Below are 142,076 nucleotides of genomic sequence, written 5' to 3' on the forward strand. Positions count from 1 at the left end.
GGCCCCCCTGGGTCTGGACGTGACAAAGATTTCATGGCATTCGCCCCTGCCTGAAGCCACTGGCTCAAGCTCCACCACCTTCAAAGCAGGAGGGCTTTTGCTGTGTGGTCCCTGGGAGCCCTGCCCGAGCCCTTAGTGTTGTGCATGCACTGGGCTGAGCCCCTGCATGGCTGGCTGTACCTCGTGGCACCAGGGGGACACCAGCACCGAGTTCTTATAAAACAATGCTGGCCGGGAGGCAGCGAGCACAAGCAGCCTAAGCACAGGCACAGGCCATAAAACACCTCCCCTGTTTTTAATCCCCACCTGGTGCCCTCTGTGGCTTTAAGCAAATCATATCACTTTCCCTCCTCAGTTTCTGCACCTGCGAGACAGTAATATTTACCTACCCCAGAAGGGGGTTGAGAGGATTAGTTAATGTTTGCCCAGCACTTTAATGGATAAAATACTCTGTGTTAATTGCTAGGCCAATATCTGCAACCCCCACAGCCTCCAGAAGGTTTTGCTCAGGCTGGGCTGTGCTGCTTCAGAAAAGCCGAACCAAAGAATCATTTGGGTTGTAAAAGATCATCAAGGTAATCAAGTTCAAACTTCACCTAATGCTACCAAGCTCCCTACCAAACCTCAGTGCCACATCCACATGGCTCCTAAATCCCTCCACAGATGGAAGCTCTGCCATTTCCATGGGCAGCATGTTCCAGTGCATCACCACTCTTTCTATGAAATTATTCATATTATCCAGTCTAAACCTTCCCTGACGCATGTTTTCTCACGTCCTATCACTGTTAGCTGGGAGAAGAGGCTGTCTCCCACCTTGCTACATCCTCCCAGGTAGCTGTAGCGTGATGAGATCTCCCCTGAGCCTCCTCTTCTCCAGACTAACCAGCCCCAGTTCTCTCAGCTGTTCCCCACAACTAATTTTCTAGCTCCTTCACCAGTTTCACTGGTCTTCTCCGCACACATTCCAGCAACTCCATGTCCTTTTGGTAGCGAGACCCAAAACAGAGAACGTGCTTGAGGTGTGATCTAACCATTGCTGACTACAAAGGGTCTGCTGGCTGCACTTTTTCTGATACAACCTAGGATGCCATTGGCCTTCTTGGCCACCTGGACTCGCTGCACCTGGACTGGCCCATCTTCAGCTGGCTGCCACCACCCCCACATCCATTTCTGTTGGACACTTTCCTGCCACTCTTCCCCAGGCCCATTCTGCTGCATGGGGTTGTTATGACCCAAGAGCAGCAGCCAGCATTCAGCCTCACTGAACACCATAAAAGCGTTAAGCAAAACGGCCCCACAACGGAGCCCTGGGAAATGCTACTCATGACCAGTTTTCACCCTGCAAACAGCACATCCATCTGAGCCATGAGAGGCCAGTGTCTCCAGGAGGCTGTGGGAAGCAGCATCCAATGCTTTGCTGGAGTGCTGAGCCCATAAAGCAGCTTTGTGCCTGCAGGGTCTTGACCTCCTGACCTGCACCTTGCTGTGAATGCAGGTGAGCACCAGCCCTGCAGCAGGTCCTTGTGCAAGCCCTGTTGTGAACCAGGACACAGCCCTGCTGGGGCAAGGGCAGCTCTGGGATTTGGCTCTTCCCCTCCAAGCACCTGGGAGGATCTCAAGCAGCCCCTCGACCCCCACACAGAGCACTGCCCATTCCTGTGCAGCCTGCGGGGCAGCAGATAAAGACCAGGATGTTGTTGAGGCTGCTGAGGAAAACCAGGCACGGAGAGCAAAATGTGACTCACTCCTAACACGTTGCAGTCTGATTCACTTGGTTTGTGAGGCCGAATTGCTCTCTGCTGCTTTCGGACCAGCTTCCTTCCAGGGTGAGTAAGCAGACAGTGGCAGACAGGACTTAGTTACTCACACAGTGCTGGAGCTGTACCACTTCTCTGCAGCCAGATGACTAAATCCTCCGCGTGCACTGGAACATTTCTAAGAAGTTGGCAGTGACGCAGAGGCAGCCACACCAATCTGAACTGAGCTCAGCATATTCCAGTGGCTATACTTCAACTCATTAATTGCCTGCGCTCAGCCACTCATTGCTGTTACCCGGGCGTTTCGTGGCGACATTCTTGGCAACTTCAGGAAAACTCATGGTCAGAGGTCAATGAGAACAGCTTCAGGCTGGCACTGAAAGCCCAGTCTGTAAAATTAGCAGTGCGCGAGTTAAAGTGGGTTTTGTGCTGAATATCAGCAGTTAAAGATGGGGAAATATGGAAAAACTGCTCAAGCCAAAACAATGCGAGCTTTTCACGTACTCATGCATGTATATACAAGCTCATATATATGCAAAAAGGTAAACACAAACACATCTATGAGACAAGGAATTGAAACTTCCTCGGCACCGAGTTGTTGATCCTGAATGACTCACTGAAACCAGCTTGTTACATGGAGATTTTTATTTTGAGAAATACAGAACTTGCACACATTTTGAGACAGAATGGTGAGGTTTATTCCCACCCCAGGTTAAACCACTGTGGCATGTTTTTCTCTCACTGCTCCCAAATTCCACGTTTCTCATTTACATTCCTGCATTTAGACACTTTTAATTTGAATGACAGCATGGAGAGGATGACTCTGCTCAGCTCACAGCAGCACAGTTCAAAATAGCTACAAAACCTGCATCAGCTTAGGCACAAATGTGAACATTTTGTCAGTTGCAGGCACAATAGCCACCCACCTCCCTAGGGCTACGCGGCCCCACAAACACCAAAGCCTAAGCAAAAGCACTTGAATGTAATTGTAGTGTTGTTTACATGAACCAGTTCAAATTCTGCTTTTTCTTCTAGTGCCAAACATTTAGGGCTCCAGATAAATCACCCTTTCCTCTTGAAAGAGGTTTACTATTGCATTTATGACTCGTTTCAGAGTCCAAGGGCCCAGGCTGAGATCAAAGGGCAGAGCAGGGCGCAGCGATGCCCCACAGGACAACACCGCCGCGCAGTGGGCGAGCCCTCCGCCTGGGCCAGGAACACCCAGACTCTGTTCCCAGCAGCGCTCAGCCTCCTCGGGTAACCTCAGATGTGTCATTCAGCTCCCTATGACTCAGTTCCTCATTCATACAGTGGAAATGACACAAGTTCTTTACCTCGTAGGAGTTGTGCACAGATAAAAATCTTTTGCTGTGGTATCGGAACCTACTTGAGAATTGTAATGAAAGCAGAGATCAGTTACAATCTGATGAAAAGTCACAAGCAAAGGCCAAAGGAAGTGAAACAACACACACGGTAAGTGAGGGCATCTCCCCAGAGCAAGCTGATTTCTTGTTATCATCACCTCAGTGCACCTCCAGAGTGAGAGACCTGGCTCCTTTCGCAAGGTGAAAAATTCCAGCAATCAAAATGCTTCCCGTAAGAAAAGAAGATCGCTTGGTAAATACCATTTCTATTCTCTCTGTACCAGACTTAAGGGCTTGGTCATGAAGTACAGGAGAACCACAGCACTGACTGTGCCAGGTGCCCGGGTCAGGATCCTGCTCCCCAGCATCCTTTGCACCCTTTCAAAGGAGTGGTGGTGCTGCCATCGCCTCCCGGTCATGAAGGACTGGCTCTGCAGCTCCCACATCTCTGCCTGTCCCTCTGTCTGCAATGTAAAGTAGGTGTGGGACAGGTGCCAGTCCTGTTGTACTGGCAAGGTGAGATAGCTCTGGTCAGATACCCCAGGTTAAGTGGGGATCCCACCTGTGATGCCTGATCACTTTCTGCTTTGCATTGCCACTCTGTAACACAGTCATAGTAGCTACCCAAGGGATGTTTCCCCAGCAGAAGACTGTTACAGCAGGTCCAGAGGAGGGCCATGAAGATGATGGGAGGGCTGAAGCACGTCCCTTATGGGGACAGGCTGAGAGAGCTGGGGTGTTCAGCCTGGAGAAAAGAATGCTCCAGAGGGACCTTATAGCAGCCTTCCAGTACCTGAAGGGGACCTACAGGAAAACTGGGGAGGGACTTTTTATGAGGGTTTATGGCAACAGGATGAGGAGAAATGGCTTTAAACTGGAAGAGGGCAGATTTAGACAAGCTATCAGAAAGAAATCCTTTACTGTGAGGATGGTGAGACACTGGAACAGGCTGCCCAGAGAGGTTGTGGATGCCCCCTCCCTGGAGGCATTCAAGGCCAGGCTGGATGGGGCTTTGAGCAGCCTGGACTAGAGGGATCTGTCACTGTCTATGGCAGGGGTTTGGAACAACATGATCTAAAGGTCCCTTTCAACCCAAACCATTCCATGATTCTACAATTCTGTGTGTGATTCTACAATTCTGCGATGAGATTTGAGACAAATCAAAAGATCTCCCAGCCTTGTTACCAGTGCAAGCAATTTGCTCCACACACTCCATGGCTGACCACAGCCCTCTCAACCTCAGTGCATTTTGGTGGATGTACGGCAGGAGGTAATGACACTTCTCTTTTTTCACCAAAGACAAAGCTGCAGAAGACAGATTCCATGGCAACAAAGGCAGAGAAGTGTCCCAAGATGTGATTTGCTGTAACGATACCCACCTTGCTGCAGATAGGGCCAAGTCACAGCTCTGGAAGTAACTGTTTCCATGGGATCCTTCCAAGAGAGAATGCAGTGACAACTCAGCGCTCTGCCAGAGTGTTCAAACACCAAACAGGTCCAACTGATGGAGAACAAGGCTGCTGCCTGCAGCAAAGGCTGTTCCTCGATGTCTGCCTAACCCCAAACAAGGCACACTGCTGATCGCTAATCCACTTAACCCAGGCAATTACACCGGAACGGTGGCCTGCAGAGCAAGTTCCCAGCTAAATATTGGCTATTTTTTGTTTGTTTGTCTAATCCATGGAGTGCTACCTTAAGCCATGTTGAAAGCTCCTCACAGAGCACACATTTATGCTTTGGCAGTACTTGTTACGTGAGTGCATTTCCTCCTGACACTTCCATTTATCATACTTCTCCTCTCCCGCCCCTGCCCCTTCAGTTCCCATGGGGAAGTTAGTGAATTTATGCAGGAACAAAGTCACCTTGAGCTTTAATCCACACCCTAGCAGAAGGAATATGTCTGTCGGCAATCACATCCACCCACTCCACAACTGCGTAACAATGCTCACATTGTTAGCACAGAAAATACCGGCTCCCTTCCTTGTTGTTGGGACAAACTGCCACAAAGGCAGAAGCAAAGCAAAGCAAACAGACTGGGGAGAGCAATCTGGTTCTGGACATTCGAGGATGAACAGGTAACCTGGGGTGAAGCAGTGGAAGTAGGAAGGAAAGAGCAAGCCTGGCAAACCAAGTCCTTGTATTATGAGAGAACTCCTAAAACAACCCCTGCTCCCTCTTTGCCTAAGGAATGAAGACAACCAATGTAGTATGGTTGATTTGCAGAAGATTGGCAAATATCCTTATCCAGCTGACAGCAAGACCACAGCCAAAGCACAGAACCAGGCGTATGAAGTGACCCGGGTTTCCTGACTGGAAGCAAAGGCCAGACTCAAAGAACTGGGGTGACATCCAGCTGCTGGTGTAGTGGCTCTGCATTCACCTGACACCTTACTCCAACCCCCTTGAAGCTATCTCTGGCACTGCCTGAGCACACTCAGCCATGATGCTGCTTTTAGAAGGGGCCCGATAGCACCAGGAACCCACAGCAGTATCGCAGATGTGCTCAGAAACAAAACAAAGCAGATAAAAGACATCTCCAGCAGAAGCCGCCATCAGCTCTGCACACACTGCACACTCACCTGATGCTCCAGCGGTGCACACTGACACAGGCATTGCTTCTGTGGGTACAGTGCTGATACAAGCCCATGAGCGCAGGCAGTGCTCCCACCTGTGTGTCTCTGATACTCCCACCCACCTGGCTGAGGAGCATGGACAACTGGTTTGTCACCTTTGGCATTCACTGCAGGAAAGCAAAGCCTTGGTTAGCCCAACGTTGCTTTTCTCAGCCAGGCTCTCCAGAGAAGATGAGGATGTTTCTGGAAAGTAGTCCCACCTGGCAAGCTGAAAAGAGTGAGGATGTAGATCTCCAGGCGTAAGATTTCTCTGCATTCATGCTGGAATCCGGGGGCTGGGGAAATCAAGCCAACCCAAATCCCCAGCACTTTGCTTACTACATTATAAGAAGATTGAAATAGCGCACACCTGGGTAAGCTTATCCTGATCTGCCATCATTTCACTTGCATACCCTGGATTATATTGTTACTTCTGTGGTCTGCAGAGACAAGAGGCACTGGTGGATGGATTCCCTGTCCTTGACAGCTGAGCAGGAACACCAGCATCCCAAGCACAAACTTCATCAGCCCGCAGGTCCAACAACTGCCAGCTGCTGATTTAAAAGCATTTAGAAAAAAGGCAGGTTGGCCCTAAACAGCTTTAGCTGGACTTCCATAACCACAGGCAGAAATCTTCTTTATCTTTCAGTTATTTTAAGCCTAACAAAAGGGTCACAAAGCTTCTCTCATGCTCCAAGAGGCACTTTTAGTTGACGCTTAGATAGAAAAGGGGAGAAATTGCATATAGGCTTGGTCTAGCTTAGTCTGGCTACCATTGGATAGAGGGCAGAAGTACACAAGAATAGTTGACCAGAGGCATGTCTGAGACATACCTGAATCGCTACTGCTTGTGAGAGAAGTGGGGCTCTCTAAAAATAGGTTCTTCTACGTCAGAGAGGAAAAAAGACAGAACTCTTAGAACACACACCCCTGCTTCTCCTACTTTCCTGTAGAAGGGAATGCTGCTGCTGCTGCTCTGGGCTTGGTCTGGACAAAGATGTGTGTTCTCTGAGGCTGTTCAGCTCTTAAGGCAGCAGTCCTATTCCTCCCCCTCTGGAGATAACTGCTGTGATAACTGCCACCATGCGGGCTCACTACCATTTGGCTCCACACTTCTGAGGAAACCAGGACTTGGAAGCATTGCTTGGATGATACCTATTGCAAGGACCTTCCTTGCTACTGGTAAGTATCAGGGGGCTGAAGCATATCTTTTCCTTCACAACCAATTTGGTCAGACAGTCCGTCACATTCCAGGCTACAGCTAGATGTCCAGATATCATTTCCTAATGCAATTCCCATGTTTCCACTTACCCAACATCAGGCTCTGAAGATCACAGGTACAGTAGTGGGGATGGGATTGATGGTATAAGTGTTTCCAATACAAGCTCAAGGAAAACTCTACTTCTTAAAGTACTTTCAGAGCAGGTTTGAAATCTCTAAGCCAATCTATCAATAGACAGAACAGGGGTAAAATAGGAATAGTTACTTTTCTTGAAGAACAGTCTCAGAGCCCCCCGAGCCACTTGGGGTTGAGTGACCAGAATGTGCAAATGTGTGCTTTTTTTCTATCCCCCAGAAACTGGGTATTGTGCTGAACTCTGAATTTACAGTCAACTATAAAACACACACACAATTACACAATCCCCCACTGTGTCCATTTAAGCAGTTAAGTGTGGGTGTGGATTTGTGTGTAAAGAAACAAGCCACGGAAGGGAAGGCACAGTGGGGCTGGCTGCTACATGGCAAGGTTCTTTTCAAAGGAAGAACACCTGACTTCTACATCCTGATCAATAAATAATTGAAAAAAAAAAAAAATAAAGAATCCACGAGTAAAGAGGCTGGAACTTAAACTCAAAACCATTAAGCACATCATTATAAGCATCTCTGCTATGGGGATCTCACAGAGCTGCTTACGAGATTGAGGAGGAAGAGTGCCAGAGCGCAGCACATGGGGATGTGGCCGTGAGGCTTTGCTGAACCATGAGGGAGCAGTGAGGCTGACAACCCAGGTGCACAGCAGCTGTGGGATCCTCACCTGTAATGAGGAAAAGGAGCGCGGCGCTGAGAGGGGTGGCACAGAGCGCACACACGGCTTGGCCCAGCTCAAGTCAAAGCAAGTTTATTGGTGAGAGATCGGTTTGGGCACTATCAGATTGAAAACTTTTCTCCTTCTGAGCACCTTGAAGAAATAAACAGGACACAAAGGCAGGACGACAACTACAACTGAAATGCTGAAGACAAGGGAAGGCCTTGCTAAGGGCAGGGCCTCAGAGAAGTACCGCACGTACACGTGAGCTGCAGGGCAGCTTGTGCCTGCTCACAGCACTTCTGACACTTCTGGAAAGGGGACAGAGCTGTTTACAGGAAACCATTTGTTCCAGGGGCTGCCACCCCCCGCCCCCGGCGACGTCCCCTTCCCACCCCACCTTTCATCGCAGCTTATTTTGCTCCCGGGCAGCGGTCAGAGAGCCCATCCAGCCTGGAATTTGAAACCAAGCGTCTCAGACAGCACGGCTGGGGCAAATGGTGCCACCATCAATTTTGGAACTCGGTTTCGGGGAGTTTTGATTCTATTTGTACAGGAGCTAATGAGTAGCTTGGGACGTGAACAGCAACCCCAGGGCATAATTGTGAGAGCCTGATGATAGATTCTCGGTCCCCTGCTCTAATTATACAGGCAAAATTGGAATGGGAATGAGAATAGACAAGAACAGAATTTCAGGTCCCTTGTCAGATTAATGGTATCGTTTTCCCAAGCACCGACACCTTTTGAGGATTAGCAAAGAAGGCAACAATCACCTCCACCAGGAAAGAAAAAGACTTTAAAAAGAAGTATAAAAATGAAGTAGCCGAGCTTCCGCGTGAGGAAAGCTGTGCCTGGAGCTGTCACTGCAAGAGCAGCGATCACCAAGCAACCGTTCCATACAGTAAAACCATAAGGCACTAATCACATTCTGCTCGTTACAATCATCACATGACTAAAAATTGACATTCATAAATTAAAAAAAAAAAAACAACAAACAAATCACTGTACATGTTAAAAAGGCAATTTTCCCATTAAAAACAGTTCCCACTTCCCAGTTTCAAGAATTTTCCTGCCCCTGGCTCCCATGTGGCATCACCATTCAATTAGGCTGAGTGTTTGATCAAAGTTCTGCTGGTTAACACATATCTACCACACAAACATCCCAAGGCAAAAGCAGAAGACAATTTGTTGAGAACTTATTCAGTGATCCCATGAATATCACCATCAGGTGTCAGAGGTGTCAGTCAGCCATCCTGCTGGCTGCAGTACTGCAAAATGCTCAAATTCTCCCATCCTAAGTGCAGCCACATGATTTTAGAGCTCACCTGCATCTAAACTCCCACATACAACTCAACTTCAGAACTCTGGAGTATAAGCTCCCTTATGCAGCCACATGGAAAGACAACTGCATTTGCTTCTTGTACTGCACCATGAGGAAGCTTCAGTCCCTGTCTGGAAGCTCTTGTCTGAGAGCAGCCAGGTCTCTTAAATTCATCCAATTTATCCCTTGTTGGAGTTGAAAGTAGCTGCCCCATAAGGACACAATCAGCGACACTCGCTTCCTTCAGAGGGGCACTGCACAATCCCATTTTGGTCAGTATTGATCAAAGTACAAAACACAACCTGGTAGTGAAAGTATTTGTGTCCCATCGCTGATCCCCAAAGCCGTTGGAAGTTCCTTCAGAGGCAAAGGATCAGTTAAGGCTTTTTCTCAGAGATCACTGTAAAATATTACCTAAATATTGCACACTGTTTGTCTGCTTAAATATTAAAAAAACAAAATCTCATTTCCCAGAGATTAGTAGTAATATTATTAATAAAAAATGCTAAAAAATAAAATAAAATATGGAGTTAACCTCTCCATGCAAATCTGCTGGAATATGAGACAGTTATTAGCCAGGGACAACAGAGGTCCATTTGTGCAGAGATTTAGCAACAAGATTTTTGAAACAAGTGGACAGCACAAATTCCAAATATTTTTGCCCTTTCTAAAAGCTACAGTGATTGTAAATTGAAACTACCCATGAAATACACTGTATGCTTTCGCCAGCACAACAAAGCATCGAAATTCATTGTGAGACAGCCTCTCTAATGTCAGTTTCAAACGCCTGACCTGTAGTCAGGACATCTAGAAATAAATAAGGGGATAGCAGTGAGAGCATCCAACAGCAGATCCGAAGTGACTGCTGGCATGGAGAAGCCTGGTCAGCTGGGACAACCCACCAGCCCTGTGGACTGCCCAGCTCTGAGCAGCAGCTCCATGATGTGGATGGTCTCAGGACAGGTATTTGGTACTGTGATACTGAGCTCGCAAAGGCAGGCGAAGCACAGCTCACAGAGTCATTTTGAACTAGTCCAAACCTGGAAGATGTAACCAATAAGTCTCCCAGGAATCTGATTAGTATCCCAGCCATCAGGTCCAGGCAACAGTCCTTCTGGAGGAAAGCAGAAGTCACTCAGCCAGCATCCGCAGGCGCCGCTCGTGCAGAAGCAGTCTGATCTCCCTCACTATTAATGGTGAAATGAACAGGATGGTTGAACTCGTCTGTGGAAAGAAGCATATTCAGGACAGTCAGCACAGAGCAACAATAGCCACAGCCATCCTGCAATCCAGAGAGTGCTCAAGGGCTCCACTGAGAGATTCGGGCTAAAAGCCACTGCAACAAGATGTGCAGAAGTCAAAGTGCCCGAGTTTGCAAGGAGGCTGCTACGACTTCAGCTATCATGATTTTCCTTCCAGGAAGAAGCTGAGCCCTTCACCTCCTCAACAGCCTTCCTCCCAGCTTTCTCTGCTAGTTACCCATCAACTTCCATTGTCAGCAGAGATACAGAGACAATCCCTGCCACTTCCAGTAGGAAACAAACAGCATTCAACACTGTGGCAATGCTGAGGAGATCGGGGTTTGAACCGTCCCCTCTCCCGGTGCTGTATCAGGACAGGGCATTTTAATTTTAGTTTCAAGACCCTCGTCGCTCGTCTCACTAACCTTCAAGGGCTGACAAATGAGCAGCTCTCTGAAAACATTAGGAATTACATAGCATGAAGATGAATGAGGAAAGTGTCCTGTCTTGGAGGTCAGACAGGCCAAATGAACTTTGGGAAATGCATACAGGTATTTTTAGGTAAGTATTTTCGTACGTCTGCCAAAATCCCCATTCCTGTTGAGCAATGTGACTTTAAAGGATCCAGAATGAACCCAGCTGATTTACACACCCTGAGGCAAAGGCACACCACAGACCATTCTGATAACTGCATCAGAGCCTGCAGCTACTACACAAGTAGACTGCAGGTCTAGGTCACCATGTTTCAGTTCTCATAGAAACTTTCCATTACAAATTGAATAAAAAAAAGGGGGGCTTTCTTACCATAAGAATGAAAAAATAGAAAACCCACATCCATCCCAGGTTCTCTTGGATCAAAGACACTAGATACTGAAAGAGAAGAGGAGAAAATGATTCAAATTGGGAAGATAAGCATGACATTCAGACATTACTCTTTCAGAATTTGTGGGCTGTTAACACGCCATAAAGAGCTGATCACAAAACCTTCCAGCTGATCTCTTCCTGTCAAGATAGATGACTCAGGACAGCAGCCTTTCTGTGTAAAATCCCATCTCAGCAAAGCAGAGACATCATCCTGAAGCTTTACAGTAACTCACAGCAGCACAGAGACAGAAATGAACTACAGCTTCAAGGGTGACAAATTGACTCCGCTGAATACAGGGTTTTTGCGCAGAACACCAGGACATAAGTGGATGTAAGTACTCTCAGAAGAGCTAAAAGCTCTAGAATGGCTTATAAATTAGACAGGACACATTTTTAAGAGCCGTGCAACTACTAACTACTTAACTCTTCATCAGAGGCGAGGCACTTGAGACTACAGTCTGTTCTGAACTGCATCCTTCTTCTACAGGACTATACAGTGTGTAAAAGAAAAATGTATTTCCTATTAGCAGATTTATACTCAATTGCTGCACAAGGGCTTCCCCTCTTCACCACATATTAGCACAAAGCAGGATGTGAGTTTCCAACACGTTCATTGTGCATTTGCTGTTACTCACACACCCCCAGAATGACATCATGCTTGTCTCTGCTGAAATAAACGCCATTTTAGAATGGGAGGCAGGTGGAATTTTTCAGAACTAAAGGCCCAATTTTTGTGACGACGTAAGTTCCAATGGTATGTGTGGGGGAAGACAGAAACACTGAAGACAACATGTAAGAAAACCGAGTGCAGCAGTGCACTTCAATACACCCACCAGGCACTTGTAATTTTCCATGCTTAATGGAGCTAAGTGGCATCTTTCCTATGAGACAGAACGACTGCATTCATCCGGCAATAAATGACAAGTACAAATCCAAATCCCTTCAGAGAAAAGAAACTTGCACGCCTTGCCTAAACCATCGGTATTTCAGCAGCACTACAGAATGCCTGGAATAGAACTGGCTCCGATCCTCCTGCTAAGTCCTCCCATCCCAAAGCACCACTGTGTTCTCCCACAAAGTTAACGCTTGTGTTTGAGAAGTAAAAATGCCCCCAGTGGGCACTCTGTCTGCTTCCTCTTCTGCAGCAGTCTGCTCTTCAGGCCCCTGGCAGCAGGCTGTAAGGCCTATCAAAAGTAAGTGGTGCCAGATTTACAGGGTGTAAGAGACATTCGCAAATAAAAAGGGGAACCACAAATAAGAGCAAAAGCGAAATTGCTTTGTAAACACTGTAACATTCATAATGCGTGTTCTAATTTTATTCAGTCCTGTAGATAAAGTTTTCTGTAAGCAAAGATTTGGCTATTACCTTTGAGCAAAAATCCCAAGCAAACTTCAAAACATTTTTTTCTCCCTCTTTGTGAATCTGACCTTTTCTTGCTTTTTTCCAGTTTGGGGTATGAATGTCTCAGACTCACTGGATTTATGAAATTGCTATAACGATAGGGCTAGAAATGCTTAGTCGGGTTCTTAGTTAAACTTCAGCCACTGGATCACAGAACACATTCTCATGGTTGTTTGTTAAACAAATACCATACATACACACATATCCCCACACTCCATGCACAGAGGAGTGAGCTAGCATCTGTAACCACAACAGACCCTCTGCCTCATTCCCATTGCTCATTTTCCTTTGTAGCCTCACCTGGCCCACTGCAGCACCAATGCTGCCAGTTCCATCCACAATCCCCGTGACCGTTGCCAAAGCTTCACTGCTGCCTCTCACCAAATCCTGGCGCCCCAGGTCAGCAGAAATTGCAGAACTGATCATGTTAGAAGGGCCACCAATGAAAAATCCTGAAATAGCCAAGAAAACAGCGTTGGTGCAAACCAAGTAAGGGGATGGATTCTCAACAGAACATCTTCAAAACGCAGATTCCAACAGGCACATCTCGGGAGAAGGATTAATTCTAGGACCAGTGATCACAGACTAACTGCAGGTAGAAGTTGACCCGCACAGATGAGGAATACAGTTCTGACACACCTGGAGTATGCACACACAAATTGTCAGCAAGCACATCTTCATTCAACAGCACAAGCTAGGTAATCAGATGTGGCACACTGCAAGGAGTCGGGATGCAACAGACTGAAAAAGCTACTGATTAACAGCGTGCATATACAAACCCTCAACATGAAGTACACACAGCACAGGTATGTCCCCCATGCTACAGCTTCATCATCCCAGGGTTGGTGGAAAGATGGAAGAAAAAATCTCCATGGGACAGCAAGTTCTGAGTAGGAGTGTTTGAAAAGAAGGGCTCTATTCACGCAGGCTGATCTTAATTCCATAACACAACATCATACATCAGGTGCACAAAAAGCTTGTGACCCTTCACAGAACACAGGGCATTCGGGGTCCTGGCAAACACCCTCAAAGCTGAACTGCAGTTCACTGCCAGATATTTTGGTAGAAATCCAGCTCCATCATATTGAGCCAAGGCAGACCGCTATAATTCCAGTCCACTCTTCCATGTAGTATATATTCCATACTTCCCTCTGTCAGGCTATTTTTCTACAGGTATATTCCAAAACTAACATAATTTGGGCCTCATATTTTATTCTTTCTACAAAGCTAGTAGAGATGACAGCACATTACCACTACTTAAGCCTGATTTTTCCACAATGTAATATGTGTGTAATACATACACACATTATAAATGTGTAACAATGTCTATTGGCATAACAGTGGCATTTTAGATCATACCTGTAATTGCCATGATCACAGCATTGATAGGTTTGCTATTAGGAGAACCTGAAGGAGAAAGAAAGGTTAAGTCTTAAGTAAAACAAATGAACTTGAAAACATCATTTATTTATGCCTTTACAGGAACAGCATTATTAGGTACATGTAGCTGCTTTTCCATCACAATTCCTCAGTGCTTCTCAGACATTCTTTTCCCCAAAACCTCAGTTCCAGGCACTATCTGAACTCCTTACTCACTACCACAACTTTGGGCCCCCACATGATAAAGTTACCGCATGTAAGACAAGTTGCAGCCCTATTGATATTTTCTCAGTCCATTATCGTTCTTATGTGCAACACACATTTCCATCAGTTTGGCTGATAGAAACGTAATTATCACTGCAATAACTTCGTGTTGCAAGTCTGAGACTTCTGCATATCTTGCTCAACTGTACTTTTTGAGCTGAGCACCAGACACCTGGACTTTTGGCTGCTCGCTCTGCTATCTAGTACAAGCTTCAAACCTCTTCAGCAATAATAATGTATTTGCTTCCAACTCACTTTTGACAGTAATGAGGTAGCAAAAGTTCTGGCAAAACTCCACCAAATGCAATCTTTGCTATCTAATGCTTATACATCACTGCCTTTAGTTTGAGACCATTTGAGCAAGCCAGCATGCCTCTGGAAAGGTATGACTAGCTCTAGCAGTGATTTTCGTCCACAGACCTCAAAGTGCTCTATAAAAGCTGGCCTGCAATGCCACTTCATTTCAGAGGAAAATACAAAGGAATGAAAGTGAGTCAAAGCACTCTGGAGCCACTGAAGAATACATCTCAAGGTACAAACCCAATGCTCTTAGAAGAGCTTCATAGATGCTTCACTGAAATGAGATCTGCCTCTATCAATTTTCCTGACAGAGTTTTTCTAATAGCCAGCCACCAAGAGATGCATCTACTATAAAGGAGGCAGGAACTCTTGTAGCATTTTAGCACTTTCAGAAAAGTAAGAGGTAAAGCCTAAGAGTTTCTACCTTTTTGTAGTATATACATATATATATTTGTCAGCACAGATCTTCCCCAGATTCTCTTTCCTCTTACTACAGAGACATGCCTTGCATTTCCTGCTCTGCCAGTTGTGGTTTTGATACAGCGACAATGCCAGCAACCTCACTGACACTAGAGAGGGAATAGTACCACAACTTGTCAGCATAGGGAAATCCAACCACTCAGAAAATTCTGTTCCATCTCATTAATCAGCCAATGGATTTCTTCCTCTGCAGTGCCACACATGAAGTAAAATACACCAAAAGGCACCATCCTGGTTCAGGAGCAGCTGCTCTTGAAGCAGAAAACATAATTAGAACAGGGTGCACTCTGTTTTTTCCTAAGAAGCACCAAATGAACGTCCACCACTATGCAAACAAACCATACTCACGGCTGTATCCAAAGAGAGAGCCTACAGCAAAGAGCAGGCTGATTGCTAGCACTGGGGCCCTCTTTTGTAGCACGTCAGAAATCAAGCCCTGGATAGTTCCACCTGCAAAAACATAAATCATCATCAGGCTTAGAATGCTAACACTTGAACAAAACCAAGTTGTTTCACTGAGTGCAGTGGTCTCTTGCCTTCTGATTAACGTGCATTTTCTCTACAATCCAGAAAGGTATGCCTCCTGCCCTTACACCTCAGACACAGAGGCAACAGTACACCTAACTGGCCCAAAAAGAGCAGGGAAAACTACTCATGCTGCTTTCTCAAGAATTTGTTACTTTTTTTGTCCCCCCTCAGGCAACTAGCCAGCGTTCCTGCTTTCCTTTTCCTTCCCCTATAGCAGCAAACACAGCTCTGAACGTGAGCAAGCTTAGCATTGTGGCTGATTAGCTTAACTGGAAGTGCAGTTCTTTTTCACAGGGCAAGTATTAAGCACCCAGGCGGCTCACGTTCCCTGCTGTCTCACCTACTTAGGGTAGACGCAGCTAATTGCAACAAATGTTGCTAGCTGACACAAATCACCTTATGCATCACCGCTGCCTTCATAGGAACTCCTATGCTGGTAAGAACTACAGTGTTTGAGAAAGCCTAACTTAGAGAAGGCCACAGAGGCAGAAAAACTGACACTGAAAAGACCCAAACAAGGATGAATGCTCTAGGAAAGCAAACTGGACTAGGTAATAAAGCAAGACATTGAACACAGGAGTGTGGAAGCCTAATCACAGACGGTAGGTTCTTTATTCTGGAGGGCTAGAGGTAAATTTGGCAGTCAGCAGAAAAAAATACCATTCCATTTTATCTCACTGAAGATAACAGAGCTGTGCCTGCTCTATTGAGCTTTGTGCTGAGTCTGTTCTTATCCATACAGGACAGAAGGTGTAATACAGCACTTCACAGCACAGACCTCACCTCTCCCTCAAGGGTTCCTGTCAGAAAGGAAGCATCAAGCTGTTGGGATGCTGTTTTTTGTACCTGGCACTTTTCAGGAAGTCCGAGCAAATAAAGAAAAATACCTGCTGGGGGTAGTGTCCAAGAACACAATAGCATCCTCTAAATCATATGTGAGCAATCTGGGAGGCTAATATACTCTGCATTTTATAAAATGGCCAAGCACACACATATATAAGAAGCCTATTTGTATATTCACCAAACAGTTAGATTGCAATGAATGTGACTGCTCTGAGCTGCATTTGCTGTCTTTCATTTTCAAACACTAGCAGGGCAGATGCAGAAGATGTCACCATTCCCTTGCTCACTCACCTATGATTCCTCCCACATCATACCAGATGGAAAGCTGGTCAGCTTCTGCTTCTTTCCATCCAAAGTTGTTGCTGAGGTAGAAGGGCAGCCAGAAGAAGAATGAGTAATTCACCAGCTTCAGGCAGGCATAGGCCAAAGAATACTGGAACAAAGAGTGGGCCAGAAAGCAGTTAGCACATGAGAAAAGTAAAAAGCATTTCTGCTTCTTCCCAGAAAGCTCTGTACCTCGCAGAAGCTTTCAGGGGAAGTGCTTCTGCATTTCATATAAGACGACAGCATCATGAAAGCTTAATGCTGAACATCAAAGGGAACCCGGGAACTCAAAAATCACTGTCAAGAAGGTTATTTTCTTTTCACTAAATGCAATGGGTTAAAATACTTCCAGTGCAATCTTGAGAGGAACTGACACAAGCCTTAAAAAAAAGAAAAGAAAAAAAAAAAAAAAAAGGGAAATTCAATATTTAATTCGCCTTCTAAGGAGAAGGGAATTAACCATATGACATGAAACAAGCTTGACATTTAGGCACCTGCACATATTGCTGAGCAAAATTATGAGAAGTAGTTCCTCTGTGCTACTTTTTGTTCTTCAGAAGGCTCCTGCCTACAGCACCAGGAGAGAGAAAGTTTCATTCATAACCACCAGGTAAGTATTCCAGGACAGGTTTATTCCAGGAAAGGTTTGGCCAAAGCTAAGCCGCCACACGCAGCAGCTGAGCCAAGCTTTTGCTTTTGGCTGCTGAGCTCAACTTCTCCTTAGCCAACAGGAAATCTCATTCTGTAGATCTTTCCTATGTGGAACAGGATCTTTCTCTGGGATCACTGGCCCAGCACGCAGCAGGATGAGGCACGCTATTTCTGTAACACCTCCTGATTTACACTGACACAACAGTTTAAGGGATCCACATTGGAAGAGGTAAATGAGGACGAAGGTGGAAAAAATTACCTGCTCGGATCACAGCTTTTGAGAACATATGTGCTCAAATGTTAAAAAGCAGATTATTCTGACACAAAATCAGCTCTTCTGAAATTCTCTCAATACATCATTATTACCAGCTCTGCTCTTTTATAGGACACAAACCAACTTTTATCACATACGTATGCGACAGAGTTATGTCTCAGACTGCGAAGAAGCACGCTGTACAGAGGTATTTATTACAACATGCTTAGAAACTGTCAAATAGATTGACAAATTTGACACTGAATTTCTGGAGGTCCAAGGCAAAACTGTCGATGCTGAAACTCTTCCAAGCACATGACTCAGCAGCAGAAGAAAGGAATTACAGAAAAGCAAGTGAAATCTTTGTAGGATTTTAACAGATCTCTGGAGGTTCTCTCAGCATTTGTTTTCTCACTCACTGATCTGACACAGAACTCTGACATAAGATAAAACTCAGACTCAGAGGTGTTTGCACTGCTGGGTTAACACATAGAATGTGCTCTCAAAATCCCAAGCACAGAAGCAACATCAGTTATAGAGTACTTCCTTATGTTCTGGTCAATGAAAAACCATTGCTAAGAAATAAAGGTTCTTTTTCTACCATCCCATTGTTAGCACCACCAAAATCAAGCCACAGTTTACATGGCATTCAGCCATATTAGGCAGGAACTCAACAGGACTACATTTTCTTTTGCCATCCCTCAGTCAAGGTCTTACCAATGGAACGATGGCTACATAAACACTGATAACCATCCACTCACTCCTTCTAGATCTTGTGTTCCCTTAATCACAACAGCCAACTGCTTAGCCTCTTAATAAGGGTACTTGACAATATCACCCTTTCAGTAGTTCTACTGCATGATCAAATCCAAATGGTTCACGCTTATTACTGAGTCAGCCACTCTATCCACTTCACTGTACTGACTCCAGTGTTCAGAGGGTACAGAGTTCACCTGCACAGAAAACTAACATGATTTTTAATGGCTGTTTCATTTTTTCAGCTGAATCAAATTCATGAATTGTGCAATACTGCTGATGCAGAAGTACAAGTTCTCACACAGGGGACAGGATGAGGACATGGGGAAATTGCATCACCATGCCTTGTTTCCAGTCATCTTTTTAAAAATACCTACTTTGGCTCATTACATCACCATCACATTGACTAAGGCTTTTTCAGGCCAACCTTCTGTTCCAAAGCAACTAAAAAAAGCACAGCCGAATATCAGCATCACAGAGTTTAGTGTAATGCTCTGCTAGCAGTAAGAATTCAACCAGTTACCTCAGCAAGAAAGGTAGCTTACTCATTGCCTCCCTTCTAATTCACCAGCAAAAAGGGCAGGATCTCCACAGCCCTAGTTGGCTCACCGTGTTCACTAAATGAAGCAGCAGTCCGATGGGAAGAGCAACACTCAACCCCGTATCAGGACATTATTACAATGCATGCACACAGAGATAATTACCCCAATCCCAAGATTTTAACAGGATAAGTCATCAAACGTCGGCAACTGAAACACACAGTCTATAAATCAACAATCACGTCAACAAGAGCAGACAACACAAAAAGCCACATTTATATTTAAAAAATAAGAAGCCAGATCCCACTCAAGAATCCGCGTTCTCACCAGTACTACACCTGGAAGACAACAAGCCTGGAAAAAGCCGATGGCCTTTGGCTGGCTGTCAGTATCAGCTGCTTGAATGGAGTAATTGCCATCATCGTCATCTGCATCATCATCGCCCATTAAAGGTCTGTTGGCATCTTCCTCAACACTGCCTTCTTCATCTGCTCCAAGCTCAGGAAGGCCTAAGTTATACAAGGGATACGCAACAGGAACAATGGACCACAGACTGTTCACGCTCTCCTCAGTTTAAAGCTACGCTCTGTTCTTTTAAGCAGTTTTCTCTTTGAGAAGTTCCCTTGATCTCCCATACCTCCATCCTCTTTGGCTTAGAAACATTTCTAGATGGTGTTCTTCAATGTCAACAGGTTCTAGCCTTTGTCTTCTAGCGCTCTTGAAAGTATTCTGTCTGATCCCGGTGTTGACTTTGTCTGCTCTGAGTGTCTGGCCATTAGTTTGAAGATTAATGCATTTCTCTCCTTACTTGGTGGTTGGAATCCTTTCACCTGGCTCCTGGTTACCACCTCCACAGTGCACGGAGGCTGAGTGTACCACCACCTACACTGACAGCTGCTGCTTGTTAATGCCTCCTCTGGAATGGAGTGCTTAGGAACTGCACTGAGCTTTCAGGGCTGCTGAACACTTTTATGCAGACTCTTTTTGTGCTACCAACTCTATAGCCCTTACAGGCATCTGGGAAACCTCCTCCATGTCCCTGTCAAAGCCTGAAGAGTCTTTTGTTTTCCTGTTATACTCTGACTTGTCTACCATCTTCTTGGAGAAGGACTATATCCTGCCTGGGAGCTGTTTAACTGGCTACTGGAAGCCTACATACTGAAAGCACTTTCCCTTCCTAACATATGGCTAAGGCTCGCCACAGTTCTTTTTCCTACAGTAGCCCACCAACAGTTTGCTTACCATTTCTTAAAAAAACTATTGGTTTCCCAAGTGAACAAAAACTCAGAATTAGGCATATCCTAAATGGAAGGATTAGAGGTAGGCTGTTACATCTTGTTTTTTAAAAATTTCCAGACTCTATACAGATGTTGCATAATGACATTCAGTGTGATTTTGGTAAGAGCATTTTATATATTAAAGTGCAACACCATTTTGTAAGAATCCTGAGGATTAGTGCTGTCAGAGCAAGCAGCACTTTTAGTACTACATGGAAAGCTACAAATCAACTTCCCATGAAAGAACTGAAATACTACAGCTCTCTGCTACTTACCCACTTCCTTTGGTGAAGTCAGGAGCCCACAGAAGACAATTACTCCTCCAGCAAACTGGACTGAGGCAGTCACCAAGAAGGCATACTGAAGATAAATAAAACAGATATCATTTTTAAAAGGCTTTCAGTCACATGGGTTTCTTTGATCAACGAGGATCTCTCTACATCCTGACCTTATCAGAGGGCAAATATAGCTACAACAACTCAGATTACATCCATAAAAATTGGAAACAAGTGATCTCTGCATCTTCTGAACAAATTTGGTTCTATCTAGGTGACGGAGGAAGGAGCTCACCCAAAACAATCGCAGATCTAGCTACACTGGTAGGCACTGCTTGAAGTAGTGGTAATTACCAAATTCAGACCAGCTTGCTCAGAGGAGTCTGCTCAATTGGGTCTCGAAACCCTCCAAAAGCAGACTCCCCAGGCTCAGGGACCTTCCTCCAGTACTTAAGTGATTTCACAGTGAAATGTTTTTCCAAATTCCAGCTGACACGTTCCCTGATTCACTTTATAGCCACTGTTTTTTAGTCTCTTACTGTGCAACCCAGAAAAGAATCTGACCCTGATTTTCACCAATCTCCATACAAGCATTGAAAGGCTACTATTTGGTGCCCAATGAGGTTTCTCTTCTCAGCCCTGTTTGTCCATGCACGTCGTGTGCTCCAACATGCCTTGGTTCCCTGTGTTCCCTGCCTGGCATATTACAGCAATATAAAGCACCCCTGGCCTCTTCCCAGCAAGAAGCTGTATCTATCTGTCAAAACTACACCACTACTTAGCAGCAATGAACTCACTTTAGTGAGAACCTGTGATGGACGTGATTCGAAGAGTATTTTAAGCCACTTGGATCAGAAGAGAATACACTACAGCATTAATGCTCTTCAAAAACACCAACCACATTGCCAAGAAGTCTCAGGTTCACTCCTCCCAAGTCTGAAGGTTTAGGAAAGGAATAACATTCTGTTCTGCCCCCTGCTTCCTACCATAGAATTACAGAAGATGAAACTGAATGTTCAGATAAGAAGAATAATATTCCTTTTATTTTTCAAGACAAGAAACTGACTCTGCATAACCCAATCAGACATGCAGGCCTAGCTAGAAGCCAGACAGCAATACCTACCTCGTAGCCATACTTGAGAACGCAGGAGGCAAGGAACGCCCCAAGGATATTTCCCACAGATGCACAGGCGCTCCAGAGGCCAAACACAAAACCTCTCCTGCAGAAATGAAAGAGAATTTGGAGGGGAGGTGATATTAGGAGCAAGACAGACAGACAACATTAGAATGAACTTTAATTTACTTATAAAGTTACAACATTCTCTCGCCTGCTCCAAAGAGAATCAAAGGTCTCTTACAGCAAAAAAAAAACATAGAGCAACTTGGGGGCACCAAATAAATAAGCAAGAAATGTTCTGTCCTGAAACACTCGCATTACAGCAGAGATAAACTGGCTTACAAGCTATGGCTACAAGTGTGCACCAGTCACAGACTCAACACTCAGATAAGTCACTCTCCATATGAACTCTTTAGTGATAAGTGGTCAGAACCAGGTAATCCAGTGTCAAGACAAATTGAATTCAGCCACTTTGCACTACAAAACTTTTCAAGTTTGACCCTGTGTTTTTAGCACACACAAATGTGTTCATACCAAACTGCTCCATGGCTCCAGAAGAGATAACAGAAGTAAGTAGGGCACCCAAACAACTTTAATTCTGACCGAAATGTTGGCAAAAGAGAGTTGTGTTGGCAAAACAGAGTTGTGCCCTTTTGGTTTGAGACTTCCAGCTCAGCCAGCTACTCAGCAGGTCAGAGAAGTGAGTCACTGTAGAAATCTCAGCTTACCCAGCTTTTCCAAACCAATTGCCCATGACAGCAACCACACAGGGCCAACCAGTGGACTGCAGCAAGCCGTTCACAACCCAGAGACAGCAGTAGAACCACTTGTTGTAGAAATGCAACCACTCTGTGAGTGTGCCAAAGAAGAATACCTAGGGAAGAATAAGTAGAATTAGTAAGAGGTAATAATAAAACAGAAAAGAAACCGTGAGGCTACCCTTGGAAGCTGAGAGCGAGAAGTAAAGGCAATTCAGGGGGAAGGTTCCCGGCAGAGCTCAGGCCAGAGGCAGGCGTGGTATTGTTTGAGAAATGGCTCAGAGCTAACAGCACCCTCTGCTGAGCCACCACAGCACCAACTCTGGAGCCCAAACAGCTCAGGAGAGAAAAACATCGTTTCAGCACTTCCAAGACTTATTTTTGTAAACAACTCAGTCATAGCCAAAGAAAGAGACAAATACTTTCAATAACAATGCTAAAAACCCAACGGCCTCTTGATTTCTTACTGTACTGACATCTGAAACCACAGTTCTCCATACAAACACAAAGCCTCCAGTAGCTCTTTATCTTTGCAAAAATTAACATAAATATTACAGCCAGGTTTCAAATTGCCACAAACCCTAATCCAAACTAGCCAAAATAAACACACTGTGTTGGATGCATGTCTGCCTGTGATCACGTGCTTGCAGAATGCAACGGCCCACAGAGGGCTTCATAGCCGACGGGTAAATCAAAAGCACTCTGCACAGTTTACATTGCTTCAGTTGCTAGAAAACCACAAAGAGATAAAACTGATGCCCGCTCATCTGCAATGGCTTGAACTCAAAGAATGGTTTTGTTTTATGCAGTCATTCATTGTTGACGTACGCCCTGTTGTCAATTACAAAATAAGCACATGACTGCTTAGTACTGTTAGCATGCCCTTTAAGGATGGCAGCAAGGATTGCATTCGCAGGCAAAAAAACTGATGCCAACACACGTGTGTTTGGAATACCGTTATAACACCAGGTGGTCCCAAAAAGTCCAAATACACTGATCTCGTTCAAAAGCTATTTGTCAAGTCTCTAGACAGTGCCTCAAACATAGGAAATTCCTTCTGACACAGCATCCATAAATAGATATTTCAGGAAGAGCTGAGTCATCCAGTAAGTGCACTGAGACCACTGAGGTACAGCTACAGCTCAAGGCATGGTTCACACAGAAATAGTCTCTTCTCCTGAAATAGATCCCTATCCAGATCCCCTTACAGAGGTATTTCTAAATCGCACCAGTACATTCTGACTTACCACCAGAGCAGATGAACACATGCCAAAAGACAAAACCCAACGTAAATTCAGGCGGTCTCCAACAATGCCACTCACAAAGAGACCCTGAGAACAAAACACAGCAACAAATAAATCCACAAAATGAGCACTTGTGATCTGCAAGAATTAAAATGAAGTACAAGGGGCAAGCTGATCCCAATGTTTCTGTATCAGCTTACAGGTTGGTTCTAGCCACTTCTTCTGCCACCAAAAATCATAGAATTGCTCAGGTTGGAAAAGACCTTAAAGATCATCAAGTCCAACCGCAATCCATCCATACTACCCTAACAACTACCACTAAATCACATCCCTGAGCACCACATCCAAATGGTTTTGAAACACATCCAGGGATGGTGACTCAACCACCTCCCTGGGGAGTCCATTCCAGTGCTTAACAACCCTTTCTGTAAAGAAGTTTTTTCTGATATCCAAACTAAACCTCCCCTGGTGCAACTTGAGGCCATTTCCCCTCATCCTGTCACCTGTCACCACTGACAAGAGACCAACTCCACCCTCACTGCAATCACCTTTCTGGTATTTGAAGAGAGCTGTTTTCCTAAGTCTTTCATTCAATTTCTTACGTTTAAAAATCTCAAGAGTTTTTGGAGAGCTCAATCTACCCCCTCCCACTCACTCATGAAAGGGGTATAATGTTGAAGTGACAGTTACTTCTCTTGCACTTGTCAACAACCACGTTCACAAGGGACACAGGCATAGATGGAATGAAAACAACCAAAGAAAAAAAAAACTGCTCCTGAACCAAGCTTTTTAACTGCATTAGTGCTAGGCAAGTCCAGGAAGGTCCTGTCCAAATGTAGATGCATCAGATTTAACCAAAGCTCAGCACCACTGAGTTAGTTTTACTCACCACAGCATAGGAAAACAAAAAAATAGTGTCCAATGTTCCCAAGAAGAGAGTTGCTTCTTCTGCATTTGGAAATAGATGGTTGCTGTTCCATAGCTACAGAGAGAAAATTGTAACAGGTAAACGTGGAGAAGCACAGCCCATTACATTCCTTTTGATGCAAATCCCAACTCCAAAGCAGAAGAGCATCTGTCCCCAGCAACTTCCTATTCTTCCAACACTCTAATTAACAAATTAAGAACAATTCTCACATTCTTCACTGCAGAAAATGCCCACTGTCATTTTATTTCACTTCTAAATGACATAACAGCACGCCAAGTGAGAAATGCAACTTCCACCTGATCAAGACAAATGACTGGAAAACAAACTCTGCTTCTAACGAGCACACAACTGTTAGACAGTTTCTTACATGCAAACACTGATGAGTATCTTAATGAATAATACAATAAAGGCATATTCTGTTTTATGTGCAGTGCCTCTCCTGTAGCTATCTGTCTTCTTTACATGAATAATTCCCTTAAAGCCTTTGTGGCAGCAACCATAATTAGGCACGACAGACCACAAACAGAAAAGTGAGAACACAAAAGGAAGGCAGGGAAGAAACAGACTAGATAGAAACTATGCACAGTGAACTTCAGTTGCTAATTCTTTCATTTTTGTGTTAACCTGTATTCAGTATGAGCAAACAAAGGAAAAGGTTCAATTGTCCCCAGACTAACATTAGAGACATCACTGGAAAAAAGCAAGCTTTGAGGATGACTTGAAGAATGAATAAAGTTTATTAGGACAATGCTTCCCCCACACTTTATCCCCATTAGAAGAACAAGCAAACAATCCAAACCTGGCCTACAAATGCAACTAACTCAACTATGGACAGTCTTTGTTTGATCCTGTCTCCCCAGAGGAGCATCTTATCCAGGCAGCACCAATTACACATCTGCTTAGTTTAAGAGACTTAACTTTGATATGGCCAACCAACACAGCTTCTGCTTAAGTCTCATGTGTCAAAGAAAACTAATAAAACCCTTGAAAAACATTTGCCACTTGAAGCCACCAACACCTACTCATAGCAGGATATCTCAACTTTTTACAGATTCCTGGAATTCCACAAGCTACTAAGTGTCTTAGAAAGAGAAGAGAATCAAATCTCCTGTCACTAGGTTTAAATTCATTATAAAACCCCTAGAGGACTTACAAATCTGTAAAGACTGAAAAGTACAAATCTAATAAAATCATGGTATGGTCACCAGCACCAGAAAGCCAGAGCCAGGATGTTAAAGCACTGTAACCCCACTCACTGCTCTCTTGTGTTGCCTTTGGCACTTCAAAACAGGTTCTTTCCTTATCCCTCCCTTACCTTCTCTGTTCTGCTGGCTGTATCAGCAGGGAAGGTGTCCCAGTCTCCATCAGAACACCAACTTCCTAACAATTTTTTCTCTGGGAACCATCAGAAAAGAGTTCAACACCAGCTGGTGATCCAGAAAACTACAGTTCAGAAATCTGAAGTTCCCACACATATTCAGAGAAGCAACCCTTACAGAAAGAAATAAAAGAGCCTCTTCAGCAGCACAACCCAAGCACGCTGGAAGTTACTCATCTTTCTTTGCACCTGCTAGTTACCTCATTTGGCCGGAGCTCAAAGGTTGTGCTGTTTAGGCAGGATGGAGTCCACTGGCTTGAAATGCTGACTTTGACATTACTGAATGTCTTTCTGGAAGCATGGAGCAAGGAATAACTGCCAGAAAAAAACACAAGCACAGGTTGGCCAAATCGTCTCTGCAAATCATGTGGGAAAGAGTAAGACTCAAAATTCAGACATATGCTCTGAGTAACAGAGAATTGACATTTTAGAGATCACTGCTAGCAACAGGAACCACAAAATCATGGGCAGATACTGATTTTAAAGAGGGAGAATCTGCCTTGTATACCCACCCAGGCCAGCCCTTCTGCCATGGGTTGAGTTCATGGCAGTCAGTCTCACCTTTGGTGAGGGCTCTGCTGGTGGCTGGATTCCTCAAGGGCACAGCACACTTCACTTTGCTATCACACGACTCCTAGACTGGCTGTTACTATTGACTTTTGAGTTTGTTTTCAAGGCTCAGAGCCAAAATTAAGAGTACTTCCCTACTTTTGCTCTCCTTCTTCAGACAAGCTCTGTACCTCTCCCAAATTCAGTGAAACGAACACCTCTCTGCAGAAAGGCACTCAGCCTACCTGAAGAAGGTCAGCAGGAACACAATAATATGATGGTGAGTGCAATGGGACATCAGGCCTCTGTTTGCAGGCTGTCTCCGCGAGCTTCCAGGCACAGCCATGGCCCTGCTCCTGCCTCAGCAGCAAAGTTTGGCCGGTGCTTAGGTCATTTTGTCTTCTTGCTTAAAGAGAAATAGGTGGGAAGGGAGAACAGAAGAACGGATACAAATTAAAATACAGGTATAAAATACAGTGCTACAAGATATGGTTTAGTAGCTTGTGGTAGCAGTGCTAATAGGAGGACTTACAGGTCATTTCCAACCTTGTAATTCTATGATTCTATGATTCTCTTCCCATGTCGATGATCACTGTGCACTATTTACGTATTTGGTAGACTACAGGGTGGTCAGACATCATACCTAAATTGCTCTGAAAGTAATGCCTCCTATTTATTTCCATGGAAACTACAACAGACACAAAGAGCACAAGGACACTTATTTGATCGAGCAAATTGTCAGCAGCAACATTATTTTTCAACATAGTCACCATTATTAGCTGTGCAACTTCACCATCGATGAACAAATGCCTACACATTGTGCTCATAAAGACCTGCACTTGTGGAGGTGACCTACTGTTTCACAGCTGCTATGATGGTCTTGCAGCTAGGAAATTGTTACCCATGCAGTTCACCTTCCACTGGTCTGAATGCATGGAAGACAAAAGGCCTATATTAGGACTATACAATAGGTATGGTAGGATGGTCCAGACAAGACTGGCAATGTGCTCCACAGACTTCAAATTGGTATGGCCCCTGTGCTGCAAGAGAAAGATTGTCTTCTTCTCAGGCCTGACTCTGGAAGCTTAAGCCCTTAGCTCAGTCAGCACTGTGATGTAGTTATTAGAGTTGATGGTCTGTCTGGGTTCCAGAAAATCCAGAAGAATCACCCTTTTCCTATCCCATAAGACAGTGCACATCACTTTATCCACTGAGGGCTGTGTCTTGAACTTTTCCTTCAGCGAGGAATTTGTATGTCATCACTCCTTGGACCGTTGTTTTGACTCCAGCTCACAGTGGTGACACCACATCTCATCACCGGTAATGATGTGATCCAGAAAAGCGTCACCTTCAGCCTCATATTGGTTCAATAGGTCCTGACAAACTTGCACGTGCTGCTCTTTCTGTTCCCACATCAGCATTCATTGGACCTACTTTGTGCAAACTTTGCAATATTCCATCGTTGTCACTGTCATTTCCAATGCACTGAAGCCAATATTCAGCTCTGTACACCATTCCCTGGTCACAATCCGCCAATTCATGTGGATGTGGATGAGCTGACGGAGACATTCGTGATGCAACAACTGTGCATAGCAGTCTGGAATGCTACTTGTCCTTCATGTCACTGCTGAAATGCACCACCCACGGCCTTTCTGTGCTCACATCCACTGTTTGGTCTGCACAAGCGTTCAGCAAGCACCGATGAATGTCAGTAAGTGCCATTTTTTTCCAGCAGCCCTCTGCTGCTCCTCTCTCTCCTGCATGCTGCAGCAGATAACAGAGGTCTCCAGAGGACAGCAACACTTGTGCTACACTGAGGGAGAAGTTCCTTCCCCGCACAATCTCCCTGCATAGAGATTTATTGCTATCCTTGTGCCAGCACACACAGACACAGATCTGTTTGCCTGTAGGGCTGAGTACTGGATCTGATCTCCATCTTTGTATAGAATCACAGAATCATTAAGGTTACAAAGGACCACTGAGATCACCCAGTCCAACCACCATCCCATCACCCCATGCCCACTGCCCACGTCCCTCAGTGCCACATCCACCCGGCTCTGGAACACCTCCAGGACGGTGACTGCACCACCTCCCTGGGCAGCCTGTGCCACTGCAGCAGCATTCTTTCTGAGAAGAAATGTTCCCTTACACCCAACCCGAACGTCCCCAGGCTTCAACGTAAATCCATCCCCCGCCCAGCCGCCATTCACCGGGCAGAAGCCGGGCGCGGCTCCGCAGCCCCACGTACCCCACCGCCGCGGCGCTCAGGAAGTGGCGGCTCGGGCGGCTCTTCCGGCGGTGGCGGCCCACGGGCACGGCGGGACTTGTAGTCCGGGAGTCCGCTCAGCGTCCGCCCCGGGGAGGCTCGCAGGGGTCCCGCCTCGCAGCCGGCGCGGAGGGAAAGAGAGGGGAAGGGAGGGAAAGGGAGCAGCGCCGCCCCCAAGCCGAGGGGTGGAGGAAGAGGAAGAATAAGGGCTGGGACTACGTTTCCCGCCGGCCCCGGGGCGGCGGGGCGGGGTATAAAGCGGCGCTACCTGGCCGGCAGGTGAGCCGTACAGGTGGGGCGGCTTTTGTCCGGGTCGCGGCTGCCCCTGCAGGTGCGGGCAGCCCCGGGTCGGGGCGCGCTCCCTCAGCCCGTGCTCTCCCCTCATTCCAGGCCCGGGCTGCGGGATGCCGTTCTCCAGCTCCAGCACGGACGATGCCTTCGATTACCTCTTTAAGATCATCCTGATAGGGGATTCCAACGTGGGGAAGACGTGTGTGGTGCACCGCTTCAAGACGGGGCAGTTCTACGAGAAGCAGCAGAACACCATCGGAGTGGACTTCACCGTGCGCTCGATGGATATCGACGGCAAGAAAGTGAAGGTGGGTGATGGGAGCGGGCTGGGAGGTGCCTCGGGGCGGGACTGCGGCCGTGCCTCCATTACCGCGTGACGAGCGCGGCTCCGGGGGAACCCCAGGTGAAGAGGGATGTAAGAAAGAAGGGGACAGGGTTTTTAGTGGGGTCTGCTGCGATAAGACGAGGGGAAATGGTTTCAAACGAGAAGAGGGGCGATCTAGACCGAGCATAAGGAAGCGGTGTTTTATGGTAAGCATGGCAAGGCACTGGAGGAGGTGATCCAGACAGGTGGTGGATGCCCCATCCCTGGAGACACTCAAGGTCAGGCTGGATGAGGCTCTGAGCACCCTGATGTAGCTGTGGGTTTCCCTGTTCATTGCAGGGGAGTTGGACTAGATGGACTGTAAGAGTCCCATCCAACTCAAACAATCCCATGGAAGGTCAGGTAGCAGAGTCCTTCCCTCTGCCTAGCCTTACAGCAGGGTCATCTGCTTTTCCCCTTCCTACTTGAAAACTGCTATGCTCCTTATCTCTCAGCCCACTTATGGGAATGTTGGTCTATTTATAATGCCAGCATTAATCTAACATATTGCTCTTTAGTCTGTGTAGGTTGTCTGTATGCATACAAATATCTCTTCAGATCATATAATCATCATAGAATCATAGAATGGACTGGGCTGAAAAGGACCACAATGATCATCTAGTTTCACCCCCCCTGCTATGTGCAGGGTTGCCAACGACCAGACCAGGCTGCCCTGAGTCATGTCCAGCGTGGATCTACTGGTCTTCACATCTTGAATCCTTTCTCTTGCAGATCCAAGTGTGGGACACAGCTGGTCAAGAGCGCTTCCGGACAATAACCCAGTCCTATTACAGAAGTGCCCATGGAGCCATCCTTGCCTATGACCTTACTAGGAGGTCCACATTTGAGTCTATTCCTCACTGGATTCATGAAGTTGAAAAGTATGGTGCTGCAAACTTGGTCATGATGTTAATTGGTAGGAATCTAAATTTAAATATTACATTATATAGCTTTTCTAATAGATGTGTAAAATCCCCCTCACCTCCCTACTGCTGCTTAAAGCATCTATGAACCTATGAATTAAAAGGGAGTATGTTTTAATTAAAATAATGAAAATACATATTAGTTTGATTTCAAACAAAAAGAAAGTCACAGCCTGACCCTGGCATGACCAGGCCCGTTGCAGGCACTGAAATCTCTTCACGCATTCCTTTCCTGCTGGAATAATGCAAGGAACTTGCTAGTAGCTTAGCAAGCAAACGCAACCCTATTGATGTTAGAATGGCAGTAAACCTGACCCTGTGCTCCTGATGTGCAGGAAGGCAGCAGTTTGATAATTCAAAATGAAGAGGGATGCACAAAGCAACACAACTCCTCCTTCTCATTTTTCCTCCCTGTTCTTGTGATAATGCCTTCCGTTGCTCTGTAAGGTGACTCTGACTGGGTAGGACTGTACGCGGCTTCTGCAAAGCACTAAGAATCTGCTCGCATTTCTCTTCCTCCTTTATTCCGTTAGCATTCAAGAAACTTTGCCTATCGTGGAAAGGAATGAGTAGAAACTGCTGAGGTTGGAGATCAGAGGAAGCTGGATGGTTCTTTCCCTTTGGGTTTCAGGTTGTTATTGTTCTTTCCCTCCCCCAAGGAAAAAGCTGCAAATGAGAGCCCTGACGTGCTGAAGTGATAGAGCCTTTATCTACTTTCCACTGCTTCTGCCTTTTCCACTGCAGCACAGTGCTGAGAGCAATGCATGCAGCCCCAGCAGCCCAAACTGGCTTTTGAGGGTAGGCAGCACTGAGCCCTGGAGGCAGCAGGCATGGGATTTAAGCTGCTGCTGGTGCCTCTAGCAAACTATGTGCTTCTGGTGTTGTGGTTGTTCCTGTTTGTTTCCTTAGAGGAAGAACAACAAATTCTGACCTGCTTATGAGTTGGGAGGAGGAAGGAAGGAAGGAAGGAAGAGAGGCGGGGAGGGGGAGGGGAGAACCACAACAACCCACAAACCTTGGTGATGGGGTTTTTCTAACTCTTTTAATGACTGCAAAAAACAAGATCTATTAGTGTGTATGGTGGGGTCTTTTTTTGTTTATTTTTTTCTCTTAAACTCTGAAATGAGTAACAATCAAGCTTTTGTCAAAGAGCTGGTGTGGTAGTTTCTTCTGGTGCTATTTTACTTACCTTAGCAGGAAACATTGAATTAGTTGTAGCCATTTTCTACACCTTTCCAGTGGGACAGTTAAAAGTTTTCAGCCTTTCACATCTGGAACGGAAGGAGGAAAACACCTGGCACTGGAGGAGGAAAGGGCCAGGGCAGGGTGGTTTTAAGATGGCAAACAAACATCAATTAAGGCAGCTTTGGGGGCTTGTGCTTCACTGATAATATTTGTTCCCTTTTGGAAAAGCTAGAAGTGACTTACAGGGGAAGGGCAGCTAGGTTATACATACTGTGGTGTCGAGATCTGCATGTGATGAAGGATTGTCTTGGAGCTAAGAAGGTAGATTTAAGCCAGGCACTGCACGTACCAGGACTGGTACTGCAACTATTTGAAACACCTCAAATAAAATACCTTTGTATATTTATAACTTCTATCAGATTGATTGTTATTTTGAGTAGTTTTCATGTATGTGCTTTCAAAGAATCCTCTGGCTCTGCTATCTAGAGCAAATAACTAGATACCCACTGTTTTTCGTGGGTCTTCTTTTCTTAAACTCATTTGATGAGCTATGGTTTTGATCAATGTGATGGCGGCTCTGACATGCTCACATCTTGCTTTTCCAGCAATTAGTTTCCATTGTAATTCTATTATTTAACAAAACTGAAGTAATGCATTGGACTTAAAGGAAACAAAAGTGTGAGAGACTAAATTATCAGGTTATCTATTTGCCTTCTTTTTAAGGGAACAAATCAGACTCAGTGGATAAGCGACAAGTCCTGTTTGAAGATGCCTGCACGCTGGCTGAGAAGCACGGGCTCCTAGCTGTGTTGGAGACATCAGCAAAAGAAGCTCAAAACATTGAAGAGGTATTTGTGCTGATGGCTAAGGAGCTGATAGCCCGAAATACCTTGCAGCTTCATGGAGAGAGTCCTCCAAACAGCGTCTATCTTGAGTCCAGGCCAGTGATTGCCAGTCCAAGTGCAGAGAAGACCCAGTGCCTTTGTTGAATGCTCTTTTCAGGAACAAAAAGTTGGAAGTCATCATTTTTCTGAGGCTATGTTTGATCTCAGTTTAATTCAGATGATGAAAGTTTGCTACGTGGCCTCGAGCCATCTCTCATGTTTCTACCTTGCAGTTTGGTGTGTAAATATCCTCAGAGATCACTGTTGCTGTTGGCAGCACAGGTTGCTTTGAGCATAGCAACTGCTACCTTAATGTGAACTTGTAAGCTGAGACAGCTCAGGAAGCTGCCAGCCTTAACCAAAGAGAACTGTTTAAAAAAAAAAAAAGCCTTTAACTATATCTTTAAGACACTTTTCTGGCTATGTCAGGAGATAAATTTGCACTAGAGCTTGCACTGAGTTGATTCTTCTGAGATGCGCCGTCTGTTGCAGTACAAGCTCTTCACCTTAAATTGTCTGATGCACTCGGACAGCACTAACCCACTTCTGCCTTACGTTTCATTTAGGGGAGGGCCTGATGTAAGGCACGGAGCCACCCGTGCTGAGCTATTAAATACCAACATTTGTAAGAGGGTGCAATTTCACAACTGTATGGTTTTCTCACTAGGCAAACCTGGAGTCATCCTTGGTGCTTCAAAGCAGGCAGAATGTGGTGCATTAGGGTCCCAATCTTCTCCTGGGAGTGACAACTCCTGTCTTTCATTTTGTTCTTGAATTGTAAGAATTGTAACTAGTAGTGAGCTGTCTTGTTGCACAGTTACTAGGAGCACTGAAGCTTCCAAGGCCACAATAGCTTCCATTAATGCTGGGGTGAAAGGACTACTTTGTTTTGCTAAGCCTGCCTTGCTTTTGATGTACTGATTTTAATCAAAAGCTGACTGTTAGTTGGTGTGAAAATGCAATGGTAGAGTGTGCCTGGAGACTTTCAGAGGCATGTGAAAGAAGGGATTCGAGTCTATGTAAAACAGCAACAAGGAGTATGGTTTAATAATGCAACCTCACCTCAGAGCAGTGAAGGGGTGGGTGTTGAGCATACAAGCACGTGTGCTATTGCCTGGGAGATGTCATCAACATCTTGGTAAGCAGTGGAAGATTTTGTCTCTGCCCTCCAAAGTGCAAGCAGTGCTACTGGAGGGCTCAATTCTATGCACAGGAACTGAAAGTGGGGAGGGGGGGTTTGTTAACTTTTTCAGTAGATATGAACAGTGGAGGAGAAAGGGGGGAAGAAATAATATACAGGAGAAGCCTTCAGATGACACAGTCCACGTGTACTGAAGTGTATCACTGAAGCTGTTAACGTTTAAGCTGTGAACTAGAAATCGTACTCTGTAATGATTAAAATACAGTCTGGGTTATATGGAAAGAAGCCCTGGGAGGGTTGGCAAGCTGCCACTTCACAAGATGGCACTTTACCTATGATGTTTCACAAGTTCCTGAAAAGTGGGGAAAAAGATGTAGCAAATCCTTCTGGAAAAGCTTGTCTGAAAAGCACAAAATAGAGTAAATCATTGCTTTAGTCTTAGCGTAATTTCATTATTATGGCTTGCTCTGGCCAGGTTCTTTGCTAGTGCACACCAACAACAGTGGTAGCTGCCTGTAAACAGAGCAGAATGCCGCACAGCTCAGGCTTGCAGTTGAGCTGTTGTGCTTTATTCTGCACTGTTCCCTTTCATTTGATGGATGTAATGTTCCCTCTGTCTTTTTTTTTTTTTTCAAGAGTCTGGTCTCAAATACTTCCCCTGCCATTCACCCTTGTGCAACTCAAAAGAGTGTGTGCTCTCCTTTGGTTGCTTCTGCCTGGTGCCTTTCAGAAGCCCTCTAAGCACAAAGGTTCCCCTGGGGTCACTTCTCATTCATTCACAGAAGGAGCTTAGAGTGAGCTGCAGCAGTTCCTGGGTTTTTCAGAGTGTAGATTAATAGATTAATTTATGATGTAGTTAGTACCTGACATGAAGAAAACTATTAAGTCTGTTAACAAGCTTTATTGTGTTGTTCTACAGTGTATGATAGCAACCACCAGATTTGTAACTTTCATCAGTGCCTTTCTCCATCACAGCAAATGGAAGTGTGCAGCTGCTGCCCATGCAAGTTAACCAAGAAACAGGTTAACTGCTGCAGAACCTTATGTTAGCATTTTTGCTCCTCCAGCATCATACACAGATCCAGCATAGCTCCTGATGGCATCATTAGCATGCTTGTAGAAAGGCAGCTCTTCTATAAATGTTGTTTACAATACTATGCTACCAATTACTACTGTCCCACAGTTGTAAGAGCTGTGCATCCAGCTGGAGGAGATGCTCGTTTGTTTTTACCTACCTGGAAGAAGTATTCAAACCTTAGCTGTCTGAATTTGCTGCTGTGCATTCTTTGCACTGATACCCACACCCATGTCACATGAAACAGAGGCAGCGCCTCCCCACGTGGCAGGGCAAAGAACTGAAAGAATTCTGGAATGGGGCACGCACTGAAGCCCCTTAGAAGCTGACTGGCTTAAAAATAAGCATAATTACAACCCAGTGATGTGGAAGGCATGTGGCACTGCTTATGTGGTCACAGTTTTCTACATACATAAGGTACAGGTTCTTTATAGCAAAAGCTGAGGTTCTTACCTAATAATTCCAGTTAAGTACAGGTGGAAAGGAGACCAAGAAGGCACATCTCAGGCTCACATCTGGTACAGAGCTCTGTTCTGGAGCCTCCTTTCAGGAAGCAGATGCATGCCGGTGCTTTGGGACAGAACCAAATCTATCTCCTTTTCCCAGTAGGCAAGTGTTCCAACCATAGCTGCTCCTCCCCAGCTCTCATATATGGAGGAAGGCTGCTAATGAAGTTGAAGTCTACATATGCAAAACATTCAACTCAAGGCAGAGGGAGTTTTAGTACTCAACACCCTTCCTACCAAGTCCTGGAGCCATTTTCCAACACCTCTCTCAAGCGCAAGGACCACAACCACAACAGACAATGCTAGGATATACGAGTTGCTTTATTCAGAGCGAGAACCTCTTTCACTGAGAATTACATCAACTTTTAATAGGGAATTGCACACTTGAGCGTTTCACTGTTAGCTTGAGACAGTTAGATCCTTTAAAGTCATTTACTGCACTTACAAGAAATTTGAAAACCAGCCTCAGCTTAGCTGCCCACAAAGGCTTTGTCTATGTGATCACATTAAGCTGCTGGCAAGGAGGCGTGGACAGCAGCTGGGCTGCCAGTGACAAATAGCATATCCAAGGGTAACAGCAACAAGTTATGGCAACATGTGAGGGGCAGAAATTGAATATACTTGCAACTCTTATTTCCTTGATAAAAGCTGTATCCATAAACATTAGTGCTTGTTAGTTATCACTGCCAAGTCTGGCTAGATTTGCTCACCAGACGTAAGGCTTACCTCAATTGCACACGTACACAGAGTTAAATGATGCCTCTAATTCTACAGCTGACTTAAGTTGCCTCTGTAGCTCCTTTGTTGCTATCTGATTCATACAGCACAGTCCTGTATTCTATCTGAGTCCCAAGAACTGTGTGGATTCCCTCCCTTTAGGCTGCTGCAGCATTAATAACGCCATGTAGGCAAGTTCCACTCCAAACAGGAGACACTCTGTACCTCAAGTCACGCTCCAAACAGAAATTCATGTCGTGCCTTCCGTAACAGGAAAGAGTTAGTATGCATTCCCTTAAATGAACCAGGCCTCCCAGCAGCAAGATTACAATACGCATTGTTGCAAGCAGGAAAGAGCAGCACTTAAAAGGACTGTAAAGAAGTAGAGGCTCTGAGGCAGCAGTGAAGCTGTTAAGAAGTGCCATTTGCTTTTACAATTGCCATCAGACCAACTGGAACATGCAAACACTTATTTCACAGTTACCACACAATGCAAAATTTCAAACGAAATCAGAAGTATATTTTGCTGCACAGGGACTGAAGCCAAGGCACTTCAAATGACAGCATGCAACTTTTTCTCCCCCTGAATATTTTGGTTTTGAAATCAAGATTTTGTATAAAGACTCCACAAATTTCCATCAACCTTTTTCATCTCAACACTGCCATGAATATTCTCATTGTCCTCTCAGTCTATTCAGTTTCTGTATCTTGGGAACTTACTATGTTTACTTACATACTTACTATGTACTACGTTTTCTTTTTGAGCTTTACTGTCCTTGTTTTCACATTAAAGGTTGATCTTCATCCTCATGAATTTATTTGTTCTTAAGAAGAAAACCACAGCAGCCTACCAACATTCTTCACTCACTCCAAAGGCCCCACACCTTTCAGTCATTCCCCTTGACAGGGAATTATAGCACAACAGCACACTTCAGAACAGGCCTACCAGCAGCTGGATTCACACAGGAAGAAACACACAGTGCTGCTCAAAGTAAACACACACAGCTCCTCTACTTGCAGAACAAGAACCAGCAGCACTCTTCAAAGCAAGGGAGCAACCAAACACCTTGCCACGATGAGCTGGACTACACCAGTCACAAGTGGACAGAGCCACCTCCTCATTAAATCACTCATTCAAGTATTCCCAACTTGCCTGAAATCATACACAAGCAAGGTTTAGAAGCAGCAACACCTAGCACTGTGCAGCAAAAGCACCCAAACCAAAAGGAGAGCGTGCTACATCTGACCCTTTGGGAAGGAAAACGATCCACATGCTTGTGTCCATTACCATTCTCCATCCTCATGGGTCCCATCTTCATTACACTTTAAACACAGCTCTCCAGTAAGAAGCTGGCAACCTACCTTTCACTGTGTGGAAGCCTTGTTCTACTCCACAGCCCTAATTTTTTCCTGGTTCTTCCTACCTCCATTTCATTTACATCTGCATTTCTCCCCCTGCTGCTTGCCTCTGGAAGAAGAAGATCTGACAATGATTTCAGACTGCTCGGCTCATCTTTTCTCATATTTCTGAGCAAGGCAAAATATGCTTCTAGTAGTTAACTTCCATCTTTATGCATTTTTGTAGAAGAATGCTTCTTCCTGAACACCCACAGGTTTAAATAAGCATGTGGATTCCCAGAAAGCAGCCTGTAGCAATGCTTAAACTTGCTGTCCAGGAAGCATTACAACAAGAAACTTAATAGAAAACACACTCCAGTTGACTTTTGTTGAGGACAACAGAAACAGCACCATAGCATGGGAATCATTTCTGAGGAAGCCACTTCTGTTCCCAGCAACACCTGCAAATGTTCCTTCAGCAGCTCAATTGTCTCAGCTGTCCATTCAGAATGTGTTCACAAAATCTTCATTGGAAAAGTTAGAAGAAAGTTAGAACTTCCTTTTAGCACGACACAATTCTGCAGGAGCTAAGCAACAAATGCTTTTGTACAAACCAAACACCCTCTCCCCACCCCCCCACTTTCCTGAAATAAAAAATACAGAGGCTTCAAACGTAAAAGAACAGACAGACCTCACTTGATTTTTTTGGGGTTTTTGTTTTTTTCATTTTTTTGTATTTTTTTATTTGGGAAAAGTGCTTCTTACAAAAGGCAGCTGCAAAACATTACATTATAGACCTCAGAACAATTTCTCATTCCAATTAAAAGTGAAAGGAGAGGCAGTCTAGGGGACAAGAGCAGCAGGAAAACAGATCACGGGGCATCCACAAGTCAATAATAAAAAAACAACAGCAATAATGTAATGCAAGGTTAAAATTCCTGTACGGGAGCTTTGGTGGCAATGTAATTTCTCAATGCAAATTACAGCCAGAAACTGCATGACCGACTTCCTAAGCGCTAACTCACGTAAGCTGAACAGCTTGACCAGGCAACCTGCCCCACTCAGAGGCCGAAAGGCACACGGCCCTTGAACCAGCTGAGAGGCACAGAGATTTCCTAGCAAAGCTCGCGGCTTACGTGGTCACACCAAGTTCTAAAACTTAAAGAGCAATGCAGCTAAAGGGGCCTCTCGTGTTCCTCTGACCCCACTCAGCTAACCGGACTTCTGCTCCTGGACCACCCTAACGAAACACATGAAAGAGAGCTGGTGTATCAGGGAGTTGCACATGACAGATCGTTGCCACAGACTGAGCTGAGACCACTAAACCAGTTTCATGTCCAATTGGAGGCTAGACTTCATGCACCAAGAGGGGATGAAAGGTGGCCTTGTTACTTAACTTACACAGAGTCTCCCCAGCCTCGAGGTCCAACTCTACGTTTATCTGTATATACACATAGAAAGTTCTCCTTTCACTAAGACATTATCCTTTCATGCTAGACACAGTAAAATCTGGAACATTCACACCTGGTTCTGGTTACACAGTAGTAATAGTAATGTGCAAGTAAACAAGAGTCCAAAATCACAAATGAAGATGTGTACATGAGGGGGCTGGAACGGAGCTGATGTCAGAAAAGGATTATTTGTATCTGGCCTGACGTCAGAAATATTGATACAGAGACAGAAAAGAGGCCATCAGCCAATTTACATCCCCACTGCATGGCCACCGCTCATTTTTGTATCTGGGCTCTTCAAAATGAGTGTGGAAGTCCTGTAAACACTTTAACCCTGGAACTGGGTGAGCTCTGTTGGGTACATAGATGAAGCAACAAACCTAAGCTAACTGTTTGACAGTTAAATTCATTTTTACAAAAACTAAGATTTTAAAGATTTCTTGTTATTTGTTTAAACAGAGGAGAAACAACACTCTTGGGGCGGGAGGGGACAGGAGAAGACAGACCCTGGGTAAAAGTTATTACAACAGCACCTGGAATTGATAGGCCTGCCTAGGAGAAACACAGGCACTGCCACAACACCACAGGTAAGTAATAGCTACTGCCTGAAGCCAAGACGACAGTCCACACTCCACTGTCAGGTGCTATAGATCCAGGTCATAATAATCTTCCAGCTCATCATGAAACAAGTCCCACTCGTCCTCGGAATCCGTTAGCTCATCATCACCTCCTGCTGCCAACAGCATGAGCAACATCTCACCGAGCTCAAAGGTCACCACTTCGTCCTCATCGGTCTCAAATGGGTCACCGTTCTCTCGCTCCTCAATGAACTCCCAGAACCGATTCCTCCGCTGGGCCTGCAAGCAGAACACAAGCAGTTACCCAAGTGATCAAGTGTGCAAGGAAAGGGCCTTCCCACAAGCCAACAAAGGTTAGCTCCCATGTACTTTCTGTGTTTCTCCTTCAGGGAGATACTGACTCCCAGTAGAACCTACCGTCACACTCTTATTCATGCTGCCCAACATTTTACCTCAGTATGTTGGTATGAAAGTTTGAAAAATTCATTCCTTCCATCTTAGCTCCCATCACTTACAAAATTTAGACCGCCCTCTCTTTCAAATTCACTACAATACAGAACTGTCAGAAGTTAGAAAATACAAAGTGCCCCTATCCTCAGTGCAGCACGTTCCTCTTGTGCATTTCCTGCACAAAAGGGACAAAAGCCAGCACTGACCCTAGATCTATTTGCTGTACGCACTTTGGGTCTCTGCGGCTCCTCTTGACGGCCATCAGGATACGCATGTTTGTAAAAGCAGTTCCCTCCAAATGGACAGCTCCCACGGCCTTCATCAAAATACCTGCATGGCTTGTTGCTGGAAAGGAAAATATCACAACTCTTATTCACAGCACACCCAACTAGACTTCAGAATTGCATTTACCTACAGACCAAAAAGATCCCAAGCACCATTTGGAGATGGTCAGTACAATGCCTGTGCAAAAAAGTGGTGCATTACGTAGCGTTCACACCCAAGGTGTGTGTGGGCTGAGGCATGCATAGGGGCACTGATGGCTTCCACAGCACAAGCTTGTATTATTTAACAACGAGACCACCCCTGTTCAGAGTGCTAAGGGAAAGACTGAGGTCAAAGCACATAGGAGCAGCTTAGTGACTGTGTGGCTGCATGCATCTGTGGGTGGAAAGGTAAGGAAGTACATCACACATTGGACTGGAAAGGGAAAGGCTATGCACTGATACCCTTCTTCTCCAGGTGTGCATTACTTCTCCAGCCTCACAGCTTGAGAAGAAGCTGCAGTGCTCATACCTCATTGCCTCCTTGTACTTCTGAATGAGTTTCTGCTTCTCTTCCTTCTCCTCCACCCAGTACTCACTTGGAATGACAAAGTTAGATGTGATCCGACACTCTGGGCAGGACCTGGGGAATGAACAGACCTTGCTGCAAGACTCTGCATTACAGGGCGCTCTCACCTATGTAACAAGTCATGGCACACATCCACCTTAAAAGACATTTTGAACATACTGCTATATGTGCTTTTCAATCTATATTCTGTCTTAAATACAAAGAAAATCTAAGCTCAATGACTTCAAGAACTTAATGTTAATAGTAGCTGGCCGTATCAAACCCTAAGGTTGTATCAAACCTTAAAAAAACACTTAACACAGACTCCTTTCTCTTTAGAATTAAATAAATTTATTTTTGTTTGATTTCTATATATATTTGACTGGATTTCCTTTTTTTTTTTTTAAAGAACAGCCTTTAAATGGAGAAATGGTTTGCCAACTGATTAACGCACTAGGGCAGCAAAGAACTAAGCAGCATACATTCTGAACTGGTTAATCTGTTATCAGATTTCTGGCTGGGTGTCCAAGACATAAACAGCAACCATCAGATAACAAGCTAACTAAATAAGTGAAAGGCTTACTTCTACCATGAAGTGAGTTTTGCAAACTTAATGCGCATTAACTAGATCAGGGTGTAAACATCATCCCTAACAATTATTTTGCTTCCAAACTGAAGTTAGTATGCATTAAATGAAGTCTCTTTATGGGGGAGGGGGGCAGGAAGGGAGTGGAGGGGAAGTCTGTTGCAAGTTGTCACAAGTTACTAAGTTCTTACAAAGCACAATCAAAATGGGAAAGTGTCTCACTTTATAATCTTGCTCTCAAATTGTTTAGCACTCCTCCACTTGCGGATGCACTTGAGACAGTAAGTGTGGTTGCAGTTGGAGAGGATCCCAAAGCGGCGCTCACTAGGATTAGCTTTTTCATACACCACCTCCATGCATATCCCGCACACCATGTCTTTACTACGCTGGACAGCAAATGAAAGCTCCATGTCCTTCTCGTGAGCTTCAATGCAAGACTGGAAAGGAAAGAGAAAACAACTGCAGACACGACTGGTCACCTGGGGAAATCCAAACAGGTTTTTAAGCTCAGTTTCACTCTATTATTTTACATAAGGAATGGAAAACGATTAAGCTGCAGAGTCTTCATCCTCAAAGAGCCTTGCTTAGACAGTGGGAAACAAGCAATTCAGAGTTCAAATTCCTTTCTTCAGACATTGCTTTAAACATCAGACAGGCAATCTGGAAGACCATCCAGTTTTACTAGGCTAAGAACAAAGCTTTAGTATCTTCACACACACTGCTCTCCCAGCACAGATAAGGAAGCGCAGCTGCTTCTGAATACAGCTCTGACAGGAAACAGTCCTTTTTACAACAGGAATTTCATTCACTGCCCAACCCTGCATGCACCTTCAAATAAAAGGGAATGAAGGACAAGTGACTTCAGGGAGCTAGGAAGCAATAACTTCAAGCTGTTTAACACCAGACAGCTGTCTGCTCACCTTTATGTGCTGGGATCTCTGCGCAGCATCAATTGGATGCAAGACCTGCAGTCCGCACATATCACAGACGTCCCCATGGATATACACGCAGTTTTCTCCATAACGACACTCTCCCACTGCAGCGTAGGGGCACAGCTCCTTCTTCATCTCCACGTCTGCTTCCTGCTTTTCATACTCTTCCTCAATCACCATTTCCTCCAAGGGTACTTCAGTGCAGGAAGGGGCAGCTGGGTACAAAATTAAGGAGGAAGAAAGGAGATTTCATGAAAAAAAGTTTTAAAAAACCCTTCGGGTGACCCTGCTCAAGTCATTCAAATGGATTATAAGAAAAGTAAGACTCACTTCAGTCCAAGTTCCATGTACCCTCAATTTGAACTAAGTTATTTTCTGACTCAAGAAAGCAAGATTGATTTCTAGTGTAACTCGTTCATCATTCAATTCAGACAAGACTAAAGCTATAAAGGCCTCAACGGTCAGAGCAAAATCCATTTACAGGTTCAGTCTGCACTAGAAAGTCTCAGTAACTACATTTTTGTGCTGACTACAGTTCAGCAACAAGTAAGGTTAAAAATCTCTCACTGCTTTGAGAATCAGTTCCACTCCAGCTAGAAACGACTCTCAATTTTTCCCCATAATTACATTGCTGAAGCAATAGAGGTGTATCCAGCACAAAGAAGTGCCAGTACAGGGACACCACACCAGCAGTTTCTCAAATGCAGGTTGATCAGTGTGTTGTTGACACTTCCATGTGGCTCCAAGTCTATTCTAGACACTTGCAAAAAAAATAAATAAAACCCATCCAAAACAGACATCCAATCTGCCCTTATCGAGAGAGCAATCCTAGCGGTAGGAAAATCTGTCATTTTCAGGCTATTCTCACTTCATTCTAGACTAGTTATCAGTTTTGCAAAAAGAAATCCCACTGAAAAAATACCCCCACCTAATCCTAAATTGAACTGAAATCTGTTCAGCTTCTCTTTCCTGCACAGATAGGCTCTGTTTAAGACTTCTGTTTCTCCCACAAACGCGCTCATCTGTGCCACCATGAGCCAAACAGCCTTTTGAGGCTGCGATATCAAGCAGGATTATGTTACAAGACAAAAGCAGACAGCTGGAAGATGCACTAAATGTGGAAGAATGACAAAGCAGTGCTACATCCAGAACATGCACAAGGAAGAAGAGCAACTGGATTTCATCTACATAACCAGTAGCTGACAGAGGAGTGAGAAGTCATCTGTGCCATAAGAAGGTGGAGCTTTATAAATCCTCTGACCACTAGGTTTGGAGAAGCAAGAAAATACAACTAAAAGGGCACTTGGAACAGTAAAAGAAAAGACTTTCTCAAAAAAGAATCAGGGGCCACACACTCAGTTTTTATTCCCACGAAGCAAAGATGCGCAGCAAGCATCCAACAGCCCAATGGCCTTTAGAGATACAAAGAAAAAGCACGTGCTAGAAAGCTCAGTTTCAGGGGAGAAGGCAAGTATGAAAAAATTAAGAGCAGGAGAAGAGGAGCACTCAAAAGCTCAAGTCTGCTTCCTTTTGGTTCCCACTTAAGAACAACCATCTGACTTCAGAGGTTACTCACACTGCTCTCAGATACTTTTCAAAAGCAACTAATTGATTAAGGAACAAGCCAACCACTAACCTGCTGATTTTCAGAGGTTCCCAAACAAAAAAGAACTAAACCTTCATTACCTCCTCTTCCCTAGGAGTTCTAGTTGCTGTTCTCTGGTGCTAACTCAAGTATCCATTTACTTAGACCTACTTAGTGTTCCATCCAGCTGAACACAACAGGAAAATTCTCCAGCCCCTTTTTCTGGAGCTTAAGAACCATGGTCTCCTCAAACAGCAGCAACAAAAAAAGAATCACAAGTACCAGACTGTTTCCATTCCCCTGGTTGTCATTTTTGCCAGATTTTTTATTATTATTATTTTTAACTTTGTGAGGAGGGAGAGTTTAATAGATCACAGGATGCACAGATGGAAGTCTGCTAAGCAGATAAATGCAGCTGAGTTTCAAAGGAATCTATTGATACAGCGCCTCTTTGAAATGGGGCTGGCAAGATTATCTTTTGCTCAAGGCAATCCTATATCCCTGGAAAATGTATACTTTGAAGCAGAGGCACGCTTGAAGCTTTTCTTAATGGAGAAAGTTTCCAGAGTCACCTGTACTCCTCTGAAGGATATCCTTTATAAAACCTTTCTTTGATAAAGTTTTGACAAAGAGCTGCTTAGCTGAGGCTCTTTTGAGAATAAAGGTTCTGAAGTCTTATTTCCCAAAGACTGACTTACAATCCCATTCACTTTCTATGCTGGGCCACAAAAGAGAGAGAAGAGCTTCAAATCTTGGCAAAAACGAGTATACTGAATTATTTAAACAACAACAAAGAATGCAACATCACCAAAGACTAAAAACAACAACACTCAGTGTAGCTAGTAAATTCTAGCTAAGTCCATGCTACCATCCTTGTGTCCAAAGCACAACCTGTTCTTGTCATCTAGAGGTCAAGACATTAAGATACAGCTCTGTGAATGTCAGTCTTTAATAACAACTTCAGGCACTTTTACAGTATGATAGTACAGGAGGGGGAAAACACACTGAAACTGATCTAATTTTTCAGTCTGTCTTCCATGCTATTCCAGCACTTCCTCTCAGCTAGAGCTATATTTCTATGAAATAAAAATCTGAACAATCTGAAGCCCTACACGTGTAACTCTTGAACCTACTGCTCTGTTTTGCTCCAACTCCGAAATTCCAGTTGGGAAAACTCAGTCACTGCCTCAGCAGTTCCACTTCCAACACTCCACAGAGTAACACTTATTCTCTATGATTCTGCCCACTGTTTTCAAAGCCATTCTTCAGTAGGTTAGATCCCAGAAAGCAATCTTCCCATTCTCCATTTGACTTGCAAGGGACCTGCAAAATCATCTAGTTTTATTTCACAGTCAACATGAGTGACTAAATCATTCTAGGGACTAAATCAGACTATGGTACAAAGGTAATATAGCATCTCATGGACTTGCATGCAACCTACTTCCAACACTCAAGCCAGTTTCAAAACTCAGAGCAATACTACACACAAATCTCACTTCAGTACTTCAGCACGTAACGGAGTGCGCTTCTGAAAACAGCCTTCCTACAAACAACTCCTACTTTTCACAGTTTGGCTCTCATTACACAGCAATCTCAAAATATGAACCAGATAAGTTTTGGACCAAACTGAATAATGTTAAAAGCACATCCGATGCTTGAGCTGCAAAGAGATCTTCAGCCCACAGAAGCAGACCACAGCTAAGCCAGAACGAAAACCAAGCCAAGAAGCAGCTGCACTGAAGAGTGCAATGTTGCTACCTCTGCCAGCAGTTTCATTCAACAGATCCACTTGTTGCAAGTTTTAGAAGAACTCTCTAATCATGCAGCTTTTTAGAGCCCAAATGTATGGAAAATAATGAGGTTACTAAGCTCCTATTAAAGTGCATGATAACAGAATTTATGAGCCGAGGAATATATCTCAAGTTCTGAAAAACTCAATTAAGGCATTAAGATATTATCTACTCTGTCAAGATGAAGCTGTGCCCACAAAGTAAGCAGTAGTTACTTTCAAGAGCTTGCATTCTCCAGCTTCAATCTACATCACATTCAAATGCTCAGCTCTTAGTAGGATTACTCCGATTACTTTTGTTTCCCTTAACAGGGCATACAGAACAAAAGCACTCTAGTCTACTTAAATCCAACCCAGATAGTTTAACAAAGTATTTTCCACACAACATTTTCCAGTCTTCAATGTATAAAGTAGGACAGGTATACATTCGATTAGAATATTCTATTAGAAGATATTTTCAATGAAACGAAGACACTCCTTCCTGCTGGCAGGTCCACCATTTACAAGGAAAAACCTAAGTTTCTCTACAATGAAAGACAGCAAGTATGTCCTCGTTCTGCAGGAATTCAATAAACTGAATCTGAATTGGAAAAGAATTGTTTCAAAGTGTGTGTTGCTTGCCTCAGAAAATAAGGAAAACCAAGAATTCAGCCTGACTACCAGTATTACACTTCAAACACCAATGAGACTTCTGAACGTAAGCGCTTCCAGACAATCCTTAAACTTACAGTATCATTATTTAAGTAAGCTATTAAGCCTTAGGACAGCTACAGAGCAGAATCTTCCATTCTTTAGTGACACTGCTCAAAAACTCTAACTTGTGGTATTAAAGGGTAAACTCACCTCCTAATCAGCCCTTGTGGATAGCCCTCCCTGGAGGCGCTCAGGGCCAGGCTGGATGAAGCCCTGGGCAGCACAAGCTGCTGGGTGGCAGCACTGTCACAGCAGAAGGCTGGGACTGGGTGAGAGTTAAGGACCCTTCCAACCCAAACCATTCTATGCTTCTCTGTAGGAGCAGATACCTCTCAAAACCCAAACATACTCCAGCAATTAATATGAAACTTAACAAGAGCATCTTCAACTTTTTTTTTTTTCTTTGACATTTTCAGATTAAAATCTTCAGCCCCATACTTGTCCAGACCACTTTCCTGAAAATCCCAGGAAGATATACATAGAAAAATTCTTTTCTGTATATCTTAACTTGATGCAAATCCTTCAGACTTCCAAAATTCTAGAGAAAAGATCTATCTATGCCCTAATAAAGCTTTAGTTAGGAAAAACTGTTGCAAGTTTTTGTTGCCTCAAGTCCTAAAGATACTGAAGTAATCCAGTGCAGACCAGTTAATTATCTTCAATTCACACATTTACTTACACGTTGGAACAATTACTAACAAGTACATCCATCTGGTAGCCCAGAAGGCAAAGTGCATTTCAAGGTGCGCTCATAACCAGCCAGCCAAAAGAAAAGGCAGTCTCCCACCGCATTCACCGTTGGTGCAGCATCACCTCAAGTACTGAGTGCAGTTTGAGACTCCACAATATAAAAGGGATGTTAAGATACTTGAATGCATCCAGGGGAGGGCACCAAAGCTAGTGAAAGGCCTGGAAGGCATGTTCTACGAGGAGACGCTGAGCACACTCTGGTTAGCCCTGAAGTGGTCAGGTAGCTGGACTAGATTCTTGTAGGCCCCTTCCAGTTGAACTATCATCTTTTATTCTCATAGCAGCGGGAAAGAGCAACACTATTCAGTGCTGCTTACATCTCTGCCATTTTACTGCCTTCAGTTACTCCAGAACATCTGGCAGCAGTAGCAGCAGAACAAACATGGAAATGTGGTGCACCTGAACCTCAAAAATTGAGCATCTGAAGAATTGTCACTATTTTCTTTGCTGAGCTCACTGACAAGATACAACGCTTAGTCCCAAATCAGAATCATTTGCATTAACAAAATGTCCTGTCTAATAGTAAAAGACAAATATTGCTAAATAGTATAATCTGAGCATTATGTAACAAACTTCAAATTATTCTGGGCATAAAAATATCAGTTTTTGATTCAATCATTATTAGATCATTCATGGCTATACATCTTCAGTTTTAGAAAGCCCGATACTAGAAGTTAGACTAAATGCATGCACACTCTATTTGGTATCTTTGTGCTACCTTTCTGCGAGGAAAGTAAATGAGAGGTGTGGCATACTTAAACTGTCTGGTCCCATACAGTAAGCTTTTCCAATTTCATTCTCCTTATGAGCCATCACAGTACCATAAAATCAAGTCTCAGAAAAGTAACTAGAGTAAATGATCTTCAGTTTCTGGTCTGAATTGCTATGGGACTCATGAAAGCAAATACTTGGTCAGAAGTCATTCTACAGGAATCAACACCTCCTCTAGACATCTTTCACAGTACTCAGAGACTTTGCATATATACCTGGTTTTAGAACACCATTACAGCAGTAAGAAGGGATTTGAAATGATCCTACTATTCACACAGAAAAAAATCAAGTAGAACTTAAGAACAGAACAGTTGAAGTGATTTATAAATACGATCAGCTGTACTCAGCTAAATCAGAAGCATTAAAATAAATGCACTATGCAGAAACTGTTGACCCATGACAGAAATTTACCATTATCCCATGATCAGCTTACCACGTCCGCAGTATGGCTGCCCAGGAACAAACTCTACAGCATTCACCCAGTCTTCAGCACCTACTCCAGCAGCTGCCAGATCTATATTTTCATCTTCTATCTCAATAATATCTTCTTCAACAATTTCAGGGAATAATGCGAGGTCTGAGGATACTGAGGGATACATTTTTGCAGCTGGATTCACAGTAGTCTCTTCTTCTTCTTCTTCTTCCTGCATCAGCGGCTTGGTGTGTTCATATCTAACAAATGAAAAAAAAACCGTGTCAACTCCTCACAAGAAAACTCCTCCACAGAGCTGCCTGAAAAACTGGAAGCAAACCAATTTAGATGCTAACACACTATACTGAAGAAAAGGCTTGGAAGAAAATGCTAGATGACTCTTTAAAGAGAAATGCATCCACTTGTACAACATGTCAGCACTGCCTGAGGAACCCAACCCTACTCCATTTGGAAGAAATGGAGTGATGTGTGCAATTTTCACTTAAATTACAAAAAAAATGAACTTCATTTACATCCAAATTCGCTCACATACCTACTACATATGTGCAGTAGTAGTGAATGAAGTGAGTTAATTTAGCCTTGAAGAGACTAAAGACAGATACTGCTGTCTTCAACTATTAAATGAGAAGGCACAGAAAAAGAGTGAGCCGCTCTTCTTAGAGATGCAGTGATAGCTAAAGGCCAGCAAACAAGCTCAAAGTGGGAAACTATTGTAAGTTTACCATGAAATTAGTTAAACACTGAAGGAGATGCCCAGAGAGGCTACATATCTTCTGTTCTTGCAAGTACTCAAAACTTGAGTGGACAGTGTCCCAGACTGTGACCTAAACTGACCCACTTTGCCTCAATCAGATGTTATGTTGGCTTTAGTTAATTATTTTTAAGTCCTTCTTCAATTTACTATGGAAAAAGATGCTCAGAACACATTGATCCCTGCCACCCACAAACAACAGATAAGTGCCATTTCTCTCAGAGATCTGCCTTCCAGCAGCTAGTACACTGAAAGAGAAATAATTCATTTCCCCCCACAGTCTTAGATATCTGCTGACTAATTTCAAGGATGAAAGGAGGGAATTCTTGGAGATTATATACAACCTTTAAGCAACTGTGATTCACTTGCCTTGTGTCAGGTTGAAAACAATTAAGCATTACAGATCCTGCATATGAAAGAAACACGCCCGACCAAATGTCAGCTTTAAAATCTCAATGAAGCTATGAAGCACAAATTAAAAGGCAAGCCTCCAGTCTTCTTCAACAGTGGTTTCCAAAGCAAGGCACACGCACCCCACGCATTACACAAGATAATCCACCAGAATTCAGGACAAAAACGGTAGGGCTTTTTTATACCTAAAATTATAAGAAAGAACTCAAGCTTTTAATATTAAATATACAGAGCAAGGTTGGTGCTCTTACTCAGTTTGCATGCCAAAGGGTCCTCTGTCACACACAGTACACACAAGGTGTCCTGAAGGAAGAGCAGGTGTGCCACAATGTGCAGGGATTTACGGCAGTGCCTTTGCTTGTTTGCTTTCAGTGCATTGATATTGTAATTCACATCTGCCCACTAAACAGAGCTGCAGATTACATTATCCAGTTTTAAGTTAAACTCTCACAAAACAAACGAGAGGTTAAAAAACATTTCTGCAAAGTAATTGTGTATTTAAGAGAATCCTGAGTATGTGAACAAAAACAACGACAGGATGTCAGATCTGATTAGGTTGTAGTTGTTTTTGCCTTTGTAATGTGGTTGAGGAAGAGCTGAGAGTAGAAGAGTGAGTGCTGACAAGAACTGTGGGGGGAGTGCAGGGGAGGGAAAATGGAGGCAATCAAAATAACTCAGAGGAGGATTTGAAACACAGATTCACTATGGTTAATGATCCTTGCCCTCAGCATACGTTATGTCTTGAGATATTAGACAATGGCAGTATGATGTTTCAGAACGTGGAAAATCCGGGTTGAGTTGCAAAGGTTGGTGATAAATGCTGAAAAGCATCTCCAGTGTTTCTCAGATAATAGCAAAAGACAAAAAAGCTACACACAAATTAGAACACTTGTCCTTCCTGATGGCAGAAATAACACCTGGAAAGCAATACAGCAACACATAAAAGTACTCTTTGTCAGCAAATACTGTTGGGAGACAGAACTCTGCAGAAACAAGTACTAGAACAAACTATGTAGCGTTCAAGGTTCATAACAGAGGCAACTGGAAGTACGTTACTAATAATGCTTCAGCTTATGGCACTCCCTAGATTATGCTGCAACAATGAAATACACGAACTACATTTCTGTGAGCCACTAAGGAGATACACTAGAGAAGATGTATTCTCAACAGTAAGTGACTATTAAAAATGATGTCTTACAGGAAAAGCTGGGTGAGTTTAACCACCGAAGGAGCAGCTGCGTTAACTATAATGAACTATTTCCAGTTAAGATTACAGGGATAGCACAAGTGAAATTCATTCGCTGCATCATAAATAAAGATACTGCAGCAAAAAAGCTGGAACCAGAAGTGGACAAAATGCTACCACATCATCAGTATGGTTAACTCAAAACTAAAACATTCCGACAGTGAAATCTTCCAATATTTTGTAACAAGAAGTAGAATGATGATGAAAACCTTCAGTACCACTCAGTGGTTTGCTGGTTATTTCATGTTAAATTGCTTAACAATTCTTGTAGAAGACGAGTTGCACACTTTTCTTTCACAATACTACAAGTGCTGCAAATTTGTTGACCTACTCTGTGATTAGAGGTAGCTGTGACTAGTATGCAACCCTACCCAATAAACATTTTCAAGAAATAAGCACACTTAGTCCCTTCAAATTAGAAATGATGTTTTTGGAGTAAGAGCAAGTGCTTTTTGAAAGAAGCTTGTGCCATGGAGATCACATTTTGTAAGTGGCTGCTGGGAAACACTACCACTGCAAGATGATTTTGTTGTCAAACACAATGTGTGTTACCTGTAAATATTCTTGCATCTGTACATCAAAAAAAATTTGGAAACGGTTTTATAACACATTTAAGAATCTTTTAACAGAAGAGTTTCAGTAGAGCTTAGATTCGTTAAAAACATTGATAACCATTAAGCCCAAGTACCACAGACTGAACTAGGAACCTGACCTTCCAGTTGCCGTATCCAAGTGCTACACTGAGAACTTGGAAAGATAACAAAGCGCACTGAACCACAGCGCTCTCCATAAAACTATGTTTTTAGTGAGGGTAAAAAGTTTTCTGTACAGTTAATAAATAAAACCAGTGTTTTTAAAATATTTTATTCTTTATCTCAATCTAATCTTATGTTGCCCTTATGGCCAAGAAGGCCAATGGTATCCTGGGTGCACTGAGAACAGTGAGGCCAGCCGGTCGAGGGAGATGATCCTCCTCCTCCACTCTTCCCTTCTGAGGCCACATGTGGAGTGCTGTGTCCAGTTCTGGGCTCCCCCATTCTAAAAACACAGGGATCTCCCAGAAGGATTCCAGTGGAGGGCCACAAGGATGGTAAAGGGCCTTGAGCATCTCCCGTATGAAGACAGGCTGAGTAACCTTAGTCTGTTCAGCCTGGGGAAGAGAAGACTGAGAGGCAATCTGATTAATGTTATTAATACCAACAGGGAGGTGGAAGGCAAATGGATGAGGCCACGCTCTTCTCAGTGGTGTGTAGCAGTAGGAAAGCAGTAATGGCCTATAACTTGAAGTTTTGTACTAACATGCAGAAGAAACTCTGCTCCGTCAGGGCATCAGAGCACTCAGGCTGCCCAGAGAGGTGGAATATCTTCACAGGAGACTCCACAAGATCATCTGGACACCCACCTGTGCGTCCTATTGTAGAGTACCTGCTTCATCAGGGGGTTGGACTCACTGATCTTTAGGTTCCTTCCAACCCCTGCAGTTCTGTGATTCATTTTATCCATGTTTTAGAACGTGTGTGATGCAATAGTAAAGTAGTACATCTGTATAATTTATCAGCAAATATACATTCAGTGGGGGTGTGTGCTAGAAAGATTCACTTTTTTATTCCATCTACAAGCAACAAAAGTTTGGAGACCACTGATGTACATGACCATGAATGTAGCACTGGCAGACATACAGAAGGCCAGAGACTAATCCTCCATTATCTTTCTTATACATAGTTACTGAATACTAAACACGTAAGAAAAGCAAACTACAGCTACCACATGAGGTCATGACGCAAATATTTAATCACACATAGGACCTACAACAATACAGTGTTAAGGCCCCTGGTAAGTTGTAATACAGAGAACTTCAGCGACAGAAAAAGATCCCTAAGCCTTTATAAAGCTTTGCTACCCTAGGAAAGCATTATTTTCCTTTGTTCATTCTTTTAGTTTTTCTTCTCTTTTTCAACAGTATAGGTTAATTTATGTCCTCTCAACACAGGGCTTATTTGTACAGGTGTTTTAAAAATCTATATGACTATATTCCAGTTACTTCTTCAAAAGTGACACTTAATTGTCAGAACAGCAATTTCTGAAGAGAGATGCAATACAAAAATCATACCTGTTTTATCATAATTGACCCAATGTTTCTCAGTCATCAATTCGGGTAGTCTGAATGTAGTCCCAGATTTCATTTCATCTACTCATACTATTAACAAAACAAACCACAAGCAAAAACACACCTTGATAACCATTGCTTTTCTGAAGACTGGTTCTCTTCACATCACCTCTTATTGGTTTTCAAAACAAAGTAAACACTACCACTCTTAGTAAGAGAAAGCCATTAGTGAAGTGAACTAATTTCTGTAGAATTATGAAGTTCCAATGCAAGGAAGATTTCTTTTTCTCTTGCCTTTCTCTACTCAGGAACTCTAAGTGAATTTACTCCTACAGCACAGTGAGTAGCATTTCTTTACCTGCAGAGATCTCCGTAAGCACAGCATCCACGCTGATAATACCTGCACACCATGGCAGACTGACTGGTGGACAGGTCATGAGAGTAGCGACAGTTGTCTCCCTCCTTGCAGACTCCATGCATGAAATACCTGTAATACAGGGAATTACTGTGAATTAAGAAGTACTGAAGCTGTAAACACAGTATTTGGAAGACAAGTTGTTTTATAAATCAAGGTATGCTGAATTTAAGACATAGCTAACAGCTCACGGGACCCTGTCCCAGTATAAATGTACAAATGAAGAAGTCTGAAAAAGGACAAAGCCTTTTCTACTCCAATGAACTGTAAAAAACACTCAAAAGTGGTTTTTTCCTCCCATTCTTATAAATGTTAATCTAGAAAGTGTAAGCTTCTTTAAATGCATGGCATTGCAACTACTCAGACTTCGTATGAGAGCCATAACTGAACATATTAAAGAACACTTAACCAATAGAGAAGTAGTACCAAATTCTCTCCCTTAAGAGCTCCTTAACAACAAGAAGCTTACAGAAAGAAGCTCTGGCCCTCAAATATGAAGTAAATTACAATCTCTGAATTAATTTATCAATACTTACCGTACAAGAAAAATTGCCAGGGTTCAGGTTTCACACGAACTCTTAGCTAGCCTATATATACCCTTTTAAGGCCATCCCACTGCTGAAAGGAGTAGCTCTACCTCCCTGCTCCACACTGCTCTGCATGGATGCTGCCACCCACACAGCCAGCAGAACCAGGCCCTCCAAGGAGGTGACCGCACAGCCACCCTGCAGTGCAGCCAGCAGGAAGGACAGCTGGATCATCTTCTGCAGCACCAACTAAGAGGATGGCTCTTCACAGAGCAGCATTTGAAGTCACACTCCTAAACAAAGGGTGTCAAAATCTGGACAAGTACTTAAGACTGCTGTAAGGTAAGAGGTCATAAATCAGAGCAAACAATTCACCAAATTATATAAGCAAAGCTACGTTTGTAGTGCAATACTAGGGAAGTGCTATAACTTGAAGCAAGTCTGAAGAAGACTGACGTGCAAAGCCAGTGGTGTACTCAAGATACTTACTAAGAGCAGGAAAGCTGAAGTGGTTTTATAAGCCACCAGCTGACACTAACTGTCAGGCTGCAATTCTTGCTTTCAAGGTACCATCTGTCTGTACACTGTGGCTACACAGCAAACCTGATCAGAAACGTGATCCTACACAGAAATAAATAATAAAAAGACCAGATGACACTCTGCAGGCTATTCTCTCCAGAGACATCAGCACTCTAGTCAGGTTTGCCAGGTGGCTGCACCAACCACCATGCCAACACACCCCAGGAACCAGGTACTACCCCAGGACTCTCCAGCATTCCTCACCACAAAGAATAATTCATTCCATCCTCTCTCCCCCACAAGCACACAAACACCATCACACACTTGTCCATACACAAACACACCTCAAAGCCAAAATTTAGCAACTCCACAGACCCACGGAAGCAGAACCTAACTGGAACTTCTAGATTCTCTTAAGGAATGAGATTTAGACCAACAAGTCAAAATTAATTCAGGTTAAGTTACCAAAGAACAAGCTAGGAACATTCATCTCCACCCTTTGCTTGTTTCAGCACAGCTCTGCTTCTCCCATGTGTCAGGGCATGCAGATCCACAGCCACCTGCTGACTTAGATCAAGGAGCTGCTCAGATGTAACCTGACATTCCTTCTGCCACCCCTGCGGTTATTTTTAATGCGGTTCAGATCACGGCTCAGACCCGTGCACAACCACCCTGCTACTCCAGCCATAGGGCTGAAATAAGCAACTAAGGGGAAGGCAACAGCTACAGCAAGCACTTTGGCTGAGAAGGACCTGACCAGTGTAACTTACTCTAAATACTGAAGCCTTGGAACGAGGCTCTCCCACTGCTGCTTACTCAGAGGAAATGGAAGTCCGAGGCCCTTTCCAACCCTACATCAAGAGATTCCTCTGTAAGCACAGATCCTCTAGAATTCTGAAACTAGCCACAGTGCATTACATCAAGACAGTATGTTATAAAGGAGAAGGGAAAAAAACCTGAAGCACTCATGAGCTTCATTTAATTTTCATCACTTTCGCACTGCGTTCCCATGCAGCAAGCTGAGCTCAATTCAATGAGATAACTCAAGTGAGGGGAGGGAAAAGATCTCTAAGGATTACACCAACTGCACCTCTTGCCCAAAGGAGGGAAGTTTTGACTTCAACATCACAAAGAAATTAACATTTTCCACGTGAAATTGCTGAATCTGGCTAAAATGTGCTTTGGCCATACTTGAAAACTGGGTATGTTAAAGCACAGAGTGCATTATTTTTGGCTTGGCATGTAAAAATGTGGAAGAACATCTTTACACAAATATAACTGTAACATTACATCCCAGCAATACCAGCCTCTTGTTTCTGGATACAGGACAAAAGGACTCTAAAAACTGAAAAGTGAACAGGCTACCTGCCTCACTCAGTGACATGCAGAAGGACATCCAAACTTTGCTTTCTGTCAAACACACATCCTCTGATCTGAAAAAGTTTAACTGGAGCAGGATAAGTATACAACTGCATTCCCCCTGGGTGCTTTCACACAGCAATGCACTGTCTTTCCTGTTCAGATATAGGAATACAAAGTGGTGAGACTGCACAAGTTGAGACCATGTCCCCACTCAGCTCACTGCAAGACTATGCAAAGCTATGTGGTACCAACATATGGCACAACCCATCCAGGAGGTACCAACTGCAGACAGTGATATTTAAGCACTGCAGAACACTGCTATACTTAATTATGTATCCTTTAACCCAAACAGCAAATCCTGTCTTTCAAGGGGTGCTTAGAAAAGCCAGAGAAATCAGGCTCTGCGCATCCAAAAAGCATCTAATCCATAACCAAAATCTCGTGGGCATTTTTTTGGAAATGCATAGAGAATGCAATCACCCAGGGCCGTGGATGTAGATGCCTTAAAATAGCACCTTTTAAATATTTTGTTTTCCACTGTCAGAAGGATATTACTTCTACTACCTGCCATAAGCTAGAGCAAAAGCACGTGTAATGACTTCATTAAGACTACAACACAGTTTAAAACAAGACAGCTGCATTCTAGAACCTCAGCGTGTACTAGCTGCCTTCAGATCATCTCCTTCATTTGAGCCTTCCATGTGTAATCCTATTAGTGAAATCACTATGCACGATCTCTCCCCACAGCTTTAGAAGGTTGCAAGGAGTTTGCTTTCTCAGGTGTGGCTTGTCCTTTCCTTCAGACCCACTTAACTCTGCTATCAGTCAACCGCATATGTTTATTAAACCACTGGTTTCATTGAGAACGTTACACCCAGCAACAGAGCTGAGTTTCCAACAAGAACAAGAAGCACTGCCGTCGCTGGCAGATGGGAACCTCTGAGGAACAGCCAGCTGCACCCTCTGGCTGCTTCAGGAGTGATAGAGGCTGAGAGGTCTTAACAAGGGAGGCAGCTGAGCAAAGGCCAGGCACGCTGCTCTAGCACAGCACGTATATATTCAGCTATGAGCAGCTGGCAAAGTTCTACAGGAGTCAGCAACCTTATAAAAATGGAAAGACAAGACAGAAGCGGGTCTTAATTGCACTTATCTGCTTGTCCTTTCCTTTCCATAACCTTCTTCAGCAAGAAGGTAGTGGGAGGTGTCTAGAAGAGAGCTGCTAAAAAGGGGCAGTGCTGCAGGTTTTAAAGAGGCTTGTGCACCACAACTCATCACTACTGTTGCACCCAAATTAAGGAGGCCTACCTGTGTGCTTCAGATTCTCTTCTCTGTTTAATATAAAAACAACACAATACCTGATCTGGGTTCTCAGAAACAGAAGCAGTTACACACGCCAGACAACTCTCAAACCACACCATCTAGTTGCTAAAGGGTTTTATTTCTGTGCAGTTACTGAATGCAATCTGTTTACATCAACTTGATGGGCTGAAGTACTGCTGCATGAGAACTGGAAAACTCAATTATCTGGAGCTTAACAGCATTATCTTTGGTTTAAGTGTCAGCTATACCACCACTCACTAAAGTTTCCCGTCTGTCTAAAACAGGAAGGACAGAGACACTTGATAAGGACTACCATTCTTTTTTCTTATTTTAAATCTATCTGTAATGAAAGGATCTGAATATGAAATAAGTCCTCACAACCTACTGAGGAACAAGATGAATTTCGTTTTCACCCCGAGCTCTAAACTAAACCTGCAGAAAAAGCAGAAGGGCAGCAATTGCAAAACCACAAACCTAGGAGAAATCAAAGCCCTTCCTCTCAGCCCCAGTGCCTCTCACTCAAAGACGCCAATCACCCAGCCAAGGGCATCACCCTGACATAACAAGCAGCAAGAACACCCTCTAATTCTACAACTTCCCATTTTGGTAAAACAGCTCTATGCCCTCACCAACCACAAAATGCCAAGTATTCATATTGAAGATACTCCTGTTTATCTGAAGTTTCTCAGGCAGTGTCTGCTGTTACCCATATGATGATCCAGATAAAGTTACAGATGAAAGTAACTCTGCAGCATTACTCAGAACACAAGCTGCTCCAGACAATAGTGAAAAAAAAACCAACAACCAAACCTCGATTCTGAAATGTTACTAACCCGTTCATCTCACAGTTAAATCCTCCAGCTCATTTACAAAGGTAAAACAAGGCTCAAGAGTGTGTTCTCTTAACAAGCTAACAGGAACTCCACTCCACTGAAACTTAGCTTAGAAAAACCGAATTCTTATAACGCAGCCCCAGAAGACCAGGTCCAATCATTAATTTCACTTCAAAGCTTGAGGAAAGCTTTGCTGCCTGCAACTGGAAGGGGCCCACTGAAAACAAACAAACAAAGAAAGGAACAAACAAGCACCGGGGCAGCTAAGAAGATTAGTCAAAAAGAACAATGGAGAGGCTCATTAGGTCGAAAGCTAAGATCTTATTTTTGTTTAAGCTCACATTACTGCACACCAATGTGTTCTCCGATTATCAAGTTTTCCTGAGCGTTTTGAAATAAATATTTATTCGACACACTCACTGGCCGGTACAGGCACAGGTCAGCTCGACTGCTCTGCAGTAACTGTTTGCAATCAAGCGATTCGCTGTGCCTGAGCAAGTACACAAAGCTCATCTACATACTTCCCTTAATTAGCTTTTTAGTCTTCAGAAACATACAGCAAACTCACGCAGAAGGAGCACCGACCTCTGCCCTCGCAACCCACTGGAGAGCTGAGCTAAGCACCATTCCCAGCCATTTCCTCATCTCCGCCCTGTGCTTAACGGCCTTGCAGCAAACATTAACCTGGCTATTCACGTTAAAAGCTCTTTGCACGCAGAGGAGTACTCAGAATTGAGAAATGGTGTTTTCCAGATGAGCACCGTTAACGTGCTTAACTTGAGGCAATGCAAACAATACTCAGGGTTAGCAGGAATGCCTCAGACACCGCAGGGCCCCCGCAGCAGCACAAAGGGATGCAGCGAGCAAGCTGCTGTGAGAGGCAAGCACCGGCTCTCGGGGCCGCCCTTGGCACCAAGGGGAAATGGCGCACAAAAAAAATCTCACGTTAAAATCTAGAGCCTCCTTCCCTTCCCAGAAGGAAAACGTAAAGTATTTTGGATTTGTAAAGTATTTTGATCGGGAACGTGTTATGTTAAATGGAATACAGAGACTAAAAAAAAAAAAAAAAAAAAAAAAAAAAAGGAAATGCTTCTTGAACCTCGGCTTCGATCATCCGTTTGTGTCATAGGAACTCCTCTATTCTCTCTTCGCAAGAACTGCTTTATGCTCCTTTTAGCCTGCAGTCCCAGTTTAAAAATAGTCCCTCTGGCAGCGCTGCAACATGCGGCAAGATCTGCACGCTCATCGCGAAGAGATTTATCGGAAACGCATTCTGCAGGGAAATGCAGATGCAAAATGACGCAGCGCTCTGAGCCATGATGTAAGGCGGGCAGCGGCGCTCCCGGCACTGCGGGGACGGGTCACGGCGAGCCGCGTCCCGAGAAAGGCCTCAGCGACACCCGCGTTATTGAGACATCTAAAGCCCGATTCGAACTCGATGGCCCAGCGCTTCCCCCACAGTCCCTTTCGTGGCGACCGCCGTGACTCAGGAGCCCCGCGGGCCTCCAGGCCAGCGCGGCCCAGTCCCCAAGGGCGAGGCGGGCGCGGGCCGCAGCGCGGGGCCGGCTCCAGAGGGCGGCGCAGGGCCGCGCCGGAAGTACGGGCCCCGGCGGCAACCTCGCTGCCCGCGGGGCCTCCCCGCCCCGGCCTCGCAGCGCGGGCCCTCCAGCGCGCGGTCCCGCGCCGCGCCTCGCCCCCGGCCCCCCCCTTCAGAGGCTTACGGGGCGCTGCAGTGCCTACGTGAGCGAGGAGGGAGGGGCCCGGCGACCCGAGGAACGGCCGCATGGGAGGGGGGGGGGGGGGGGAGGATGGATGGGGAGAACGCGGGGAGATTATGGGGACGAAGGGCCGCCGCCCCCGCCCTCCGCCGCGGGCAGCGCCTACCTGCAAGTGACCTGTTTGGTCCAGCCGCCGCCCGGCCCCAGGGCGAGGGGCGGCACGGCCGCGGGTCCGAAGATGGTACCCGTGGCTCCCGCGGCGGTGCTCGGCCCCAGGACCGCCGCCGCCGCGGCGTCCGCCGTTGTTCCCAGAGCCACCGCCTCAGCCATTACTGTTTATCCCACACACGGCGACAGCACCGGAACTTCCGGGAGCACATCCTTCCGGGCGGGCGGCGGCGGGGCGGGGCGAGGGGAAGGACCGTCCCCCCCCCGCCCGGCGAAGGCTCCGATTGGAGGAACAGGCGCGGGAACGCCCACTCGCTCCAGAACGTTCCCGCCGCGCGGTGCGGTCCTCACCCGCCCACCGTGGGGGAGGGGGAGGTGGTGGCGTGATGGCGGGCTGGGCCGTCTGCTAACAGAATTAATGCTTTGCTGGGCATCTCCTTTATCTCTAGGAGATTGGGAGATTTCTGTTTTTCTTTTTCTTTCCTCGTGTATTTGCTCCTCTGTTGTTCCTGCTGGCAGAGAAAATGACAGCTGCATTGCACGATGCATAGGTTTTTATCTCAACAGACCCTCAGCCTGCAGGTGCTGCCCCTGTGTATTTCAGCAGTATGTTACAATAAAATATAAGTTCTCTCAGGGCTGAAATAAAAATTACAATTCTCCATATGCATTCTATCTATAAAACCTGACCCAATCTTAACTTCATGTTCTAATTATTTACCTTACTTTGGTGAACGTGGTGGTGTGCATTCCCACCTCCCCATCCTCCATTATGTGTCCGTTTTTAACCAAACAAAGTTGAAAACCTTTGGAGGAAGCAGTGCGTGCCATTTGTAGAACAGGAAGAAAACTGGTGAGCTGTTGAAAATTGTACCTTCCTTTTAAATAGCATTCTAATTCTCTTTCTTTCAGACTTTCTTGTCTGTAGTCTACGTGCTCACCAAAAGCCAGATGGGGTACAATTCAGGCAAATATGAATATGCAAGGGTGGCATGAGAGTGGCTGGGGCCTGAGGGTGCAGTTCGCAGCAAACAGCAGGAATTTGCCATGCCAATCTGTATTCCTGGCCTCTCCCGTGTCACCCAGCAACCAGTTTAATATTAACCCTTGCTCCCGAGGCCAGCAGGAGGAAGTACGAGCAGGAAGCTTTGAGTTGCTGCAGGCGGACAGTACTAAAAAGTCAGCAATGCATGGCAAACAGAGGAGCACGTTATGCACAGCCCCATGGTTTCCAAAGCTGTCCCCAGCAGTTCTCTGCGGCCTTCTCCTCCCCATCATCTGCACACCTTGGTCCTGACTGCTGGCCTGGGTTGCCATCAAAGAACCGCTTGAGCGGCCATATTTGTTCTCTGAAATCTGCAGTTTCCAAGTGGAAAGCCGAGCTAAGACATCTAGCAAGTTGAAGGGCTGATTTTCCATTTTGTTTGAAGAGAAAAAATGAACAAACACACTGTTGCTGTGACTTAATGATGCTACAGACTGAAATGGGTGTCCATGGCTTAAGATCATGTTAAGATGATCTTGATTTTAAGAGAAAGATGAAGACTCAGAGATCAGCTTGATTACCAGAACACCTCCTCTGATAGCATGCCAAAAAAGCTAATAGGCTAGATAAGTTCCTACAGTACTGCAGTATTTCTAAATCCACCTAACTGAGATTAAAATGATGCTGTGAGAATTTGTATGTATTTTTCATAAATGTAATTTTGCCTCCACATTTGGTTTTCAGTACCTCTGGCCACCCATCCTCACAAGAAAACCATACCGATCACAAAATCCTCAGCATGCATTGGTTGTATCTGAGGATGTGATGTGCCATTCCTTCAGTTAAACTCCCTGCAGATCATGTAGCAGAAGTCAGGGGTGGATTTTCTTCGTAACTTAGCAAACTTCAAACTCTCCCTGAATATGTTTATATTCCTTCCATCTGGTAAGTCAGTGCCTTTTGGGATAGCATCTAGCTCTGAAATGACATTTTTTGCAGAATACAAAATCTACACATGCGTAATGTCAGTGCATTAGATCTCAAAGTGTCGTGGCTTTTTATGATGCAACAAAAATTTTCTAGATTCAAAGTTCTTGTTTGAAACCACCCTACACCTGTTAGAATATGATGTCCTTGTAGTAGGAGACTATCCTGTGCTCAGTATTTCTCTGCATCATGAGCAATTCTGCCAGCATGAGACCTACAGCACTGGAACAGGCTGCCCAGACTGGTTGTGGAGTCTGCGGGGTGACCTCAATACCTAAAGGGAGCCGACAAACAGGAGGGGAATTGACTCTTTGAAAGGGTTGATAACTGCCAGGACAAGGGGAAATGAGGGAGAGAAGATTTAGGTTGGATGTCAGGGGGAGGTTCTTTATGGAGAGAGCGGTGAGGTGCTGGAACAGGCTGCCCAGAGAGGTTGTGGGTGCCCCATCCCTGGAGGTGTTCAAGGCCAGGTTGGATGGGGCCCTGGGCAGCCTGGTCTAGTATTAAATGGGGAGGTTGGTGGCCCTGCCTGCGGCAGGGGGGTTGGAGATTCATGATCCTTGAGGTCCCTTCCAACCCTGGCCATTCTGTGATTCTGTGATTCTATTGTACGTACCTGCTTTAGCAGGGGGTTGGACTCAATGATGTCTTATAGTCCCTTCTAACCTCTGCCATTCTGTGATTCTGTGATTTTTCTCTGGGAGGCTGAGAACTGTGTTTGGCAAACCTGCAGGGGAAGCATGACTGCAGTTTCTCTACGTTTTATGAATATGTACAAAGGAAACCAATCTACAGAGACACTGTTTTAATGATTCCTGAATTCATCGATTAAAAAAAAAAAATAGCAGCAAAAGAATCTGAATTATAGAGTGAGGGAAAAATGTGGCACCACATGAACAAAAATAACCCCAGAAGCAATCCTTGCCCTGCAGCTAAATCGCCCCTTTGCCCCAGGCAGCAAAGTGGCCGCAGTGCTGAGCTCATCTGTGGTTAATAATAAATGGCTGTCAGCCCCACAGCTCCAGCCCTTCCGTCACGCCTTCTGCCAGGGCTGCCCCGGCACAGCTCCAGAGCCCACCCAGCCTTGGACACGCGACGACAGCGCCCGGAGGTAAGAGGCACACCAGGCAGTAATGCACCAAGGCAGGTGCCTGGGGCGATGGTGAGGGGAGGTGAGCAGCGTCGGTCTGCAGGAGGGAGGAAGGCCACTCTGCGTGAGAGCTGTGCAAAACCTGTGCTAGCAGTTTGCACAGGTTTGTTATGGGGCCTAAGGTCAGACAGGTCTCACTGCTAAGCTTGCCAAGCTTCAAAACTTCCAGCTGGCTGGCCTCCATTCCAGCCGAAACCGGCTAATTACTCTCAGGTTGCAGGTGGGGACAACTGGTTTGTATCCACAGCCCAGCAAGGCTTGGGCTCTCCTGGCTGCTGCGCTACAGAGTCCGGGGGTTTGTTAAAATTCAGAGCACTGCTAGAGCAGCCCAACTGATCCTCGGCGTAACCTTTGTGGCTCAATGAATAGATTCCAAAGCTGACTTTGCCCAGAGAGCTGAGGGGTGTGTACACACCCAAAGCGAGAGCAAAGCATTTACATGAACTTCTCAGGCTGCTGGCTGCAAGCTGAGCGCTGCACAAGCAGGGGCTGTAAGCATGAAGCAAAGCTTGTGCCATGTCTGTGCAACAATGGGATTTCATAAAGTCTGTTTGGATTTTTGTCTTAAAAATGGATTTTGAATGTAGAAAAAAAAGATCTTCTGGTTTTGGTTGGGTGTGTATTGTGTGTCATGATGATGTATGGCCTGATGGTTTGGGAGATGCCTCACAAAATCAGCCCGTCTCTCCCTGTTACACCACCCAAACTGCTCTGTATAGCTGAAGCCTTTAGATTCTGGGGAAAAAAAATAAAAAAATAAATAAAAATCAAAACACATTTCCTGGGTGTACTATGCTTCTAATGGCTGTGATGCCACACATTGTGCAGAGATCAGAGCCATGTTCTGTTAAATATAACCCAGAGTACTGTACTCTAATTAATTTCCTATCTAAATTAGCAGTAGGTACAAAGGGCTGAAGAAATAAATCCTTTCCTCACAGTTAAGGGGTGAGGAATAGGAAGGCTTGAGAGAGACGGCCAACTGCCCAGCAAAAATACGTGTAGCAGCCTGGAGTTGAGCGAGACTGCCCTGGGGCCCAGATCAGACCAGCCTCTTAACATTTGCAACTCTCTCCTCCTCTTTCTCTGTCCTGAAATGAATTTAATTAAAGTGAATAGGAGTTGCTAAGAGACGAGAGGAGTTCTGGAGTTCTTGCTGGGGCTGAATTGTGCCTCTGCTTCCAACACTTTATGCTAAAAAAGATGATGTAACACGAGCACACATAAAGCACTGTTGGCTCTAGGAAGAGCTGCTCTTCCCTCCTTACAGTTAAAATCTGGCTTCCCAGTCCTCAGCATCTTTCTTTATTTTAGAGAACTGCTAGTTTCCTCTGAGACACCAGCAAAATATAGTTACATTTCTCTGTAGTATCCCTGCAGTTTTCTCCTTGTGCTCTTTTGGGTTGGGTGTGACAGCAGCTGAGCCTGAAATTTGTCATGAACAAGTATCTTTGGAAATCAAAATAGGAACTTCAGAAGTCTTTCTACTTTGTTACTCCTCATCCTTTCCTCAGCTCTACTTTGATTTCAGCATCAACAATGGGCTAGGTAAACTCTTTCAACTCCATTTCTTCAGTTTAACATTTTGATTTGGCTCATGGCCCAGCTCATGCTTGAAACACAATAATTTTCCAGGCAGTCTTCTGGTCAAGCCCAGGATTGTTCACTTTCCAAGATCAGGGTGAAGGATGGCAGATTTAGCTTCTCATTATTGCTAAATTAATACTTCCATTTTTACCTGACTTTTGTAATCTTAGGACCATCCTGCTGTACAAGATGATTGCAAAGATAACTTACAGGCTGGCAAGACATGTGTCCACTGAGACACATAGGACCACGCAGATGAGAAGATTTCTGCATGGTGAGTAGTGTATTCCAGAACAGTCCCTGGGTGGAAAGCATCTTCCTCATCTGAACACAGCAGGGACCTTGCTGGCAGTGTTTTGGGAGCAAAGCAAAGGGCTGCTTTTTCAGCTTTCAGGAAGGTACTTCAGGTCCTAAAAGCACAGGGAATTTCCATTGTTTCATAATAACGCTAAAATAGGTGACGTTTTGATGCACAATAGTCTTACTATATATTTACTCTTGGTGCTTGCACTCTTTTAAAACATAGCATTATTCAGGCATGATTGCAGTGCTCAGTTCATTCACAGAAACATTAATTTAAAGTAATATTAAAGTAATGTTATTGGAGCCAGTAGCAATGCAGCTGTAATAACGGTGGGAGAATAACATTCAGATCATAAGAGGAGCATTATTTGTACTCATTATGGTAATTTCTTTTTTTTTTTTTTTTTTTGTAAATAGTTTAATCACATAAAACACAGTTTTAGTCTTCATGAAGTTACTTGCAAATCCCTCAAAAGAAGAGCTGAAGAGAGGAATGAATTTATTGTGACTATGAGAAATTGCTTCTTTATAAAATAGCTCAGTAGTAACTGCAAATACCCTTGTAAATAATTGACTTCTTTATGTTTATCTCCAGGTGCTTATTTCAGGATTCAGCCCTCCATACAGGAAGCCCTGGTGGAGGGGAGACCAGTCGTAGCCTTGGAGAGCACCATCATTACACATGGCATGTCCTATCCTCAGAATCTGAGGTTGTGGGTTTATGTTCCTTGTTCAAGGAAGTTGTGAGAACCAAGTGAGGGGAAATGTCAGGTTATTAGAGATAGTGGTATAAAAAAAGTCCTATTTGGACTTTCTAAGTAGAGCAGAATCATAGGACACACATATTCATACCTATTTATCTCCTTACCCAACACCTTACATTTCTGGCTTCTTTTGAAATGTGGCAGCAGATAATGTCATCATTTTCTCTAAGACAGAGATACCACAATTAATGGCTGCACAATGACAGACACTGAAAACTCCCATGTGGTTTCTTTTGGTATACCTTTTGTGATACAAAAAGGATTGGAACACAACATTGAAATCTGCTCACTGGCACCACTCAGAGCAGCTGCTGTGAGAACTCATGGTCCTTCTCAGTGCCTTCTGTGCCCTATGCACAGTTTTAGTAGTTGAAGGTTGCCTAACATATGTAAATATACCTGCAAACAAAAGATAGAATATCCCACAAATGATCAAGTATAAAGCCTGCAAAGCTTAGAAAGGCCTAGTTTTTAACCTTAGAATATCCTCAGCTTGCAGCTTTTCAACACTGTTGGTACCCAGTACCTAACTGCCTATACTGTAAAAAAATATCCTGGTCATTTGAGTAGAATTGAATTATGAGGGGTTTTTGTGAAGATTTATGATCTCACAAATAACAAGGATTAGATACAGAAAGGTTCTAAGTTGAGAAGATCCCTAATATTTAGCTGTGTATTGTACAAATAGGTTTGCCTGTAAGCCAGGCTATTTTACAGCTCCTGCCTCAGAAATGAAGCATAAAGCCTGTCCATTGCTATCCTTAAAACAGGAGCTCTGAATAGCTCTGCACTGCTGCAAAATCAGGTGTAAGGTTTTGCCATTAGGAAGATACAGAAGCAGAACTGGACTTAGCTGAAATCCTAACTGTGCAAAACTGGAAACTGGGAATGCCAGCCATGAATCTCGTCAGGTTTCTTGTCTGATTATTTGTCTCACTAATTTTGTGATTGTTGTCTCATCTACCTTCTTCTAGCATGGCCAGAGAGGTAGAAAAAATTGTAATGAGAAACGGAGCAGTGCCAGCCACTATAGGTATTTTAAAGGGTCAAATCCACGTGGGACTCACAGATGAGGAACTTCAGTTCTTGGCAAGCAGTAAAAATGTAGTTAAAGTGTCTCGGAGAGATCTTCCTTATGTCCTCAGCAAGGTATGATATGCAGACTTTCTACTGGGGTGTTTTCAACACAGCAACAGCGTGGTCTCCAGTTTTAAGCCAGGTAGCTTTGAGCCCCTTACTGAGATACCGCATGTATCCGGAGTCAAAATATATCTGAGTCAGGGAATAGCAGACCTGAAATAGGGCTCCTGAAAATTCACTCAGGATTGGCTGGTTAAGCAAAGAATATTCATTTTGGCATGATAGGGCTTCATCATGTTACACATGAACTATGTGACAGCAAGTCACCCCAACGTATGCATATAGTGCTAATGATCTTGTTAACTGTCCAAGAACCCTGCTGGTTGAAAAGCCCTGGAGAATGAAGGCTTTTGCTATTATCAGACCAAGAACAGCTTATATAGAAGGGATGATGAAACCTCTGTCTTTTTGCAAAGAATGTTTGTGTCAGAATTTCACTTAGCTGTGCCAACAGGCTGTTGTGACACTGCTGTTTGTCAGAACACAACCACAGCCTCCTGCATGTGGCATTCTCTGAGTCACTCTGGGGGCTGCCCGTGACCTCCTTTCCCATATAGGGTTTGTCTGGTGGAACTACTGTATCTGGAACAATGATTGCAGCACACAAAGCAGGAATCCCTGTGTTTGTGACAGGAGGCATTGGAGGTGTCCATCGAGGAGGAGAGAACAGTAAGAAAATTAATACATACTACATTCATCTGTGAGCTGAGGAGGAGGTGGGTCTCACCACACATGAGGTTTATGCCCTAGTCCATGTTGCTCTCTGGAAACCTGGGATATGGCACAGCTTTGGCAGTGCAGCTTGTGACCTTTAAGTACATACTTTTCTTTTAGCTATATATACTCATAGTACAGTGTAAACACACTGCTCTGCTGAGTGCTATCTCCTTCTGGTGTAAATTCCACACTGGCGGTTTCCAGAGGTCAGCAAAGCTTATGTGGTGTTTCTCTGCCAGTTGTGTCAATATTGATATCAAAGTCTTCTTATATTCCATTTTCTTGAACTTTGTCCTTTCTTTTTTCCAACTCAATTTTTGCATGCTATTTAGTGACATGAACTAACAACTGAGACAGTCAGTACAAGGCTGCACCTCTGCCCTTAATCAAGTCACTTCTGTGTTTTCAGTCCTTCTTACAACCTTAGCACCTTAAAGTATGCTTTAAAATTGTAATATTTGTGTGTGGATCAGAATGTTTACAAAAAGAGGCAGATGTGGCTTTTTAACAGGGCAGATCACATTAGCACAATCACAAACAACAGCTGCTTGTCCCTTGACAGCTCTGGATGTGAGTGCTGACTTGACAGAGCTAGGACGGACTCCAGTTGCCGTTGTATCTGCAGGAGTCAAGTCTATCCTTGATATTGGCAGGACATTGGAGTATCTGGTAGGTATCATGGGCTGCTGAGCATGAAAGCAGGTGATTATGTACTTGGTATACTGTGTCCAGCAGCGCTAAGTGGGCCCAGTGATGCTGGGGCAGTTATTAAGCCTAAGACTCTGATGAATAACTATTTAGAGGATGTGAGGCCTGTCTTTTCAGTTCTCTAGTCCTGGGGCTATTCAGGCACTGGACTGCCCCCAGCATCATCCTGTCTGTGCCCGACAGGCTGTTGCACAAGTGCTCCAACTGAGCCAAAGGCAGCCCAAGCCACGGCCTCTTCTCTGGGTTTAGAGTCACTCACTTTTCTGTCTACTGGGAGAATGCTCCCACACTGATGGATCAGGCAAGCTAGATCTATCAGACACTAAAACAAAGCTATAATTAAATTAAGAAACAATATGATTTTTAGTAGAGTCCGTTTTTAAGGTTTGTTATATTGGAAACCACCAGAGGCAGTACTTCAGGTGACAGCCAGAGTCAATACTTTCCAGTCACAAATAGAACTCATTTAAATTCCTGTCAGCTCATGGCATAACTTCAGGTCACAGCTTGTTACCTTGGACTCAGCATTGTGCTAGTGACAGCTGCCCTGCTTTTGATCAGCTCCATGCAAAGGATGCATGTGTCTCACATGTTTCAATATGCCAGATTCTGTCTGACTAGTTACCATGTCTGGCTCTTTGCTTTGAAAAATGTTGGTGACAGAACGGAATAGAATGGGATGTATTAAACATGCAAAAATAATCAAACCCTGTGCTAATTCTGTGATTCTAAAGAAAGACGGTTTCTAGCTGCTTAGAAGGGAAAAGTCCTATCTCTCTCTGAGTCTCATTTCCCTCCACTGATTACCTCACCTCCATTACTACAGGAAACTCAGGGGGTCTGTGTGGCTGCCTTTGGAGAGTCAAAGATGTTCCCAGCCTTCTTCTCAAGCCAGAGTGGCTTCCAGGCACCGTATCATGTCCAGGACGAAGAGGAGGCAGCTAAACTTATTGGTGTGTTTCAGCAGGGAAAGGCTCGTGTAAGCCCTGGAACAGAGGGTCAAAAAGTGGAGTCATTTTTTGATATTTGGTTGGTTTGTTTTTTAAAAAAAGTCTTTGCCTCTCACTGTACAAACAGCCTCCAAAGAAATAGGGGGACATAAACTGCTTGCTAACTAGACAAGAACCTGTCCTTGGGTGAGCTAAGAACAGGAGCTTCAGCTGTGGATTCACATACTCCCCACCCACTCTCCATCCTTTTACATTCAGTTTGTCCAAAGAGAACCTCTATCACAGAATCACAGAATAGCCAGGGTTGGAAGGGACCTCAAGGATCATGAATCTCAAGGATCATGAATCTCCAACCCCCCTGCCACAGGCAGGACCACCAACCTCCCCATTCAATACTAGACCAGGCTGCCCAGGGCCCCATCCAACCTGGCCTTGAACACCTCCAGGGACGGGGCATCCACAGCCTCTCTGGGCAGCCTGTTCCAGCACCTCACCACTCTCACAGTAAAGAACTTCCCCCTGACATCCAACCTAAATCTTCCCTCCCTCAACTTAAAACCATTTCCCCATGTCCTGCAGTTATCTACCCTTTCAAAGAGTTGATTCCCCTCCTGTTTGTAGGCTCCCTTTAAGTACTGAAAGGCTGCAATGAGGTCACCCTGCAGCCTTCTTTTCTCCAGGCTGAACAAGCCCAGCCCTCTCAGCCTGTCTTCATAGGGGAGGTGCTTTGTGGCTCTCCTCTGGACCCTCTCCAACAGCTCTCTGTCTTTTTGGTACTGGGGGCTCCAGACCTGGATGCAGTACTCCAGATGGGGCCTCACAAGAGCAGAGTAGAGGGGGACAATCACCTCCCTGTCCCTGCTGGCCTCCTCTAACCATCTGCCTGTCCTCTCCCAGCCAGCGCTCTGGGTCTAGGCCTGAGCAGCGGTGTGCTGATAGCAGTGCCCTGTCCCCAGAAGCAAGCTGCCTCGAGCCAGCTTATTGAAGATGCCATCCAGCAAGCTCTCAGCGAAGCCAGGTGAGAAGTAACCTAGGCCCTAACCTCTGTTCGCTCCATAGTTTTGAGGAAATAAGTGACTTCAGGGACACTGCTAGAGGGGTTGTAGCACAGCTTAATCTTGGGTGTGGATGAGCCCATAACAAGGCTTTCAGCATGGTTTTATCTAACCTGAAGCTTGTTTACAGGAGTTTTTATGCTATGTGGTTATGGAGATAAATTAATCTGCTTGCAGCAGTGCTTCTACTCTGATGCCATTTCAGCTCAGTTTGTCTCAGTAATTTTCTTTACATTTGCAGGTCCAAAGGGATTACAGGCAAAGAACTGACCCCTTTTTTGTTGCAGAGGATCAATGAATTAACCAACGGGAAGTCACTGGACTCCAGTATCCTTTTACTAAATGGAATGAATAAAGGAGTAGTATACTTCCTATCTCCTCCAATGATGTTTGCTGGAAAATGCTGACATTTTATTGACAGTTCAGCAAGGGGCAAACACTTCGTTACCTACAAATAGATGAAAGCTCAGTAGCTGCATCCTGATTTTTCAGTAGCACCCTTACTGTCCTCCTCCACTTTTGCATTAAAAATTAGATGCCAACACAGACAGCAGATAGTCAAAGAGATCCTTCACATGTGATCCCTGAGCTTGCCTGCTCTGTGATGGAATCTCAGTTCAGTCTTGCCCTCAGAGGAATCGTACACTGGAAGATGTCTGGGCTTCCCAGAGCACTGAGAAACTTGGAAGAAACACTCCTGTATAGCATGAATGCTCTTGCACAGGCAAGACGAAGGCAGATCTACTGGCTAGGATACTGGTGTAGGGTCTGGAAAAGATAGATTCAACCCCAAGCTCTGCTACCAGTTCATTGGGAGACCTCATGGCTGGCAGACTGGTTTGAGGATACTGGAGTTGTATGCTGCCACAAAATGGGGCTTTCAAAGCCTCTGATACTCTGCTCCCAGTGGAATTAATGAAAATCGGACATGGAGAGACTTGGCAAAAATCTCAGTAGGCATCCAATACTGGAAGGGTGGCCAAGATCCTCAAAGGTTGTTACACTCTTAGCTCCAGGTTAGGCACTTCACCTCGTCTTCTGTGAGGCCTTTTCTTCTATTTTCTGTCTGTAAAATGGAGATGTTAGCTTTACTCTCTGTGGACACAAAGGAAGGTGAATACTTAAAACTTCAGCATGCTCACAGTACTGTAATCCAGCATACCTGTTCCACTGGATTTTGGCTTCTGGGAATCAAATCTACCAAGTCTCACAGCATGCATTTCCTGCTTTCTCCCTCTAGGCCGTTTCCTACGTAGGCTTCTGTTGGGCCAGTCATGCTGATATTTTCTCTTTTCCTCAAAAAATGCCATACAGACCTTGCTCTGATCCAAAACAATGCCAGAGTGGGCAGCTGCATTGCAGTGGCTCTGAGCAAACTACAGAAAGCCACAAGGAAGGGGAGCTTGCCTCGCAGAGGGGACACAACCGTGCCTCAGCCAGTGAGTCCCCTGCTGTCCTCCACATAACACCTGTTTGCTGACAGCACTGAAGATAGTTTTTTATCTATTTCCAAAAGCATAAGGTGACTCAGCCAGAGACCAGTCGTTCTCCTTTATGCTGGCAGACATTCTCTCTTTAATTTTCTTGATTGTTCGCAGCTAAATATTCTCTCCCATTCTGTGTACAGAGGATGAACTGTGACAATGCCTAATCTCATTAAATCTTAGACCATTGTATCCACTAAAACTTTCATCACTTTTTCACCTTTTATTGTGACCTTATGTACAACTTCAACTCTGTTTCTCTCAGTGCCAGGGAATTTATGTGACTGCAGGAGTAGACTTGGAAGAGGGTGTTGGCAGAGGATATTTTGAGCTGCTGAGTCACACACATTTTATAAATATCTTCTTTCTTTGGCCTCCTTCTCATGACTGCCGGAATTACAAGATGTGCTGCTTATCCCAAATATGATCCATTATAACTCTAATACTCCATTCACGATCTTAGATTTCATGCGTGCTACATGATTTACAGCAAATCTATTTTAGGTAGACTTTAGAGAGCTGAAAAAAGTTTCTAAAACCCATTTGCAGTAGGATTTGTCAACATAAAAGAGTGCAGTGACTCCAGAGGCAGTAACCTATGTCCCCAAAGAATCTGGGAACTTTCTGTTTGTGGAGCTGTGCTGCTTTTTCTGGCTTTGTGGGACAGTAAGACAGTGATCCATGAAGTTGCACTGGTTAGGTAATTTCTTCTAGGAGCTTGCAAGACATGACTGCGTTTTTCTGCCCATTTTTATCCATTTCCTCCCTGTCCATCCTTCCTCTCCTGTTAAACAGCACTGCCTGAATCTTTCTGAGGGTTAGTATGTCAAAAATTGTTATACTCTGTGAACAATCAATAAAACTGCCAGCTCCTCTGTATGTACTCCATAATGTCCTGCCTGCCATGCTGGGACTGCATATCAGCAATTATAATTCAGAAATGCGGAGGAGAGATTTCCATTCTTTCAGAATGGAAGTGCACAGACCTGTGTCTAGCCAGCCAAAAAAAGCACAGGCCTTCACTCTGTAAATCAGAAGGCTTTTCAAGACGGTGCAAAAAAAAGCCAGTGAAAATTGGAACTTTTCCCTTAAGTCCTTCCAACCACTTTCTACCTCTTTCTTCCTTTTAAAGGTGGTGATTGGAGGTATCAACATTGACTTTATAGCCAAGGCGCAGAACTCTGTCATCCTGGTATAGTATTTTTAGTAGCTTGCTTATCACTGCTGCCATTTCCAGCTAGTTTTACAGAATTGCCAAGCCAAAGAAGGGTGGTGGGGGGAAGATGATGTCAGTGCATGTTATCTTTGTGTCTGTATGAACACACAAGCACACACACGGGAAGCGTAGTGCTGTGCATTTGGTTGTGTTGTCTAGGTGGACACACACATGTTGATCTGCTGTGTTCATGTGCTGAGTCGTTGCCTCTCAAGGAGCAGAGCAACATATCATCCTTACAACCTCCACATATCACTGGCCTCAACTGGTACCTCAATGCAATTCTTTGATGCCAAAAACCCAAAGACCTGTTTTAGTAGAAGTGCTGCCCAAGTCACTCACAAAATACATATGCAAAGAGCTAGAAGCAATGGATGAAAACCCTCACTGTGCTAACCTATACGTAATTCAAGATTAGAACCTATACTGAGGAAATCCCCAGATAAGAGCCAGTTCTGGCTGCTTCAGGCTGTCTTAACAGCTTGAATAGGAGCCAGACTACGTGCAAAGTACCCAGAGTAGTAAGAAGCCTTTGAGAAAAGTAGCAGTCACAGCTAAATGAGAGCCATCTTCCTCAACCATAAGAAATTTAAGACATAAAAAGAAAAAAAAAAGATTGCTTTTAAAAAATAAGCATTTTAAGCGTTGCGAGACCTTGTGTGTTTCAGTGTGGTTTGACCAAGAAGCTAAAGACTTGCAGACTTTCCCATTGCAAACAGCAGTCATTATATGACCTATACCATTTATTTTATTGAGATTGAAGTGGTAGAGCTTGCTTGTAAGTGGTTTAGTCTCTCAAATCTCTATGCTGACTGCTGAAGCAATAAACCTGTAACAAACTCCTGCCTTCAAATGGGGCCACCTGTGAAGACCTCTCAGTCAGATAGAAGACGACCAGCTGGTGAAGCTACTGCTAAGGAAGTTGGAAATTAAATGATAGAGAAGCAAAGATGAAACCATCATAATGGTTAAGGGTGACACGTGCTGTAGCGTCAGCTGTGCAGGCTGTCAAAACCAGAAGTCCAGCAGCTTCAGCTGTGATCAAACTGAGAACACACATACCCTGCACTAAGCTATTAAGGCAAGGTGCAATCAAAGGTAGGCAAACCACCTGTTGGGATAGCAGCAGGGAGTGCAGACCCCTGGGGCACGCGTGATGTGGTGAGGGGCTGAGGGCAGTTACAAACCCCATTGGGAGCAGCTGGTAAGGGAAAAGGAAGATTTTTAATGTTGTATAGTAGCGAGCCCTGGAGCTGAAGGCCCATCACAGCAGCTAATCAAATGCCAAGCTGCAGGAGGATTTGGGAACTGACAGCCTCTATGGTTAGGCACAGAAGAGAAAGCAGGCTCAATGCTATTGCTCTGCTTTGGCTTTTAAGGATTTTTCCAAATTGCTTAGCACCCAGCAGGTCCCACCCTTATGCATGCTGTTTGTTGTTGAGGCTTGCAACACATGATGTCCCATTTAGCAAGAAAACAGCAGTATTCTGTACTGATTTTACCTTGTATGTGGCTTTCAAGGCTACCCAGAAGTGAAGTGCCTTTTATAAGTAACTATTTGCATGTAAGTAACCAGCAGAGAAAGATGCACATTGTCTAGGTTTGGGAAGGTTGCTGGACAAGTAACTATGGCTATAATGGTTTTAGAATATCCAGAAGAATCATAGAATGGCTTGGCCTGGAAGGGGCCTCAGAGATCATCTAGTTCCTACCCACTGCATCAGGCTGCCCAGGGCTCCATCCAGCCTGGCCTTCGACACCTCCAGGGATGGGGCATCCTCAACTTCAGGAAGAGCAGAGTCTTATCTTTACATTAGGAATTCAAGCTTCTTAGGATGCAGAAAGAGGTCCTAGAAACAATTCCTTGAAGCCTTGCCAGAAAGCATCAGCTCAGTTATCTTTCAAACCACTTCAGCAAGCCCATTTTCATCTTTCTTTCCCCTGAGTGCAACAGAGAATAGATACTCAAGTGCTGCTACAGATTGAGCTCAGTACAGCTGAGCTGGCAAGGTGTGATCACAGTCAGTCATCTCTTTGCCTTTACAAGCAAGCTGCTTCATCTCTCATTGCACCCACTCTAAAGTAATTTAGCAGCTTCATTTCTTTTAGATCTTGTGGGGTTGTACAACAGCAGGGAGCACCCACGGCTGGATGCCTGCGTGGCAGGCTGGTACATCCGCTGTTAGGGTGAAGCTGGGCTTAAAAAACCTGAAGCTGTGCCATTGGGATGCGGGGGCAAACTGAAAGAGTAGAGCAGCAGGCAAAGAAAGGAGCTCGTGTATTTTCAACGTTCCTGATGGCATCAGCTTTGAAAAACAGATGATGGTGCTGCATTAAGTAGGGTTTGTGCTCATTACCAGTGACAGTTAGTATCCTCTTTTAATGTTGAAATAGAGGACCGTGTTCCGTATATTGTTTGACTTGCCTAAACAAGCATCCTTGCTTTTTGATTTGGAATATATATATGTATTTTCACTTGGCTTCTTCTATTATGCACAGTAAGTTGCAGAGCTAAAATAGACAGGCTCAGCGCTTTGGAAATCTGCAACGCTCAGTAGGAGACAGTCACAGATGGAAACAGCCTTAGTCCTGGCAGTGCCAGTGGCAATTCAAGGGGAGCATAAGCAAATGTAACAGAGAGGCGTTTGGGTTAATGAGGAGTGACAAGTAGTGGAAAGGTGGACAGAGGCGATAGGTTGCTTACATGGCATTCTACTCAGGTTGTCCAAACAGTTCAGGGCTTGGAGAACTGCTAGGCAGAAAAGCAAAGAGATGGAGAATGAACATGGTGTCTCACAGACTGCACAACTGGGGAAAGCCAAGGGAAACAAAAGGAGCCTGGAGGTTAAAACAAACAAACAAAAACAAACCCAAAACATACATAGTAGGGAGAACAGCCTCTTACAGTTACAGGACTGATGAAGACAGTATTGTGTACTAAGGACAGGTATTGTCCATGATTTCAAGGCTCACTAGAGAGGAAGAAAGGTCACTGGAGAGCTTTGATGCAAGTTCAAAGAATGTCCAAGAACTGTGAGAGGGGAGGGAGGAAGACTATCTTGTACCCTGAGATGGCAGTACATCTGCTTGGTTAGGAAGGATAGAACGTTTACAAGCAAGAAAAATGAGCATGTGCAGAGATATTCTTGTGCGCCTGGGCTGACACAGGGCAGAGAGAGTCTGGACCTGGAGCAGCACTGCGTGGGTATGCACATGCTTCAGTACTTGCCACCCAAACACTTGTTGGGAAATTTTTTGTTCCAACAGGTTTGCTTCATTATTTTTATCCCCAAAAGAGACAGGGGAGTTGTTAGCTTTCTTTATTTGAACAAAGGGAGAATCCACTGGGGCGTGCATCTATGGGGTCTCTCAAATTATCAGGGGAAACTTTTATCTCCATACCCAATGCTAGTGAGCCGTTCCCCCTTTCCCCACTGTCTTGGGGTTTGTATTCATCTCAGTTCACCTATTGCATGCTCATCCTCCCCAATAGGTACCCCCCACCTTTGTTTATACATACTTTCTAATTTGGATTCAGAGTTTGTTGTTTTGCCCAACTAGATCTTTGTCTCCTCTAAAGTCTATCACTCTGTTCTGTCCAGCACACAAGATTTACACACAGGTGCTAAGCTAACATCTCCTGCCATATACCTGCAAGATAAGTTTGTGTAACTTGTTCTTCTTCTCAGATCCTATATTGCAAGACATCTCATCCTTTCTTCTCTCATGTCACAACCTACTCTTGAAAAGCTCTGGATTATCCAGAAGATTATTAGGCATTGCCAGTGGCAAGCTGTCTTCAGAAATGGAAAATATGTTTCAGGATTTTGTGAATCAAGAGCTTTAGAGCAATTTGATAGTTTCAGTGATGAAGCCCAGAGAGATTTGGACATTTACTGAGGTAATTCTTCTGGCAGGAGAGCTGGGAGGAGGGACGAGGAACTGTCTGTGCTCTGGCAGTTTGACCATTTGTGACAGATGGACAGAGGGAAGAGAAAGGAGAAGCTGATAACCACAGAAGTGGAGAAAGGTTTTTGGAGAGAGAGATGTGTGGGAAGAGAATGATAAGTCAAAATAAATAAAACTGCAGAGGCAACACTTGCAAAGGCAACAAAACCTGTTTTATCTTCAAAGTGAAAAAAAATAAAACCAAGCAAACAAACAAACAATTGCTTACAGGTGGGAGGTAGGTGGCCTGGAAAACAGTTCCAGAGCCCATCAGGTCTGGGTCAGTAGCTCCAGAGTCCCAGTGCTGATGTGAGCAAGTAAATTCAGAAGGTTGCTCTTCAACCAAAACGCCCTTCCATGTTGTTCAGAGAGGTTGTAGTCAATAAAATCAAGATAGTTACGCATGGAGAGACCAAAACGATCTCGCCTTGTAGGCAATGGGCCTTTTATCACCAGAGCTGATGTGTTTAGATGGGCTGTGGGAGTTTGCAGTGCTTGCAAAACTAGACGGTCTCTATTCACTGCCGTATGTTTCAGCAATATCAATTTCACTTCAGATGTTAATGGAGGCATGGCATCTATACCAAGTAGCTCTTCCAACTTTGCTTATAAATAATTTATTCCTCCAGGGTGGCGGGCAGACAAACGCTGGAAGAGTAAGACGAACTTTTGGCGGCGTTGGAAGAAACTTGGCAGGTGCCTAGTGCTTGGGTTTACCTGTGGGTGCCTGCCAGCTGTGATTTGTCCTTTGGTACTCCTTCAACAGCAGGAGCTCTTGAGCTCTGTTCAGATCTGGGACACGTTAGGCAGTACATCAGGGGACAGACTGCCTGGAAAAGGCAAAGGATGATCCAAAAACTGAGAAGGAAAGGAGCCGAGCAGAGGTCTGGAAAATAAAGAACCTCAAATACGAAGTTAACTAGTCTGTAGCACAGTGGCCCCAAATTGAGGTTAAATAAGCACCACTGCTCTGCAATGACTGCTGAACAACCCGGTCCTCAGTGTCAAATTAATGCCATGTTGTGGTTGCAATAGGAGTATGTCTCAAGGAAGGATTTGAAATGAATATACCTATTCAAAGGTGATTGTGCACCAAAGACGAGAGGAATTGGAGCACAGAAGTTACTGTAGGAGAGAACAGGCTACAGTCAGTGACAACAGTAAAGAACCATAGCATGCCTGGTGCTTTAGCACAGGCAGGAGCAGACCAGTGTTTGAGTGCTGAAATTAGCAGGGGGACATAAAATGAAGACCTTAGGATTACTGTGGCTTTTTGATCTTTCCCAAGTCTTCCTAACACAAATCTGCTATCGCTTCAGATCACAGATGGGGAAAGCCTGAGGAAAAAATTGCAACCCATTCACTGAGGAATGAATTGTGGTAACCTGAAGGGAGAAGAGGAAGGGTTTCCCATGAACCCATTAATAAGACAGCGTTGCAGGACAGCCATACGGCAAGGCCACACACACAAGTGATATCAGCAGGCCTGAATTCTTGTGATGGGTACAGGAAATGTTGCCAGGGAAGTGCATAAGTTTCCTCTGACAGACCTGTGAACATCTTTTCATTTGCTTTTAGACTGCTTAAGCCGTCTTGGCCTGACCCCTCTCCTTCTGTCAGCTGTGGGGAAGGATGAACATTCAGAGTCCGTCCTGCACTACTGTCAGCACATGGTACGTTTCACAGTAATGGCTCTTCAGAAGCATGGAGGTGATGGCATTACATAAAGGAAAAAGTATTTGTAACCCTGGCAAACATAAAAGCCACCTTCCATTGCATCTCATCACTAAGAAGGAGAATAATTCAATGCTGCTTAGATACAGATCATTAAAAGCCAAGGAGCTACCCCCAGAACGCAGACGGGATGTACACAGAGCTTTAAGTGTGAACCACATGGTCTTAATTCAGCTCCAAGGAGCGGCGTTTGAAGGAAAAAGAGAAGTAAATAAGGAGGAACTGCAAAAACAAGTAGGAAGGCCTAAGCACAGCTAGAAATATGCAAAGCCTGATCCTTGGGATAAACAAAGCAATACCAAAACCAGCCTGATTTGGGCTGTAAGACAGAGAAAGCGTAGAACCAGAAGCCAAGGCTAGGTACCTCCCAGGTTTGGGGAAACAGAATCTTACAGCCGTATACACACACAACTGTACACCAGAGAAATACCTGACTTCAGCAGCAGCTTGTCCTCTGACACCAGGAAGCCAGAAGCAACCCCAATCCAGAGCATCAGGCACTCCTCTGGGGAAATGGCAGAGCTGAGGGCAAGCCAGGGCTATGGGTGGAGACCCCAGCTGAGGCTGGTCAGAGCCATTAAGGCCTATTGGTGCCTTCAGGGCCCTGCTATACAGACATAAAGACCACCTGAGACCTTAGTACTGGTGATTTGAGCAGCTCAATGAAAACAGTAATAAGAACAAGAACTCTCTTTTGGTATACAGAGGCTTTATAGCTGCAGATTTATAATCCTTCCTCTATCTGAGTACAGTACAGTTTGAGCTATCTCAGAGAACAGCCTCTCAAGAGAAGGTGGAGTAGGACTATTTGCCAAGAAATCCTGGTCTGCAAGAAGCCTTACCAGCAGTGTTGGTGACGACCTTGCCCTTAAAGCCTCAATATTCCCTGTGAACTAAGTGGGGAGAAGCACTTCTCCATCCTGGAATGTATATTCCAAACATTGCCGTGGGTTCTCATAGCAGATCATTCAGAAGGCCCACAGAGGGGAAGGACACCTCACAGCTATACCTTTGACTGCTGTAAAAATGGTTCTAAGGCTACCATCAAAGTCAGCTTCCCTGCTGTGCAATCAGTGAGATGGCTACTGTAAGCACTAGCTGAACCATGCACCAAGATTTGCTCAGTATGCCATCAGATGTGTCACAGAAGTTGTAAGAATGGATAGCTGGGGCAAGCAGTGCTCTGCAGGATGCTCTGCCATCACAGCAGAGCGACACGATGTATTTAACTGCATGGCAGAGGCCTGTCATGCTCATTTACTAAACAATTTCTTAAATCTTTGCTGTGGCTCCTATTGCATTACACTATTAATAGATAGCCATCTGCCTGCACTGCCTAGACCAAGATATCTCTGGAATGTTGCTTATCTGAAGGGAGAAGGGAGGATAAAGGGAGAACAGCAAGCTGGGCTCCTGCTACAAATTGGGTGGGTGCAGAGAAAGTATACTGATGTTGAGCCAAGTGTAACAGAGAGGAGGAACACGCTCCTTTTATAACTGTTCTTACTGTTTTAGGACATGAGTGCCATCCTGCAGCTAGAGGGGAAGAGCACAGCTACTTACAGTGCTATGATAACCAGTGCTGGGGAGCTGAGCATCGGCTTGGGAGATATGGACATCCACCAGCAGATCACAGAGCAATACGTATGCACGCCAGCTGATTTGCAACCTTCTGCTTATGAGAAGCAGTGTGGAGGTGTGACAAAAACCAGCTAGTAAAGTAGTACCAGGAGGGAGTGGGTGTGCAGAGGGAACATGGGCATTCCTGAAGTTAACCCCAGGTATTGGCCACTGAGACTGCAGCGTGGCAAGCTACCAGAGGTACCCGTTACTGCTTACCTGGATGGAATGTCTTCATATTTCTGTTTCATAAGAAGTCACCATTGCTGTCATCCCATGAGATGTAAGCCAGAATCCCCTGCACTGATGAATTTCAATTAACCTATCATTTTTGGCTTTTTAAGGTCAGCAGTAAATCCAGCCCAACTGCAGAAATTATATTTCCCCCTTTTAAGAAAAAAAAAAACAAAAGTAGACAGAACACTGCCTAAAGTCAGTTTTCCTGTTCTGCTCCCACCCCACCATCCCTGTTGTTTCTCCATGCTGAGTTGTACAAACAGGTGCTGCTCCTCAGCACGTCCAACCCTTGCAAACATCAGGGCTAATGGAATTGCAGTAATTGCAGATTGATTTGGTGAAACCCCCATCACTGCACCTTCCTCCCTACTCGTTCTGCTGCCAACAGAACAAATCCTGCACTTCATGACTAGCAGTGACATGAAAGTTAAGTGCAATTTACTTATTGGTGGGCTCTTAGTGAGGGAAAAATATGGTCACTGCTCCCACTTCCATCCCCACCCTGCCTCTCCCAAGCTCTGGCACGGAAAACCATTACATGACAGATTAGTTCTCCTGAGTTTTACGAACCAGTTGTGGCCAATGGAAATTGTGATCCAATCTTCTGCTGCAAAGTGCATTTTGGCAGCCCTTCTTTCAGCCAGGATTAGCAGAAACACAGGAGGGAGGTGTGCAGGAATGCCTGTAGTGCAGGCCTGGTGTTTAGGCAGTGGTCGTGAAGCCTCAGAGAGGCAAGAGAATGAGCTGCAGCTCCTCACTCCATCGTCCACCTGCTGTCTAGAGAAGTACTGTAGCCACTAGATATACAACTGGACAAGGCACGAGCAGACCAAGGGAAATTTAACATGATAAAAAAACAAAGAGCCAATCTGTGTGCCTTCACAAGAGGATGACTTGTCTTCCTCCACCTAAATAGGGAGCTACAGGCCAAAAGCCCTCATCTCACTGCGGCTGTTAGCTCTGGGGCTGTTCAGAAGGGGCTCTGCCTGTCAGTGATGGGGAGCAGAGAACAAGAGGGGGAAGAGATAAATGGAAACATCCAGCTTCCTTAAGGAATTGCTTTTTTATGTTCATTCCTGTGTTTAAGAGCTGTGAAAACCCTGCATCCTGAGTATGACTAGGAATCATTTTGTCTCTCTGCAATGACTCGGCCTGTCTCTGCTCTGTGTCTTGGATTTTGACTAGGTGTCCCAGTTCAAAGAGAACCTGTGCCGGGCCCCACTGGTTTGCATTGATGGAAATGTGCCTCTTTCCACTATCCAATACATCTGCCAACTCGCTAGAGATCATCAGCTAGCAGGTAAGGAGAACCCACCCAGCCCTGGCCCCATGGCTCCTATGCGTGTGTGCACCAGGGTGCTCCACATGATCTGAGCACTCTCCACTCGTTGGTGGAGTTATCCAGCCTGACATGCTGTGCTACCCACTGCTCCTTTCCATACACTGCTACTCCATTTTAAATGCATGAAACACTTCTGCTTTCTCTGAGTTTATCTCATTCCGCAGCTAAGTCACATCTGCTGTAACGTAGGAGCTAGAGCCCTTCGGCACTGCCAGAAGGACGAAAAAAGCTGTTCTCTTTGCCTTTAATCCCAAGGCAAGCACAGATGTACATGCTTCTGCCACTCTGAGCAGTGATGGAGTTTTCTTCTCAGAACAAGTGCTGAAGCATCATTTGAGAGGGTTTCTCTTCCACTTCCCATAAAATCCAGAGCTCTTCCCTGGCATGCTGAGGACACTTCATAACGCTTCCCAAACCTCTGCAGTTTCACCTTCATTTTTAAGAGCAAATCCTGAAGAAGATGATGTTCTTAATATGTGGCAGAGGTTGCCAAAGCAGATAAAGGGAGTAACAGACCCAAAGATTGATTATATCATTCCAGAGCCAGAAACAACTTTGTTATTGCTGAGCAGCAAAGAGGAGAACTGGGGAACCCTGGACACCAGTGTGGGGGAAATCATATTTAGGTTTCTGATACTCTGCAAAACAGCCCCACCTGTACAGATCACATTAAGCCTTCTGCACTGCATCCTGCTCAGATACAGGAAAAAACCACTGGTTCATCAGTTAATTAACCAATTGCAATCTTCCTTTAAAGTGTGCTACGAGCCGACAGATGAGAACAAGGCCTCTAAGCCATTCCTCTCAGACAGCTGGAAAGCACTCACGTACATTTCCCCCAACCTACAAGAGCTAAAAGCAATAAACCGGACTCTTGGGAACCCTCTGCCAGCAGGTATTGAACACTCACAAGAGTCAGTTGTGCTGACTTTGCTTATTTCACATAACCTAGATCAGGAAAGAGCATTTTCCTCCTGTCTCCCATTTCAATCACACTGGGTTATAACACAGCAGGAATTCATGAGCAGTCTTGGCATCTTCCACCTTTCAGCCCTCTCTGTGTGGGTTGCTTGGCCCAGGCCAGACCAATGATCAATCAAAGAGCACAGCAGGCCTAGCGTGGCTCCTTGTGCAAACCAAGAGGTCTGTTTTCCTCACTTTGTCACCGAAATAAGAGCAATCTCTAGTTTATAAATATCTCAGTGACACAAGATGTTCTGAGGGCACCTGCCGCCACACTACCATTCTTTGGGGAAATGAAATACCACACTGTATGCAAGCGGGATCCCAGAAGCATTAAAACATGGAAGTCATGCTTCAGGATGGTGTTTTTGATCTCCATAGACACGTGTAGTTCCAGGGAAGCATACGATTGACAGTACGGAAATCTAACACTGGAAAATCGTGTTTTCCCATGAATAAAAGGAAAAAATATCACATTTTCAGTAGTGCTCATAAATAGGAGCACCGTATAGGCTGCTCCTATTTACAGTCTGCCAGCCCACAGAGAGACCCACTGAGATCCTTCAAAGTTACACCCTAGCTTTTCCTCTTCTCTGTCTAAAGAGGCACCATCCAGGCTGGAGGACATTGTCAAGACGGCAGCAGCCTTGGCCTGCCCTTTGCTGTCCCACCTGTGCTGTGTGATCGTGACCCTCGGTTCTCATGGCGTCCTCCTGTGCGGCAGGAGCCTGGGAGGGAGTATCTCTCTTCGTCCAGCACCTCACGACCAGGTAAGGGAAAACTAACTCAGAGCTCTCAGCAGCTTCTGTCTGGGACTGCAGAGCATGATTACTATTTCTGGTGGTGAAGCGGTGATGCTGGGAAACGTGGCATCAGTGCTGGCAAATGTTCGTGTTTGTGGGTGGAATGCACAGCTCTGAGGATTAGTGAAGAAAACTGAGTTGTCTGTCCTGGCTCCTGGCAGCAGTGCTTATAGCCAGCTCATTTTACATGTGCTTTCCCTGAATATTCATGACTGCAAGCTTCATTTTCAGGAACTTAAATCACTGATCTCCTTTGAAGTGTGAAAAAAAAAGATTATTAAGATTATTGGCTTATTGGCTTATTTTTGTTTCCCTTCTTTGGCATCTATGCATGCTTGGATGACACCAGCCCCAACAGGCCACATCAGCTTGAGCAGTGCTCACTGTCCTCCCTCTCTCCCCATACAGACCGCTGCTGCCAGCCTCTGTGCCATCCACTACCCCGCCATCCCTGTCAGCAGGGAGGAGATAGTCAACGTCTCAGGAGCTGGTGACAGGTACGTTGCTAACTTCTCTGTATTCCCCAGCTACATGTGGAACCATCCTAACATGATTTCTTTTAAATTCTACTACAAAGGTAAACTATGTTCTGTTGCTTGAGGAGCAGGCACAAGAACAGGACCGGTTACTGTGATTCCTTGCAGTGCTCACTAGAAATGTCTCACTGAGCATCTTGAAGCCCACTTTGCTCTTATTAGCTTTACTTTTGTTTAAGATCCAAGCCCTCCATGGCCATCTAGTATTTTCTGGATTACTCTGGGCTGAGCTGCTGAAAGCTGAGTAAACCACTGCACATTACAGCTAACTAATTTACCTCCAGTGGAAGTAGGACTGATGTTCAAGAGTTGCCCTATGAAAGCACTCCATCAGGCTCTGCACTTGCCTCTGGCAATAGCTTGTGCTTCAGAAGAGTCTGCTGTGCAACTCGCCTGCCTGTTTTCACACTGCTGCACATAGGGATAGGAAATGACACATACTATTCCTAGCCTCAGTGATCCATTCTCCGTCTGTCAGGGAAGTATTTCATTATGCTCCTTGTTAACTTGTCAAACTCTATGTAGCAGTCAGGTTTCTGGTGGATTTTTTAATTATTATTTATTTATTTAGTTAGTTATTTTGCTTCGTGTGCTGCAATAATTGATTCTCTCCTTTCATTGCCTTACACTAGACCAAAAGGCCACATCTGACAGATATTTCCTTTCAGTTTTCTTCTCTTACCTACCAATAACTCAACATAGCAGTATCTCTCCTTTTTTTCTTATTTAGGTGAGCAGAATAAAAAGTCATTTTTGTAATAACTCAATACTTTAGCCAGGATCAATCAGTATCTTCTTGCCAAGCTAATTCATCCACTTAACACCAGAATCCTTCTTTACTTCTCATATCCTAAACTGCCTCTAAGGTGAATTGGCTGCACTCAGCATAGCACTATGAAGGAGGCTGCCATGTTGTGCAATGCTGTAGAGCCAAACACAGCAGTGGTGGAAGTTCATGGAGTCTCTGAATATTGGGAAATGAATCCCATATTGATTTCTTCTCCTGAAATCCCATTCCTCAGAGTCTCCAGGTTCATGCAGGAGTTTTCAAAGCACTCTTGTTTGTCCTGGAGTGTCCTTCTAGCATCCCTTGGCAGCTTCTCTGAGCTCCCTTTGCATTGAACAGTGCCAGAATGGGCCAGAAGTGCTCTCTCTTTGGCATACAAGCAGATGAAACAGCCTGGCCTGCTGCCTCCTCCAAGGGACCATGCAGCAGGCTACAATCCAGGGCTAGACTCACAGCTCATCCTTGAGAGCCCTAGTCCTTCCAAAGCACTGTGTCAGGGATGCTGATCCAGGAGGCCCCAGCCCTGCTCCTCTCCCAAGGCTCTCCTGTCCTTGGAGGTGCTGCTCTGCGGCTGTTTGCTTCCTGCACCCAGCTGCCCTGGCAACACAACACTGCCTGCCCGCACACAGCATCGCTAGGGGATGCACCCCCAAATGTTTATTCTCAGTCCCTGGAGCTGTTGAGAGATGGAATGGTTTTGGAAACCACAATCTTCTGTGCCTTTGTTAAGGAGAAGAAAAAAGAAAAGAAAAAAGAATGATATTGAGGTAATTAGCGAGAGTGCAGAAAAGCAGTCATTTTCCCTTTCACACAGATTAGCTCATTAATCCTCCCTGCTGCCATGTTTTCTTGCCCTTGCTTCCTCTAATCTCAAATGTCATTATCTTTTCCCTTCACCTTCCCTTCTCCTTTGTCCTTCCCTGGTTTCCTAGCATCACTCCGAGTTTGGCTACAGACAAATACTGGCTGTTCCCACCAGCAGCACCCTGCATGTCCCCATGCCACAGCAGAGCTGTCTTCTGCAAGACAGGCAGGTGATAGCATCACTTCTGATGCCTCCTTGCTGCCTGTGGGTTCAAGTACCTGTTGTTCAATCACTCGCAGCATTCTTACTGGCTAATCTCAAATGGACAGCCACAGATGAAGCTGGCAGAAATCTGAATCCAAAATCTCATTTCAGCTTTGGATTTTTTTTTCCCATCCCCTCTCACATTACATAGGGAAATCTACCTCTCTGCCCATCTACACCTTCCCAATGGGGGTAAGGAGGGAATGTAATTAGGTTTCACCAAGGAGCAGAGAAGTGACAAAATAATTGAAGAGGAAGGGGAAAATAGGTTCTTCCCTTTGTAGACCCCCTTTCTCCAGTCTGTCTTGGAGAACTGGGGGGGAAAAGAAAATGGGGTGGAATGGGGTGTGACATCAACTTCTCAGATGAGAGTCAAATAAAATGTAAATCAATGGCACTATTTGTTCCTCCAAATTTTAAAATAAATATAATAACCCCCCACAAACTTCTTTTCACCTCATTCCTACTCTGCTTCTGTAAGCATTGATCTGGATTCATAGGATCATTAATGTTGGAAAAGACCACAAAAATAATTGAGTCCAACCATCAACCCACCACCACCATGCCCTCTAACCATATCCCTCAGATGGGTTGTATTCCAGCCAGCCATGTTCCTGAGGCCAAAGCTGTTCCCAGGGCTCAGAACTGCTGTTCTTTCTCTCCACAGTTTAATGGCAGGAATTGCTGCAGGGATGCTTGCCAACCACGACACAGACACCTGTGTCCGGATGGGCCTGCTGGCTGCACGCCTGTCTCTCTGTTCCTATGAGCCCATTTCCCCAGAAATCAGCACGTCCACCATCAGCCAGGAACAAGTCCAGAGCAAGCCCTGGCCAGAGGCGAAGGTATGGAAGCTGGACTAGATTGACATCGCTTTCCCATCACCTCCTCATGCACCCAGCAGTACTGTCTCCAGGAATTAGGCCGTGTTTTCTGTTTCAAGCTCAAAAGCTGACTAGAAGACTTGAGCTACTGGTACACACTGCTTTTTAGGAGGTGAAGTCTCAGTGGAGTGCATCCGGCATCAACTTGTATTGCACTGTTCACATTCATGTTTTTCTGTTGTTACTTCCTCTCTCTCATGAGTTACAACCACTGCTTTGGTCTTCTGTCTGCTGCCTGCTAATAGTTTATCTCACATTCCTATGGGGAACACTCACCTGTTTTGGTTTGGTGTAAACCATCAGGGAAGGAGGCCCCAATCCAGGGAACTTTTTTGTAAAGGAAGACTGGTTTCCGATCCTCAGATCTCTCATCTCCCTGAAGTTACAGTCCCTCACATCATCGTTCATTACCATGGTAGCTCCTCTGTCACTGACTCCCATATCTCCAGGACCATGTCTTCAGGCGGGTCCAGCAGCTCCTCACTCCTGTTTCTCTCCAGGAGGTCTCATGGACCACAACCAGTGCAGCTGACAGGGACGTAATGCTGTATGACAACCTGATAGGCCTTCCCAAGCTAGCCAGCAAGTGTTGCATTTTCTTGGTCATTTCCAGGGAGGAGGGGAAGCACAACCCTTGTTTACAGATGGCCACACAAGCTGTGTAGCTCAAATGACTCAGCCAAGTTCACAGTGAGTTTGTGGCAAAGCCAGGAACAGAGAAGTGACCCTCTCCAGGATAGGACTGCACAGCAATCCCTCTGCTTTTAACACCTCCAGCATCTTTATTACTAAGGACAGCTCTACTTAGGTCAGTTTGGTAGGAAGTCTGGCCACTGCCTTTTGACAAGCAGCTGGCAGAGCCAACGCGCCTGAGGCTGAGCCATTCCCATCCAGAGATGAGGACAGTGGTCACAAGAACTCACCCTTGGTCCACAGGGAACACCTAGTGGGCAATTACAAATGCCCAAGAAAGGGCTTTAAAAGACAATGGATGAGGGGTTCATTGGGTTTTTCTCCTCTGCCAGCTGCTCGTTCCAGAAGGCTTGTAACAACTCATCAGCTTGGAGTCTGACACTTTTCCGTCAAATTTGGCTAGGGATGGGCAAAGAGCTGAGAGGGTCTGAGGTCTGTGACAGTGCAATGACAAAGTTCTGTCACATCAGTAACATCTTCTCAGGGTATCAAAGATAAAAATACAGCAAATGTCTTTATGGAGAAGAAAGGGATTCACACACTGACCAGCAGCCCCCCTTTATCAAGGCCTCAGCTGAAATGCTGTGCTTACACCACACATAGTACCCATTACTGAGAGAATCTGGGTGGCCTGGTGGGAGGGTGCTGGGCTGTTTGGGAGTGCAGGGATGGGGACAGGCCCCCACAAGCAGCCTGGTTAGCTCATAGGAGGGGAGGTGGGACATGGCAGGGGCGGGGGAAAAGAGCTGTGCGCCGGTGCTATAAAAGTGACATCCAACCAGTGCTGGGGAAGAGAGGCAGCCTCAGCTTCAGCTCCTGTTCCCAAGCCTCATTGAGCAGGGCATCCCCAAGCCAATCCAGGTCCTGAGGATGGAGGTCTGGGTGCTGACAGCCGCTGCCCTGCTGCTGGCACAGCTCTCCTTGGCCCCAGCACACATAGAGGTGCTGGGGGAGTGGGCAGCTCTCCCAGCAAGACAGCTCGGAGCTGGGGGACCCACAGAGAATCATCGGCCAGCTGGAGATGGAGGGGACAACCAGGCGTACGGCAGCAACCCCCAGGTCGCAGTGTGGGAGACTCTGGCAGAGCACCACCCTACCTCTGGGGCTCCCTGCAAGGCCACAGGCAGCAGTGCACGGGACCCCCCCAGCAGGCCCCGCAGGAGCCCACCACAGCCCTTCCACAGCAGGAGCCTGGGGCTGAGCCATCATCTGAAGGGCTACGGGAAGTTCAACAGTGACACGGTAAGCACAGGGCATGCCTGCCCATCGCCCAGGGCACAGGCAGGCCTCACAGCACCTCTCCAACGGAGCAGGATGTCCCCAGGGCTCAGCCCTGGATCATAAGGGGATGCTTCTGGGTGTTGTTCTCCTTTAAATCAGTAAAGTAATGGAAAGCCTGCACCGGGGTGATGAGCTGCCCCCACGGGCTGTTGGCGTTAAGCTGAGCTTGCTGCCTCCCCTGCAGCACTCCTGTCGCGGCATCCAGAGCCGGCCCTGCCAGAAGCCTTCCGACTGCGGAGGCTGCCTGGGGCTTTACACCTGCAGGCCACCCGGCACCTGTGGACTGAAGGCTGTCTCCCGGCAGAGAGGTGAGCAGTGCCTGTGCTGCTGTGTGGTTTGTGTGCAGCCGCAAGGCTTGAGCTAGCATGGCTGCTCTCTGGGCTTTGTCTTCGCAGGGGGGTTCATGCAGAGCATCCAGGGGCACGCCATCCCAGAGCAACGCAGCTCAGTGTGAAGCTGTAGGGGCTGTCCTGCTGCTGAGACCATCTCCTGCTTGAGTTTCATGTTCAGTCCTTCATTAAACAGCTGTAAAAGTTTCTTTCTCTGTGCTTTTCATGCTATTAGACACTCCTGGATACTGTATGCTGGGTTTGAGCCCCACATTCGTTACTGCTGCCAACAAGGCACTCACCCCTCCACCACCCTGCCTACCTTCCCATTTCTGCCGCCACCACCACCACAATCCATTTCCACTGTTTGCTGAAGAAAGGGGCTGTTGATGTAGGAAGCTTTGGCTTCTGAAGCCTTCTGATCCCTTCAAATCCCCTCCACTCTTTTGCGAGTGGAATTAGGCTCTGCTGACCCTATCATTGGTCACCATGGCCCTCAGATGTGGGGAAGAGGCACTTCCAAACCCTCCAGCAGTCGCGCACAGCACAATGCAGAACTGGGCTGCCTGCAGTGAGGCATTCCAGCACACAGCCTGTCCCTGACACTCCCAAAGCAGAGGAGGAGATCTCCATTCAGTCCTGCATTGAGGACTGAGGACCATTGAGGGATTTCTTTCCTCTCAGCTTCAGCCAGCCCCAGGCCTGTGGAGAGCCTCAGCAGCTTACCCAGTGTTAGAATGCTTTCTAATGCCACTGAGATGTCACCAGAGGAGAACCTGCTCGGCCTGACGGGAGTCTCCACAGCCAGACCCCGCAGCTGAGCTCATCCTCAGGCTCTCTATGCACGCAGCTTGGGTGAGGGTACAAGGTCATCGGGCTCCAGAGCATGCAGGCATGGCCAAGCCAAGGGCTCAGCCACTAGATGTCTCCTCCAGTCCATAAAGGCAGGTGGCAGACACACCACAAAGACACCCCAGGGGCTGCACACCTTTTAAACCACTCACTTTTAATTATGCTGCATAAGGAAAAGACCCTCCTCGTGCCAGGACCCGATGCAGCCAGCCTGGCAGCTGGCAGGCTGATCACATCCTCAGTAGGTTTAGTGGTTCCCTCTCACCCTCAGAAGCTCCTCCTCATCAGTCCATATAATCCCTGCAGTTCTCAGCATCTTTGCACTGCAGAGACAGGTCCACACAACTCCATTGCTCCCATCCTCGGTGCTCAAGCTCTGCCAGCTCAGTCCTGTGGCAGTCCCACCGCCGTCCTGCAGCACCAGGCGGGGAGGAGGCAGGGCGAGAGGCATCGGTTAATATTTGTTCTAACCCCAATATAAATAGAAAAATACAGCAAAACGAAGAACTGATTAGCTAAGGGATCCGATCTGCTGGGCTGTCTACAACGTGCTAATGCAGAGTTCAGAGTGCTTGGTCCAGTGCATAGTACTGTCGATATCCAGAGACCTGTCCCAGCAGCCCCACTGCTGTCACATTGTCCTGTGGCACTGCACGTCTGTGTGAGCGCGTCCTGGCCACGGTCAGCTTGCCCAAGGCTGCGGGCCTCTAGGAGCAGGTCAAATGGGAATGGTGGATACATCTGATTTGTTGATGTTAAATGGTAAAGCCATTCTCTTCTGTGGAATGAGGATGTGCTCCGCTCTTTACTTTTTGTGGAGGAATTTCATTTTGCTGCCTGAATAGATGGAGAAAGGAAAAAGGGTTTCCCACAGTGACAAGCAAAATAAGTGTCACTCCCTGCTACCGTCCCAGCAAACCTGTACAGAGAAACGCTGTGTCTGCCAGCCCCAGGTCCTTACCCAACCCGTCACCCTGCAAAGTTGGAAGCAGGTGCCTGCAGCACAGGCACAGCCCTGACCATAGCCTGGGAGCGGCACTGCAGCCTGGGGCCCTGCGGGCCTCCAAGCACACCACCTAGACCCCATTTGTCCAGCAGACTTGGAAGGAGAAGGTATTACTGAGCTCACTTAGCTAAGTTACATGCTTAAGAGGCAAGGCCACCAGTCTCATGGACAATGCTTCTCCTTAAATGGTCACGAAATACTCAAGGTCTGAGGATCTCTTAGCCATGGTGTTCAACCAAGAACTTCTAATCTTGGTCTGGAGCTCTCATTACTAGAACTCTACAATTCAAAATGGATTCAAGCAAGAAGAAAATGCACAAGCAGTGGGAACAGGGACAGGTACTGTGGGAAGAGTATAAGGAAGTTGGTAGGCTATGTAGGGATTGGGTCAGGAAAGCTGAGGCCCAGCTTGAACTACACTTGGCAAGGGATACCAAGAACAAGAAGAAAGGCTTTTACAGATATCTCAACCAGAAAAGGAAGTCCAAGAGGGCATACTCCTCCTAGCGAGTGAAACAGGCAGGCTGGTAGCAACAGACAAGGAGAAGGGTGAAGTACTTAACTTCTTTTGCCTTGGTCTTCTCTGATAATTGCTTGTCACACAGCCCTTAAATATTTGGTTTGGTAGGAGAGAATTCAAGAAGCAACACTCCTCCTACTGTAAGCAAAGATCAGGTTCGTGACCACCAGAGGAACCTGAACATCCACAAATCTATGGGTCACAGTGAGATGCATCCCAGGGTCCTCAGGGAATTGGCTGATGTATTTGCCAAGCCATTCTCTATGATATTTGAAAAGTCGTGGCAATCAGGTGAAGACCCTGGTGACTGGAATAAAGGCAACATTACCAACCTGTCAGTCTCATCTCTGTGCCAGGAAAGATCGTGGAGGAGATCCTCATGGAAGCTATGCTCAGGCACATGGAAGGCAGGGAGATGATATGGGAGAATCAGTGTGGCTTCACCAAGGGCAAATTCTAAAACCTAGTGGCCTTCTATGATGGTGTCACTGCATCAGTGGACAAGGGAAGAGCCACCAGTGTCGTCTATCTGGACTTTAGTAAGGCCTCTGACACAGTACCCCACAGCATCTTCTCTCCAAATTGGAAAGATAAGATTTGATACTGTTTGATGCAGGAAGAAATGGCTGCAGGATTGAGTGCAAGGGTGGTGGTCCATTGCACAATGTCTGGATGGAGATTAGTGATGAGTGGAGTCTCCCTGGGATCGGTGCTCGGACCGACACTCTTTAATATCTTCATCAGTGATACTGACAGTGGGCTCAAGTGCACCCTCAGCAAATTTGCTGATGACACCAAGCTGTGGGGTGCAGTCAACACACCAAAGGGATGAGATGCCATCTAGAGGGATCTAGGCAGGCTTGAGCAGTGAGCTCAGGTGAACCTCATGAAGTTCAACAATTCCAAATACAAGAACTTGCACTTGGGTCAAGGTAACATCCAATACCAATACAAGCTGGGGGATGAAAGGATTAAACACAGCCCTGCCGAAAAAGATCTGGGGGTACCGGTGGATGGCAAGCTGAACATGAGCTGGCAATGTGCTCTCACAGCCAAGAAGGTCAACCACATCCTGGGCCGTGTCAAAAGAAGTGCAGTGAGTAGGGCAAGGGAGGTGATCCTGCCCCTCTTCTCTGCACTGGTGAGATCTCATCTGGAGTACTGAGTCCAAATATGGAGTCCTCAGTACAGGAGAGACATGGATCTGTTGGAGCAGAGTCCAGAGGAGGGCCAGAAACATGATCCAAGGGATGGAATGAAATGATCCTCACCCAAGTGAGGACACACTGGGCGATCTGGGGCTGTTCAGCCTGGAGAAGAGAGGCAGCAAGGTGACCTGAGAGCAGCCTTTCATTTTCCAAAGGGAAGCTACAGAAAAGAAGGGAAGGACTCTTTAGCAGGGTGTGTGGTGACAGAACAAGTGGAAATGGCTTCAAGATTAAAGAGGGGAGATTTACGTTGGATATAAGGAAAAAGTCTTTTACAATGAGGATTGTGAAGCACTGGAATGGGTTGTCCAAAGATGTAGTTGATGCCTTGTCCCTGGAGACTTTCAAAGTGTGGCTGGATCAGGCCCTGAGCCACCTGATCTAGCTGTAGGTGTCCCTATTCATTGCAGGGAAGTTGGACCAGATGGCCTTTAAAGGTCCCTTCCAACTCTAAGGATTCTGTGATTCTATGATTCAGCCTTAGGATGCTCCTGGGCAATTCCCACCATTGACCCTTCACAGAAAACCTGAAGTCTAAGGAGAATGTGTTGCTCATCCCAGCAGAAACTGCTTTTACCTCTCCTGAGTCACTGTTTACTCAGTTTCCACCTCACATCTACCTGTATCCTTTAGGATACACATAGCTCAGAGCCCACATTTTGATTCTCCCCAGCCTCCAGGCTGGAGGCAGACCAACAGCACATCAGAAGCTGGGATACATGGCTAGGCACTAACCACTTCAGGACTCACTTGTTAACAGAGCCCTGCTACCCGTCAGGAGCTCCTCTGCTGCCAAATCTCAAGGCAACAAGAACAAGCTCTGTGAGAAGCCAGTAGTCTTGCTGGTTCCTTACCAAGTCCTTTCAAGAACCGATTGACTCCACTCTGCTCCCCACTGGGAAGTGTTTCCAGGTACTCCTGAGCCCGTACCTCAAACAGACCTGCAGGAAAAAGGAAGTCAACAACTTTTATTTTGCTGTCCTATAAATAAAAGAGAGTGCATCTGAAAACACATTCTCCTAGCTTACCAGTACACTTGTACAAAGGAACAGTGTACCCAGCCTCCCCAACTCACTGAGTGCACACGCAGGACAGGAGCTCTGGTCCTTGGCTGCAGGACTTCCAGCACATAAGCCCTGCTACGACCTCCTCCCCACCACCGTAAGGCTGACTGATTTTTCTGTCTTACAAAGGGAGAGACAAAACCTCCATTTACTCTGCTACCAACACAGCCTGCACCAGCACTTACAGAATCATGGAATCATAGAATGGTTTGGGTTGGAAGGGACCTTTAAGATCATGTAGTTCCAACTCCCCGCTATAGGCAGGGACAGATCCTTCTAGACCAGGTTGCTCAAAGCCCCATCCAGCCTGGTCTTGAATCCTTCCATGGAGGTGGCATTCATAACCTCACTGGGCAACCTGTTCCAGTATCTCACCATCCTCATAGTAAAAAATTGCTTTCTCATATCTAGTCTAAATCCTCTTCCAGTTTAAAGCCATTTTCCCTCATCCTGTTGCTACATGCCCTTATAAGAAGTCCCTCCCCAGCATTCCTGTAGGCCCCCTTCACGTACAGGAAGCCCGCTATAAGGTCCCCCCAGAGCATTCTCTTCTGCAGAGCCCCAGCTCTCAGCCTGCCCTCATTGGAGAGATGCTCCAGCCCTCTATTCAACTTTGTGGCCCTCCTCTGGACCCACTCCAACAGCTTTCCCATCACCTAAACCGGCACGGCCCCTGCACAGGCACTGCAGCCTCAGCCCATGCTGCTGGAGCTGGTGGCATCTCCTGCCCCTCCTGCAAGTGACAGCAGAGGTTCCAGGAACACAGAGCCCTGGCAGAGCCCCTCACCTCTGACTCCCTGCTTCCGCAGCTCCCGTTCCTGGATGAAGCCCCCGAACATCTGAGTCTCCATGAAGACCTCCAGGAAGCGCCGGAGGCTCTTGGAAGAGACGGACTTGCGGAAAGCCTCACGCTGCAGAGTCCGCTCCTCCCGCTCGCTGGGGGTCAGGAAGAGGGAGTAGTGGCCCACGATCTCCACAAAGAAACGGACAAAGGCCTCAGACACCACCTCGTTCAAAGGGCTGGTCTCTGAGGAGAGGAGCAAGAGGCAGCAGTGAAGACAACACCATAAGGATGTGCTAGGAAAAAATGTGTTCTCTGTTACTCATTTGTATACACAAAGCCATACCAGCCTTGGGTACAAACAGAAAAGGACTGGGCTGCTATTATTTTGGAAGTAAACCAGCTTTGTCTCAGCTCCTTCTCAACTAGGATATGCCCTCAGTGCCTCTCAAACAGATGCCTCAGCCCTGTGCTATGTGTGCAGACCGTTCACTGGAGGAGTCTGCCTCCTTCATTGGTCAGCAGCAGAGAGCCTGTGTAATCCTCACCGGGAAGGATGAGTGATAGTCCCTGGAGCCACACGAAAAGGAGGGACAAAGCCAGGAAGGGGATAAGCACTGTTTATCTTTGCACAATGAGAAATGTTTCCAGTGAGATGGAACATTTAATGAAGCTTCAAGCAACATCCTGACCTACTCTAGTTTCTGTGGAACTAAACTCAGTATGAACGTAGCTTTCCTCTAAGAAGTGAATGAAGTGAACAAAAAGGGCAGGGAGAGAAGTGGTTTGACCTGAACAGCGCTGTGCCTTACCCTGCTTGCCATTCACAGAGCCCTCCTCTTTGTCACTTGCCAGCTCGTTCCTCTGCTCCAAAATGTGCTCCAAGGCGACCTGCAGCTTTCGGGGCAGGATGGAGTCCTCATCTTCCATCTGCAAAACAGAAACAGCCACCTCCTGAGGGCCTGGGGCCAGGACACGGCCAGCTCCTGGGTTATGTCCTATCTAGTTTCTGACACGGCAGGGAGAGCACTAAAAGCAAACGGTGTGGAGAAGGAAAGGGTGATACACTGGGCACTTTCCCAGCACCTTCCTGTCAAAACGTGGAGAAGCAGGCGAGGAGGATGTCTTTGCCCAAATACTACTCTAGCCTGTGAGAATTCAGATGTCCAACCTGGAGACTACCTGGCAGGGCACATCCATCTGCCTGTGAGCCCTCCCAGCACCATGAAAAAGGCTGAGCTGAACAATGCTGGCGTGCAGCCAGGCAGGCGCAGCCGCTCGCCTGGCTGTACTCAGACGCCGATCGCGTTAAGGAGGCTCAACAATTCCCGCAGAGCAACCGAAGCCAGGAACTGCCTGTGTGTGTGAGCTCTCACCAGCTCCTGCTGACAAAATGTGACTCAGCTTATGTTTCTCAAGGAGAGGTGCGAGGTGGAGCATTTGACCCCACATCTGCTGCCAGCTGAAAGGATGCAAACGCAGTTCCTGCAGCTCAGGGAGCTGGTGAGCCAACACTGCACTGAAGGAGTGGTCTTTGCCCACGTGCTGCTTCCCGCAGCAGGAGGTGCTCTCCTCCCACTCCACTGAGGCACGGGTTAGACCTACGCAGCCAGTGCTTCTCAGCCATTTGAGGAAGAGCTCAGGGTCAAAGCTAACTTCTAGGGTCAGGAGCATGTTCTGTTGTCTGTGCTTTCCTCTTAAATACCCATCTCCACTCCATGACGAAGGGAAGCAAAAATCAGCAGGCAATCTTGTCCATGCAGTTAGATCCCTATTTACCAGCTTCCGACTTGTGACTCAGTCAGTACAAGGACTGGAAAAGAAATCACAGACGTCATTCCTGGAGCAGGAATGATACAAAGAAATAATCAGGTGATGATTCTGCATCCCTGCTCAGCCAGGGTCTGTGAGAAACAGACTGGGAAAGCCATGGCCTTCTGGGAGCCTCAAGTACTGAGCTGACGCTTTTCAGCTCTGCCCTCAGGATGACAGAGAAGGACCTGCAGTGCTCAAATGCCATCCTTCCCTCTTTAAAAACAGAGAGAGAGAAAGCACAGTGATTCAGTTCTCAGCATCTGTGGTTTGGGACTGTGATACTACCTGAGGACACAGCAATCACTGTAACACTTCTAACCACAAATCTCACCCCACTTTTTGTGGGAAGTAAGCAATGCAGCCAGACAGGCAGGTCAGCAAATCCAATCAAGGTAAGGTGTGATGGAGAAATGAAACAGAACATGGAAGATGTGAAATAGTTCCACTCACCTGTCTCAGAAACCGGTTATTCACAAGGTCAACAACAAGGACCTAAGAATGAGAGAGAAAGAATGAAAGCAGTAAATCACTATTTCCGTCATCAGAGTTTATCTTCATCTACAACTGGTCTAGAGGAAACACTTGAGCCCTGGCCCTGCTCCTCCTAACCACTGCAGCAGCTGGAGGGAGCACCCAGGGTGAGCCAAGAGGAGCCCTTGTTGTGGCTTTCTAGCAGCTTCACCACTAACCACAGAACAGCCTGGACAAGAAGAGCCTGCCATCCCAGCCTCTTCCATCACTCCTCGCTCCTCAGCTCTGCCATTAAAAAAAACAGTCATACATGCCCAGCAGCCTTTCTAGGCCAGAAGACAGCTGAGCCTGCTGGAAGAAACACTGTTAAGCACGGCTCACCTCCTCCACCGGGAGCTCCTTCAGACGGGGCAGGGAGCTGGAGAGCAGGCCGATGAGGAACGGGGTGGGCGAGCACACAATGTCGATCATGGAAGGCGGCAGCACGGGGATGTAGGTGTGCTGCCAGGTAAAGGGGTACAGGAGGGCCACTGTAGCATGGCAGCACTTGGAGAGGGTGCTGGAAAACAAGGCACAACCCAGAAAAACAGCGCATCAGTCAGGAGGTGAGTGGCACCCACTGGCAACAAGGGTTCTTTCAGTCATTCCCTGAGTGAGCTCCATAATTTACTAAGCACATTCCCAGATTTCTGTTCCCAATTTTCAACTTCAGGTGCAATGACCTGTGACAGGAGCCCAGGTTAGGAAGGATAATTGTGCCCCATGCACACATGACAAGAGACCCACCCCACTGAACACCTACCCTTGCCCCTCCAGCGTCTTGACAGGAAATACCCCATGGATGTGGGGCCTTCTGTGCCACTGCCCTTCATTGGAGAAATGAGTTTATTCTCCCACAGCATTCCTCTGCAACTGTTCCCATGGGAAAGCCACAGGTTTGAATGCACAGGGGCTGTGCTGTCCAGAACAGGATGCTCTAGCCTGCCCCTCAGCTTGTGCACTGCACCTGCTTTGCCTTTGGGCAACCCTCTCCACGCCAATGGCATGCTTTCCTACATCTCCTAGGCACACTGACAGTTCTCAGTGCCAAGCTGGAGTGAAAGAGGAAGGAGGACACGGAGGTTTGCAGCCAGCAGAGCCCGCCAAGATTGCTCAGAACCACGGCAAACAGGAAAGTGAAACCCAAGGAGGGGAGCACGTGGCTGGGCTCCATGCAGTGCTGCATGTGGCTCAGGGAACTGTAATATGCCTTCTTCCTCCTTCAAACCCTCACAGCAGCTTTGCTTTAAATGCCACTGTGGTCAACTCCCAGGAAGACCTGGCCAGAAGCCCCAGTGACTCCCCAGCAGCCGACTGCAGGCACACACAGAGCTGCCTGCAGGGCACCGGTGACCCATCTGCCCTGGGTCTGGGAGCACTTGCATGCATTGAGGGAGGAGGAAAGCTCACCGCTAAAAATGGTGTAATAACTAACATCATCTTGTTTTACTAGCATCCAGGCCCCAAAGGCTGAAGGAGGGGAGAAGGCTGGTGCAGCCTGGAGGAACCACGTGGCTAGGAAACGCCAGCAGCTGGTTTGCATTAAACTCCACAGGGGAACTCACATCGAGCAACCCGGATCTGGCAGTTTATTGCTGACTTGAAATGAGAGGGAAGGGGGGAGATGGGTGTGGGCTTGCTCCTCTTGCTCCAGTGAAGTCTGATGACTGCAAATCCCTGCCCAGCAATGCTAACACGAGCTGAATGCAGTGCCGTGGCTGCAGCTGGCTGGCTTTCAGCAGATACATTCAGTTCAGCAGAACATGATTATGATTGCTTGATTATGATTGCTGGGACATCAGCAGAATGCAGGCAGTAAACATCATTAACCACATGACACTTTTTGGAGATAAATCCCAGAGGAGGGGCTGGAATGTGCCTGACGTGGGAACTGTACTAGGACTGCAGCAGGTAGGGAGTGGGTGCCTGGGAGGGACCCCTGGGATGTGCATGCTGAGGACATCTCTTTTCAAGATAGATGCCATTTTCTCTGTGCTCACAGAGTTTTGTCTTAAGTGGTACTCTATAAAAACAAAGGAAAACCTTTCAAAATTGGTGTCACAGACCACTATCTCTAAACCTTTAGAGAGGAAAACCAAAGCCAGTTTCCCATCCTTGCTCAGGAAGCTGTCAGAGCATCCTTTTCCCTTCCCAGTGTAACAACCAAACACACACACAAAAAAAGCAAAACTAAAGCCAACCCAAACCAACACCCACAGAAAAAATGTGGGACCAATATCAGAGCAGATTGCTTTCCTTGTAGCTTTAATGAATGCCATACCTGAAAGGAAAGGCAGCAAAAGTAGACGTTCCATCTTAAGAGTGCACCCAAGATTAATGACACTCTTTAAAGTCTGTCTTCTTCATGGTGGTGCTACATGTACACCCAAGTGGAAGTGTTACCAGTTTCACCTTGTCACAAACCCTTGATCTTGAAGGCACATTTGACTCACCTGCCTAGAAGGCACTTAACAGCACATGAACAACAAGAAAGCCTTTGTGGTTCCAGACAGCTCCAGGGAAGAACAGTGTGCAACTGAGGTATGTGATTATTGATGGCACACTGAGATACTATGGCCTGCTGTCTCCCAGTGTATTTACTGTGGCTTGCTCTTCCTCCAGCCCTGCACTCAAGTTCCAGATTACACATGGTACGTGAGAGCTTAAGTGGGAGGAAAGATGGCTGAGGTCCAGTTAGAGAAAGTCACAGAGCTGTGCAAGTTGTATGTGCCGTGCTGTGGGAAGCAAAACAGATCACTTCCCCTTCCAACTTTCCATCTGTGGCTGTCTCCTCACCTCCAGGATAAACTTCACTCTGCTCTGAAACACTTCTCACCACAGAAGGAATTGCCACTGCAGAGGACTGTTGGGGTTGAGGTCTGTGAGCCTCCCTTGAAGGCAGAGCAGTTCAGATGTGGGCACAGAGCGGTACCACTGAAGCATCTCTTCTGCACATGATTCAGCCAGATATCCTCTGTGAGAAGTCTCAGGAAGCTGCAGCTTGCCAGGAGCCCAGCACCCCCTTGCACCTTCAGAATGACTCAAATCTAAGCTCTTTCTTTTTCCTACATAAGACATTTGAGAAAGCACTAACTGATCGTCGAATCATGCCAAGATTGCTGATCCACGCAAGAGAATTCAGTCTGATAAATTCCTTTTATGCCATCTGTGCAAGTGTGTATTTTTCAGCCATCAGCAATAGCCGAGACTGAACCACACCACAGTCACAGCATGGCACATACCTGTCTGAGTAGAAAGTGAATAAGGTCACTGAAGTTCTGGGCACCATTCAAGAGGCTGGATGCCTCTTTTTGTGCTATGTGCTTGTCTCTCAACTCAACTGTGACAGTTCAACACACTCAAGGCACTATTTAAATCAGTAAGCTCTCAGCTTCTTCTCCCAGTGCTCTTACACCAAAAGGGCAGGCAATGCCTTTGGGTAGCTACAGTGCCCCTCCTGAAACTCCCACCAAAACCCTGAAATCCCAGCACATATGCATTACAGCCATCACAAGGGCTGCTGTCATTTGAACAGTACTGATCCAGGGTGATGTGTTGGGCTTGGAACACTCCAGGTGCCAACAGAAGTTAAAAGGTCTATCAGTGTGATAGCAGGGTGGTCTGGGGGGTGCCAGGCACTAATTTCAGGCTACAAAAGTTCACTAACAACTGTTCAAAATGAGGAACAGACTCTATTTTTAAGGCCTCTGGTTTCAACAGCAAATCCTTAAAATATCACCAAATACTAAAGAACACTGTCAAGATCATTCACAGCTTGTCAGATCGTGGCTGAGCTGTATTTCTGGTGCTCCTTGCACAGGAGCTCGCAGGAGACAGTGACTGAGTTATTGCTAGTACAGTGGCTAAAGAATATCAAAGGACACAAGGACACAAAGAACCATGTCATACTCTCTCCCTATAGGGCTGATTTGGATATTGACTGACATTCAGATCTCCCTGGCTGAGCGCTTCCTTGATCAGACCAAAGATACCACAGCAACTTGTTTGCTTATTCAACAGGCCCTACCACCACACAGCATCCTACACAGAAGTGCATTTGCAAAAGCAAACACAGCTGTTGCTTTTCTCAGTAGCCACCTTGTACGGAGGTGGTCAATATGGAATCTGAACAAAACAGCTGCAACCACGCAGAAACTCTTCTTCCTCTCCTGGGGAAACTTGCTCCAAGACTAGGTTGACTTGCTCTAAAAAGACACTGACAACATGAAACAGCTTCTAAGGGAGAATGTTAGCCTGATCAGTTTGAAAGAATGATAGAACATCCCAAGCTGGAAAGGACCCATAGGGAACATCGAGTCCAACTCCCGGCTCTATACAGTAACAGCCAAAAAGTTCTGATTCTGTACTGCATATGGAAGCAAATCATTTGATCATTTTCTTCCCAAATTGCAGACCGAATACAGGCTTTTCAGCTTTGAAAGCAAGCACATCTGCTAAAAAGTCCAGCTAGCTGATCTTTCCTTGGGTTTGGCACACTTACCAAATTTCTGAAAAATACTGTTGAATCAATCAGCCTTTTGGAGCTTAATGCTGGTAAGTCCTTTGGTCTCTGCACCAGCCAAACTGCTGGAAATAGGCTGGCATTTTGTGATTTAACATGGCTTGATTACCTTATTTTTATTTCTTTATAAGCTCTGCTACAGTAGGATTTACTTTACAAACACCTTTGGATTTCTGACGCTGCATAACATCTGGATTTACTTATGTCGGATCACAGAACTGGTTCACAATGTTTGAGAGACCCATGAGCTTCCAAACCTCGGACCGTGACTTGGCGAAACCCACCAGGGTGATGCTGGGTCCCACCATGGGTGGGGATGGCCACCATCTCCCAGGGATTGATTAATAAGAGAGGTTCGTGCACACAAAGAAGCAAACAAAAAGGGTCTCGGAGGAGAGTGCTATTACCTGACATGGAAATGTCCCTGTTGGGCTTCTGCTTCTCCCCAGCCACAGCACAAAACCAAGAAATCCAGGAGGCTGTGCTGACAGGCACAGATCAGACCACATTTGAAGCCCATGGAAAGGGCTGCTTTTAATCTTTTCTTGAGATGACCACATTTAAAGTATCTACTCTACTTCAAATCTGCATTTGATAACAATGGCCACTTTGTGTTGTTGACACAGCTGTGGTTTCTGGCAAGGGCGGATGCAATTGCTCGAGTTGCTCAGATCCACAACAGGCTTTTGAGGAGATCTGGAAAAAGGATGCCTTGATTTGAAGCCCGTGTACATTTTCCAATTTACAAAGTCCTATGAATCTAACACATCTCCCTCGGGGCACCAAAAGCCGCCCAGCTCCATGCACCTTGGAACATCGGCCTACTTTTGTTTGGAAGACGCCCTTCGAAATGCTGCCCTTTGATGCCCCAAGCATGAGTGCAAATGAAGGCAGGCATGGCTACAGAGATCAGTTTTAAACACGGTTTTAACACAGTCACTCTTCCTGGGTTGCAAGCGAATGTATACTCCAGTCTCCATAGCAACAGAGAAAAAAACAACTAATATACCAAATTCTTTCCTTTTCCGCTGCCAAGCGTTGGACTGACAGGTCTTTAAAAAACACTCAACATTCATTCTTAAGATGGAAAAGACAAAGTATTTCACTTGCTGTACACTTGTTAGATGCATTTTTTTGGCTCAGCTTCAAAACATTTCACAGTTCACACAGTATTTGGCAAAAGACCTTTCAGCTCTCTTCCCCAGAGACTGATTTGATAGCAATTAAGAGACACAAATACATTGCACGCATTATTTTCCCCACTGCTCATACCCATACATACCTTACAGCCACGTACAGATAGTTATTGATAGTGCCTACATGAAGAACTGCAAATTACATTTATCAGGCATCTTTCACCATGTCACCTGCACTCGCCCCGCTAATCCATCTCAGCTGGATTACTTCTAGCATTCCAAACCCCTGAGCAGTTCAGAGCAGCTGCTTTTATCGTTGCTTTTTTTTTTTTTTCCTTCCCTTAAGCTATTGCCAAAAAATGTTTCTTTTCTTTCTCCTGAAATTGGCGTTTTCACCCTTCAAGTAAATACGATTTAGTACTCATTGAGTTCAATGTGTTCCTGTCCCAGGAAAAGCACCATTTGGACAGAAGACCTCATATCGACAGAACTGTTAGCATTCAGAACATGGAATTTCCACCAACAAATACAACAGATTGTTGACCTCTCAGTTACGAAAGACTCTCCACTCCTGCGTACTCAAGCCATTGCCTGGATTAAAAACACAACAGTTTACTTCATTTTCAGGGTTGTTTCCTTTGTTTTTTGTTTTTCAAGCCTTTGCAGTCCTTTAGAGTCATTTTCAAGGTTTTCTTCACAACGATAATCAAAGAAAATTCTTGTTTTGTGAAAGGAAAATAAAAATTCTGACCATCCCAAAATTGCTTTATGTTAGGAGCAAGGTCTTCTCAAACACACCACTTACTAAAAGCCTTGCAGACAGCAATCGATATTTGGGCCTACGGTACCCAAGATCTTTAAAATATGACTTTTTTTTCCCCACAGAAGAATGCCGTTTGTGTTGTATTTGGAAACTTCTAGAAAGTATGATCCCAATGCTTTCTCCTGTTCTTTTTTACAGGCCTAGGAAGCTTGATTCATTACTGAAGATCCTGTATGTATTGACAGAAGATAGAGGAAAAAAACAAATCCATAGAAGCGATTGAAAGATATCCCATAACACAGACTGCTCAGAACACCGTGTGCTGTCAGAAAAACATTCAGTACAAAGAGATCTGATGACTGAAAGTTCATTTTAAAGTGATGACTTAAAATGCAAAAAAACACCAAAACATCCAACGCCATGCACCCTACCATACATTCTTAACACCCTGTCCCTCACAGAGATCACAATGTCCTTAATAGCTTTTCCCAGAATGTAAAATTTATCCTTTAGTGAAGGAGAAAAACCTCAGAAAACAAAGCCTGTCATCATAAATTATAACATAAATCATATACACTCTGTGGAAATATACAGTGGATAAATTCTGTTTCAAACGCAAACCTGAATGCTCTGATACCTTACAAGGCTTAAATACCCAGAACACTAAACATCTATGCATACAACATATCGGTGATTATAAAAAACTAAATTTTCCCCTCCCCAGCTCAAGGCGGCTGCCAAAAAACTGCAAATGGGCTGTGCTGCCGTGATGCTCCAGCACCCCTCTCTGCAGCCGTTCTGTCTGAGCTGAGCTGCCATGAGGAGTCCTGGAGCCCTGTAGCATGATTTTTTTCCCTTAGCTTTCCTGCAGAAGGAACCTCCCCATCTTTTGCCCTGGCACTCAGTCCCATGGCTGCAGCCTGTTGGCTGTAAGTTGTGAAAAGAGACAGCTTAGGGGTAGTGTATGTGCCTGAAACCCGAGCTCGCTCCTAAGTGTCATTATTCATCCAAGCAGCTTTTCCTTCCCCAGCCCTGGCGAACTCTCCTGCCTAAATCCTCAAGTGCTTCGAGGGCTGGAGAGCTGCCAGCCACCAGCTGCACAAGATCTTAAAGAAACCTGGGCCGATTTTTCTAAATTAAGAGAGTAAATTTAAAAAAAAAAAAAAAAAAAAAAGCAAATTGAGCACACATAAAAATAGAAGGGGAAAGTCCTCTGTCTCATTTCCCCTTGCTGCATCTTTTACTTTCATCCCTCGCAAGAAAGAAGTCTTAAGGGAAAAAACAATATTAAAATTCAAGCTGAAGTTTAAAAGATTTCAGAAACAAATCTTGTGGCATCGGGGAACAAAGCAGAAGGGACAGCTCTCCCTGCCTGAAGCCTTCTCTCTGGAAATCCAGCACAGCTCAGTGGGGAACACTGCAGAACCGTGGAGCAAGACAGGCTTTGCTTTCTCGGTACCAGTGCTCCACTCTGAAACCATGCAGAGAATAGGGAATTTGTTTTTCCCCGTAGATGGGAAACTGCTCACTTCTTGTAAGCTGCAAAGTAAAATTACAGTGAGCGCCCCACTCCTGGGAATTACAGCCCTACTTACATCAGATATAAGTTGGAAAAGAGCAGAGAAGAAAAAAGAACAGGGCAAAGAGATCAGAGCCTGCAGCCTTCTCAGCCTTCCTTCCTTAGCAGCATTTTGTTGAAAATAATGCAAGAGGGTACCTGAGCTTGTCTGCAATGAAGATCACCCTTCTTTCCAGGAGCAGGGAGGCGAAGACCCTGCTCAGGTGCCGCACGCTGAGGGATGAAAACAAGGACTCAAAATCAACGTGCTCGAGCCTGGAGTCAAGAGGCCGCCGCAGCTCAATGACCTTTTGGAGAGAGAAAGACCACAGGTCAGTCAGCTCTCACCATCCGCTGGTGCTGTGGGAGCAGGACCTTGACAGGTATGTAAGCAGCTAACAAGCATTACTGGCTGTGCTGGCAAACACCACTTGATGTTCAGCCCTCAAACACAAACTTTCCAAAGGCCTCCCACAGATTGTTCTTCCAGATGATGCTCAGGACCATCCAGAGTCCACCTCAATGTGCACAGCGTGGTACCAACCACAAGTATGCCCTACTGGGCTGAGGACAGGGAGCTCTTCATAAGGAGGAAAACCAGTTTGTGTCCAGCTAGGAATGGTTTCCAGGCTTTCTCTCACTCTGGCAGCAGTTGCACAGAGCCTTTACCATTTTCACTCTTACTTTTACAGATGCTTTTTATTTCTGGATGTCTGACCTACTGACTATAAACTTCTATACCATTACAGAAAAGAGTAACCCATAAGCCTTTTCCTTTGTTCACAACTACTTCAATAATTTCTGTCACACCTTGGCCCTTCATACTCTTTGTCTTACAGACAGATATTCCTAAGTTGTTCTTGAAAACCCCCAAAGCCAGATACCTTACAAACCCCATAATAAAATCTCTAATTCTATATAACCCTGACCAACACCAAGCCTCTAGCTGATCTATCTCAGTGGCAAAACACACCCAGTTGCTTGTTGTTCTACCCTCTTTATGCTCTCAGAACAACAGGTCACCTCCCACTCTATAGGAAACTTCTCAGATACTGTTTATTAACACCTGTCCCCCTGTGTTCTTTGTTTTCTGTATAAAGCAAACCATTCTCTGGAGCTTTGTATTTTCTAAACCACTTAGCAATTGGAACTACATTTCTGGGGCTTTCTCCTAGTGTTTACATTTGTTTTGAAAGCAATACTCTAAATAAATCTCCCCTGATGCTGGAGAGTAGGAAAATCACTCTCCTTCATTAATCATTCTTTCACTTTCTTTCACAACACAGGAATCCATCTTGATAACATCATTGTTACTTCTGCTTATTTTATGAGTCCCTACAGCACAAGCTCCTTTTCTGAGGTACTATTGTTCATTCTTACTTGCACATTGTATCAGACTACTGATTTCCTCTTCAGAGCATTTTGCTCCATATTTGTATCCATATTGAATTTCAGACCAAATCTCCCATTAAGCACAGTCGTTTTGAGTTTTAATCCCTAACTCTCCAAAGTGCCTGCACCCCATCTCTGTGCTGTCATCTACCAATTGTACAAATGTGGGCTTATGCCATCAGCAAGATAACTCATGAGCAGTATGGATCCTAGAAACAAAACAGCTGAAATGTTCTCAGGCTGTCAAGCACACAACTGGGAATTTACTCCTCAATTGCAGGTTTTTAACCAGCTATGCATGTGCTCTGCAGTAATTTAATTTAGTCTGCATTATTCTGCTTGGCTGACAAGAATATCAACATGTCCTGCTATGCTGAAGCCTTCCTACGTTTCCTTAAAAAGCATTCCACATTCTCCTATCTAGAGCAGGTACTACAGAGATGAAAACAATGTGAGTTTAACACCACTCTCTTCACAAATCCGAAGTGACTACTTCTCCCTACTTCATGATCCTCTACACACATATAAGCTGAGTATGTATTTTGTTCCTTCGTACTTTAGCAGTCAAAGTTAGGTTGACCCTGTTAGATTTCCATGTATCCTTCTCACTTTTGAATACAGACACGAGGCTTACCCTTCTCTGCTCTACCGGGACTTGCTGTTCTCGGAGCTTGCAAAACAGCTGCTTTTGCAACACAGTAAAAAACACATCACTGCAGTTGTTTTTCACAGAGCCATACCCTGAGCGTCCTCAGCTCCCAATTACTCTAAAATAACTAAGCTGTCTTTAGCTAACTCCCTCCTATTCTGCCCTGCACCACCAACCTTTCATTATTATTAACAGCATTAACTATGTGATTGTAAATAATCTTCCTGGGCCCATCACCACAAGAAAGACATTGGGGCCCTGCAGTGTGTCCAGAGAAGGGCAACGGAGCTGTGAGGAGTGTGGAACACAAGTCTGATGGGGAGTGCCTGAGGGAACTGGGGTTGTTCAGTCTGGAGAAGAGGAAGCTCAGGAGAGACCTCATTGCTCTCTACAGTGACCTGAAAGGAGGTTGTGGTGAGCTGGGGGTCAGCCTCTTCTTCCACATAACAGTGACAGGGTGAGAGGGAACGGCCTCAGTATGCACCAGAGGACGTTCAGGTTGGATATCAGGAAACATTTCTGCTCAGCAAGAGCGATGCTGCAGTGGCACAGGCTGCTCAGAGAAGTGGTGCAGTCACCATCCTGGAGGTGTTCAGGAGCCGTGTGGATGTGGCACTGAGGGACGTGGGCAGTGGGCATGGTGGGGATGGCTGGTGGTTGGACTGGGTCATCTTAGTGGTCTTTTCCAACCTTAATGTATTCCTTCTGAAGAATGAAGCATAAAAAACCACATAGAATACGACAGTATGTCTTCACTTGCCAAACATTAAAGGCTTTCTCATATTAAGAAGGAGAAATGAATCCAGAATTAGCATTCAGTATTTCTCCATTTCTCTTGTCCTTCCACTGTATTCACAGATCCTCTCTTATTTGCCTGTGTTTCAAAGGAAATTAGATTCCTAGTAGTCATGCTCCCACTTGGTTCCTTCCGTTTGCAATAACTTCTGAATTCCCAGCTGGCCAGTTTCCCATTTCAGTGAGCAGGGGTCCCAAAGACAACTAAATTCTGCACGTCTGCAGAAAAATAAGCCGCCTACAGAGGGGAGTTGCATGCATACAGCACAGCATCCCTGATGAGAAAGAGGGGCAGTGCAGAGCACAGCCTGTACACATCCTGCTTTGCAATAGTTTCCCTGTGCATGGCACTTATACACTGACAGGATAGATGGCATGGAAACTGCTTCATGCACACAGAAGAACAACTGTGAGGAAGCAAGTTTCACTCATTTCCCTGTTTGCAGATACCCATCTTTTCTTTTATGTCCTCTGCAGGCCACAACTCATTTTAGCCTTTGTTTATTTCCATTTTGATCCTTGTGTGGTTTACTGTTCTTCACATTAGATTTTAGCGACAAGTATACTTATATTGCTAGATAAACTAGAGCCAGCTGTTTTTGTTTGCTTAAGGAGACTGCTGACACTCTGTACTGGGAATGTTACCCCTTAGACAGGACCTTCATCAACTAGCTCTCTTTCCTGTTGCTCATATTTAGGGCCTAACAGGAAGCATGGCCAAGATCAGATTCAGTTTAGCTACCTCCATCTGCCCACAGTCCTTCAATGCAATCCCTCAGATCTCTAAACTCTTTAAAACCCTTCCCTTAACAACATCACGTTGTGGGAGATACAAAATGTACCCTCATCTCCATGCTGTGAAAATGCTGTTTTCAAAGGCTGTAGCATTGTCCTTGTGTAATTTCAGATACTTTTTACTGGAACTTCCTATTCTGTCCTACACCAATAGTGATTCTGCATTAAGGATCACAGAATGGCTTAGGTCAGAAAGGACCTTAAAGATCATCTAGTTCAGTGCCCCTGCCATGGACAGGGTTGCCAAGGATGCTGGAGCACAAGCTATTGATCAAGAAATTAAGCATATGGGGAGTCTTGAGCAGACCCAAATGTATACACTTTGCAGCATGGAATCTGCCAGTCTGTGCCACTTGGCCTCAGGGCCAATGCCTTGCTTCATTTCACCACCTTGCTGATATATCCACACGTTCAGTTTTACCACAATTTCCTTTTCTATTCTGAAACCATTGGAAAACTCTCCATGTCACCCTCTCCAGTCTGCAGTCTTACTCCTTTGTTTCCTCCCACAAAGCTGCCAGACAATCTGCCATTCAAGAGCATCTCTGGTCCCAACTTTCAGCCGCCATTTGCTGGCCCAACTCTCCTTCCCTTTAGGCTGGTGTTTTTACCTCTGTTCCTGAGCCTGGCAAGAAGTTCTTGACTGTAATTGTCCGGCCCAAAGCTGGGAAAGGTGCCTCCATGACGCTCCTCATAAGAGGCTGCACTAAGGCTGGAGAAATGCCTCGTCTCTTCTCGACCTCATCCAAGATCTGGAATCAAACCAAGAAACCACAAAAAAAACCCAATGTAAAATAGGAAGAAGGCAACAGTGGAATGGAGTGCAGCAGAAATTTACATTATATTCTTAGCCCAACACTGACACAGAGCCTCAACTCAACTAAGGAAGAAGGTAACATGGGATTGAAAGCCTTTTGTCTTCCTCAGCAAGAGAAATCCAACTCCAGCAAGGTCAATGGAAGGCTCACAACGCCCAAACTTCCTATGACCTTCAGAGTCAGGACTCCAGGAAGTTAAGTGCTCATGTTCTGGTAGCTGTGCTGTACAAACAAGGCAACAGCTGACAAATTATTTTTCCTTTAAACTGCATTGAATTTAATTGTATTTAACAGGTTCTGAAATTAGCATGCAGTTGCCTTGCCAACACCATTTTTAGTGTTTCTCCAGCCATCAGCTTCCCTGATTTCCATTCTTTTGGCATGGACGTCATTTTTGGGTCCCTCTTGCCCTACTGCAAAAATTCCCCACTCACCTTAGAAAAGAGATTGAAGCATCCAAGGCGACTCACAATGCAGTAAACTTCTGGGAGGCGCTTCCCTTTCCCACTGGGCTTTCAAGACAAACACAAATACACACACACAGAAAACGAGAAGAAAACATCAGAGTCATAGCTACTTCAGAGACAGAGCACCTGGTCTCTTAGTTCTGCAGCTCACTGACTGGCTCAGAAACCAGCACATTTGACAGAGTGCTGCGGATGACAATATCTTAAGTCTGGCTCTAAACAATGGCAGTCTATAAATTATAAACAGGGGAGAAATGGGCACATCCATGGTATGATCCAGACCTACTTAAGTGATCAACACAAGGTAAGCTGTTCCACAGGGACATCTCAGCCTGCAGGACCAGTACTGTTCTAGACAACTGTTCACTAGCTATCTAAACCTAAGGGAGAGAAACTCTGTCTTCAGTTTAGTGGTAAAAAAAAAAAACAGTCTATGATCATAGTGTTACGCATTGGTGCAAGGAAAAGACAAAAGTACTACGTCTGGAGTGGAGAATGACATTTAGTGAGAGACCTTGGCACTGAGAAGAGCAGAATAGAACGAAGTTGTTCTGCTGCCGCCCTTTCCATACGAAAGAGAAGGGCAGCAGCTTTCTACTTTCCACAACAGGTGACAGTGGTATCAGCTCCAGAGAAGGCTGCATCTGTTCTGCTAGATGAAAAAGAAGAGATAATTACCAGCAGCCTCCTACAGTATCCAAAACGCCTGCTTCCATCTTCCCCGGTCAGGACAAATGAGAATGTCTCACTGCAGAAAGAGAAACCAGAATAAGAAGGTACTCATCACCCACACAGAAACTCTCTGACATAGAGATGAATTCACTCAACCCACAATCTTTTTGCATTTCCAATACGCCCTCTCAGGGCTCTGCCAAACCTTCTACCACAACGGCTCTCACATTTAATTAGCTCAATACATAAATCCATTTCTCATGAGTCAGGATACAAAGTACAGTACTTTTACCTGGCAAACTGATGGATGGGGGCCCAGTCCTTTGCATCAGGAAAGCAAAACTGGGGAATAGCTTTCAACTGATCTTCTGCCTCGCGCATGAATTTGAATGAGCGCTCAAGCTAGTTGAGAACAGAGAGAAAGAATGTTTCCAATTAGTCATGTGGGGATGGAATGACTTCAAATATTTTTCCTGTGACAAATGAAGAGGTGATGACAGAGGCTAAGCTTCTGCCTGGAAGATATTAAAATTTCTGTGATTCTGGCTCACCTAATCTTTAGATATCTTAAAGTAACTCTGTACCCTCAATTCCACCAAGTTCTGTGTCTGCAGCACCTGCTCCTGCTCAACTGTGACTTCAATCTGGGACACGTGTTCCAGCAAGGGACCAGATACATAAAGTCTAGGGAAACTCTGGGTATATCATCTTTACAAACATGCTGTCACACCGGCTCTCTGTTTTTCTTATTTCTCATTCTGTATTTTCAGCTAGACTACTGGCAAAATATGTGCCTTCCCTTTAAGAACAGATCATCTCCCAAGCATCATTCTTCCTTAAAGAAAAAAATAAAATGAGGAGAAAGTAATAGCTACATGAAAGTCATAGCCAAAAGCAGCAAAAGATCTGACTCAGCAGCTCTTTCAACAGCATGTTGAATGTCATGACAATTCTCAAGAGGCTACTGCAGCCCCTCTACCTTCCATGTTACAGTGCCACAGCAGAGGGGTTACTAATTCAACATGTGACCAACAGAAATGCTGTGGTTCTCCAGCTGTGTGGTGCACCATGCACTCTGAGACACGCTACCCAGAGCTTCCTGACAGGCACCACACCTTCAGAGGGAACTGCTGGGTAACCTCAGGGACGTAGGCAGCTCCAGCCTGCTTCTTGTGCAGTGACACCACGACGAAGTACTCAAACAGCTGCCTCTCTTGATACTCAATCAAGTCCCGTTCCAAGGTTTGATACCGCGGCGTTTGCTTCAGGCGAGATTTCACGTGGACAAGGCGCTGGCTGTGAGCTACGACAATGAAGAGTAGAGACTGTCATTTTGTCTAGTGCTTTGCACAGAGCACCAACAGTACTTTGCAGACTTAAAACTGCCTCACTGCATTTATTTTGTTAGCAGCTGAGCAAGAGGAGGGAACCTTGTGGAAGTCCCTATGAATACTGGCAGGGATGGGGACATAATCTTGTTAGTACCATCACATAGAAGATCTCTGGCAGCAGAAGTATTTCACAGACCGTTTTACAGCTGAAGACAACCCAAACTGAGATCTACATAGGAAACAGTGTAACAGTAATACCTGGGCACTCCTCCTCACACTCATGTATGCACTGTCAGATGGCTCAGAAAGCCCTGGAGACATTCAAGGCCAGGCTGGATGTGGCTCTGGGCAGCCTAGTCTGGTGGTTGGTGACCTTGCACATAGCAGGGGGGTTGAAACTAGATGATTTTTAAGGTCCTTTTCAAGCCAGGCCATTCTATGATTCTATGATACGACTCTACAAAAACTGTGGGTAGCAACCTCCACGGTACTTGGATCAGGCTACGGCTATGGCTCCACTGGCTCAGCAATGCTTGGCACTCCCAGGTTTGGTAACATGGGCTGGGCTGCAAGCCAACAGCAAAAACAAGGGAAGTGCAAATGAAAAGGGCTGGCTCATCTCTGCCTGATCTCTCAGGACCGCATTTCTACAAGTTCTCCCAAGACAATGGGAAAACAAGAGAAACAGCCAAGCAAGCCGTAACTGCAACACATCTGAGCTGTGGGACAATAAACATTCCAGCATAGAAAGTAATGAAAAGCTGCCTGCTGAGAAGAGACCAGATGAGATTCCCTAAGACCGTCCCCCTGCTTCATTTTACAGTTGTATCCAAATTAAATCTCCGTGAGTCTCCTTTAGTCCTACTACAAAAGAAAGAAAGAATTAACTACAACCAGAGGCTCCAGCACATTCTCACACATGTGCTTTTTGCTAATGTGGGTGGTAAAGCAACATTTTTTACAGAAACAATGACCATAGGGATACTGCAGAAACCCCACATACACAGCACATCTGCTTGGGAGAGAGTGTATATTCAGTCCAGACTCCTGACCTTTTGTCTGGTAAAGCTGTGCCGCTCATGGACTATTCCAGACAATACAACTCAAAGCAATCTTGAGGTGCCTCTTAAATCAGAGAGTGACACAGTCCCCGGACAGTTACAGCACGGAAAGATGGCTCCGACTCCTTTCTCTCATCAGCTGTTATGTGATTTGCTTTAAGGCTGTAACTCTTCAAAAGCTTTCAGAAATGGTCTCTCTTTTACCAGGGACTTCAAAACAAGCACTGCCACAGCAATGCTGAGTGCTTCTGAAAAGCTCACTTAGGCTCTGCATTGTTTATATTCTGTGCAACCTACTAAAGATACGGGGATTGTACTGCTGTCATCGTGGCAGAGCTTGTCTTTATATGTTTTTCCTTCCCAAGGGTCGGTACTTATGGCTGTGATGTGCAGTCTCACAACCGCTGCCTGATGATTTACTGGGTCTCAGCTGACGTACAGGGACTTACTAAGCAGTGGTAAGTGGCTGGTGTGTTTGGTCTGTTAAGCACAGCCTACAAATTTGAAAAGAAAGGAGTGGTGATCACAGCCAAGTCCAACCCTCTCGGACTGAGGTTTCTGTTCTAACAAACTGAAAGAGGGAAAGGATGAGCTCTCCTAAGCAAAGACACTACAGCTGACATGGAGTGAGAACTGCTGCTTATCCCCCTTTTCAGATTAAGAACTGATCTGTTACCTCAATTAGGTGTGTGTGTAAATCAGGAAACTTTGGATCCTGAACGAAATTCAGTTTTGCATTCCAACTCCATCAGGATTTTTAATTTGCTTCATAAATTCCCAAGAGAATGTAATGCTACCAGCACGTTACAAGGCTAATTATAGTGCAAGAAGATTCAAAAGCATTATGGAGACCAGTACACAATATACAAGCTCTACTGCAGTGAAACAAGGAATGCAGCACTTAACCCCAATGTAGCCGATGCAGAAGAGTTTACTTACAGCAATAAATCACATAGTGCAATTCCACTTTCCTAGCTAGCCAGTCTGGCCAGTGGGTTTTCTCCCTTAATCAATTTGCAGTGGGGCTACTGAACACTCTGTCCCACTGCAATACTGCCTCTGTCAGCTTGTTCACACGTTGATGCCTGTGCACTTAGAAAAACCTCATTTTATTTCCACAGCATATAAACCATCTGCTATGATAGTGCAAAGAGCTTTGAAGCAAATTGGAACAGACATTTATTCTGGACTTCTATAGCCCTTTACTCTTTTGTTTTCTCCTGCAGTTTTCAGATCTTTGTTCTCTTACTGTGTTCTGAGTAGAAAGAAGCTCTTTCTCCAAAGCTGGAACACAGAGGAAAGATCTTGACCTAAGAATGCAGAGGAGAGCTTATCAGAAGGCATTTGTTCTCTTCACACATTTGCCTTACCTTTCAGCTTCTCTTCGGTATCACTGTCTGATTCACTATTTTCATCTGTAACTAGGAAATAAGAAAGGGGAAGACAAAGTAAGTGAAGCCTATTTATAACAGTGCATTTCCTATCACTGACACGAGAAAGCTGGATCTAACAACCTCAGGGGGAAGACAGCACAAATCTCAAGTGCCTCTAACTTTTCAGGGACACACATACACATGCTTAACTCACCGCCTTCAGTATTTTCCCATTCATTCATCTGGGGAACCAAAAAAAAAAGCAACAAAATCCATTTTGCACAGCCATTAGAGTTACATAAAGAATAAAATGCCAGAACAGTCTTTCCATCCATGTTCATATAAGCATGATACAAGGGCAAAACACTGATTAATATGCAGTAGCATGTGGGATAAACGGTAGAAATAAACAAAAAACCCAACAATTGCCAGAATGAATGAGACTCAAGGCCTGTATTGTCCTACAGCCTGTTTGTGTTGGTGCTTCAGAGAAGAGTATAAAAACAAGTGGAAAGACCAGTCTGGGATGCTTCCCTTGAAGTTCACCTAAACACACACACTCATCCACTTTATAAATAGGACAGGATAAGCAGTAACAAGTAATTGTGGGAAAGAAACAAAGTTGTAAGCCACCTTTTATTAGAAATTACAGTGTTAAAAAAAAAAAAAACTGTGCTGGAATGATATAATTTATAGTTTTGCAGAGATTAGATGTTTAAAAGTAATTGCTTTGGAGTACCTGAACAATTGTGGTGAGCTACTGATTGACAGTGAGAGGCTGAAAATCTCAGTCTTGAGATAATGGAGATGGTTCTACGGTTCAGAATCTAGAAACCGTGATTCCCAACTGAGTCTATTTACTTACTGGAATGTTGGAAAAAGCAGAACTGCTTCAACATCCACTATCTTCTATTGCACAGTTCATTAAAGTGACACATTCCCACAAAATATTTTGATCTCAACAAATCAAGACTCTTTGGACAGAAAATCCTTCTCCAAAGCTTATTGCCAGTTTCAGAAATAAATAGCAAAAAGTGGAAACATTTCTGGTATGACCTAGGAGGTTATCACATAAAGCCATGAAAAGAAGCAGAAGAAAACAAAAGAGTGCCTTGTCATTAAAGGCCCCCGGGCAGCAGAACAATCTTTATCTTTCCAAAAGAAGGGGTGGAAGTCCCAGCAAGGACTGGAAGAAGCATTAAAAAAACATCACATGACACATCAAGTCAGCCTAAACTCAATGGCAAGTTCTCAAAAAGTCTTAAATATGTAAGGAGTCAAAGTTCCTTTACCTTTTCCTGAATTGCTCTCTGTAGATTGCGATAATCTCTTGACACGTTTCTTTCCCCTCCGTGCCTCATAAATGGCATTGATTTTCAACACAAGCTGCTCATCAAAAACACAAACAAACAAACAAACAAAAGGTTATTTTCCTCCCCAGGCAAGAAAGAATGTTAGAATTTCAGGAAAAGTGTTTCACTTCCCAGTCCTGGCTGTACTGTAACACTTCACTGGATGCCCCAGAATCAGTGGCTATCAGCATCTGCCTTGCACAGTAACCTACAGAGTAACTCAAAATTCATACGTGCAAATATGGATACAGATCTGGCAACCAGGAAACAAATAGGATAAACAAACATGTCCCTTTTTCCCCAGCATGAAAACTATGGGTTCAGGAAAAAAATCACCACACGTAGACGCTGGTAGTCTCTGCTTGTCCTGCAAAGACTATGACACACAACTTTGTTTTTATAACTGTGCTTTTGGAATATTCAAAAGAAGGCCTGCTGCCAAGCCTCGTTTAGATTGAATACAATTCCTGACAGTTCTGAAACAAAATCAGATTGAAACAGAGTCATGCTGTACGCAAAGACAAACTAGGAGATGTCACTCCAGAAAATGCCCTTCATCACAATCAAATGCCAGATTTTCACGTATCTCATGATTTGGCAAGATGAAAAAATATATTCTTCAAAACTTGCAGAGATGTTTGTACACCTTCCCCTTCAGGCAGAAAAGAAATTAAACACAAGTCAAATCAACTGCAAGGACAATGGCTGTAATGCAGGGGTATCACACTGGAAACTGAAGAAAACTCTTTCATACTTGCATTCCAGCGTGAAGAAACTAGCAAAAGAGAGAAAGACCAAGATTTACCTTGGGAATCTTCCTTCTCCTCTTGCCATTCTGAGGATCTCCCAAGGAGAAGAAGGTGTCATCTGGACTGCTGGGAGTTGAAGGAGGGCTGATTTTGGATGGTGACCCGGTTCCATCACGGCTCAGTTTCCTTATTTCTGGCAGTTTGAAACTCCGCCGCTCTGAGTTTTGTCTAAAAAAAGTGGGCTTGGAAAGCAACTGGAAACAGAAGAGGAGGAATGACTGAACACGGCACGTCATGTACCTTTGCTTCATTGCTAACAATGTCACAGTAGTAAATCCTGTGGGGAGTCCACACCACTCAGTTGCCAGAATTGTCTAACTTCTGAGAATGCTCAGAGGTTCCTGCACACACAAGGAATTCGTCCAGCTGCTAGGCTAGGCCATGACTATCTGGACAGCAATTTAATCATCCCATGTTCATTCCAGAACATAACACAGTCTCAGAACTTGGTCAAGAAACCTTACTCTAGTGTGCAATCCAGAGGCTGGTAAACAGGACAGCCACAAGCGTATGGGCTAAGGAGCAGATGGCCAGGAGGAAGAGAGGAGTAGCGAGGCTAGATGAAAAGCATGGCCAGTGTGGCTGAATATTCTGTCTCTGTCAGGACAGAGAATTAAATATTTCAGAGGATGATGCAAGAAGAGTCCTGATGGACAATTAGGGAAATTGGTTTCCCCCTAAACCCAGCAGCAAGTTCAGTGGGAGCGTAGCAGTAGATATTCCAGTACCATACTGAAGTTTAAAGTCCCTGACCAAAAACAGCACAGAAAAGCAGAAAGCTCAGCTCCAGATAAAGGAGAACAAACTAATTCTCACGAGAAAGAATGCTCAGTAAGAACTCTTTTTTGTCTTCTAATTTCCTAGTGGTTATGGTAAGTTTAAGTCATGCTTTTTTCAGGCATTGTATATATCAAAGGTTACCCCAACATGGAACTGGGAAGTGAAGGTAAGAGGAACCTAAGCTTATTCTCATCAAGTCAGTCCAGCACTATCTGAGGTAGCATAATGGTCTGTCTATTTCAACAAATATACCCAGCAGACTTACTAGCCAGACTGACACATTCATTCAGGCTAGCTCAGGTGTCTCTGAATGGTTTGCAGAACACTCACAAAAAGGCATACCACCCACAGAGAAGTCACACATGAAAATGACTCTTGGAAGAATCTTTGCACTGAGCAATCTCATCCTGCACTGGTGATATAAACCACTACTGAAATCTGTCCAGACTCCATCCTGGGCACGCTCTCCAGTGTGATTCATACTGCAGTTGCAAGCCAGATCATTGCCAAGAGAGCAGCAATACTTCTGCTCTGACTGATGCAAATCACAGCTTTGGGATGTCAAAGCATCATAGTGCAACATAATTACTTCCATTCAGTTCTTCAGTAACTGTCCTGCTGGGAAACATATTTAGGGTGAAAGACATTCCTGAGTAACACTGCAGCACCACTTACACAGTATGGGTGGGAAATAGGTACACAAGCGATTGCAAAGCTGTCTGACAGAAAATAACTTCATTCCAAACACTCATGTACAGACTCATGTTGCTCTAGAACTAACTAGTACAACGAGAATGGATTCATAACTGCAGGACAATTTTCATTTGGAAGCATTAAGTTATCAAGGAAAATTTCAGTTGCTGGTTAAGCTGGTTGGAAAAGAGGAGCACATCCAGAAATGCTGCACTGACTTCTCAAAATGTTGGCTAACAAATAGCCAATAATAGCTGCAACTTGGAGAGCTTGGGAAAAACCTTCAGTCGGGGCTGAAGGGTTATATCCCTACTAGCTGCAATGTACCCAGTTGTTGCCAACATTATTTCTGCCATCAGGCTGCCCCTTCTGTTCCAGGCTTGGACAATCTAAATAGGCAACAGGAAGCACTCAATCCAGCTCAGGACTGGCCTCGATGAGTTCTGAGCATGATGTGCAGACTCATACTTTGCCTCTCCGTTTGGTTTCACTGTCAAGGAGAAAAGTGGCATCTGTCTGTAAGCTGTGCTGCTAGCAGGGACATCCTTTTAGGATGGGCTCCCTAAGCCCAGGACTAGTATTGCATTGGTTACCAGCAACCCATCCCATCAAGCAGAGATCAGAAGTGGCATCCCAAAGGAAAAGTCTGCAGAGGTATCTTGGCATCAGCATGAACAGACTCATACTGTCCACAGACACAGAGCCAAGACAACCACAGGGCTTGATTACCCAAGCACTAAAACACACTGTGTGAAGGAGGGAAGGAGGAGCTTTCCTGTACTAGATTCTTCTCTCATTGTTTAGTATCTGGAACAAATTTAGTACTGAACTTTCGTCCCAGTACAGGTATAAGGCAAAGACACAGCAGATCATTTTCACTCCCATCCCTGCCAATGTAGCCCTTCTGCCAGTAAGGTACAACACTCACTAGAAAATGTATTGGGATTTTTCTATGGATTCAGAGATAATTCCCAAATCCAAACAACCTCATGATATGAACATGCCCATTTCTGGATTCCCATTTTGTATCTGTTGCTCCTGAACTCATTTGTCCTGAGGAAAGCAGAGATCTTAGTTCACTGTCACTCTGAATTCATTAACAATGTGGAGACAGGTTCCCAGAGGTGAGGGGCTGAAGTCACAAGCTGTCACTGCTGTACTCTTTGCATACACAAACTGTTGCTCTTTTCTAGCTGCACAGTTGCAAAATCGCTCAGAGGACAGTGACACAGAAAAAAATTTCTGGGGACACACATTTGTATACAAATCGGATTGAGAAGAGGATTTCTTCCCATCCTTTTATTACATCAGTCTTGGATTGCAGCTGTATAAAATTTCAGTGTAACAACAAATTATTCAGTCCTTTTCAGGCCAATTGCTCCTTAGTGCATGGCAGATGTAAAGTACCAGGGGAAGGAGCCCAGGTGTGAAAAAAAATGAAAGCCAAAAAAACACTTGTGTGAAGGCATGTTGCTTTTACTTTGCTGAAGGGCAACACATCCTTTTCTATTACATCATACTCTTATCAGTGGTAAAGACAAAAAGGCAGCAAATCCTACTATAAAAGTCAGAGGCAAGACTCCACCATTCCACACAGAAACAAGATTTCAGCCAAAGACCTCTGGAGCAAGAGAGGTGGCCACCTGAAACAAAGTACCTTAGTGGGAGTCCCAGGTACTGAAGAAGTGGGGGATGCTGGGAAGGTCAGGACACATTTCTTCCCCAAACAGCGGCTGTTGGTCTCAATGTCTTCATAAGGGTTTTCCTTAGATGGTGGATCTGCAGTAAAAAGCCACAAACAAGAGACTGTAAGTGCAGAAAATCCTTGAGGTCTGCCATAAAAATCTGTTTGGGGATCTGCTGGACTTCTCTCACCTCCCACATCAGACATAAAGACCTGTTCTCAAGCATTCCTGCCATTGCTTCATTCTCTCCACAGCCCCAGAAGTCCAGCTGCTCACTGGACAGTGTCCAAACCCTGACACTGTTGTATTCAGCCATAGGAACATATCACAGAAACTACAGATGGAAAAGATGCAGCAAGTCCTGAAGTTCATTTCCTTCTCTTCAGAGGAGCTGTGAGTTTCTCATGCACAGCGGTCTTATTAAATCATAATTATAGTTCCATCTTTCCAGTCTTCTGCTTAAAATTATTTCTGAATGAAGCTGTCAGCCAAAAGCTAGCGTAAGAGACCCCTTTCCATTTCAACCCCACATTTAGAGAGACCTCTAGTCATCATTTAAGTGGAGCCAGCACTGCTCTTGAGCTGAGTGCCGCAGCATGGATGACTGGCACACAATACAGGCTTTTGAACACATTTGCCATTCATGAATGCCTCAGTTCCCACAGACCCCACTTTAGAGAGAGGAAAGGATTCACCTAATCCAGGCCATCCAAAGCCAGGATGCTCTCTCTAAAAAGAGAGAAAAAGAAAAGGAGGGAATAAAAAGGCCATCTGAAGTAAGATCTGGTCCATTCTTACATGAGAGCCTCTCAAAAACTTAAGCTTGAATGACCACCCAGAGGTGTCCTGTTCTTGAGGTATGTGACCAGTTTGAGTTTTAAGTACCCAAGATTAAATATAATGAACTTCCTACACCCCGATCTTCAGCAGTGTGGAAAACACTAACATAAGCATCTTCAAAGAAAAGTATACCATTCTGAAAAAGCAGGTTGTGGTATCTTCAACTGAGCGTCCTAAAAGAACAATGACAAAGTCTCAGTCCAAGCACCTTCGAGTGCAGGCAACTGGTTATGAGACTTCCCTTTTCACCAGCACCTTTTCATGAATCCCAGCGGACAGCTGGGCAAAGCAACTGCCTTTCTGCTGCATTCATGTAATGCTTGATTGAGAGCTAAGACTGGAGGCCAGAGATACTGCAGGCACCTGGGAGCAAGAGCTGTGGATGGCTGTGGATGGCTCCAGGATCTGTCAATTTGGTGTGCTCTAACCTGACTGCCCGGCCAGGAAGGGAGTGCAACTGAAGTTTTCAGACAAGGACAGAAACCCAAACCTTTTCAACACTGACTTCTGTCTGTTGCTTTGGGATAATTACACTGCAGTGGTGGGCCTGAATTCACCAAGAAGGAAAAGGTAAATCTGTGTGATGCTGGCAAAGTAAGTCCGTGCTAACATTTTTTCTGCATTAATGCTCCGGTCCCTGGAAGTGGTTCCACCTTTTAAATCCAGTGGCACACTTCACAGCTGAGGATGTATTTCAGCAGTCACATATTGGGTGGACTGGAGAAAGAAGAATGAGGTTGTGTTCTGCTGCCAACCTCATCCTCAAACTGCTTGCCAACATATCCAGTTTTACCTCTTTTTGACACACAAACCTTGATATTCATCTGCCCAGTACAGCTTCCAGTATTCCACATAAGCAATGGCAAACAGGTAGAAAGATGCTTATGAAAAGAATCTGTGTGACTTTCTGGAAAGGGCAACAGATCTCCCAGCAGCAGCTGAACCCTGCTGAAAGTCATGCAGATGTCTATGGGATGTGCATGTGTGCTTGCATGCCCCATGGATGCACACAGTTAACAAAGAATCATAGAATCATCTGAGTTGGAAGGGACCTTTAAAGGTCATCGAGTTCAAATGCCCTGCAATAAACAGGAGCACCTACAGCTAGATCAGGGTGCTCAGAGCCCTGTCTAGTCTGACCTTGAGTGTTTCCAAGGATGGGGCATCCACCACCTCTCTGGGCTACCAGCAGTCCCCATTACTCCTCCACTGGTGTGGTTTTCACATGTTGTTTATATTCTGTGGACTTTGCCCACCCGTGGTCTTGTGAAGAACAAAACTGGCTTTTTTGGAGTTGCCCTGTCCATCTCTTTTCCCAAGCTCCCATGGTAAGACCAATCAGGATTGCAGGAACCAATTAAAGATCACTGACTTTGGGCAAAGCCTAAATATGCAGCAATAAAACAAACAAAAACAAAACAAAACAAATCACGCCCCATTAGCTGACAATTGTCTGTAACTTTGTTTTCTTCTAATCTTTGCAACTGAAAAGCAGGAGGGGAAAGGAATTTCAGCCTGGTACTGAAGTTCTCTGCAAGCTTGGGGCACATGGGTGTGCTTGTGTTTGGATGGATGGATTTGCATACACAGCCACCCGGTAATGCTATCCTTGTTATTCCAGCTGACAAGGTGACAGCTACATAGTGATTTCTGAGACCTCCCATCACGCCCTAAAACACACACATGAAAAAAATACCAGCTGTTCAGACATCCCCTGGATCTTTGGCCCTCAAATAGAGGGAAGATAAAGACAAATGGCTGCTTAGCTTCACAAAAGAGCTTTCCATTTGGCATGGCCCTTTCTGCAAACAGTCCCAAAGGAACAGCATTCCTTTCAGAGATCCTTCTAATCAAATACGATGAGATTTTATTAGTATCAAAATAATAATGCCCTGATTGCTCCTGCGAAAGTGCAGCTGCCTCCCCTGCTGAACAGCACAGACCACCTCTGTAGGTAACAGCTGCATGGTCAGTGCTGATGCAGCTACTCTATTCCTACACAGCTAAACTCAGCCAAGAGCCTTACACAACCCAGCCTACAGCTACAAAAACTTATGAAGGCTTTTTCAAGAGGGATTCTATGTTCTGTGTTCAGTGATCTACCATGCTGTTCATCGGTGACAAACTCACAACAAAGCACAAACCAGAGGTGTGAGAGCTCGTCCACGGGGTGCAAAGAAGACAGAGGACAGACACCAGCAAAAACTGGTCCCCACATGCCTCAGGTTCATCTTTGAAGCCAATGAATTCTGAAATATTTGGTACGTTTTTCTTATAACTATGCCATTAAATCGTGTAAACTATGATCTGCGTAAATCTGTTTTGCATGTGGATAACAAACAAACTTCAATCAGCACCACCAACGCGGGGCTGTTGACCACAAGTCCTCTGTGTTATTCAGTGCTCGCAGTCAAATCCCTCCCTGGCCAAAGCTCCTACCCAGTATGTCTTCATAGACGTTCTCCTCTGATAAAGTGCGTGTGAGGGCCAGCTTGGTCTGCGCGTACCAATCCACCCTTCCATTCTCTGATGACGACTGCAGCAAGTCTTCAAACTCGTACGACTTCCTGCACGTTGATGGGAGAGGAAAGGAACAGAGAGTGATGCAGCTTTTACAGCCAAATGAAAGCATTTTGTAATTCACTCACAACACTACACAGAACCTTAGGCCATGACAGGTCCCATTTAGGGCACAGGAGTTTCCACCCTCACCAGTCATAAGGGCCTCCCAAAATCAGGTCTCTCAGCAGTAGAGGATAGCAGCACTCAAGTGTTGGGTGCTAAAAAGGATAAAAACTAACGAGTCCTTCACTGATGAACCTGGAGAGTTTCAGTTTCCTTCCGGCACCCAAAACAGGAATTCTGATGTGACATTTCATGCAGCTGTGTTTTCTATTCTCCTTGCCTCAAAAATGTGCTACAATCACGAGGGTAGAGATAAAAGACAAGAAAGCGTTCCAGGAAAATACATACACAGTAGATTCAGTTAGAAGAGTAAGTTTACTATTAACAGTGAAAATGTTGTGGAAGAGTCTAGAGATTATCATCCCAGGGCTGCTTCCAGATCAGCTGTATTAATTTTACAATCACAGTTTTTGCTAGAAACAAAACAAAACACACAAAAATAACACAACCCCCTCAATCTTGGGCTCGAAGGCTAAGCAACGTAATGCAGTGACCTTAAAGCCCAATCTACCATGACATATCTCTTCACAATTACCCCATGAAGTTATGCCGACTGCTCAAAGTTCTCAGAGATACTGCAGAATCACAGAATCCTTAGAGTTGGAAGGGATTTTAAATGCCATCTAGTCCAACTTCTCTGCAATGAACAGGGACACAACTAGATCAGGTTGCTCAGAGCTCCTCCAGCCTGACCTTGAGTGTCTCCAAGGACAGAGCTTCCACTACCTCTCTAGACAACCTGTTCTAGTGCTTCACAACCCTAATTGTGAAAACTTCTTCCTTAAATGCAATCTAAACCTCCCTTTTTAATTTGAGACCATTTCTCCTTGCCTCAACACAGAAGCTCCTTATAAAGACTCTGTCTCCTTCTTTCCTGTAGCTCCCCTTCAGATACTGAAAGTCCACTCTCCAGTGTCCCTGGAGCCTTCTCTTCTCTCCATGCTGAACTCCAGCTCTCTCAGGCTGTCCTTGTAGGAGAGGTGTTCCATTCCCTGGACCATTTTTGTGGCCTTCCTCTGGATGCACTCCGCAGATCTATGTCTCTCCTATACAGAAGACTCCAAACCTGGACACAGCAATCTCACCAGTGCAGAGAAAAGGGACAGGATCACCTCCCTCACCCTGCTAGCCACACTGCTTTTGATGCAGCCCAGGATATGGCTGGTATTTTTGGGCTGCAAGGGCACGTTGCTGGCTCATGTCCAGCTCGCCTCCCACCGGTATCCCCAAGTCCTTTTTGGCAGGGCTGTGCTCCATCTTTACGTAACTTAGTGCAGATCATGGCAAGCAAGGCTCTCGTTTACTGGGGATTACGTGTGACCAAGGAAGATGCAGCTCTTCCAATGAGATACAGGAAGTGGGGGGGGTACTCCACCATTAAGACCAACACCTTTGTGAAACACAGCCCAATTACCTGTGGTCAGCGTTGTTCTTGTGCTTCCCGCTCCAAAGCCTCCTGCTGACAGCTGATGGAGGAGGAGAGGAGGGGAGAGGAGGGGGAGGAATGGATGGCAGAGGAGGCAAGTTTCTTTTATTCCTAGCTGCTGGCACCCAGTCCTCTTCCCCCTCATGTTTGAAAGTCCGCCGGGGCTTTGGCAGTGGGTTGATGAAAGGTTTCTTCTCTGGCACCCCTGGTTCTGTGTACACATTTTCTGTTGTGCAGTCCTTGGATTTCACATGAGAAGTTCTTACCTCTTCTAGAGTCCCAAAAATTGGCTCGCTGATTTCAGAGTCCAAACGAAGAAGCCTTTTGTTGAGCTCAGTCCCACATATGCTCTCATGGCCCTCTGGAGCAGCGTGTCCTTGTGCTGCCTTCTCCTGCAAGCACTGTGGGGAGTAATAAGTACCAGGCAACTGTGGCTGCAGCTCTGCTGAGCCATCCTTCAAAGCCTGCTCCAGCTTCTTGACCTGACTAAGCACTGAAAGATTCTCCTTCTGGCCCTCCCACTTCCCACCTTTCACTTCTTTGCACTTTCCAAGGCTGGACTGCACTTCCTCATCCTTCTCTGTTTCCCCTTTCCGCTGTGCTCCTTGTCCCATGCCTTTCGGAGTTCCTGCCTTCCGCTCATTCTCTTTGCCTGCCCCTTTGCACTCCAGCTCCCAATTCGTAAGTCTCTTGGTCTCCACTTTCCGAGACGTCACTGCTTCTCCACTTGTCTTCTCAACTACACACGGTATCTTGTGCTCCTCTTTAGTTCCTTGCTCCTCCTCCCGACGAGGAGCAGACTGCATTTCCTTTTTCCCTTCCCACTCTGAAATTTTGTCCTTGATGCTGAAGGACTTATTCCTCAAGCCAATTTTTCCAGGGGTCCGTGTACTCTGAGTACCTCCTATTTGTTTCCTGATGACTCTACTGTTTTCTTTAACGTTCAGATCCACAGATGGGTCACTGATGATCATTTTGGGACTCAGCATGTTCTGCTGAAAGCAGTCTAGCCTTGGATCGAGCATCAAGTTCTCCAAGGCTCCCAGAGGGTTCTTCACCACGCAAGAAACTTGTTCAGCTTCAGGTGTTACACTCAGGGTGACAGAGGCACCTTCAGAACATCTCTCACTTGAAGATCCACACAGAAGTCTTCCTAATTCCTTCACAGCTGCTGTACTGTTTTTATCTGCAAGTTTGATCCTATACACCAAAGACAAAAAGAGAAGAGACATTCACTGCCATTGTTCACCCTTTTAGTCAGTCCATCAGCTCCACAAATTCTACTTACAAATCTGGTAACAGGACAGGATGCTCACACTGAGCCCCTGAGAAACAGACTTGTGGGAGAGAATGCCAAGGAAATGGTCTTAACCAAAACACAATGTTCCTCTCATTATGACTAGTGAAATGAAATCTTTCTCTATGGCAGAAGTAGGTGGCAGATAGTAATTTCTGTACAACAGACATGCTGATACCAATGAGAGGTTCAACAGAATTTTGTAAGTGTTTAGAAGTGCAGCGGTTTTGTACAGCTTCAAGGCATTAAGCAGGTCCACTGCAAATAAATACAAAATTGATCCTTAACAAAAAACAGAAAAATCACTGCTGTTAGAGCAGACACCATGTGGCACAGACAACACTCCCCTAGATCCACCTCAGAGGGTCTGTCTGGATTCATTCAAATATTCCCAAGTGCACATTAAAGTACAAGCCATGCACTTCTATTACTACATTTCTACATCTCTACCATCCCAGGCTACATGTGGGATTGGGCTCCCACACACCCAGGCACGCTCCCTCAGCACAGAGGATGTGATATAGCACCCAAGCACTAGGCTCAGCATTCTCAGAGCAAGGGATTCAACATTTTCATTTGTTTGAGTACAAACCACATCAAAAAGTCCCTAATATCTTTAGTCTGGGGGACCTCCAAGTGCTTTTTTTCTTTTCAATACTGTGTTATTATATCAACACAGTAAAGTTCCAGCTGGACAGACAAATAGTTACTCCAACACAAAATACTTCTGAACCGAAGTACTTTCCAGTGCTTAGCAATGCTTGGGCTTGGAAAGTAATACTAGCACAACACAAGGTAGAGATGCAAGCCCTTATCATGAGTCCCATTTAACCACAGTACTAACACTGAGATTCAACTCTGTAAATTGCTGTCAACCTAAATGTATCAATGCGCCTCTCACAGAGCTTAAGCACTCTGGTAAGAACATCCGCTTGGATACCCTGAGTGCTGGCAGGCTTTGTGCTTTGTCCTGGAGCTAAGCAATGCTGGCAGCCATTGCAGGCTCAGTTGTAGTGCAAATTGAGTCTGGGATGGGTTTCTGAGCAGGAGGACCTGAGCCAGATGCTGTTCTTCCTTAGCCTCGCAGATATTTAACTCGTGGCTGTGTCAGTGACAACTTCATGCTTGGGACAAGAACTGGCACTCTGAACATCACGGATCTTTCCCTGGGAGCAAGGCTTGGCAGTGACACTGTGGCTGGACTGTGCACTAAAAATCAGGGGTGGACACCAGAAAAAGCCTGTTAGGGGTAGTGACAGTAAGGCTTGTCTGAGGAGTCTCCATGATGAAGATTTCAAGTGCAGCTGGGGTATCATCAACACAATGGTTCTGCCCTGGGGCAGAGCTCTTTTAGCATGGTGCCTCTAGGACATTATCACTGACAGGATGCTAAAAACATAATGTGGCAACCTTGAGATGGCAATGAAACCACCTGAGGCATACAGGGGTGTGATCTAACATGTGAATAGAGAAGGGTAGCGTTAAGCTGAAAAAATATTTTCTTCTTTTGGTTTTCTTTCTATTGGGGATAATAAATGAAAGCAAAGCAGCCCAGCACCAAAACCTGGAAAGCTCCCACCTCTCAGCAGACTTGCAGACACTGCTCTCAGACCTGCTGCTCACATCAGCCACCTTGCTAGCTGTCATCATGTCAGCACACAGCTGGGCAGCAGTTCACCTGCAGACAGACACAAGGAAGAGCTGTCATTCTGTGCCCAGCTCTCCCCTCCTGCTGCAAACAAACACATGCACATACATCTCTTCCTGAAGTCCAGGAGAATTAACAGGGGCAAAATATGACAGCTCCCAGAGGACATCCTCAGTTTCACCATCTGCAAAACGGGAAGAAGGGTGACAGCACCACCCCTTAGAAGCCCAGGGAAGAGCTAACAGGTTTTGATAAGAAGAACAATCTTTGATTCAGTATCAAGTACAGTACCATGATTTGAATACGCAGCATGCTTTGTGAATGTTTTTATTATTGCCAAAGTCTCAGAGGATTTAGGCTTTTTCTACTCACAGAACAAGAAAACAAAAATGATTTTAGTAAGAACTGTGCTAAGGCCACATGACGTAAGCTCTTCCAGTTGTCACAACAACCCCTTCAACATTTTATTACCAAGAGACAATGCACTGAAGCACTTAGTTATGTTGCAGTGTGCCCTCCGGTGGGCCGTGACAGGCTGCTGGTCCCCTCTCTACCTCTCAGGGCAGGAAGGGGCTCGCCATCTCAGACATCATGCTTGGAAAATCTGTGGCTTCCCCAGTCTATCCGCTCACCTGCTCTGCCTGATGCTACCCTGCCATGCCCAGCACCCGGCAGTAAGACTGAGCATCTCAGGAAGTTTAGTCAGTTCTTGTAGCTTTTAAAAAAAGCATACCAACAACAACGAAGAACAAAAGAATCCCTCATTTCCACTGCTCGAGTATTTTGGGCAGAGAGAAAGAAAGAAAAAAATCAGTCTTGTTTGTTCCCAGTTTTCTCTCCTCCCTTTATCCCACGCTGGCAGTGTTCCTAAGATGAGGAGTGAACTCTGGGTCAACTCAGTGTGTACACATTCAGGGCAGCTCATGGCTAACCATTTAGCAGACTCTCTTTCCCCAGACAATAAACCCCTTGGCTTCTCCTCCTCATTAGGAACTGGAACAAACACCCATTTCACTTCTAGACACAGAGCGGCCTTGCAAAATAGTCAAGAAAATTTACCAGCCCGAGAAACAAAATCTATTCATGCATCCATTAACTGTTATGCATTGCGAATAATGGAAAACTAATGATCGCCCGTGTCTCTGTCCAAAGGATGACTCACCCAGGCAACCAGAGCAGATTCCTGCAAAGCAGCAACTGAGGCTGCATAGCACTTGGCTTACAGCTTCCTTACAGTGCCCTGGTGCTGCACCACTGGGTCACTGATCAGTATGCCCAGGCACTGCCATTAGCAGTAAGAAACCTCCCAACAGCTGGCAGTGGACATACAGCCCCTCTCCAAGTTTTGCCGCAGAGATGACCTAGTTCCAATCCCCCTGCTGCAGGCAGGATTGCCAGTTGCTACAACAAGCACTAGATCAGGCTGCCCAGGGCCCCATCCAGCCCGGCCTTCAACACCTCCTGAGACTGAGGCCAGGAGTCTCCTAAGCAACGAGGGATCAGATGCTGCAGTATGAACACAACCACTAGGTGTACATATCCAAACACCTTGGAAGATGTGGAAGAAAAAAAAAAAATCAACTCTGGAACAAAAGAGCAGAAATGAGGTACCTCCTGATTAGCTCAAAGGTCAGATAATTAGCATGAGGACACTCCCAAGCCCAAATGAGATGCAGAGCGGATGGGGCTGAGACTTTAGTTAATAAGGCTACCAGAACCAGCTTGCAGACCTGACCCACAGACACCCCCAAAGCCTGACGGGAGGAAACTGGGAGAGCAGTGATGGAAAATCACCTTCGATGGGAAATCAAGGGTAGACCTCTCTCCAGGTTTGGCTCCAATGGCCCCCTGAACTAGCATGGCAGGCCACTGCAAAGGATAAGGGAAGCTCCTCTTTCTCCTGCCTCCCATCTTTCTGCTCAGATTGATCACGCAGGCAGAGCTGAGTTCAGGTTGCATATACCCAAGGAGAACTGACATACACCAAGCAGGTCCCCCTTGATCCACAGCTACTTTCTGCATGAACCACATGCAAACTTTCTGCCAAGCAATCCAAAAGCACAGACCCACAGCAGCAACAGCCCAGAGCCATGTGTCTGGCATGTAGATCCCGCAGCAGCCAGGCCATAGAAGGGGAGAGAAGATGCCAAGATCCATTTGGAGAGTTCCACCACTGCAATTAGTTTGGTAATCCTCATTGTTTGGGGGAACAAAGCCATCATCAGATAGCGTCTCAAAATTAAACCGGGGAAGGAAGGGCAGGGGAGGAAGGAGGGAGCTCCCAAACCTGCTGGCGGGCTCTGGGAAGGATGTGAAGCTCCCAGCAGAAGCTTCTCCGCACAGCCGGCCTCATGTTTCCCATGGCCATGTGATAGGGCTTCCTGCCACTGAGTAGAGCAAGACCTACCCCGACCTCTCTCTTCCAAACAGAGTTCCTGCCTGCTTTGTGTTTGCAAAGAGGCGTTTGTTTACTGATCTATCATTGGCATGCAGGAAGCAGCCTTGAAATGAGCTGTAATCATCTGTCTCCAGCAAGAGCTGTTAGGCTTTCTGCTAATTTAAGTTTTCCTCCCCCCCCTCTGCCTCCCAGATGCCTTCTTCCCCACTTCCAATCAAAAGGCAGTAAGGAGTGTGCTCATCTGGTGCAGAGCACTGGACACCATAATTCCAAAGCAATTGGGGAAGAAAAGGAAGCACTGACAGCGGACATGTTCCTACCCTCAAAGGGCAGAGGGGTCTTCCACTGGGATATGAGCTAAACTTCCTAGGAAGCACCCAATACCCTGCAGTTTGCCTCACCAGAAATGTATGCAGCCTGCACGTGGGTTACACACGTGGTCTTGTCTCCAATAAGGTCAGGCAATGGTCATGGTGAGCTTTCTAGGCCTCCCTATTTTGCTATTACCTTTATAGGGAAAGAAACAAGCGTACTTCAGCAGGGCTTGTGGTTTGGGGATGGGTATCACCCTTGCAATATGCTGCAGGCCACGTCTCAAGACCTCCTTTGCTCCAATTATACCACACCTCACACAGAAACAGGATCCGAGCCTGTAGCTGGGATCGCAGCCACCACGGTGGTGCATGCAAACAATGAGGCTTCACATCCCCACAAGCGACCCGCAGCTGTCAAACGCTCATCCAAGAGGAATAAAGCCATGCTGCGTTTAAAGCCCACGCACATTTTCTTCCCCTTGGTGCTCACTGAAATATCCTCTCCAGTTACTTTTGCGACTTCTGTGTTCAAGCCAGTGAGCTGCAGCAGCCAGACACAGACTGCAAGCAACACTCCCAACCCAGCGCTCTGCAGAACAAAGGATGCAACATACATGGAGGAACAATGTGACAACATTATACAGTGTACATATGTAAAGAACAGGAAGGATGCCAAGAAGACAAAACACTAACAGGAAAATCGTGAGTAAGGCTACGCCACAAGTTAAAGCCTTGCACGCTCCCTCCCCCAGCTCTTACTCTGTTTGGAGCCTGTTTCCCTTTGGGGGAAGAGGCAAGCTTGGAAATGCGCTCTTGTGCACGAACGCACACACAGGGCCACTGAGTGTACCCTGAGCATGGTGCCAGCACCAAGCAGCATCTCCAGGCTGTGCGCGGAGCCATGTGAAGTCCCCAGAAGCAGCTCGCCCTATGCAGAGGACTGAAGGCACTAACAGCAGGATTGTTGGTTCATCATACTCACAATAGGATCCTAACTGTGGGTTGCCAGGCTCAAGCCATTTATTTAAAAAAAAAAGAAAAGCAAAAGAGAAAAAGTTGGATAAAGTTATGTAAACATAAACATGAAGGCCAAATGACTGAGAAGTGATATACTCCTACAGTACATTTTAGAGGACATTTCAGAGCTGGATCCCACATAGTTTCCTAGTTTCCTATCCCTCTTGCCTCACTCTGTCCTAACTGTTCCCTTTGATCTATGATAACTTACCACAGTGCTTGCAAGGGAGTCAGGAGAATCCCATGTGTATAAAACTAGCTATTTTCAAAATCCCCAAAGGAATGGTAGTACCACAGCCCCTCTTGTGCAGCACCCCCATGTCAGAGGGCCAGTGCTGCAGTTCAAGGAATGCAGAAGCTGGCAGGGTTGGCATTCAGCCTGTGCACAGAAAAGCAGTGTTATGGTATGTCCTTAATTTTATCATGCAATTCTACTGATTTTCTTCCCTCTCTAAGCCCACAAAACAATCTCCACCTGCTTATACTGTCACTGACCTGGCTCAGTAGATTGCTATGCTGAAAAGAACTGCCCTACTTCTCCTTCATCCTGGACCACTGCTCCTCCTTTGGCTGCCAGCAATGTGGTCTCACCCTTGTCCGTGGCAAAGGATGTGTCTGATTAGATCTCACAGTTGCCACTGACTAAAAGTGCTCCCTCATATTCCTTCCATCACACTCGTCCTGCTTCCTTTGTACAAGCCCTGATGCTTGTAAAGCCCTTGCTGGGCTAGTACAACTCACTGAACTAGCAAAAAATGAAAGGTTCCCTGCTCAGGCAGTGACATCAGTCACTTGTCATGAAAAATCAGACAAGCACTGAAGCACCGTCTGACGTCATGGTGAGCCTTGAGAAGGGCAGGCAAGGAGGTTCTCAGCCACTCTTCCTCATTCCCTGCCAGATAAAGCAAAGAATCCCTGCAGGCACCAGTTCTACCACTGGCTCACCTCTAGAGTGGGCCCCTTCTGTGCCAAGTGAGGCTGCAGATGTGTCCATCCAACACCTGTGGCTAAGCTGGAGTGGCCAAGTGCTGCAGCCTACATGCATGGCAGACACAACATGAACTGCTCAGACAACTGCAAACGTGGCACCTGAGTGCTCAGCTTCACACAAACGGAAACTACGTTCAGAGACTGCAAGAAGTTTCAGCTTCAGGTTTGCTTGTTTTAAAGGCTAACTGAAACAAAACACTGAATTCGGACAGTATGGCATCAGAGTAGAACTGGCATGGAGTTACCAAACCGGTTCAGTGCTCTGGCCCACACAGATCTCTGCCACCTGACACAGTGCAAGAGCCAAGGCAAGAGCTGCTCCAGAAAGACGGCAGGACAGACACTGCTGGGATTGGTATGTATGTATCAGAATCTTCAGGAATCACAGGCTTTGTTCCAGGTTTGGAAGAAAGTAGCTATGGGGGTCATAGGCAGCCTGATCTAGTGGGGGTTGGAACCAGATGATCTTTAAGGTCCCTCACAACCCAAACTATTCCATGATTCTCTGATTCTGCCATTCAGCTCAGCTTGTCTTTCAAAAACCTACTCTGGTCTTCCCCTACTTTAGTTTTCTCATTTTCTCAGCTAGGACCTTGTTCCTCATCATCTTCCTTGTGTACTCAGCATCAGACTCTGCTCCCTAACTGTCCACTTGGACATACATGGTTAAACTCTCTGAGGTCACTACTTGAGTCTCAGTTTCTGCTCATCTTATGCTTATCTCACTATCAGCAGTCTCTTTGCCCTTCTCCGTCCCTCCTTATTCTCATATTTCCCACTGTATATTCATGAGTGCAAAGCAGCACACATTTCTTTAAGAGACGAATGATGGCACCTTTATGCCCAAGTCATTGCCTTTGACTGAGATCAAGGCTTTTTTTCTTCCTTTCTGATCCAGGCTTCAGCTTTCCTGGATACCAGCAAAATAAGTGGTTTCTACCTCTTTTCCATTATAGTGCCAGAGGGATAATTGATGGCACAGAAAAAAACAAATAACTGCCAGTTCTACTCCACCATTTCTGGACTGAGATTTACAGGGAAGTTCTACTAAATCACAGCAAAGTATTTTGTACCTCTGGTTAAGAGGCCAACTTTTGGCTCTGAAATGGAGATGCTATGTATCCATTACCATACGACTCCCAGGCTGGGATTTCATTATAGGATCTCAGTTGCTGCTGCACTGGCACAAGGCTCTGCTCTGAAAGGAAGCAGAGTGAAAAGCAGTGAAAAGAGGGGAGCAAACAGGAGCTGCTGTGGGTAATGTTGGTGGGTCACCCAAGGTCTCAAATGCATCCATAGGCTGTCCTTGTTCTGTAATAAAGCATCCTTCTTCTGTAGTAAAGCAGTGGAACCCCTGACAAACTACTCTCATTTCCTACCCACTGTTTCCGTCCACCACCCCTTTGCTGAAGATTGTAGGCGATGCTCCACAGGGACATCACAGACATCATAAGTGTCACCTGTCTGTCACAGTGAGCTGGAAGGACGGCACTGGAGATCTTTGCTACCAAAAATTAAAAAAAATCTGCTGAACATATAATCATCAGGGCTGGATAACTTAAGCTTCAAGACCACCAAGTCCAATCATCAACACAACCCATTGAGTCCCATCACTAAGCCATGTGCTTCCATCCACATGTGCAAACTGAAATCTTCTTCCCACAGAGCCTTGGAAATTTGAAGATGATAGAGTGGCAACGGATGCATTCCTGATACAAACAGCATCCCTCACCCACAGATAGCACTTCTGTTAATAAGCACAAAATTAATCTTAGCAAAAGAAAGTCCTGATGTATTCTAAATGCAGATAAAGTAGTGTATTTTCTTCCCTAGCTTCACTCTCTAAAACAGCTGAAACATTTTGGTTGCAGGCTTGAAAGCAATTCAGCCAGAGACAAATACTCAGAAGGGAAACAGCAGATTGAAATGATACAATTGACCTAAAGGCAGAAATTGAAAACAGTCCTACAATATGAATTGTGCTCTATTAAAGGTGGGGCTAGTTGCACCCTCTATTATTAAGCTTGTCCCACACTTCCCTTTGTCTTATTTTCCCTTTGTTCCTCCCTTTAAATACATAACAAACAGAAGAAAAGCTCAAAAGGGAATTCAACATCCCTCCAGTTTCCTGCAGACAACCACACCCTCAGCTGGAAACACAGCACTTCCAGAGGTAGCAGTAGGATGGGACAGAACCATGTCTAGCAGGACAGAAACATTCCCTAATTCATAGATTTAAGTAAGCCTCAGATGTATAAATGGTAAATTATGTTATTTCTTCTGGTGACAAGAATGGTTTCTATTGCTGCTTAGAGACATCTTTACTCCTACAGCAGGTTCCCTACACATGGGAAGGAAGAGATTAATCCAGCATTTAGCCCAGGGAGGTGGTGGAGTCACTGTCCCTGGAGATGTTCAAGAAACATGCAGGTGTGGCTCTGAAGGACATGGTTAGGAGGCATGGTGGGGATGGGTTGGCAGTTGGACTATATGATCTCAGTGGTCTTTTCCAACTTATTAATGATTCCATGATTGCCATTCTAGCTCCTAAAATTAATTCTAATTACAATGTGTAGTGGAATGACATGCTCCAAACTCAGCTTTCTGTAACAAAATCATAAACAAACAAACAAAAAAACCCAGATGGAGAAACCAAGACCCTGAGAGATGAAGGCAGGAGTAGAGGATGACTGCTGTGCCAGGTCTTGGCAATACAAATCCACCTCTGTGCACTTCAGATTTCACATAAGAGCATCCATGAAGACGGTGGAATCACTTAGCCCATTTCAAAGTGGGATAATCATAGAATCACACAATTGTCTGAGCTCGAAAGTACCCTTAAAGGCCATCTAGTCCAACTCCCCTACAATGAACAGGGTCACCCATAGCTAGATCAGGATGCTCAGAGCCCCTCCAGCCTGGTCTTCAGGGATAGAGCACCCACATGTCTGGGCAACCTGTGCCAGTGCCTCACTATCTCTATAATTTGTTTTTTCTTATATCCAATCTAAACTTCGTCTTTTACTTCAAAACCATTTCCACTTGCTCTATCACAGCAGACCCTGCTAAACGGTCTGTCCCCTTCCTTCTTACAGCCTCCTTTTAGATACTGAAAGGCCACTATCAGGTCTCCCCAAAGCCTTCCCTTCTCCAGGCTGAACATATTTACTTTTGCTTTACATCCTCACAAAAGAAAATTCAGTTACATTAAGCCAAGGTTGAATAAGACATTAGTGTGAATCCTGTGTTCCTGAAGCAAACGCAAGCTTGCTGATGACATCAGTGCAGCCAGCACTCTATACCTGTTTTCTTTGGCTTTGAAATTACCCACATACAAGACAACCACAGTCAATATGGAATAAATCAACAGAAATACGGGCCAGATTTACATAAGCAAACATGTGCCAGCAGAAGAGCCCATCAGCCACAAGGACAGGCAGGATTCCTAACAGATACGGTAGAAGCATCTCCAACAAAGACCAAACTCTAGTGGCATAGCACATTTCTACCTCTGTAGCCAACTGGTGTAGCTTCTTTCATTCCTTTGATTGGAATGCAACAAATATTACAAATACACCAGTCTTACTATGACAGTAAATCAATTCTAGTGTAAAAAAAAATGGAAAGACTTTAGAGTTATTGTTAAGCTTGTAAGAAACTCAAACGTTTGACAGCTTAGGAAACAACCTGCCCCTAAAATAGAGCATTCAGACCATGAACCACACTGGAACTAATTTTTAGTGCAGTGAGATAACCTCTGATATTTTAGCACAAGCGAGATCCAAAGAGGTCCCTTCAAGGAGCAACTCTGCAAAGAGTTTCCTGGCAGGAAGACAAATTGTCTCACATTGGGAAAGGAAATGAGAGCATTAAAATGAAGACCTCACAATTCTTCCAAAATAAGTTATCATTGGGGAAGATAAACCAAGCCTCAGCAGATCTCTCCTTCGGTGGCCTTCACCCTTCAGGATGCTGACTGCTTCCCTTCCCAAGGAGGGTCCAGCAGAGTTTCCTACAGCGCCCATCACCCTGGCCTTGGATCACCAGCTGTGTGCTCCAGCACACCTCCGAGCTTCCCAAACCCGCGACCTGCCCACAGCTTACCTCTGAGCATCACCCTCCCAGCTCAGAGAGCCGCCCGGGGATCGTCTATTCGTTCTGGAGACCCCACTTCCCCTTGCCTCCCTCCTGCATACCTAAGGCACTGCAAACGCAGATCTGCTTACTGCAGATCCCATTTCTTACTGAGACCTTCCAAGCGCAGTACAGCACACACCACCAAACCACTCAGCCTTCCTTGCAGGGCCCAGGCCAGGTGTAGGGTAAGCTGCCAAAGCTGACCCATCACAAGGAGGAAATCTGTACAGCTTTAAAAAAAAAAAAAAAAAAAAAAAAAAGCAACCCCAAAACAACAACAACAAACCCCCCACCAACCTCTTGCGTTTATTTATTTTTCCAAGAGGAAAGCTGCTCTCTGTGTATGTGTGTGTGTCAGGACAATAGGAAAAAAGACAGTGCAGGGGAACTGCCAGGAAACAGTCAGCCATCTGCCTGCATGGAGAGCAGTTTTTCCTTTTCTTTTGTACCAAAAGGAATGCAGCCCAGAGCCGCCATCCCCATCCGCCTGTGCTAGGGAGGAAATCTGAGCGCCTGTTCCCTGCCAGGGAAAGGAAGCAGGGGGAGTGAGCTGGCCCCAGCCCTGTGCTTACGTGGGTCACTGCGCTCCTGGCCAATAAAAGGGGGAAAAGCCAACCCCAAATCCTGGGGGAGAACAGCTCTTCCTCCTCTGCCCTGCTGCTTTCTGTGTGGCTTGCTGCCCCCATAAGCACTCACTCCTTTCTCACCAATTGCAACAGGAGACACTGCCTAAGCACCTCTGGAAAACCAAGAAGACATCTGTCTGCACCTTCACGCACTGACATACCTTGAGGACTCTTGCACTCAGCCGACACGTCTGTGCAGCTCAGTGCCAAGTTCAGCTGGCAGAGCTTGCTGCCATGGAGATGGCTGAGATAACAGGATATGGTCCTGAAGAAGGCACTCCCAGAAGAATCATTTGTTCAGACAAGTCCAGAGGGCTTCCTCATGCCCCAGCAGCTCAGCAGAGGGAGAGACCGACCCTGTGATGCACCTGAGCTTGTCCAAGTGGGAGCTGGGCCGCTGTCTGCACGTCCCAAACTCTCTCAGACCCAGGTTCTCAGAGCCTGCAACGTATTTCTGAACGCATTACCCCCTGTAATGCAAAGCTTGGTGTAGAACAGGGCATGACATGAAACCACATCCTTGGGTGCTTCTTTCTCATGATGGAAGAGAGACAATGTGCACAGCTGGAAACAAGACAGATCTGACCTCAGAAAAAGTGCTTTTTTTTCACCAGGAGGATCATAAAGTATGGGAACAGCACTGCAGCCTCCATCTCTGCAGTTTTCCAAAGACTCAACATGAGAAACTCACTCTGAACACAGAGCTGAACCCACTTCAGCAAGGTGGCTGGAACAGAGATCTCCTGCAGTCCCTTCCAGCCTGCACTACCAGATGATCATCTGTCATCAGTGACAGCAAAACAAAGAATTCACTCTCATTTTCTTTGGGAAACATCAAACAAATGAGCAAAAAATTGCAAAACTCTCTCCCTTTTAAAACTCTTCCTACTGATCACCTTTCATAGAATCATAGAGAGGCTTGGGTTGGAAGAGACCTCAAGGAACAACAGGCTCCGACCCTCTTGCCACAGGCAGTCAGTTTTTCCAGTGGATTATTTTTTGCCTTTCATCTTCTAAAAACTCTCCAACTGATCAGCAAATGGGCAGTAAAAAACGTCTGCTACAGCAAAACATAAAATGATACTATTTCTAACACGTTCACACTGTTCTTCCTCCGTTGTTCAGCAGTGCCTAATAACTGCAGCAGTTCAGTGAGAGGTATCAGGGAGGCCACCAGGAGGACTGCCTTGGCAAACACTGATGGATGGTGTACATTTTCACTACGGTATCAGAAAAAGAAAATATTTTCTTCCCAAATTTATTCCACTTTCAGAGAGATCAGGGTTTTAAAACTCTAAAAATTAGTGAAAGCATCCTCTTGGTTTCTCAAGAATAGAAAACCTAGAAACAAATGGGCACATATTGTTCACTGCTGTCTTCAAAGGGATGTGCTAAAGGCAGTGTGTATTCTAGAAGACTTTTAATTTCCACTGTTTACTTTCTTTCACGTGCACCAAACTGTTTGATGAGGGAGCACAAGCAGGGAACCCATGCACAACTTCCTCCACAAAGCATTTATCTCATGACTGAAGTGGAGTTTTCTAATAGAATCTTCCAACCCAGAGAAAGTGCATCCAAGTTTTGTATTCCAGGGTAACCGCAAGGGCATACTCCACCCAAGATGCTTCATTGTTGTCCTGGATGAGGCCCCAGTGCTGTTTATTGTGCACAGGAAAAGCACATTTCTTCAGAGCAGCCAGCACTGAACGCATTTCACAAGAGCACAATTTACAGCACCCAAAACAAAATACCAAGTAGGAGTCTTCTGGAGCCAGACCCTTAGCAGAAGCCCCTTGTACAATTCAGTAAATACCATTCTTTTTCACCTGCAGTCATAAACATTTGCTGTTCCAGCCCAATGAGAGGTGAAATCAGCCCTACTCAAGGCACTGATGTGGTCCCAGAATGGTATGGCTTGCACTGCACCCAATCCTCCACATTCACCTTGTTTCTGCTCCTCACCAACATGCACAGGTCCAGAGAAGCCTCAGCAAAGCCCCCTCAGCTCAGCCCCATTAAGCCTCTACTGGGGGGAACAAGTCCTACAGATTTCCCTGCAGCATCAGGAAGTCTATAAACTTTTCCTGCAGGGCAAGAGATGAGGCCTCCCAAAGCAGATAACCAACACTAGGAGCGAGGTGGCCACTCTAGGACAACGCTGTAATGCCCCAGTGATCCACAGCTTCCTCTGTGAAGTCCCCATTTTCCTTGCCCCCCAAAAATACAAGCTTTACAAACTCGGCTCGAAGGGCTCTGCCCAGGAAAGAGGCTCTCCCACAGATCTCCCTCCGGAAGACAGTAAGTTGAACAAACAAACACACCCCGCTAGATTCGATACCCTACTAACTGGCCGCTTAGGGAGGTATCTCTCTCCAGAACCCCCTTCTTTATACAGAGCTGTTGCTTCAGTTACCCATGGCTGAACAAAACAGATCTTTCAATAATGGCCAGATTTACTGAAAAAAGTAAGGCTATGGACATTACTGGCAAACTAAGCCCAAAGTCAATGTTCTAAGGGAAATTCCCCAAACGTTTTCTTCAACTAGAAGAGCTTATGCAAAGCTATACTTGATTTACTTCTTGGCTGGTATAAAAAATGTTTGGCATTCGACTAGGCATTCTTCTTCCCATCTCTTCCACATGTAATTCAAACATTCATACTGGATAGCATTTACTTAATAAAAATCTGCCATCTGCTTCTCTTAGCGGGTTCATTCCATTTGTATTAAAAAGAAAACATGGCAGAAGGGAAATTTCAGCAGTAAAACAGGCTAGCAAGAAATTGTTTTGTTTTTTTTTTAACATGCCTTGCTGAGCAAAGGAAATATTAGAGGTGCACAGTACTTGAGAATACAGTTATCACATCAAACTAAGAAATTACAAATAGATTTGCTGGGTGAATACATTTCTTATGGTTTCAGATCAACTGAAACTGATTTTGAGAAGTTGAATACAAAACAATGTGCCCAGAGAGAGAAAAAGAGATTCAAAGAAGCATCTGGTGCACGCTGAAGGAAGCATACAAAGTTAGGTTCTCTATTTTAAAATGTCATCTCCTAGCAAAACGTAACTAGATTCTGAAGGTTTAAGCTCTCCTTTCAAAATTTGTTTTTCTGGTGACCTCATCCAGATACATCCTGCTGTGCTTCATCAGCCTATCACCAAGTCCTGCTGACACACTGAAGCAACTGCTGAAGAAAAACTTGCATTATACAATCTTTTGCTTAATTCTGCACTCAAGTATTTCATGGGTGATCGTACCAAAATCTCCTCTATTGCAAAATACTGTTCACAAATTAAAAAAGAATGAGTTACGTGTGCAAGAGAAACAGCACAACAGCTGAACTACTTAAGCCCTTCAGCAAAAAAAGAATGGCTTGGTGATGAACTGCTTCCAGCCCCTTTTTGAAAATGCCTTTTTTCTTTCTGTTTTTAAGTAACGTAGTCCAAGAACAGCCCTGACTGCTCCAAAAATTATCTTTACATGGAACCTGAAGTTTATAAAAAACAACCAACAACCTGAGTAGAGGGTCAAACGGAGTGTGAATTAGCAGGACTACGACCGTCAGCACATGTGCACAGTTTGGTACGAAGCACAGAGGGCCAACCACATCCTGGGTTGCATCAAGTGTGACCAGCAGGTCGAAGAGAAAACTGGGAGAGGGTAGATTTAGACTAGATACTAGGAAGAAACTCTTCACTGTGAGGGTGGTGAGACACTGGAACAGGTTGTCCGGAAAGGTTGTGGATACTCCCTCCCTGGAGGCATCCATGGCCAGGCTGGATGGGGCTTTGAGCAATCTGGTCTAGAGAGAGCTGTCCCTGCCTGTAGCAGTGGGTTGGACCAACATCATCTTAAAGGTTCCTTCCAACCCAACCATTCCATGATTCTATGAAGCACAGAAAAGCAGAGATCTGTGCTCCTGTGGTGATAACCCTTTGGAGCTGAAGTGCTTCATGGCTCCTGCAGGGCAAGTCCCTTGTTCAGACAATGCTTCCAGATTCCTTTGGATGAGAAAAATAGTTTCGCCCCAAGCAAGCATTACACAAATGGAACATTAAACAATATATAGACCAGAATATATTATTTAAAAGTAACCTCATCAAATCCTGAATGTTTTACAAAATGTGAGGCTTGTGGAGGCAGCTTTGTTTTTCCTTGAAACATTCCCAAAATTGCCTCTCCCCGTCTAATGGAGAAATTCAGGAATTTAACAGGGGAAACCTTCCTACAAGGAAGGTTTCCTGCTGCATAAACACGAGGACACCAACAAGACAAGCTTAAGCACAGAAAAAGTGGCAGTGTCTTTCACCAACACAAGTACAGGATTGTTTTACGTGAGAGGTGACAACAAGGCAAGATTTTGGAGTCACTCAAAGTAATCTCAGGGGAAAGAGAAATCTGATGAAAAAAAACAAAAACAACAACAACAAAAAAGCCAACTACAGCGTGTGTCGATCTCCCAATAGGGAACTTTTCTCCAAGTTTGACATAGCTGAAAAAGGGCAGCCAGCAAGATCAGGGTTTCTTACATCATCTGGAAAAAGCTCAATGCCTTACACATCTCTTTTCAGTATGCTTGCAGAACTGGGCCACAAATTGCTACACACACAGCCTAACATGTTAGGGCAGGGAAAAACAGATTCTCGGTTACAGCTCGCTGATCCCAAGCTCACTGAATTCATGGAAAAGATCCCACTGACTTCAGTAGACAGTGAACGATATCTCATCTCTGGTTTTGGCCAGATGCTAACTTCCAAAGAGTCCCTAAGAGCTCTGGATGATCCAAGACTCAACTCTTACCTACAAGGAAACACACAGCCTATGCTCACAGCACGTTTAGCAGCAAATTTTGTGTGCGGAATACACATCTATCTTCAGGGGGGCTTAGTGCTTTTAAAGAAAAAGCTCAAATTGTCTGAGAAGTCTTTGGGAATTCCTTCCTTTTTAATTTAGGAAGGTGTTGTGCGGCTGACACTAGCAACAGAACTCGTATTTATGAAGTGCCTCGTGCTGCCCTGAGAAATTTGCTGTTTCCTTCCACGAAAATTGGCGCTCCCTATCATGAGAACATAATCCCTCAGGACAGGAGAAGCAGGCCTCTTCCCTGCTCTCCTCTGCAAACAGATGTGTGCATGTTCCCAGCTCTGTAAGTCACGGCTGCCTTTTGGCAAGGAACGCCAGCAGCTGCACATCTGCAGAGGGGAAGAGCTTTCAGCAGAAAATAGAGGGGGATCTGATCCTCCCCCCGCCCACAAAGCAAGCTCAGCGTTTGTTCCTCTCCAGATGACACCCTGATGGGTTGATTTAATCATTTGCACATGCATGCCTATTCACAGTGCCAGCAAAATACCAGGGCAGTGAAAGCATCTCACCTGAACTGCTCGCAGGACTGTGCCTCGTCAGCAAGAGCTTGGCAAGGAGTCTCACAGGATATGAAGAGGAAAGTGCTGTTCAAGGATATCACCGACATAAAATGATCCAACAGAATACAACTGTCTGTGTGAGACTGTTTGTGATGAGGGAAACACCTAGGCAGGTGTTTAATTATAAGTATATGCTCAAAGCCCACTGTCTTCAATTAGATGTGAGGCTGTGTTACACACAGTCCAGCTCTGACTTCCCACAGAGAAACAATGCACTGGAAGCCAAAGATCTGTGCTGGAAGGAT

The 142,076-nt window shown here is 45.4% G+C and overlaps 5 protein-coding genes across 11 annotated transcripts in view; 2 read left to right on the forward strand and 3 right to left on the reverse strand.

The window, feature by feature from the left end:
• Nucleotides 1-7,836: 7,836 nt before the first annotated feature.
• Nucleotides 7,837-29,268, reverse strand: SLC37A3 (solute carrier family 37 member 3). Of its 4 annotated transcripts, none has more exons than XM_042889551.1 (15): nt 29,144-29,268; nt 26,677-26,837; nt 26,083-26,197; nt 24,466-24,558; nt 23,580-23,663; nt 22,303-22,448; nt 21,581-21,677; nt 20,458-20,542; nt 19,233-19,414; nt 16,674-16,815; nt 15,360-15,461; nt 13,947-13,994; nt 12,888-13,039; nt 11,126-11,191; nt 7,837-10,304 (listed from the first exon to the last, which is right to left on the reverse strand). In XM_042889551.1, the coding sequence occupies exons 2-15, from the start codon at nt 26,775-26,777 to the stop codon at nt 10,212-10,214; spliced, it is 1,506 nt and encodes a 501-aa protein (XP_042745485.1). In that variant the 5' UTR covers nt 26,778-26,837; nt 29,144-29,268; the 3' UTR covers nt 7,837-10,211. The 4 variants fall into 4 exon arrangements, with proteins under 4 accessions (XP_042745485.1, XP_042745484.1, XP_042745486.1 ...); XM_042889550.1 differs by lacking the exon at nt 29,144-29,268 and adding an exon at nt 28,680-28,743; XM_042889552.1 differs by lacking the exon at nt 29,144-29,268 and adding an exon at nt 28,680-28,726 and having other exon boundaries at nt 26,677-26,833.
• On the forward strand, nt 28,806-32,731 carry RAB19 (RAB19, member RAS oncogene family). Its single transcript, XM_042889555.1, has 4 exons — nt 28,806-28,976; nt 29,088-29,296; nt 30,085-30,268; nt 32,184-32,731. Exons 2-4 carry the CDS (start codon nt 29,102-29,104, stop codon nt 32,447-32,449), a joined length of 645 nt encoding a protein of 214 aa, XP_042745489.1. The 5' UTR covers nt 28,806-28,976; nt 29,088-29,101; the 3' UTR covers nt 32,450-32,731.
• A 5,068-nt stretch (nt 32,732-37,799) lies between these two features.
• On the reverse strand, nt 37,800-59,446 carry MKRN1 (makorin ring finger protein 1). The gene is made up of 8 exons (XM_042889637.1): nt 59,346-59,446; nt 52,844-52,972; nt 47,971-48,209; nt 41,938-42,164; nt 41,240-41,454; nt 40,396-40,506; nt 39,831-39,945; nt 37,800-39,429 (listed from the first exon to the last, which is right to left on the reverse strand). The coding sequence occupies exons 2-8, from the start codon at nt 52,963-52,965 to the stop codon at nt 39,217-39,219; spliced, it is 1,242 nt and encodes a 413-aa protein (XP_042745571.1). The 5' UTR covers nt 52,966-52,972; nt 59,346-59,446; the 3' UTR covers nt 37,800-39,216.
• Nucleotides 59,447-62,294: 2,848 nt separating this feature from the next.
• On the forward strand, nt 62,295-86,527 carry LOC122190128 (pseudouridine-metabolizing bifunctional protein C1861.05-like). Its single transcript, XM_042889890.1, has 19 exons — nt 62,295-62,430; nt 64,227-64,330; nt 64,955-65,069; nt 66,098-66,272; nt 66,821-66,932; nt 67,543-67,649; nt 68,515-68,641; nt 69,536-69,656; nt 69,935-70,020; nt 71,008-71,132; nt 72,310-72,369; nt 76,971-77,037; nt 77,920-78,014; nt 79,591-79,719; nt 81,118-81,232; nt 82,032-82,169; nt 82,841-83,007; nt 83,449-83,537; nt 86,100-86,527. The coding sequence occupies exons 2-19, from the start codon at nt 64,246-64,248 to the stop codon at nt 86,293-86,295; spliced, it is 2,109 nt and encodes a 702-aa protein (XP_042745824.1). The 5' UTR covers nt 62,295-62,430; nt 64,227-64,245; the 3' UTR covers nt 86,296-86,527.
• A 3,078-nt stretch (nt 86,528-89,605) lies between these two features.
• The window catches only part of DENND2A (DENN domain containing 2A), a 56,643-nt gene continuing 4,172 nt past the window's right edge, over nt 89,606-142,076 (reverse strand). For 2 of the 4 annotated variants that reach the window (XM_042889891.1, XM_042889892.1), the window contains exons 2-20: nt 126,839-126,952; nt 123,966-125,177; nt 122,306-122,433; nt 118,999-119,120; nt 115,865-116,062; nt 115,000-115,093; nt 113,705-113,755; nt 111,058-111,245; nt 110,235-110,344; nt 109,949-110,018; nt 109,238-109,315; nt 108,597-108,737; nt 104,514-104,662; nt 96,718-96,895; nt 96,316-96,357; nt 94,863-94,980; nt 94,057-94,296; nt 93,060-93,146; nt 89,606-90,308 (exon numbers count right to left, since the gene is read on the reverse strand). In XM_042889891.1, coding sequence (XP_042745825.1) covers nt 90,277-90,308; nt 93,060-93,146; nt 94,057-94,296; nt 94,863-94,980; nt 96,316-96,357; nt 96,718-96,895; nt 104,514-104,662; nt 108,597-108,737; nt 109,238-109,315; nt 109,949-110,018; nt 110,235-110,344; nt 111,058-111,245; nt 113,705-113,755; nt 115,000-115,093; nt 115,865-116,062; nt 118,999-119,120; nt 122,306-122,433; nt 123,966-125,177; nt 126,839-126,924 — 3,324 coding nt within the window. In that variant the 5' untranslated portion in view covers nt 126,925-126,952 and the 3' untranslated portion in view covers nt 89,606-90,276. Of the gene's footprint in view, nt 90,309-93,059; nt 93,147-94,056; nt 94,297-94,862; nt 94,981-96,315; nt 96,358-96,717; nt 96,896-104,513; nt 104,663-108,596; nt 108,738-109,237; nt 109,316-109,948; nt 110,019-110,234; nt 110,345-111,057; nt 111,246-113,704; nt 113,756-114,999; nt 115,094-115,864; nt 116,063-118,998; nt 119,121-122,305; nt 122,434-123,965; nt 125,178-126,838; nt 126,953-142,076 lie in introns of those variants that run through there. The other 2 variants (XM_042889893.1, XM_042889894.1) reach the window with 2 other exon arrangements.

The sequence above is a fragment of the Lagopus leucura genome, unplaced genomic scaffold (genome assembly GCF_019238085.1).
Source record: "Lagopus leucura isolate 7727_CA_CO unplaced genomic scaffold, USGS_WTPT01 Super-Scaffold_100159, whole genome shotgun sequence".
NCBI lineage: Eukaryota > Metazoa > Chordata > Aves > Galliformes > Phasianidae > Lagopus > Lagopus leucura.

Bases quoted from the DNA above. Each gene is read 5' to 3' on its own strand.
- SLC37A3 (XM_042889551.1), bottom strand. From the start codon at position 26,777: ATGGCTGTGCCTGGAAGCTCGCGGAGACAGCCTGCAAACAGAGGCCTG. The intron at 22,449-23,579 runs GTAAGTCAGAAT...ATTCTTCCCTAG, and splicing joins TGTGTTCATCTGCTCTGGTG to GTATTCTTCTTTGGCACACT. The intron at 20,543-21,580 runs GTAGGTATTGCT...ATTTATCTTCAG, and splicing joins TTCTCAAGTATGGCTACGAG to TATGCCTTCTTGGTGACTGC.
- RAB19 (XM_042889555.1), top strand. From the start codon at position 29,102: ATGCCGTTCTCCAGCTCCAGCACGGACGATGCCTTCGATTACCTCTTT. The intron at 29,297-30,084 runs GTGGGTGATGGG...TTTCTCTTGCAG, and splicing joins TCGACGGCAAGAAAGTGAAG to ATCCAAGTGTGGGACACAGC. The intron at 30,269-32,183 runs GTAGGAATCTAA...CTTCTTTTTAAG, and splicing joins CTTGGTCATGATGTTAATTG to GGAACAAATCAGACTCAGTG.
- LOC122190128 (XM_042889890.1), top strand. From the start codon at position 64,246: ATGATTGCAAAGATAACTTACAGGCTGGCAAGACATGTGTCCACTGAG. The intron at 65,070-66,097 runs GTTGTGGGTTTA...ACCTTCTTCTAG, and splicing joins TCCTATCCTCAGAATCTGAG to CATGGCCAGAGAGGTAGAAA. The intron at 83,008-83,448 runs GTAAGGGAAAAC...CTCCCCATACAG, and splicing joins GTCCAGCACCTCACGACCAG to ACCGCTGCTGCCAGCCTCTG.
- MKRN1 (XM_042889637.1), bottom strand. From the start codon at position 52,965: ATGCATGGAGTCTGCAAGGAGGGAGACAACTGTCGCTACTCTCATGAC. The intron at 41,455-41,937 runs GTGAGCAGACAG...TTTCCTTTCCAG, and splicing joins AGAGATCCCAGCACATAAAG to TCTTGCATTGAAGCTCACGA. The intron at 39,430-39,830 runs GTGCGTACAGCA...TTCTGCTTGCAG, and splicing joins AGGAGCCGCAGAGACCCAAA to GCCCAGCGGAGGAATCGGTT.